Source organism: Sciurus carolinensis, chromosome 6 (genome assembly GCF_902686445.1).
Source record: "Sciurus carolinensis chromosome 6, mSciCar1.2, whole genome shotgun sequence".
In the NCBI taxonomy this organism is placed as follows: Eukaryota; Metazoa; Chordata; class Mammalia; order Rodentia; family Sciuridae; genus Sciurus; species Sciurus carolinensis.
Window position 1 is genome coordinate 137,406,217 of NC_062218.1, and position 142,952 is coordinate 137,549,168.

Sequence of the window (142,952 nt, forward strand, 5' to 3'; positions counted from 1 at the left end):
CATTCTTTGTGTACTAATATAGAGGGATGTTCAAAATATTTTGTGAAAAGGAAGGAACTGACAGGGTATGTGGTGTGTTATCTTTTGTGTTAAATAAAAAGGTATTTCTATATTTTAGGCTAGTTCTAAATTTACTGATTCAGGATCCCATGGGTTTTTTGTTTTGTAGTGCTGGGGATCAAACCCAGGGCCTGGTGAATGTTAGGCAGGTCCACTACCACCAGCTAGATCCCCATTCCTTATGCCAATATTTTAATGTGTTTTTATAACATATGTAGGATAAGATTCATTAGAAAGTGCTAACAATTTCTTCTAGGACTGGAGTAATTGAATGGCAGGGATGGAAAAGGCAATTATTTTTCACTCTGTCCTAATATAGTTTGAGTTTTACATTAATTTCTTACTTTATGTGGATAAAATTTATATAGAAAGTGATGGTTAAATAGTAGATGGCTGGCCAGAAATTTAAAAAATGAAAGTATTATCCTTCTGTGGATGCTGTTTTAGGGGTTGATAAAAGTATTTTCATATGCACATTTCTCTATTATAAACTCTTAAATCCTTTGAATTTCATTAAAAGCAATCTCAGCCAGGCACGATGGCCCACGCCTGTAATCCCAGCGGCTCCAGTGGCTGAGGCAGGAGGATCACAAATTCAAGGTCAATCTCAGTAACTTAATCAGGCCCTAAGAAATTTAGTGAGACCCTGTCTCAAAATAAAAACTAAAAACAGCTAGGGATGTGGCTCAGTGGTTAACAGTCTCTGTGTTCAATTCCCAGTTACACACACAAACTCAATGCTGTTTCAAAATGTTAGAACAGACTGGGGGAAAATCTTCATGAGGCTCCTTCAAATGAAAAAAGCAGGTAGGAGACATGAACTTGGGGGTTTTTCAAATAAACAAGACATAGTCTCTCTGGATAGTTACCACAATGAGTCCTAGGAGACCCTAAAATCCTGTCTAGCATGTAACTATTATTTCATTCTCAGTTAAATTGTGACTTCCTCTGATTGGCTGGATGGATATTAAGAGATGCAGAGAATGACATCCTAAAAAAAAATATTAGTGGCAAGAAATGTTGGCTTCTTGGGTCAATTCAAGCCTCCTGCAGAAATTCCCTGCACCCTTTCCTTTTATGCGGGACCTGTTGAGGGCAGCGGGGCACGGGAAGGCTCGAGTCCAGTCCTGTCGGAACTTGGAAGCAGGACAAGGGGGTTCGGATTGGGCCTGACTGACCCCCACAAGGGCTGAAGGCCGGGGGCCACTTCACCTGAGCCCCAGAACCGGTAGATCCGGTCCGGCCCCGCCCCGCTTCGCCTTCGGATCCTCACTAGTGGGTAGCGCGCAGGAGGGTGTGCAGGCCCGGTCCTGCCCGCCTGGCCCTGCCCGACGCGGCGGCCGTGCCCAGCGGTCCCGGCCTAGACCACCTGTGCCCGCTCTCCGCCAGCCCGCGGCGGTCAGACCAGACAGTACCGCACGTCAGCACCCGGGGGCGTCGCCTCGGGCGCCACAGGCCCGCAGTCCCCACTCTCGGCGGGAGGGGCGCGGCGTCGTCACGTGACGCCCCGCACCCACACGGCTCTAGTCACATGGGCCGCACGACCGCTGCGTCAGTCAGTCCTGGCTGCGGGAGTCGAGCCGTCGCCGCCGCCGCCAGCGGACGGGGCGGGGATCCTGGTACCAGGTCTTCGTCAGCCCGCCCCCGCCGCCTCAGTCAGCCGTCCCGGGCTGGGCCTCGCCGTCATGGAGCGGGGCGGGACCTCCCTCTCTACCGTGTGAGGTGCGCCGCCGGCGCCGCCGCCTTAGCTTTTCGAGGCCTCCGGAACCTTCTCTGCCCGCAGCCCCTCGCCCTTGGCAGCCTGTCGCCGCCCCCTGGGCGGGCCCGAATGCGCGTCCGGTGAAGGTGCAGGCCCGGCGTCGCCGCTGCCGCAGCCGCAGCCGGGAGATGGTTCGGGCCTAGCGGAGCCGGGACTGGAGGTGAGGAGGGCCGACTGACGGACTGACAGACCGGGCCGTGGGGGAGGGGAGGCCAAGTCCGCCGGGCGCTCGGGGGACCCTCTGGGCGCGGGCTGCTCCATCCGGCTTCGCCCCTCGTCTTCGCGTTCACTTCCCACCCTCCCGCAGGAAAAATCAAATAAAAAAATTAAAAAGGCTAACTTTAATCCCAGCAAATATTCCCACAAGCCCATCTTTTCGCTGTTTCTCCTTTCGTTCCTTAATCCATTCTTTCCCTCGGACAGCCCGTCGTCTGAATCGTTCCTTTTGAATACTTCTCTATTTCCAATTATTCCTGGTTAAAGAGAAAATAGGCCCAGATTCTGGCTATCATCACCCGACTAGTTCTCGCTTTCCTTCTCGCGATCCTGCGCACCTCCCCCTCTCTCCGGTCCTCTGCAAAAAAAAAAAAAAAAAAAAAAAAAAAAAAGAAAAATTTCCGCCTTCAACCAGCGAAGGGGGTTGACTTAAAATGGGAGCAGGGGGTTCAGGATTCGAATACCCTCTCCCCAACTTCTGAACCGACCTGTTACCTGGGTATCCCGGTAGCTTGTATTTGGATATTGATGTTTAGGCCTTTCCTCCTGCTGCCTGTGCTCGGGGTTAATCTCGTAATTGACGTCAGTGCTTTGTTCCTTCCACTTTGCTGTTCCTTCCACTCTTTGAGGATGGATCATGGGGTATAGGAGTTTGGGGAGTATCCTTATTGCCTTTTCATTCACAAACGACATCATTTATAGCGACTTGAAAGTACAAATCTGAAATGCGTTGTGTATGGAGTTCAAACTAAGACGAAGAGTTCGATTTAGGGTTCTTGTAGTTTTATCAGTTGCATTTCAGAATTGTGCGATTTCTTCCCTGCTGGCCACACGGAGATTTTAAACTAAGGCCAGTCCCTTTTCCAGTAACCAGTGTTTTTCTTGACGAAATCTAAGATATAGATGCCAGTAAATATGCTGTTCGTGTGACAGTTAAAATGTGTGGTCTTTTTTAGACTCAGATATGAAAAGCTTAATGCTTTGTGTCTATATTGATTCTGCAATGCTTTATGAAGTCTTCCTCTTTTTTTTTTTTTTTTTTTTGACTGCCTTTAACTTAATCAAAATTGGAATAAGAACTTTCTTAATTTGGTATTTGATAAAGTGTTTTTGTGCCTAGAATCATCTTTGGTCATACATACATAAAGAAATGTTGGCAAGTGGCCACTTGGTTTTCAACAAAGCTGGCTTCTTCACGTCTCTCAGGTTTATTTTTCCTTATTCATCACTGCATTTTTCAGTCTCTAAATAACAAAAGTCTCAAGAAATTATTTTTAATTATCTTTCAGAGTTAACTTACTAAAACTCTGGAAGCAAATTTTTTGTTTTGTTTTTAATATCCATAATTTCATTCAGCTTGAGGTGGTTTGCAGGCTGATTTTTGTTTGCTTTGTAGGAACAGTAGGCAGATTTCACTTTAGACAAAATTTTGTTCAAGTAAGGAGGACATATGGTGTCTGTGAATGACCAAGCCTTTACCGTTCAGTTGGGGGAAAAAAAGGCTGTGTTAATTGGAACGTGGTCTACTGTTCCGGGGGGTATAAAGGTGACTCCAGCAGTGCTTTGATGAAGCTTTGTAATTAAGAATTCCTAAAGACAGAATATTTTCATTCTGGTTCACTTTCTACTTGTCAGCTTCTCACATTTATTTCCATACATCCTCTTTTCTGTGTTCTTACCCTTTTTGTAACCGTTAATATATTTATTATACCTTGTATTGTGGTTTTCTTACAGATTTGTTATAGTGTTTTTAGAGCAAGTACCTTATTCCTCTTTATTGTTCCCAATATTTTATGCAGTTACTAGATTGAGTTTTAATGTGATAATGTTTTGTTATATCAGTTTATCCTATTTAAGATTTCACAAAATAGGCAATTTAAAGATAGCTGTGTGAGCAAATGATTGGTATATGAAGGGGAAAATAATGAATGCCAACTTCAGAAGGTGAGATAGATGATGAAACCTCCTAAAAGTTATATATCTTACCTTTTTTTGAAGGGGTAAGGTAAATGTCATGGTTTTATGTGTACTTGAGAGGAACAAAGAAAGCAGGCATTTCTTCTTTTATGACCATCTACTGGTTTAGAATGGAGTCTGAAATGTATGAGGCCTTCCCTTTGTAGTATTTTTCCTAAAATAAAAAAGGTGTCTCCCCCCAGCCTACCCGGGGATTGAACTCATGAGCACTTAACCACTGAACCACATCCCCAGCCCTTTTGTATATTTTATTAGAGACAGGGTCTCACTGAGTTGCTGAGGCTGGGTTTGAACTGGCAGTTCTCCTGCCTCAGCCTCCCAAGTCCCTGGGATTATAGGCATGCACCACCTTGCCCAACTCAAAGAGGTATTCTTAAGTAGAAGAGCACACCTGAACAGTGACCCAGAAGTGCAGTGTGTATCATAAAAATTGATGACTTAGATTTTATTTTTGTGTTGGCTCTGTTCTATGATAACACATATGAAAACTTTCATATATAATGTAAGGGTTTCTCAGCTCTCTTCCAATTCTTATTATATATTTTACTCATTCTCCTTTTTGTATTTCCTTTGATAAGTTGGAACAATTATATTTGATTTCTGGGAGGGTGTATCCCAGTCTCAGTTATCATGAAATAAGGTGTAGTTAGTGACTAAAGATTGTTTTAAAGCTAACCTGACCTGTTACCTTGCTGCTTTTTCCTTTAGGGTTAAAAAAAAAAAAAAAAAAAAGCACCCCCACTTGTTAGAACAACTCTGTACTTGTCCATCTTGGTTATTTGAAGCAATGTTCTAGTACATGGAAGAGTGCAGTGATAGAAATTCCAATTGTTAACTTTTGACTGATCATCTGCATTCCTTTTTGTCTTGATGTTCATTTTCACTGGCATCATATCCTGAGAATTTTAATAGTATTTGCACATAGAAAATATTAGTGCCACTAAATTTAGTTCCAAAATATTTCAAAGCATTTTAATGTTGAGATTACTTATTCTCTTTGAAGGGGAAAAAAAATCTTATTTAAGATCTGCCTGCTTTATCAGCTGTATTTTATTTAAAAATCTGTAACATAAAGAATGTTTGAAGGGTAGGCCTTGTAACTTTTTTTGGAGTGCTTAATGAACCACAGTAGTGGCTTTAGGCAGGGAGATACACCTTATTAGTGGGTACTATTTTAAGCTAATTATTTTGATAATCATTTCCTGGGACAGGTGGGAGAACCTCATGTATTCGTCTCCCAAGTTTCCATGGGGAGAAAAAAAATCAGGGACTGACAGGAATAGGTTGCCCTGGAAAACCAGTCTGGTTTGGTTACCCAGGGATTATAATGATCTGTCCTGGGGCTGCTCTGGGCCTAAATGGTTCTCCCACCATTTTGTCAGTTTGGAGTTGCCTAGTGGGTTATGACTTCACTTTGACTTTTCCTTCTCATGTCATCATTAGGGAAGGGACAGTTTTATGGGGAGAAGTGAGTATAGTTCAATACTCTGCATAGACAGATCTTCTCATCTCTGTGCAGTTACTTTGATTTCTTCCAATTGGAATATCATTTTTCCTTTCTTGTTTTCTACCTATTAAAATTTCATCTTTTTTTTTTTTTTTTTTTTTTTGCAGTGCTGGGGATTGAACCCAGGGCTTTGTGCTTGCAAGGCAAGCACTCTACCAACTGAGCTATCTCCCCAGCCCAGTTTCATCATTTTTTAAGGCCTGATGCAAGTACAATTGCCTTCCTAAAGTTTGCTTAATTCTTCATCCTCATCCAGTTGTGGTCTTTTTGCTTTGAATCCCTGTATTAGTTTGAATCTCTTATTTGTTATGCAGCTCCTATGGGATTATAGCTTGGTAGGTGACACAGCACAATGTGTCAGAAAAGATAGGCTTGTGTTATATTTCATTGTGTATCTCTAAAAGGTAGGGATTAAAATAATAATCATAATATTATACAATAAAAAATTAACACTTGTTTCTTAATATTATCCTAGCTAGTTATTCACATTTCCCTGATAGTAGTTTTGTTTTTAGCTTGTTTAAAAAAGATTCAAATAGCCGGATGTGGTGGCCCATGTCTGTAATCCCAGTGGCTCAGGCTCAGGACTTTGAGGATTGAGGATTGCGAGCCAGCCTTAGCAATTTAGTGAGGCCCTAAGCAACTCATTGAGACCCTGTCTCTAAATAAAATACAAAATAGGGCTGGGGATGTGGCCCAGTGGTTAAGCACCCCTGGGTTTAATCCCCAGTACCAAAGAAAAAAGTTCAAAATAAGGTATGTACATTACATTGGGGTAGTGTGCATCTCAACCCCCTTTTTTTTTTCTTTTAAACTTATAGGTTCTCCCCCATTTTTTTTTTTTTTTACTGCTGTTGTTCCCATACAGTTGGTTTATTGAAGAAATATGATCTTTGCCCTGTAAGATTTCTGAGTCTAGATTGTGCTGATTGCTTTCCTATGGTTTTGTGTGATATGTTCTTTTGTCTTTTTTATTTCCTGTAAATAAATAGTTACATGTAGGGGCTGGGTAGATAGCTCAGTCGGTAGAGTGCTTGCCTTGTAAGCACAAGGCCCTGGGTTTGATCCCCAGCACCCCAAAAAAAAAAAAAAAAAAAAAAAGTAGTTATATGTAGAAGCTTGATTTGATTAAGGCTTGAATTTTTCTTTTTTTTTTTTTGCGGTACTGGGGATCGAACTCAGGGCCTTGTGCTTGCGGGGCAAGCACTCTACCAGCTGAGCTATCTCCCCAGCCCTTGAATTTTTCTTTTAATGACAAGAATATTTGTTCATGTTGTGCACTTCTTATTCATTCTTAAATCTTCAGCCTGTCTTCTTATTTCTTCTTGCCAATGATAATGCTCTTGCCAAGGCCACCCTAATTTCCATATTGTGAAATTGTGTGGTCTTTGCTTAGTCCTTTACTTCTTTCTATACTTGATGTTATTAACCTCATTGATACTGTTTTATCCTTGGCTTATAATTCTGCTGCTTTCTTGCCTGTGTTTCTACTGGCTGTTGTTCCTTTGCAGACTCATAATTCTCTGATAACCCCTTGAAATTGGTTGTTTAGGATTTTAGCCTTGGCTTTCTCTTTATTCTTCTGAATTGATTTCATCCATTTCTGTTTCTTTAGATACTGTGTCACTTTTTTGTTGCTGTGATTAAAAATACCTGAGATAAGCAACTTAAAAGGAGGAAGTATGTATTTTGGCTTATGGTTTCAGTCTGTCTGCCCTGGGCCCTGTTGCTTTGGGGTTGGTGGTAAGTCGTAATGGAGGAAACTTGCCCACCTTGTGGTGGCCAGGAAGCATAGAGAGCGAGCGAGGATGGGGCCAGAGTCCCAATATCCCTTACAAGGGTGTTCCCTCAGTGACCCAACTTCCCCTCCACCTAATATTCTGCTACCTCCCAGTAGCACTACATGGTGGGGACCAATTCTTTAGCACATAACTCTTGAGGGACATCGCAGATCCATACTGCAACAGCTACTGTCTCTGAGTAATTTGTGAGCTCCAAAACTTCCGTCTGACTTAGTAGGCTTTTTGTTTTAGTTAGGAGATTGACACATCCCTAACTAAAGCAAAAGGAGGAATCTAATGGGAACATTCTGGGTATCCCGTGAATTATAAGAAAACTGACAGGCCAGCTAGAACTCAGGAACAGATATGTCCTGAGTGGTCAGGAATATTTCTTTATCTCTCATCTAAGATACAAAGTATTCACATCTTTTTGCTGCGCAGACCAACTTTAACATTTGCTAATTATCTTCTGAGTTAAAAAATTTTTTATCTTTTGCCGTCAAAGAGAGTCCCAAATCCTAGGAAAGAAATTGTTAAATTTTATGTTCACCTATGGACCATCATCTCTGGTTAGGGGGCTACATTGGAAACATTACAGGAAAAAATGGAGTAAAGAACATTCTGAAAAACAGTTATATACCATTTACCCTGTGGCTATTTGACATATATATGTAGTCCTACTTTTTCCCATATATATTTTAAATATTTTTATTTAACATAATCTTAGCTATGCATCAGCAGACAACCTCCTTTTTTGGGAGATAACCCAAATTCAGACCTAGTGACCACATGTAGAGGTCACTTTTCTCTAAATCCTGATTTTAAAAGTGATGGTCTCTATTAATCACAAGTTCAAAAACTATGGACTAAATACTAAATGTAATTATCTCTAAAAGTAACTGATTTTGAGAGTGGTGGTGGGGGGGATAAGTAAATTATGAGGATAGGGGAGAAGAACATATTAGTATCCTAAAATGTATTCCATATTTTGGTGGACAAACATGGCATAAGGTGAGTGATAGAACTGGCAAATTCATTTGTTAACTCACTTCTTTGCAAATGAAAGCCAATTGAAGGCTTTCAGCTCTGTCCACTGGGAGATGGCCCTTGTCTTTTGTCTGACACTAAGATTAACACAGAATATTTTGGAAGGAGTTTTAGGGGAGGGCAATTCCATGTTAACTTTGTACAAGAGTCAGCAAACTGTGGTCAGTAGACTCAATACAGCCTCTTTTGTATGGCCTGTGAGCTAATAAAGATTTATATTTTTAATTAGGGGAAAAAAATCAAAAGAATATTTTTGGCTGGTGAATAGTATAGGAAACTCAAATTTTAGTGTCTGTAAAGTTCCATTGGGACACTCTACTCCCATTTGTTTTATGTATTGTCTGTGACTGTTTTGCTGCTAAATGGCAGTGTTGAGTATGAGTATATGGCCTGCCAAGCCTAAAATATTTACTGTTCTGTCCTAAAATATTTAGGTGACAGCTAAGTGCAATGGCACACACCTGTAATCCCAGCTACTTGGTAAACTGAGGTAGGAAGACTGGTTTCAAGCCAGACTGGGCAATTTAATGAAACCTTGTCTCTTTTTTTTTTTTTTTTAATGCGGTGCTGGGGATTGAACCCATGGCCTTGTGCTTGCAAGGCAAGCACTCGAAACCTTGTCTCATAATCATGAAAAGGGCTGGGGATGTAGTTCACTAGTATGAAAAAAAGATACATGATGTATGTATAACATATTATGTATACTTACATAAAAAACATATGTAATATGTAATGCTAAATATACTATACTATATAGTGTGCTGTATATATATAACATACTACTTAATAGACTATTATTATTTAAATAGTATATAAATAGGTGGCATCTTGGCACACTGACCTAGCTTGAATTGGGCATTCAGAGGCCTGTCAACTGTACCCTGAGGGTGGGTCATACTGCAGAGTAGATTGTAACATGTCTGCTCTTACTGTAGCTATGTGAATGGGGGAGAACGAAGTTGTAGAGTGCTGTCTAGCACTTAGAAGGCTCTGGGTTTGGCCCCCATGCCTCCAAAAAACAAGAGCAGCAAAAAAACGGGATGAGATGAGGCTAGAAGCTGATCACATAATCCCTATAAGTGTTCAGCATGTACAGATTAACTGCTCTTCTACCTTCTACTTCTCAATCCCCTCACCCCCATATTCTGCCCTAGTCTGCTCTTTTTTTTTTTTTTTGCCCTGGGAAATTATACCACTATCATCACTTTTTCCAGAAACCTTAAATAGTCCTTCTTTCCTTTGTTTGTCCTTGATTCTAGGGATTGAATCCAGGGTGCTTTACCACTGAACTACATCCTCAGCCTTTTTTGTTTTTTATTTTTGGTGTCATTTTTAATGTTATTTAAAATTTTGTTTTGCATTTGATTTTTAAAGTTATTTTAGTTTTACAGTTTTATCAGCTGCAAATATGAGTTTGTACGTAATTTTTTGTTTCTACTGTTTTATTAACATAATAGTAAAAATAATTGAAGTCAGCCCTCAGGTTCTGGGAAATTTCATTTTCATTGAAATAGTGTCCTTATCTTTTGCATTGGAGAAACAAACTCTCGGGTCTAGTCCAGTCCCTTGTATCTCTCCAGTCATATCCTTTATTTTGCACCCCACTGCCAACCCTGTTTTCCAACTGCACTTGATCCACCTCCTCTCCTTGCCCAACTCTCTCCTCTTCTGGTTTGTTGCACGTTTTCTCTGTCTAGAACACACAACACTTCCCTCTTGTCACCTTTCTGTAGTCAAGCTAACTGCAACCAAATCTTAGAGATGAAAGGTACTTTGATTTCTTATGTCCTTAGCCCTAGAGTAATGTCTCGCTCAATATGTATACTAGCTTAGTAGTTGGTGTGTTAACCATTTTATCTTATATTTTAACCATTTTATCTGAAAAGACAGATTTTACTCATTTGGTGAATATTTGAGAGCACAGGGTTTAGGTCGAAATAGAAATTGATCTTTTCTATACAGTGTTTTTTTGTACATATGTTGTTTTTTCTTTTAGGCACATTCTTTTAGACACTTACTTTAAAAATAACAATTCACAATCCTGGTTACTTGAGAGGCTGAGACAGGAAGATTGCAAGTTTGAGGCCAGTCTCAGCAACTTAGTAAGACCTTGTCTCAAGATAGAAAAAGGGTTGGGGATATATAGCTCAGTGATAAAGCACCGCTGGGTTAAATCCCCAGTACTAAAACAAAAACAATAATTCAGTTAGTATTATTAATATTTTGATTGACTAAATAACATGTCACATACAGAAAAAAAGAAGGCCTACTCTTTTTTGTTGTTGTTATTGTTGTTTTGGGGATTGAACCCAGGATGCTTAACCACTGAGCCAAGACCCCGGCCCTTTTCATTTTTTTATTTTGAGACAGGAACTCATTAAGTTGCTGAGGCTAATCTTGAATTTGGTGTCCTCCTATTTCAGCCTCCTGAATTGCATAGGCATGTGCCACTCACTGTGCCAACTTGATATTTTGATTTGGCTCTTGGGACAGTAACACCACAGTTGTGACCTTGATAAAATTTGAAAAGACTTGAGTATTTGTTATATGTCAATAGTTGTGATAAGTACTGGAAGCCAAGAGGCCAAGTTGAATGACAACTATTTCTTTCTCTTCAAAAGCTTATAATAGGACTGAGGATATAACTCATTTGGTAGAGTGCTTGCCTCACAAGCATAAGGCTCTGGGTTCAATCCCCAGCACCGAAAAAAAAAAAAAAAAAAAAAAAAAAGCTTATAATGTGGAAGTGAGTAGGGAATGGAGATAGAATAACAGTAAATACAGTAACCCTAATGTAGAGCAAGTGTTAAATGCCAAATGAGATATCCCCCCCACCAAAAAAAATGCTTTGGGAAATGAGGGATTTTAATGGCAGAGAAATTTTGGAATGTGTCTTGAAGGAAATGGGGTATGTGGTGAACTTTGAAATGGATGTATTTGGAAGGGGGGAAAAAGGAGGACATTCTAGGTAGAGGAATTTAAAGTCTTGGATTTGAATGTATGTAGGCTATTTTCAGATTCATAAAGACTGAAGACTTTATAAAAGTGGTAAGAACTGGAAGTATGGGGCTGCAGTTGCAGCTCAGTGGTAAAGTGCTTGCCTAGCATATGTGAAGCAGTGCGTTTGATCCTCAGCACCATTTAATAAATAAATAAATAAATAAATAAATAAATAAATAAATAAAATAAAGGTCTTGTGTCCATCTACAATTAAAAAAAAATTTATGGACAGTTTTAAATCCTGGGATGAGAATTTTGGAGTTAGATTTTGTACAGAACTTGGAGTTACTGTTTATTTGTGGTACTGGTATCAAACCCATACTTTCTTGCTTATTTATTTTCCACACGGGGGATTAAACCCAGGGGCACCCTTCCACTAAGCTATATTCCCCATCCTTTTATTCTTTTCTTTTTTCTCTTTTCTTTTCTCTTTCCTTCCTTTCTTCCTTCCTCTTTCTTTCTTTTTTTAATTCTGAGACATCATCTCTCTAAATTGCCAGAGACTGGCCTCAGATTTGTAATCTTCTGCCTTAGTTTTTCTTGCCTGTGGGATTACAGGCATGCATGTTTGCAACTGGCTTATTAATGATTTTTAAGCAGAAGAATGTCTTAATTAGATCTGTTTATTATAAAGATAAAAAAGAAATTATTCATATGTAATTACAGAAATTCCAGATAACCTTTTTGAAAATTGGATATTTGTATATTTTAAGAAACTGAGTCAAAAGATTGTTTTATTATTTATAAAAGAAAAGAAAGCTTGATTTTTAACCATCCTCTTTCTCCATGAAGGACAATGAGGACAAAGGATAGTAACTGCAGAGATACGGGAACAGTGAGGCTTTTTTTTGACACTGAGGGTGGAATGCAGGGTTTTGTACTTGCTCTCCACCCCCCCCACCCCCCTCCTTCCTAACCTGTCTCTTTCTTTCAAGAATATGTTTGAATGTTGGTGGAAAGGATTCAAAGAGTTAATTGGAGAGAGGGACAAGTTGAATTTGTCAGAGAGAAGGCTGTAATTGATAAAGATCCAGAACAGTGATAATTTTGGTTTACTGTTGTTGTTTTTGTTTGCGTTACTAGGGTATGGGCACTCTACCACTAGGCTACATCTCTGGCTCATTTTATTTTGTTTTTTCATCCCCTTTCCCGTTCCTCCTCCCTTTTTCCTTGGTTCCCTTTCCTTTACTGATCTTCTATTTATTTGTAGCTTTTTTTTTTTTAAAAAAATTATACCTTGTCCATATGTATAAAGGGTGAGATTCACTGTGGTGTAGTCACATATGTACATAGGAAAGTTTATTCATTCTACCAAACCGTTCTTCTACCCCTCAGTCCCCTTCTACTCCACTGATCTCTCTTCTGTTTTCATGGGAACCCCCCCTTTCTTTCTTTTTTCTTTTTTTCTCCTTTTTATTCTGAGACAGGTCTCGCTAAATTGCTGAGGCTGGCCCCAAATTTGGCAGTCCCCCTGCTTCATTCTTCCATGTCGCTGGAATTTCAGGCATATGCCACTTTGCCCAGTGATCTTTGATAGGAAGAAATATTTTTTTCTTTTGTAACCTGGAAGAAAGAATAGGTATAAATGCTGATAGTTTGAGAGTTGATGGTTGATTATAAGAAGGTGTCTGTCTGATTTTTAATATTCCTTTTCTGTATCTTTGTCCAGTAATATAAGATCATTTGTGGAATGGAATTTAGGATTGGGGAAAGTCATAAGACTCCATGAAATACTTTGGCAGAATAGGAAAGAACATTTACCAAGAAAGATTGTACAGTTTCTGGGAAGCTTCGAGCACCTAACTGAGAGTGATTATGAAACAGGATGATGAGAAATTCAGATGATACATAAAGATGGATTAAGAGCCGGGTGTAGTAGCACATTCCTGTAATCCCAGTGGCTCTGGAGGCTGAGGCAGGAGAATTGCAAGTGCAAAGCCAGCCTCAGCAATTTAGCAAGGCCCTGAGCAACTCAGGGAGATCCTGTCTCTAAATAAAATATAAAAAAGGAGCGGGGATGTGGCTCTGTGGTTAAGAGCCCCCTGAGTTCAATCCCTGGTAGCCCCCCACCAAAAAAAAAAAAGTGATAAGAAAGCAAAAATGGTATGGAATTGTTATCTTTCATATTTTGCACTACATTATTTTAAATCTGAATACTAAGGGCTGGCAATGTATGGTGGGAGAGTGCTTGCCTAGCATGTGTGCAGCGCTGGGTTGGATCCTCCAGCTCTGGGGATGTGGGAAGTAAATATATAAATAAGATGCATATCACATATATCACATCATAGTCATGGTATATGTATGTCATGATGTATATGTATGTATCTTAGCTAACTTTGGGGCAAGAATCCCTCTATAAAACATCATCTTGGAATTTGATGTTTTGTTGATTTGCATTTGATCTTTAGGTGTGCAACCTTTTTTTTTTTCCTGCCTAGTAGGAAGTGATCTCTTCAGGCTCTCATGGGTAGAAAACTCCTGACAAACGAGGCACAGAGGGATTCCTGTACTCATGAGGCTTTAATGCAGTGTTGTGGTAAAATTATAATTGAGTAGCAGTTGTAATATACTGAGTTTAAAAATAATTGAAATCTTGGCTCAAGTCTCATTTTGACTTTTAAAGTTTTAAATCTTTCAATGTGTTTGTTGAATGGCCCCATTTTCCAGTAGGATAATTTAGAAGACAATAATTGAAAAGAAAAAAAAGAAAGAAACATAGTGACAGATTCAGTGCACCACCTGAAAGGGACAGGTTAAAGTAACACATTTTACTCTAATCTATTTTTAACATTTTTAAAACTTAAAGTTTAAAAAAATTTTAAAACTAATACCAGTGTATAAAAATTATAGAAGATGAATTTCTGATTAATTGGGATTGGATATTTAAATTTTTATTTTTATTATGTACTCACGGATTTTTTTATTATGGTAAAATATACATAGCATAAAATTTGTCATTTTACTTGTATTCTTCCATTTTAGTCACTTTACAAGTTTGTGGTATTAAGTTTATTCACAGTGTTGTGTAATTGTCACCACTATTTCTAGTTCTTTATCATATGAAACAAATTCTTACAAATAGTGTACAATATTTTCCCATTGCCCCCATCTCTGTTCTTTCTAAGAATTTGCCCATTCCAAGGTTTGTATTAAGTGGAATCATACGATATGTCTTTTAGCGTCTGTAGTTTATTTCACATAGCTTAGTGTTTTCCAGGTTTGTTCATATTGTGGAGTGTATCAGTTTTTCATTCCCTTTTTTGACCCAGTAGTACTCTATTATATGTGTATGCCACATTTTTCTTAACCACTTATCTATTAGCGATCACTGGGTTTTTTCCCATCTTTTGGCATTGTGAATAATGTTACTATGAACATTGGTGTACAGGATCCTAGTCCTTACTTTTGATTGTTTGCGGTATATGCCTGAGAGTAAAATTGCTGTTTCATATGGTAATTCTGTTAAAGTTTTTAAGGAATCACCAAACTGTTTTCTGTGTATCCACCAGCAGTGCACAAGTGTCCAGTTTCTCTACTTTTTTGCCAACACTGGTTATTTTCTGGAATTTTTTTTTTTGGGGGGGGGGGTTTCCAGGGGTTGAACTGGGTTGGTGGGGGGAGGCATTCAACTACTGAACCACATCCCCAGCCCTGTGTTGTATTTTATTTAGAGACAGGGTCTCACTGAGGCTGGCTGTAAACTCCTGACCCGTTGGGATTACAGGCCTGGCTGGATTTTTTTTTTTTTTTTTAATAAGCGTCTTAATGGGTGTATCTCACTATGATTTTGATTTGCATTTCCCTAGTGAGTAATGATAATTGAGCATCTCTCCATATGTTTATTTTGGCTATTTATGTATCTTCTTTGAAGAAATATTAGTTCACATCAGCCTGGAGATATAGCTCTGGTAGAGTACTTGCCTTAATATTTGCTAGGTCCTGAGTTCTGTCTCCAGCACTGCAAAAAATACATGTTTATTCAAGTTCTTTGCTCATTTAAAAATTGTGTTGTAGCACTCTTGTGGAAAATCAATTCTGAATGTTAGTCATATTTCTGAAATATTTTATTGACATATATGTTTGTGGTATGTTTTGAAATTGGGAAGTGTGCACTTTTCCAACTTTGTTGTTGAGCAAGATTATTTTGGCTAGTCTGGGTCTTTTGATCCAGAATATCTGTGAATTTTAGAATCAGCTCATCAGTTTCTACACAGTTAGCTGGGATTTTGATAGGGCTTATGATTGCATTTTGGATCCCTTTGGTGAGTTACTACCATCTTAACATTAAATCTTCCAGTTCACGAACATAGACTGACTTTCCATTTTATTTAGTTCTTCTTTAATTTCTTTCAATAATGTTTTGTAGTTTTCACAGTGTTTCATAGTTTGCACTTCTTTTGTTCAATTTATTGCTAAGTATTTTATTCCTCTTGATAATATTACAAGTGGAATTGTTTTTCATGTAAGTGGAATTTCATTTTTGGTTTGTTTATTGCTGCTATATAAAAATGCAGAAGACTTTGTGTGTTGACCCTCTTTCCTGCAACCTGCTGAACTTGATAATTAGTGCTAATAGATTTTATTGGATTCTTAATGATTTTTTTAACATACAGGATCATTATTTTACTTCTTCCTTTCCAGTATTGATGCCTTTTAATTTCTTTTTCTTGCCTATTTCTCTGGCAGGAACCTTCAGTACAGTGTTCAATAAAAGCAGACATCTTTATCTTCAGGGAAACGATTTACTCTTTCCATTAAGTGTGATGTGGCCAGGTGTGGTGTCGAATGCCTTAATCCCAGTGGCTTGGGAGGCTGAGACAGGAGGATCATGAGTTCAAAGCCAGCCTCAGTGAGACCCTGTCTCTAACTAAAGTACAAAAAAGGACTGGGGATGTGACTCAGAGGTTAAGTCACCCTAAGTTCAATCCCTGCTGTTGCCCCCCCACCCCCCAAAAAGTGTGATGTGAGCTGTGTGTTTTTTGTAGATGCCCTTTATTAGATTGGGAAAGTTTGATTCCAAGTTTGTTGAGTGATTGAAAGAACTTTAAAATTTGACAGATGTTTTCCTGCTTTTGTTGAAATGACCATGTGATATCTGTCTTCTATTAATGTGGTATATTAATTGATATTTGAATGTTAAATCAACCTGTTTTGCAGGAATGAGTCTCATGTGGTCATGATAAATAATACTTTTATATATTGCTGAATTCAATTTGCTAGTATTTTGATGAGGATTTTTGAATGTATAAGATTTTTCTGATTTGTAGTTTTCTTGTAATGTATTAATTACCACATGTGAATTTCTCAGTTTTCCTTTTGTTCTTGATTTCTAATTTAATTCCATTGTGATTACTTTTTATTGAAGATAAAACTGAGGTTTAGAAGTTACTTGCCTAAGTCATGTATCTAGTATGTTATATAACCAGAAGTAAAAATTAGGTATGCTTAATTATCCCATCTAGCAAATTTCAGTGTCTCAACTATTTATAGTTCAATTGAAGTTTGAACCTTACAATACTTCAAGATATTTAAGAAGTTAATTAAAAGTTAATTGCCTGTGTTAATTTTTTAAAATATTTTGTTACTAAACAGTTTATGTTTGATAATTTTTGTAGGCAGAGCTACTGCTCTATTTCTAAATAATCCATATCCACAAATAGTTCTTGTTTATAACTAAACCACCCAGATCACCTGTGGTTTAAGGAATTGTGCATTGGGAATTAAAGGGTCTTCTTGAAAATTAGTACCTTGACCTCTTTGATCTTGATTGTGTAAGAATAAAGGGGGACCTCTTTTCTTTAAAATATTCATTCAACAGATAGGTATTGCACATGAATTCTTCTCGAAGTTCTTTTGAGATTAATATTGAACCCAGGGGTGCTTTCCCACTGAGCTACATTCCTGGCCTTTATTTTACTTATTTTTTTTTTTTGTGTGTGTGGTGCTGGGGATTTGAACCCAGGGCCTTGTGCTTGCGAGGCAAGCACTGAGCTATAGCCCCAGCCCCTATTTTTACTTTTTATTTTTAGACAGGGTCTCATAAGTTGCTTAGGGTCTCACTAAGTTTCTTAGACTGGCCTCGTACTTGCTATCCTCCTACCTTAACCTCCCAAGTAGCTGGGATTACAGTTGTGTGAGATTAACATATATATAATTTTTGTGTGTGTGTGTGGTACCAGGGATTGAATCTAGGGGTGCTTAACTACTAAACAACATCCCCAGACCATTCATCTTTTTTTTTGAGCCAGGGTCTCACAAAGTTACTTAGGACCTTGCTTAATTGCTGAGTCTGGCTTTGAACTTGCTCTCCTGCCTCAGCCTCCCAAGTTATTAGGATTACAGGCATGCACCACCACACCTGACTGAGATTAATACTTAACCCTCTCTGATTTTCTTCCTTTTTACCAAGAAGTAAAAGATGTTGAGAAATGTAAATGACTGAGAAATAGCCTCTTCCTGACCAGGATGGAGTAGGTAGTAGAAGATGGATGAGATTTATAATACAGTAGTCTCCCCTTACCTGTGGTTTTGCTTTCCATGCTTTCAGTTACCTGGGGTTGACTAGGTTCTGAAAATATTAAATACAATTCTGGAAATAATTCATACATTTTAAATTGCACATTCTTAGTATCATTATGAACTCTCACACCATCCTACTCCATTTCACCTGGGACATGAATCAACCCTTTGTCCAGCATATCTACTCTGTATATACTACTCTCTTCTTTGTCACTTAGAATCTGTCTTATTTATCAGATCAACTGTTGTGGTATCACAGTGTTTGTGTTCAAGCAACCCTTATTTTACTTAATGACTCCAAATTGCTAGCATTGCTATGCCAAAGAGAAGCCATGAGATGGTTCCTTGAAGTAAAAAGGTGAAAAGTTCTCAAGATCTATGGTAAGAACAAACCTGTGAAATTGTGAAGAAGGAAAAAGAAATTTGTTTCTTTTATTATTATATCTTAAAGTGCCAAACTTACTGTCAGTGTGTGTCAAGGGGTGTAGTTAAGATGGAAAAGGCACTAAATTTGTTGTAACATGTTGTACTAGAAAGCATTGAGCTGGAATTGAATGCAGTGGTACTCCACCACTGAGCTACATCCCTGGTACTTATTTATTTATTTTTCATACCCATGTGACTTTTTAATTTTTTTTAAATTTTGAGATAAGTCTTCCTAAGTTCTCAGACTTGCCTTGATATTCTCTTTTATTATTAGCTACTATTGTCAGTGTCTTCCTGTACCTAATTTATAAATTAAAATTTTATCATAGATTTGCATTTGTAGGAAAAATGGTGTTTGTAGGGTTCAGTACTATCTGATTGTAAGCAGCCACTGGGGATCTTGTTAAGGGTAGTCTAACTGCACTAGGTATTGGAGGCTGCCTACCAAAGCCAGCCCTTTCCTTTTCTTTAGTACCCAAATCCCATGTTGTCTATAGTAAGACTCAGTTTGAGTTTCTTTGGATACAGGTTAAGCATTTCTAATCTGAAATCTGAGATGGAGTGGGATGGTGTTTGGATTTTGGAGCATTTTAGTTTTTCACATTAGGACTGTCCAATTGGCAAAGTCTATGTAAATATTCCAAAAGTGGAAAAACTCCAATATCTGAAACACTTCAGATAAGGGTTCTCAACCTGGCTCGATAACAGAAATAAAGATATAGATAGAACAGAGTCTTGTAGTATAGAACTTTAAATTTATTTACTAAGATTTTACTTACTTCACAGAAATAAAAAAAAATGGAAAACTCCCGGACTAAACAGGTATAAATCAAGGTGAAAGGAAAGAAAACATTCAGAAACAAGTAAGAGACTTGGAGAAAGTATTGACACTTTATGACAACTGCAGTAAGGTTTGTATCTTAATATGCAGAGATTGAAGAGAGGTTAGGAATGGCCTGAGGCTAGAATTCAGGAGTAAGCCTGGAGGAGAAGGAGGCCCCTTCAGGTTACCTGAAAATCACTAGTTAGGATACACAGTTTAATATAGTGTTTTTTGTTTTTTTTTTAATATATTTTTTAGTTGTTGATGGACCTCTATTTTCTTTATTTTTATGTGGTGCTGAGAATTGAACCCAGCGCCTCACACATGCTAGGCAAGTGCTCTGTCACTGAGCCACAACCCCAGCCCTAATATAGTGTTTAATTTTAATTTTTTTTTCTTTTTTTGTGGTGCTGGGGATTGAACCCAAGGCCTTGTGCATGCAAGGCAAGCAAGCACTCTCCCAACTGAGCTATATCCCCAGCCTTAATCTTGTGTTGTTGTAGTTCTCAGTTGAGATAGATGACAAGTTGGAAAAGCATATTTATCACTTCAATAGAAAAATAGACAGCAGACTTGAATCAGCAGTTCATAAAAGAAGAAATACAAACAGCTAAGTAATACATGAAAAGGCTATGCACTCAAACCACTTATCAGAAATTCAGTGGAATGCAGTCTACTCTTGTAAGGTCAAGAAACATCTGTGTCGTTTGTCATTTTATCTTATCTCCTGGCAAGTGCCCAGCAATTCTAGTTAGGCTCATATATTTGTCGCATAAATGAGATAAGCAAATGACACTAGTTTTTTTTTTTTTTTTTGCTTTCTTGGAGGGTTAAAGGTCACTTTCATACTCTGTTGGTGGAACTGTGTTTTTTTTTTTTTTTTTTTTTTGCAGTGCTGGGGATTGAACCCAGGGCCTTGTGCTTGCAAGGCAAGCACGCTACCAACTGAGCTATATCCCCAGCCCTGGAACTGTTAATTGATGAAATCTATTTAGAAAGCAGTTCAGTGATAAAATGGTATAGCATATACTCTTTACTCAACAATTCCACATCTAGGAATTTATCCCATGGTGAAATAAGAGTGTGCTCTTATGTGCACATGATCATTATTGTGTTTGTATTACTAGATTCTAGATACAACCCAATTATCTATGAGGTGGTTTCTGGTTAAAGAAATACTATACAGTCATTAAAAGTATGAGGGAAACATTTATGTAAGACTTAATATGTAAAATAATTTCTACAACATTTAAAACGTATGTGAGTCAGATGCACTTGTGCACACCTGTAATCCCAGGTATTGAGGAGGCCAAGGCAGAACGACCACTTGAGCTCAGGAATTCTGGGTAAGCCTGGGCAATATATTGAGACCCTTTCTCAAAACACGAAAAAAGAAACTGTACAAACAAATACATGTGTGTGATTATATTTCTCCTCACAATATTCATAGTTTATTTGGAGGGAGCAAAATTTTGATTTTTTTTTTTTTTCTGCTTTATATTTAACCATAGTAGAGGTTTTTTGTTTGTTTGTTTTTTTGAGATAGGATCTAGCTGTGTTGCCCAGGTTGGCCTGAAACCACTGGGCTCAAGTGATCCTGCTTGCCTCTACCTCCCGGGTAGCTGAGACTTGAAACTGCCACAAACCACTACACTAGTTTCTGAACATATTGCAAAAATTAATTCGTATAATGGGAATATATATATATATATGTTTTTTTTCATCTTTTGAAAAATATTGTGGAAAGAGCTCTCTTTATTTACATTTATAAAACCAGCCAAAACATTTACTGAGGACCAAGAAAGATTTATCTATGTAGGAAGACAGTCTACATTCTGTGTAGAAAAACTGGATATTCAGGTTTCAATTTTCTTGAGGTTAGCTCCTCAGAATTCTGAGTTATTTGTGTATCTGATTCTTATCTATATCTAACATATTTTACATATTTACTCCAAAGAAATAATTAGGGTGATTTGTAATTTTGGTAGTATTTTGAAAAATAACGGGCTTTTCTCTTGTTCTTCTTTTTTTAAAAATATTTGTTTTTTTAGTTGTTGATGGACCTTTATTTTATTCATTTACTTATGTGAGGTGCTGAGACTCGAACCCAGTGCCTCACACACTGAGCCACAACCCCAGTCCTTTGTTGCTTTTCTGTTTGTGTACTTTCATTAAAGCCCATGTGTGTATGTGTGTTGATGTAAGTTTGTTTGTAGTGGTTCTAATTCTAGTGTTAGCCAAGAAAAAAGAAAAGTGAACAGTTTTAATTTTGCTTTTTATGTTTTGGAGACAGGGTCTTGTTAAGTTACTGAGACTGGTCTGTAACTGGTTTTCCTCCTACCTCAGCCTCCTAAGTACCTGGAATTACAGGCATGTGCCCATCGTGCCTGGTTTGAACAATTTTAATTCCAGCACTGGTCAAAATTTAAAAAAAAGTAAACCATGGAACAAAAGTAAGGGATTGGTTAAATTAGGTTGAATAAATATTGTTCTTCTGTTCCTTTTATCTCACTTTTAGAATCAGATATACAACTGCATGTGAAATGTGTGTGCACGTGCAAAATGACTCTTATTTCCTCAGAGATGGATCATTCACAATATGTATGTTGTGCTGTATTTAGTTTTTCTCAAATGAAAGTATTGTGGAAATTCCTCCAAGATAATTGGCAAAGATTAACCTCATTTATTTTAAAAGTTGATAGTTTATCATATGGATGGACCATTGTTTATTTGACTCCTTCCCTGTTTGATTGGGTTTTCAGTTACTTTCAGCTATTCTTCCAGTAAAACCAGTCTGTAGTGAATAATCCGTGCTTTTAGTTCTGTGAGATAAGCTGTCAGTAAGTGAAGCTGCTCCACTGAAGAAGTCATCCGTTTTTTTCTGGTTGAATTTGAAATCTGTCTTCATTATTTTGTTATCTTCAGCACATCAAAAAAAGTGCTTAACTCTAATTGTTGTTGTTATTAAGTGAAACACTTTTCCCATTCATTTGGTTTCATGTACTTTTGAATTTATTTCTGCCCTCTCTTTTGTTTTACTGATCAGTTTGTTAATTTCTGTACACTATCATGCTATTTTGATAACAGAGATGACTTTATAATAAATTTACTGTGTAGTGAGGCAAAGTATTTTTGTTCCGGTTCTCCTCCCCGTGCTTTCTGTTTTCTGATCTTTCAGGATTTTAGTAGATGCTTGTTACATGCTTATTACGTTAATAAGTGAAAAATATTAAATCTTGCTTTAGAAAAATTAGGTTTGCTCATTTAGCCCAGGGAAATTGATGTTGTTAATGGTGTTGCTTCCTAGCCAGGCATGGTACTGCAGTGTAACTCCCTCAAGTGTTGTAAATAATGATACAGAGGAGGAGTTGGGAAAATTGGATGATCATTGTGAATTTGGAAGGGCAGGGTGAGGGTGGTTCAGCTTAAGCATGAGAGGAATACTTTAGGCTTTAGAGAAGGAATAGTGTGACAGTGAGTCCCAAAAAATGAAAAATGCTGTGAAGACCCTTAGTGCTCTACTTCATAGACTTTATCATCCTTTTCCTCCCACCTTTTATTTCTTTTTTTTTTGTGGTGCTGAGAATTTGAACCCAGGGCCTTGTGCTTGCAAGGCAAGCACTCTACCAACTGAGCTATATTCCCAGCCCCCACCTTTTATTTCAAAAACTTTCAAACATGGCAAGGAAAGTATAGTGATTATCCATCTACACTTTACCCAGGTGGAACAGTTTTAATAACTTTACTGTCATTGTTGCAGCTCCGCTCCTCCTAGTCCTCTTTCAACCCCATGCCACTACTCTGAAACATACTAGATATATATTTGGACAGTCTGAACCATTTGAGAGTTGCAAACATGACATGTCACCTGTTTACTTAGTATGTATATGCTAAGAGTCAAGGACAAGCTCTTGCATAACCAAATGTAGTTAATTAACATAGTTGAGAAACATTGACAAGATATCTGAAATGTGGTCTATATTCATATTTCCCCCAAGTTTTCCAGTAATGCCCTTGAGAAGCATCCCCACTCAGAATCTAGAATTTGGGAAATGAAGGGTCATATGTTACATGTAGATTTTGATTCTCTTTAGTGGAGAAATAATCCTCATCCCCCCCCCCCTTCTTTTTTAATATGATACTAGTCCAGACTATTTTCACAGAATGTTCCTCAAATTAGGTTTTAAACTATTGCAAGTCATTTTAGTCTCACTTTGTACCTTCCCTGCTGCAGCCTGGAATATGCTATTTCTCTAAGAATTCCTCTTTCTTTTTAGTGGGGAATAATGTTAGAAATCAAAATGCAGGTGTGGGAGTTTCTCCTTTCTGTTGGGTATCACTGTGTGTCTCAACTTTTTCAGCAGACAGAGCCAGTGAGACAGGTGTGTGTGTGTGTGTGTGTGTGTGTGTGATACACACCTAACACACACACTAGTGTATATATATATATATATATACACATATATGTGGTGTGTGTGTATATATATGTATGTATTTATATATATATATACACACATGGATAGAGCCAGATACTATACATACATATTCATATATATGTGTGTGTACATGTATGTATTATTTTATTTTTAAAAAGTTTTTTTGTAGTTGTAGATGGACAGAATGCCTTGATTTTGTTTATTTTTATGTGGTGCCAAGGATCAAACCCAGTATCTCACACATGCTAGGCAAGCACTCTGCCTCTGAGCCCCAGCCCTATATATATTATTTTAAACCTACAATTTTATAATAGTACTACCCCAGTGTTCTTTTTCTCCTTATTCTGTTTCTCTCTTCTCTAGTAGCAAGATCTGTGGTTCCCCTTAACTCAATTTAGTATTCATTTGCTCAGTCTCTAGCGGTTTCATTGCTACACCATTATCGTGAGCAGCACCAAACCTACTAAATAAAGTTGAAGATTTTTAAAAATTTTTTTCTGTCCATAGAGTATTGCTTATAATTAATGTATCATTTTAACATAGGTACTTCATGGGTACCTAAAACAATTTACCTTAAGTATTAAAAATATTTAATCTAGGGTTGAAGAAGCAGCTTTGGGGAAGGCACTTGCCTAGCACGTGAGACCCTTAGTTCTGTCCCCAGAACCACCACCACCAAAAACAAAAAAACTAGTCCCACAGATTTTGTTATGATGTAACAGTGTGTTAATTTTAATTGAGCCTTATTTTAGTACAATAATAGCGAGTGTCCAGCAGGATATTTATAAAATAGTTTTGCTATTATAGAAGAGATATATTAATGTTGAGTTCAGACTACTAGAATTATTGATATAGAGGCAAACTTTATTTATTTTAGGCAGAGATACTGATGTTCAGAGACACAGGAAAAATGGAATTTATAAATTATATACAAAAAATAAGTCAGATCAGGAAATAAATAGAAAGTAAGATCTATAACTGGGGTATTTACTCTTATAAGCAATCAGTTAGCTTAGTTCTGAGTTTCCTGGCAATCTTATTAAAAGATAGAATATTCAGTTCCATGATTTCATTGCTTCAGAAAAGAAAACAAATTTTCTTTGGTGTTAAATTGTAGAAGGAGTTTTATTCTGGGAATTACATCTATTTTTACAACAAATATGCAGTATCTCTCTTGCACTCTCAGTTTTGTTTGTTTGTTTGTTTTTTTTTTTTGGGTGCTTTGTGCTTGCAAGGCAAGCACTCTCGACTGAGCTATCTCCCCAGCCCCTTGATTTGTTTTTAAGATGGGGTTTTACTCAATTGCTCAGGCTATCCCTGAACTCTTAGGCTTAAGCAAACCTCCTCCCTTAGCCTCCAAAATAACTGGTACTATGGGTACATATTACTGCACCTGGTTTGTACAAATATTTCTTGAATGATTATTTAGTGCAGTTGAATATGTAACATTAAATCAGATTTTAAAGTTTTTCTGATTTATTATTTTGTGTGTATGTGTGTGATGGTAACAGTTTATCCCAGGGCCTGGTGCATGCTAAGTGCATACTCTGCATACTCTACCACTGAGCTGTACATACATGTGAGACCTAAACTATATCAGGATTTGAATTTAGGAAATTTGAGGAAATTGATAGTTAACATGCACTTTAGACTGTAAATAACTGTATCTTGACTGTACCATACTGTAAGAGGTCTAATTGAAATTTGATTGTTAATTATACAAACTGTAATAAAAAATAAAAAAATGAATCATATATATTAGATGGTTCAAATATGCTAAAGGATAATATGTTCTTTGGTTTTATTCTCTGAATACTTAAATGTTGATGTTTTATGGTGGTCATTAAAGATTCAGTACTTCTTACTGGTTCTGTAGGGGGCTAAACATTAGGGAAATCAAAGAAATCACTTAGTATTTCTATATCCTGTAATAGCTTACATTCTTATATAAGTTTATTAGAATATTATACAAATAAGAAACAATTTGAATACAAGTTTAAACACTGAGAACATTCTTTCTCTTTGACATTGAATTGCTTTACTTGAATGAGTCTAAATTGTGCAAATCAGGAAGTTTTATTTTTGGATGTTTGTCTTCATGCTTAAATGACTGATAAAAATCCTCAAGGGTATATTGGTTTTGCTGACCATTCTGACTTTATAATTGTAGTTTCCCTCAGTCTTGATTGCCTTTAATTTTCTGATTTGGTTTAAAATAGTAGGCTAGCCCTGCAACAGGTCTCCCTTATAGTTTTCCTCCTCACCCTCACTTCCCCTTTTCTCCCACCACCTCATTTTTCTCTCTCCTCCCTTCCTCTCCCCTCATCTCAGGGTTTGACAGCCTTTTTCATCTTTGTCTGTATAACTGAAATCCCTACTGCTATAAATAAGCCGTCCATTTCCCTTGGTTTGTTCTACTGCAAATACAGTATACTGCCAGGATTGTAGAAATGACACTCCCATTTTTTCCATCATCTTAAAGGACTTTTTCAATACAATTTTCAATTATAGTTACTAACACAGGTTAATATTCTGTCACTGATAGCCCTCAGGTTTGTTGTTTATTGAGGTGTTACTTGAAATACTAATATATTTAGAGCAGAAATGTCGTTTTTTAGGGAATCTAGAACAACAGCAAAGCTGAGGTCAAACTGCCATAAGGATGGACACCAAGGAAGCTGTGTTTGGGACAGAAAGAAATCAAGATAAGGTAGATGCAAAGTAGAGAAAAGAACTGAACCCTGGGGGGAGGCCGTGGTAGATGGGTTCAACTTTCAGGACCACACACGTACACACACACACACACACACACACACACAATTGATAAGATTAAGTGACGGAGGGGATGGGTTCTGATATTCTGGACTAGTGTTTTCTCTCTGGATAGTTGTGGAAGACACTTAGTAGATAAAACCATTGCCAAAACCCAACTTCAGTATTTATCCCTGTTATTATTTGAAATTCAAAAGGGAATCTCTGATTGGAGTGTTCAACTTACAAAATCAGTTCAGAAAATTTAATTTTTCTTTTGTTTTTGTGATGTAAAGATTGTGTTTTTCTTCATAGCAACATGAACCGTGAAGACCGGAATGTGCTGCGTATGAAAGAACGGGAAAGGCGGAATCAGGAAATTCAGCAGGGTGAAGACGCCTTCCCACCTAGCTCTCCTCTCTTTGCTGAACCATACAAAGTTGTAAGTTGTCCTTCTTGAATGTTTTTTTTCCTCCTTTATATGACATTTTAAAATGTTTTAAACTTGAGTGTATTACAAAAGAATTACTACTGTGAATACCACTTTACATTTTTTTCCCCTTTCCTCTAAATAGAACATACTTTTTTTCAGGTAAGTTTTTTTTTTGTGTATAATATGCGTGTAGGAAAGTACACAAGTTTTTATGGCCTGAAGAATTTACCACATGAATAACCTCAGATAATACTCAGATCAAGGAATAGAGCATTACTAGCACCCTCAGTCCTCCCTGAGACCCCCTTCTGTCACTATTCTGTACTCTTAAAATGTGGTGTGAATTGGCTCAAATGTTCATCTACTTGTGGTCAGACAGCTAACCGTGGGCAAGCATTTTACCTTTTGAACCTTGAGTTAAGTTAAAATTTTTTCAATCAAGGATATTGTCTACTATTTCCTAAGTGGTCTTTGGTTATAATATCAGTCACAGATGATTTTCATAGATGCTTTTTCCCCCCCTCCCTATTTCTTATTTACTTAACTTAGTTTACTAAATGTCATTGATTGTATGTTTGAATAAATTTGTCTTCAGTATCATTTTGGTTGTTTTTGGGTTATTGTAAAATTCTGATTTTTTTTCCTTTGAATGCATCTGATGCTTAACTATGATTTATATTAAAGCATGTTATCAGAGGAGTTCAGTAAATTGAATCAACTGTTATTTTTATTATTGTCATTGTTCGTAATTTGAGATTACAAAGAATACTGAATAGTTGCACTTCTGATGACTCCACTATGGCTTTTGTGGTGATGGATGTCTCTCTAACATTTGATTTGACCAAATTTCCTTTCAACTTTTTTGGTGGGGGAGGGTATTTCCTTTTAACCCATGACTGCTTTACTGAGCTACATCCCCAGCTCTTTTTAATTTTTTTTCTTGAGACAGGTCTTACTAAGTTAGTGAGGGTCTCAAGAGTTGCTGAGGCTAACCTTGATCTTTCAGTCCTCCTGTCTCAGCCTCCAAGTCCCTAGGATTACAGATGTGCCACTGTGCTTGACTCAACTTGCATTTTAAAGGCTTATGTTATATATACCTGCAACAATACTGCGTATTATACTGGTGATAATTATTGTTGGTTTGTAGATTATGAGGTTGAGTGTGTTAGACTTTTTTGTTGATGAAATACTAAAAGTAACAACATATCTTTGGTTTACCCCTGTAACATTTGGTGTTTATTCAAACTTTTTATGTACTTTGTTAAAGCTATTTATCCAGAGCTTTTAAGGATTTTTCCAGTTTAAAGGCAGTCATGGGGCTAGGGTTGTGACTTAGTGGGAATGCTTACCTAGCATGTATGAGGCACTGGGTTCAATTCTTAGAACTGTATATAAATAAATGAATAAAATAAAGGTCCATCTATATCTAAAAAAAATCAAAAATAAAAAAAAAAAAAGACAGTCATACTGATGTCATTTATTTAAGTGTGGGGTCAGGGGTTAAATTACAAATTAAAGGTATATTGAAAAAAATCAAGAGTTTTCTCCAAAATTTTTGAATCATAGCTATCATTTATATTCTAGTTATATTGTGATAAATTGGACTTGTTTTCTGATCCTTGTAGCTGTAAGTAACTGTTTATCTACCTCTCTTGTTTAACAGGGTTACATTTTTCAAACACTCTAAAGTCATTACTGATATTTGCCAGTCTCCAAATAAGTAGTAGTGGTTCATCTTGATTTCTTTTTCATATAATCAGTGAACTTTCTTCAATATATATGGATATGAAAAAAGTACTAAAACTTATAGACATATTGGACTTTCTTACTACCCAGGAATACTTCTTTGAAAAAGTACTGACATTAAAGATTGGATCAGTTATTGGTCAGTTAATAGCCAGGATTTAAAGCTTCATCAATAAGAGTTTTCTGTGCTTAAATGACTTATTAACTGATGAGCTACAATAACAGTGGAATTAAAATTTAAAAAAAAAAAACTTATTTCCCTAAATTTTGGTTTCTGCTCCTAACTATAACATTGAATTATAAGGAATATGAGGTTTTCACTGACTACTAAAATATGAATAGTAACTTCTATATATTCGCATGCCCCCCCCTCTTTTTGGGTGGTGCTGGGGATTGAACCCAGGTCCTTATGTATGCTGGGCAAGTTCTCTACCACTGAGCTATATCCCCAGCCCAGTATTCTATGTATTGCTAAATGTCTTATAGGATATTTGTATGTTAGCATAGTCATTTTCAGACATTTTTGATGCATTTTCACTATCAAATTTATTCACTTGGAGTTATATGTTAACTAAGATGTGAGATGAAGTCTCCCTTTGAAAAGTTCCTTTTCACTTGAAGGTTAGAAAGTCAGTTAGAAGCATATTTTATTTGTGATTACACTCACTAGTATATTTAATCTTACACTTTTTTGCAGACTAGCAAAGAAGATAAGTTGTCAAGTCGTATTCAGAGTATGCTTGGAAACTACGATGAAATGAAGGATTTCATAGGAGACAGATCAATACCGAAGCTTGTTGCAATTCCCAAGCCTACTGTACCACCGACAGCAGACGAAAAATCAAACCCAAATTTCTTTGAACAGAGACATGGAGGCTCTCATCAGAGTAGCAAATGGACTCCAGTAGGACCTGCACCCAGCACTTCTCAGTCTCAGAAACGGTCCTCAGGCTTACAGAGTGGACACAGTAGCCAGAGGACCAGTGCAGGTAGTAGCAGTGCCACTAACAGCAGTGGCCAGAGGCATGACCGTGACTCGTATAGCAGTAGCCGGAAAAAAAGCCAGCATGGATCAGAACACTCCAAATCACGGTCTTCTAGCCCCGGAAAACCCCAGGCTGTTTCTTCATTAAGCTCTAGTCATTCCAGATCTCATGGGAATGATCATCATAGCAAGGAACATCAGCGTTCCAAATCACCTCGGGACCCTGATGCCAATTGGGATTCTCCTTCCCGAGTACCTTTTTCAAGTGGGCAGCACTCAAATCAGTCTTTCCCACCTTCCTTGATGTCAAAGTCCAATTCAATGTTACAGAAACCCACTGCCTATGTGCGGCCCATGGATGGACAGGAGTCCATGGAACCAAAGCTGTCCTCTGAGCACTACAGCAGCCAATCCCATGGCAACAGCATGACTGAGCTGAAGCCCAGCAGCAAAGCACATCTTACCAAGCTGAAAATACCTTCCCAACCACTGGATGTAAGTCACACATTTAGAGCTTTTACTATTATAACTATGTGAAACAGTTGACCAGGAAATTATGAGTGAACTTGAGCTGCCTTTTTACCTGAGTAGCAAGCAATATATTTAAAGGTGGGGATGGGGGCAGGTTTAAGGAAGGGCTTCTGAGTTGACTCCCAAGTGGATCCATAAAGCTGTGAGCTTCCCTTCTTGGGAAATTGGGAAAGTATCATTCATGGTTTTTCAAATATTAAAATGTCAAGTCATTTACAGAATAAAACCATGATCCATCAGTACCTTAGATTTCTTGCTTTTGATTTTATGGAATATATCTTGTTTTCTTCCTTTCTTTTTTTTTATTTTTAATTCTCTAATTTTATAGTGATGGGGTTCATGATGGTAAACATGGGCTTCTAGGTCCATGGCATTGGGAATGTGTAGTTTGGATGCTATCATTCTGTTATAACTGCATACCAAAACTTGATCTTCAAAATAACCAAAGAAGTGGGTATTCATTATGAAATAACCGAAATTTTATCTTTTAATGTAGCTTGTGTAAAAAAAAAAAAATGCAAAAAGTAATGTCAGTATCCTCACAGCTCAAAATGGTGGGGGGAGGAATCAGGATACATAAAACACAGTTTCGAGAACATTGAGTCTTTTCTGTCGCCTTGAGAAAATCAGTGTTAGTTGCATTTGTCATCTAATTATTCCTCTTCAGAGAACTGTAAAGTGGTAATTTGTTCTCTCTTTAAACAACATCATCCTTTAGTTAGACTTAAGTTCAACTCTGTGATTCCTGTTTGTACCTAAGAATAAGCAACTTAACTTTCTGTGATTTAAGGCAGACTATGTAAAATGTCTGTTGTGTTCCAGACCAAGAATCCTTCAGTAATAATTTGTTTTAGTCTGTTTGTGTATGAGAAGTGATATATCTCAGTATTATGGTATGTTTTGTATAAGAATAAACTTTGAAATTCTAGATAAGCTGCTCACCTAAAAAATTCATTTTAAAAATCATTTAAGTTATTTAAAGTATAAAAAACAGCATTTTAAAAATCTTTGAAAAAGTATAGGTTCCTCAAGCTATATAACTTGGGGATTAAAATTTTATAGTGCTTAAAAAAATTGTATTTAAGGACATTAGGCCAAAGATTCTAAGTATTTTGATTTGAAGTAGTGGGATCATAAATATTTCTTTAAATTTTATGTAATTTCTAATGATGTTTTAAAATCTGCAGTAAATACTAAAAGTCCAGTAATGTATTACTTCAAATCTAATGTGTGTGTATTTTTCTCTTTGTTAAGGCTTCAGCTTCTGGTGATGTGAGCTGTGTGGATGAAATTCTAAAAGTAAGTTTTTTTTTTTTTTTAAATAATTTCTTTCTTTCATTTGATTATGATGCTCTTCTACCCTGTGACCTCCTTCTACCTAGGTTTCACAAAGGATCTGAAGCAACAGATTGCTTATATGTGTGACTTGATTATGTCCATCATAAATATTTGACTCTGTTCTGCTTATACTTAGGTTCTCAATCACATGGTTTGTTTTCTGTTTGCCTTCAAAGAGTTGGCTTTGTTTTTCAGTAAAACAAATTACATTCTCAAGTCTGCCTTGAAAAGAGGAAGAAGAAACCAAATAGAGCTATACTTTCTCAGGCCTATCAGTTAATAATTTGAAGTGTTCAAAGCTCAGTAGTTATCAGTCGAGCCATTCACATGTTGAAAATAACTTGCTTTGTAATTCATCTGTACATTCTGCTCAAATCCTATAATAAAAACATCCTCTGAGTACTATACATTTTAAATGTTTACTGAATAAATTAAAATCTGCACATGAACAAATAAAATGCATTTTTTTGTTGGGGAAAAAAAGAAATTCTGGTGAATTAGTGACAATGACTGCTTTTTGTTCATAGAAGAAAACTGTCAGCCACATGTTACTAGTACTTTCTTGTGTGTGTGTGTGGTTTTTTTTTGTTTGTTTGTTTGTTTTGTGAGCTCCTGTATTTTGCATTTCTCTGTGGACACTTTGGAGACTGCCTGTGTTGACTCTTTGTACCATCTTCTCTCCCATTCTTTCTGTTAGTTTATTATAATCTCCCTTTTTCCCTAACATTTTGCTGCACCTGTTTCTCTGAAGTCGTCATTTTCTCTTTCATCTTAGTGCTTAATTTAAGTTCTTATTTTCTTTACCCTCTTCTTTCCTTGACTTTTGTTTTACTTCATTGTTTTTATTTCCCATTCATCTTCTTTGCCTTTCTTTCTGTGCCTTTTATGAAGCCTGTGTCTTTTCTTATCTTCTAAGTATGGGTGCATGCTTCTAGACTCTTCTCTTCCTGCACTTTGACCCACCTTTTTCTACCATCCTTGGCTTCGTTAGATAGCTATTCAGTCTTTCTTTCCAGCTTTGGCCTTCTTTGGGTTTTGATTTATGTCTCTTAATTACTTCTTGACAGAGTTCCATTTGAATTTCTCTTTGCTGCTTCAGTATGTCTAAAGCTATACTTACGTACTTCCCTTTATTAGTAGTACCATCATTTTCTCATGCTTCTAAGCATAGAGTCCTAGTTATCTCTAACTTCTTCCTCTCATGTTAAATTTAATTCCAAAACTAGGTGTAGACTTTGAAATTTCCTTGAACATACCCCTTCCTTTCTATTTCTGCCAATAGAAATAGAAAGCTTCAATAACTATTAACAGTCTCACTCTGTGTTCCAGGGTCTATTCATCTGTCTTCTGCATTGCTTCCAGATTCTTTACTTCAGTCCCTGGTCTTTATAACCATTTTTCCCCCCTTAGAATTTTCACTGGTTCTGTTAAACCCATAGAAAGAATTGTGTTCAAACTTAACTTTCCAGGCTTTCCACAGGCTAGTCCTAACCTCTCATATGACTAATGAAGCACTTTTGCCAAGCTGCTTTCCCTAAATCATAAACTTTCTTGCATTTTTAGTTCTTTAAAGTAAACTTTTTTGGAATGTGCTTCTCCTTCCTCTTCAGTAGTATATATGTCCTCTTTTTCCTTAGAATCCCTATGAAATCCTTCTTCCTACTGGAACAGATCACAGTGATAATGCTTTCCTTTGAAATCTTTTTTTTTTTTTCGGTGTCCTATATATAAAAAGTCTAAAGGAGCATATACCTTTCTCTCTGAATTCTCAACAATGCATGGAATTTTAATATCTGGAGATTTTTTGTTTTTAATTATCTCTTTGATGTTATTGATCATTTAGTCTACATTTTATATATATGGGGCTTGGCACATGGCCCTGTGTATAATGCTTAATCACTTGATGATAGTTAAATAGATATTGATTGGGAGTATTTTAGTAATTGAGATACAAACTGCCAATGCTAAACACCTGAGGGACATGAGTTTGTTTCCTCTTCCCTATCTTTAGTGTGCAAGGAACTTCAGGTCCAAGTTTCCTTTATATTTTTTATTTCCATTTGATTTATATGAATCTCATTGTGAACTTCAGGAAAAATTTTAATCTAGAAGCAGTGTACATTTATTAAAAAAGTGGATGTATCAATTCAAATTATGCTAATTGAGCACCAGTGGTGATAATGGTAGTTGTACCTTTTGAGCTGACCTTCTAGAGCTTGGGTGTAGGAAATAATAAGAGCATCGTAAAAGAATAAAGAACAATTATGTGCAGGTGGCTGTTTTTAAGAGATTCAATTAGACACTATATCATGTACCCTTGTCTCTTCTTGCCATTCTTCTGTGCAAAGGTATCCACTGTTAATTGTCCTTCCATACATTTTTTAAAAATATATAAACATTTACGTAGGATATGATTTGTGTTTGTCAATTAACAGTATACTGTGGACATCATTTCATATGAGTGGTCAAATTTCTCATTTTAGTGTCTGCTTGGTATTCCATTGTATGGATGTTGGCTAATCTCTTTAGTTAGTTTGATTACCTAGATTTCACGATCTATTTTTAAGTATGGGGCCCTGAAATTTTTATCTTAAAATAACTGTGGTTATAGCTATTGGATAAGTTCTTAGGTATTATATTAATATTTAATTTACCTAATGACTTACTTTGAACTAAATGCCAAAAATTAAACACTCCTTTCTTATCTAAGTTTGATATTTCTTTCCCCCTTTCTCCTCTAACATACTCATTATGATCTTATCTAAACCCCACTTGTTGCACATATTTGACTTGATTAGAGAGAAAGCGGTGAATGAAATCAGAGCTAGCGGCTTGCTTATCTGTTTTCCTCCTCATGTGCTTTTTGAAATCTCTCTTCTGATTTTCTCACCTGACCAAAATATTTGTATCAGCACATGAGCTCTGTAGTCAGGCTTCCTGTGTCCATTACTTACTAAGTGTGTAACCTTGAATAAATAACCTTTTTGCTTCAGTGTCATCCTAAATAGAGATAGGATAATAATGGTATCTACCTCATAATGGCATTGTGAGTATTAAATGAGTAACAGATATGTAAAACACTTAGCAAAGTGTCTGGTCCATTAAAGGTACACAATAAATATTAGCTGTTTTTCTTATCATTATCCTCTTCCTCCCATTCCCACAGCCAGCTCTTATTTAGTAGTGTTTTATTATGTGCCTTGTATTTGATTACAGGCTGCTTTCTGTATCTATTCAGATTTCATCATCATAATTGTAAATTCCTTGAAGCCAGGGAGTATTTATTACTTACCTTCGTATTACCAGCCTCATAGTGGCTTGCACACATTTGTGCTTCATTAATACTTATTGACTAAATATGTATAATTTTGGAGGAGCATTCATGAAACCAGTATGTATAAGTACAAATCTGGTTTTTTTAGCTGAATAGGTTTTTATCCTTGACCTGGTTGAAAACAAACTGTAATAATTACATTTCAGGAGATGACGCATTCATGGCCTCCCCCTCTAACGGCTATTCATACACCATGCAAAACAGAACCTTCCAAATTTCCTTTTCCAACTAAGGTAAGTGAATATGTCTTTGATAATGTAAGAAAAACCTAAGTGGCTCAATTAAAGTCATATGAGTTCACTATTGTCATTCTCACTCTAGTGGGAGACTGCAAATAAGTGACTAAATAAGTTCAGATAGTGACAATTTACTATAAAGAAATTTAAACAGAGTAATAGAATTGAATTGAAAGGTACTTAAGAAGACAATAGGCAATATGGGGGAAGAAACTTAAAAGCCATCAATGTTTATTGCAAACAATCATGGTATTCTAGGACAGAGGTGGTAAGGGCTTCTCAAACTGTGGACTTGAGGAGCCCTTTTCCATAGAACATAGCCAGCATACTTATGTATATGGAAAGAGGTCCTCAGACAACAGTTCCAAGTCCATCTAAAATTAGCAGATTAATTTTTAATATTAACTTATGCTTACACAAATATATAAAAATACATTCTACTTGTAAAAAAATTTGACCAGGACCTGTAATAATTACCTTTCCCCCATTCTTGCCCCTCCATATTACCAGTGTTCCTTTCATATGTACCTTCGCAAGTCTTTTTTATATGCTTTTACATACATGTATTTTACTTGTATGTTATCATTACATGTAACTATTTTATCATTTATTTCTACAGTTTTTTAAAATATCAGTCTGTCAGCAATACTCTTGAAGACCTTTCCATGTTTTTATATATGGAAGTGTTTTATTTCTTTCAACTCATCCAAGTATAAATATATCCTAGTTTATTTGGCCATTTCTCTTTGGTATTTTAAGTTTTTGCTGTAAACACTTATTTAGTGTAAACACTTATTTATCTTTGTTCATGCCTTCTTGCTTGCATGTGTGTTCATTTAGGGAATAAAGTAATAGAATTGTTGAGTATTTATCTATATATATAAACACCGTATATTCTTTTAAGTCTCTGTAGTTACATTGTAGGATTTCTATTAGTCAGTACTCCAGCTTGAATTATCTCATATTTGTATACCATTATTTGATACTATTGAGCCCCAATCTTGGAGCTTGTGTGGAGGTTCTAGCAGCGGAGTGCAGCTACTCGTAGACCCTTGACTTGAAGAACTGTCCTCCTTTATCAGGAAAGATTGTCCTCTTCCACCCAATGCCCAGCTTTGGGAGGAGGACACACATGGAACTGAATCAATCCTGGAGATCAGTGGGGTGACAGATGTTGCAGCCAGATCGCCCTCACATCCAAACACCAATCTTTAGAGTGAAAAATTGCATCCCACTTGCTACATTGGTAGTGAGGTTCATCATCTTTGCACATTTGTCATTCATTTGATTTCTTTGTAGATAAATTTCCTTATTCCTACTGCCATTTTTGTTGAATCTTTTTTTTTGTGTGTGTGTTACTTGGGGATTTAACCCAAGGGTACTTTACCACTGGACTCCAGCTCCTGACCTTTTGTTTTTTATTTTAAGATAGGGCCTCACTAAGTTACTTGGGACCTTGCTAGGTTGAGGAGGCTGGCCTTGAACTTTCCATCCTTCTGTCTCAGCCTCCTGAGCTACTGGGATTACAGGCATGCCTCACCATGCCCAGTAGATTATATCTTTTACTTAATGAGTTTTAGGAAGATTTCTTTTTTTGGTTTTGTGTTGTTTTGTTTTATTTGAATTCTTGATTCTAATAATTAATAACAATTTCAAATATATCTCCCAGTTAGATTCTTGTCTATTAAGTTTTGTGATCTAGAAAATTTTCATTTTCATGAATAACATATATCCTTTCTTTGTAGCTTTTGCTTTTTAATGTTTTGTAAAAAGGAGGCTTTTCTTTCCCTGGTATCATAAATGTACTCTTTTCTTTTCCTTTTAACGACGTTTTAGTTTTACTTTTCATGTTTATCTTTAACCCAAATTATTTTTAGAAATGTCAGGTAGAGATTAAAATTTTCTATTTGTGTACCATACCACTTGTTAACTTTGTAAATCAGCTTTATTTACATACACAAAATGCACTTGTTTTTACTGTACATTGTGAGTTTTGATACATGTATGCCGGGTATAACCATCACCCTAATTAAGAATCAGGAGCATTTCCATCATTCCCAAGTTCCTTCATGTTCCTTCGTAGTCTGCCCACTGCCATGACCCCACATAATTACTGATGTGTTTTGTGTCACTTATAAATGAGTTGACTTTTTTCTAGACTTCATAAAACAGGTATCTATATAGAGTATACTGGTTTTTGTTTTGTTCTGCATGTTTGCCTTTTTCTCCTTTTGTGAAATTCTTACCATTTTGGGGGGGGTTTATTTGTGTGTGTGTGTGTGTGTACGCACGTGTGTGAGTGTGCACTAATAGAACCCAGGGTCTGTACTTGCAAAGCACAAATTCTGTCCTTGAACTATAACACAGCTCTCTTCCCTTGAATGTATCAGTAGTTTTCCCTTTTTGTTTCCAATGAGTATTCTATTGTATGAAATTGCCAAAAAATTTATCCTTTATCTGTTGATGAATATGAGGATTAAGGCTATTAAGAATAAGGCATCACTCAGCTTCGTGGCACATTTCTGTAATCCCAGCTACTTGGGAGGTTGAGGCAGGAAGATTACAAGTCTGAGGCCAGCCTGGGCAACTTAGTGCGAGACCCTGTCTCTACCTAAGAAATAAGGGTTGGGGTTGGGGCTCAGTGGTAGAGTGCTTGCCTAGTTATGTGTAGGACACTTGCACATATAAACAAATAAAAAAAGAAAGAAAAATAAAGGTCCACCAAGAAGTAAAAAACAAACAAACAAATAAATAAATAAGAAATGAAAAGGGCCAGGAATGTAGTTCAGTGATAGAACAACCTTGGTTTCAATTCCTGGTATCTTTCTCTTTTTCTCTCTCATAGACATACACACACACACACAGCATTTGTAAACATGGATTTATAATATATGTAGAGTCTTATGTTTTGATTCTCTTGGATTATATGATAGAAAATAGAATTCCTGAGTCATACAGTAAGTGCACATTAAATTTCTAACAAACCAAAAACTATTTTGCAGAGTGGTTGTACCACATTCCTGTCTCACCACGTCCCTACCTCCCAGCAACGTATAGTTCTTTTTATTCTTCATCCATGCTTACATTTAGATTTAGTGTTATCAGTCTGCTTAGTTTCTCAGGCATTTTATAGGTATGTCATTTTCCTTTTAATTGATATTTCCATGGTAACTCTTGATATTGACCCTCTTTTCATTTGCTTATTGGCCATTCCAAAATATAGGTTGAATATCCGTTATCTGAAATGCTCAGGGTCAGAAGTGTTTCATATTTCAGCTTTTGTTTGCTTGTCTGTTTGTTTTAATATTTGCATGAAAGTAATGTGCTATCTCAAGATCAGGATCCAAGCCTAACACAAAATTCATTTATATTTCATATGTATCCTATTTACGTAGTCTAAAGGTAATTTTATATTCTATTTTTACTGTGCCTACATTTTGACTGACTTGTCACAGGTGTGAAATTTTCCACTTGCAGTGTCATGTCAGTGTTCAAGTTTTAGATTTGGATTTTGGATTTTCAGTTAAGGAATATGTAACCTGTATCTTCTTTTTTGAAGCGTTAGTTAAAAAAAGTTTTATTTGGGGGCTGGGGATGTAGTTCAGTGGTAGAATGCTTGCTTATCATGCTCAGGCCCTGGGTTTAATACCCAGCACCAAACATACATAAAGTTTAGTTTTTTGGTGGTGGTGTCGGGGCTTTTGTTTGAAGTTTTCTTATGTCTTTTTTTTTCTTTTGATACCGGAGATTGAACCCAGGGGCACTTAACCACTGTGCCATGTCCCTAGCCCATTTTTGTATTTTCTTGAGACAGGTTCTCATTGAGTTGCTCAGTGCCTCATGAAGTTGCAGAGGCTGGCTTTGAACTTTAGATCTTCCTGCCTCAGCCTCCCAAGCTGCTGGGATTACAGGTGTGAGCCACTGTGCCTGGCCATTTTATTTGGTTTTGATATCAGGCTAGTGCTAGCCTTTTAAAAGGAGCAGGGAGGCCAGCCTCAGCAATTTAGCAAGGTCCTAAGCAATGTAGTGTGACCCTGTGTTAAGATAAAAAAGGACTGGGGCTGTGTCTCAGTGATTAAGCACCCCTGGGTTCGTTCAATCCCCAGTACCTAAAAATAAAGTGCAGTATTAGTATTAATTTTTTCTTAGTGCCTGTTAAAATTCAGCAGCAAAGCTATCTCAACCTCTAGTATTCTTTTTAATTTCTGTGAATTGTAGGGAGTTGAACCTAGGGCCCTCAAATGTTAAAGCACATACTCTACCACTGAGCTACCTTCCCAGCCATACTGGAAGGTGTTGAATTACAAATTTAGTTTCTTTAATAGAGACCTAGTCATATTCCATCTGGTGTTAGTTTTGATAATTTTATTCATATAAGTAGTCAGTTTTATAGCTATAGAGTTATATATAATCTATGCTATTTTTTTTAATGTTTGTAGTATCTATGTTATAGTACTTCCCTTTTTTCCCCAGTATTGACGGTTTATGTTTTTGAGGGGGTTTTTGGTTTTGTGTTTTTCCTCCTTGATGAGTCTAGCTAGAGGCTTAATCAGTTATTGATGGTTTCTATAAGGACATATTTTGAGTTTTTTGTTTGTTTGTTTTCTGTTTCTTTCCTAGTGTGTCTGTGTATGTTGTATGTGTGTGTGTGTTTCTGTCTGTAATTTCACTGGGTTTTCCTCTTATTTCTTAAGGTAGAATTTTAGATCATTGATGGTAAACTTTTTTTCGGCAGTACTGAGAATGAAATCCAGGGGTGTTCTACCACTGAGCTATATCTCTAGCTCTTTTTATTTTTTATTTTGATTTGGAGACTCACAGTCTGTTACTAAGTCTGACCTTGGCTTTGAGATTCCCTGCTTTAGCTTCTCAACCTACAATGTTGATATGGTCTGTTTGTTTGTGGGTTTTTTTTTTTTTTTTTTTTTTAATTTTCTTATTTTGTGTATGATGTCTTTAATCCATGAGATAATTAGAAGCTTGTGGACTTCTTTTCAAACATTTGAGGATTTTTTCAGATAACATTTTATAACTTTGTGTTCTTGTCAAAGAATATGTTATATAGTTTTAATCTTTTCAAGCTTGTTTTTGTTTTGTGGTCCCTGTATGTGATCTTTTAGTTCCTATTTCATGCATACTAAACACGATATGTTCTGTTTTAGATCAACTTGATTGAGAGTAGTTAAATCATCCGTTTTTACTGATTTTCTTTCTACTTATTCCATCAGTTACTGAGTAGAGTGTTTGACATCTTGTCTGTCTTTTATAGATTTGTTTCATTTCCCCTTTCAGAAAAGTGTGTCACTTTTTACTTGATGTGTTTTGAAACTTCGTCATTATGTACATGTACACTTAAGATTGCTATGTCTTGGTTAGGCACAGTGGCACAAACCTGTAATCCCTGCATTTGGGAGACTGAGGCAGGAGGATTGCAAGTTTGAGGCCAGCCTCAGCAACTTAAATCCTGTTTCAAAAATTAAAAAGGACTGGGGGTGTATTTCAGTGGTAGAGCTCCCCTGGGTTCAGTTCCTTGTCCCTGTCCCCCCAAATTTCTTTCTGATTAATTTATCTTTTTTCTCACTCTGAGATATTTCTCTTTATTTTTGCTATTACTCTTATTACAAAGTCTACTTTGTCTAATTATGTAGCCACTCCAACTTTCTTTTAATTTGTTAGCCTTGGTTTACCTTTTTCTGTTTTTCTTCTTTTAATCTGTTCGTTCCATTATATTAAAAATTGGTTTCTTACAGATAGCCTAGAATAGTTTTTTTTTAATCTAGTTTGCTAATATGGAATGGTTAAACATTTCATTTTAACATAATTATTGATAGTATTTAGTTCATGTGTACCATTTTGTTATTTCTTTTGTTTGTCTCATCATTTCTTTGTTCTCTTTCTCAGGATTCTTTTGGAATTAGATAGTTATTTTTAAATATTTCATTCTATTTCCTGTATTATTTCATACCTATACTGCTTTTTTTAATTAATTAAAGCTTGACTTTATCAGACAACTTTGAACATAGTTGATTTTTCTGCCAATCACCTACTTTTTGTGGAAGTTTTCATGGCACAGGTACCTTGTAATTCACCCATTTAAAATATACAATTCACTGTTTTTTAGCATATTCACTGAGTTATACAACCATCAAAACAATCATTTGAGAACATTTTCGTTAACCTCAAAAGACTCCCCCCTACCACTCGTCACCTTTTCATATCTTCCAAACCCTGCTTTCCCTAGCTATTGGCAACCACCAGTCAATGTTCTATCTGTATAGATTTGCCTATTCTGGATATTTCATTTTGACTGAATTCTTTTGATGTTTTCCAGATTCATTCATTATGGCACATGCGTTAGTACTTCATCCCTTTTAAAGACTGGATATGCTCCTTTGTATGTCTGTATCACATTTTGTTTACCTATCAGTTCATGGACTTCCCCAACCACTCATTGGCTATTATGAATTATATAACTGCATTTTGTGTAGAAGTGTTTGTGTGGACATATTTTTCAGTTCATTTGGTTGTATATCTAGGAGTGAAATTGTTGAGTCACATGGTAACTCAGTGTTTTATCATTTAAGAAGTTGCCAGATGATTTATTTCCAAAGTGGCTGCTCCATTTTATATTCCCACCAGCAGTATATAAGAGTTCCATTTTTTACACATTGTGACTGACTTTTGTTTTGATTTTAGCAATTTCAGTGGACATAAAGTGGTATGTAATTGTGGCTCTGATTTGCATTTCCCTGGTTACTAATAGTGTTGAGCATCTTTTTATGTTTTAATTGACCTTTATATATCTTATTTGGAGAAATGTATTCAGGTATTTTGCTTATTTCTGAATTAGATTGTCTTTTTTGTTATTGAGTTATAGGACCAGTCCCTTACCAGATACATGATTTGGAAAAATCTTGCATTCTATAGATTGTCTTTTAGCTTTCTCGATTTTCTTTGAAGCAGAAAAGTTACATATAAATTTTGATGTTGTCCGGTTTACCTGTTTTTTGTTGTTAGTGCTTTTGATGTCATACCTAAGAAACCACTGCACAGTCTAAGGTTACAAAGATTTACACTTATTTTCTTTTAAAAGTTTTATAATTTCAACCTTATATTGAGGTCTGATACATTTTGAGTTCATTTTTGTCTGCGGTGTGAGGTAGGGATCTAAAAATCATTCTTTTGCATGTGCATATCCAGTTGTTTCTACATCATTTGTTGAGAAGATTGTTCTTTCCCCATTGGGTTATCTTGGCACCCTTGTCAAAAATCAAATGGGCATTAATTTTCTAGACTCTGACTTCCATTTTCATTGATCAACATGACTTTCCTTATGCTAGTACCCCTCTGTCTTGAATACTGTAGCTTAATAATAAGTTTGTTTTTGGTTTGGGGTGCTGGGGTTTGAACCTAGGGCCTCATGCATGCGCTTAGCACATACTCTTACCACTGAATAACATTTCCAGACCCTTGTATTGTTTTTTGGTTGTGTTTTGTTTGGTACCAGTGCTTTTGATGTGAACTCAGGGGCACTCAACCTCTGAGCCACATCCCCAGCCCTATTTTGTATTTTATTTAGAGTCAGGGTCTCACCGAGCCACTTAACACCTCACTTTTGTTGAGTCTGGCTTTGAACTTGGCAATCCTCCTGCCTAAACCTTCCAAGCCGCTGGGATTACAGGTGTGTGCCACTGTGCCCAGCTCCTAGTAAGTTTTGAAAATGGAAAAAGTGAGTCTGATTCCAGATCTCCGTGTATGTTGTCAACCTATGGTTTACAATTTTCATTTTAACATCACCATTTACTTTAAAATAATAAACTATTTGACATATAGCTTAATTGCCTTTTAATAGTATAATTTTGCCTCCTCTTATTCCCTGAGTTATTCTTTTTTAAAAATTTTTTACTTATTTTAATTACACATGACAGTAGAATGCACTTTGATACATCATATATAATGGAGTATAATTTCTCATTCTTCTGGTTATACATGATGTAAAATCCCTGAGTTATTCTAATGTTGCTTATCTATTTTGTTATGAACCTCAAAATATAGTATTAAAAAAATAGAAATGGGTATCTTTTAAATAGCTTTATTGAGGCTTGATTTTTATTCAGTTAATACTATATAAAGTATATGGTTTACTAAGTTTTTATATATGTGTACCACAGTGAAGCCATCACTAGAATCAAGATAATGAACATATCAAATCACACCCTTGGAATTGCTCTATGATCCTTTATAATGCTCTCTTCATTTCAGTCCCTGTCCCTTTTGTCCCTTGGCAACCACTAATCTATCACTATAGATTAATTTGTATTTTTAAGAATTTATTTAAATGGAATCATTCTATATGTATTCTTTGTGTGTGTGGGTGGGGTTACTAGGGATCAAACCCCAAGCCCTGTACATGCTAGGCAAGTGTTCTACCTCAGCCCTTTTTATTTTCAGACAGGGTCTCACTAAGGTACAGGCTGATTTGGCAGTCCTCCTGCCTGAGCCTCCTGGGTAACAGGGATTACAGGAATGTGCCACCATATCCAATTTTATGATTATATCACAATTAATTTTTCCATTCACCTATTGATAGAAAGTTAGGTTGCTTCCAGTTTGGGGGCATTAAAACTAAATCTGATGTGAATATTTGTGCATATGTATTTCTTTTACATAAATGTTTTTATTTCTACTTAATAAATACCTATAAGTATAGTAGTTGCACATATAGTAGCATATGTTTAATTTTCTTCTTGGAGTGGTGGGGAGCTGGGGCTCAAACCAGGGCCTTGAGCATGATAGGTAAGTGCACAACCATTGAGCTACATCCCAGTCCTGTTTAACTTCTTAAAATTTTTTTTCTGATAATGGCAATTGAACCTGGAGCCTGGTGCATTCTAGGCTAATATTCCACCACTGACCTACATTCCCAGCCCTTTTTAAATTTTTGAGACAGTCTCACTAATTTCCCCTCATTGGCCTCAAACCTGCAAATCTCCTGCTTCAGCTTCCAGAGTAGCTGGGACTATATGTATGTGCCATAGTACCTGACTCAGTTGTTTTTTTTCACATCTGTGAATACTGTTTGTTTTTTCTATGAAAATAGACTTTGCTTCCCAATTGATATATATAGGTAACATTAGAAGCAGCAATATTAATCACTTTCTGCATTCCCATTCCAGTTGTTTTATTCAACAGCGAATTTTTTTTTCATTTTAAGAAGTTATAGTTATACTAACTTAGCCTCTCAAAAATTATAATTTTAATCCATATGGCAAAAGTTTTAATATATGCCCATTCAAATCATACACAGGGCCAGGTGCAGTGGTCCACACCTATAATCCTAGCAGTTCAGGAGACGGGCAAGTTCTGAGAGCCAGCCTCAGCAACTTAGGTAGTTCCTAAGCTACTCAGTGAGACCCTGTCTCAAAATAAAAAAATAAAAAAGGCTGGGGATGTGGTTCAGTGGTTAAGACCCCTGGGTTCAATCCCTGGTACCTAAAAATTAAAAATAATAATAATAATAATAAGTAAATTGTAGTTTGGATTCAATGTATCAAAATTGTTAAAGTGCTAAAGATAACCATAAATGAAATGTGTTTATGAATTAAGTGGCACAGTTTCTCTATTAAGATTCATATCTTAATAGATAAGATTTGCCACTATGGAGACATTCTCTATATTGAATATATACAGGTATCTTGGTATAAAAAAATACTCTATTAAAATATTTGAATTTTTGCAAAGATATCAGTTTACAGAAATTAACTATTTTCCAACAACTGAGTGAAGCTTTGTACCTAAAATTAAAGTACAAATTTCATCGTCTTCCTTCAGTATATTTATAATGTACCAGAGATATTCATCCATTCACCTCAGGTCTTCATTCTGCTGTTTTAAGCATTCAAGCTTTGCCTGAATCCTGGACAGTTCTTGGCTTGAGCAATCAGGGTGGTCATTATCTTGAACCAATTGACCACTTATATCAAATAGTGTGGTCCTCAGGCAAAAAGAATGAGCATGATCTAATGCCCAGAAATCAGTCCGTGGCTGCATTTTCAGATTTTCAACTCATTCTCCTGGCTTCCTGGAGCTGAAGAATTGAAAACATTGTACCACTGTTTAGATAGCGATAGGTGAACAGATTTCTGTTGTTTTCAGCACATGATGCTTCAAATAAATTCACCCAATAGTTCTGTGAATCTTTCAAAGATCTTCCTGGTTATGTGAGTAGGAACTTTACTGTGCCTCATGGACTCTACATGCTCCCATTAGAACAGGAGACACTGATGGAACCATGTGATATTGTAGAATGAAATGGGTTGAGTGGGTTTTTTGTCTCGAAGATTCAAAGAATGAAATCCATGGACACAGTGTGAGAGTAAAGCAACAGGATTTATTAGAGCAATAGAAAGAAAGCAGAATTCTCAGGGAGGGTGGGGTACCAAGAGAGGGTTGCCAAATGGGTATCTGTTATCTAGAGGGTTATATTGAATCTGCTGGGTTAAGGAAATTAGCCCCTGACCCAGTCCTGGGTAAGGCATTTAGTGTCCAGGAGATCTTCACACATCCTTTGGTCCAGTCAGGTTACTGTGCCTTTTTTTTTGGAGAGGATCTGGATACTAGGTAACAGATTTCTTACTGAGTTTTTCTACTTACACAGGAATTGGCCTTACCGTTTGTTTTCTGTAGTTTCCCAGCCCTGCTACACAGAAACCTGACCTTGAAGGGGCCCAAGTTTATGTCTGTATTAACTCTTTCTCCTGCCTCATTATATCCAGAGGAAGATCTTTTTTTCCTTGAATCTGGGTCCCTGAAATCATTAGCACTTGGGAAATTCCTGGCACCTAGTAGGTAGAGCAGTGGTTGGTATTGCTACCTCAGCCCAGTCCTGACTGAACTGAACAAGAGGAGCAGAGTGAGAGGTCCTGAGCATAACACCCGGGCACACAAAGTAGTCTCCTCAATTTTGTTTTTTAAGATATTGTTCTGGGTATAGAATTCTGGGTTGAAAGCCAGTTGTGGTGTCACACTCCTGTAATCCCAGCAGCTAGGGAGGTTAAAGCAAGAGGATTGCAAGTTCAAATCCAGCCTCAGCAACTTAGTGAGGCCCTGAGCAACTCAGCAAGACCCTGTCTGTAATAAAATATAAAAAAGGGCTGGGGATGTGACTGAGTGGTTAAATATCCCTAGGTTCAATCCCAAGTACCAAGAAAAAAAAAAAAAAATAATTCTGGGTCGAAGATGTTGCCCCACTGTGTTCTGTCTTGCATGGTTTCTGATACATACTTTGTTGTCATTTTTTCCATATGTAATATACCCTTCCCTCCCCTGTCTGCTTACAAGATTCTTTTTATCACAGATTTTAATATGTTCAATAATATTGTATCCTGTTATAGTTTTCTTCATCTTTCTTGTGCTTGGGGATTTGATTTTGAGTTTATAATTTATATTTAATTTAGAAAACTTTTACAGTTATTTACAGTACTCAGAATTTTTTTCTATATCCCCACCCCACCATCACATTTCCCCCTCCCTTGGGATTGAACCATGAGTGCTTTGCCACTGAGCTATGACCCCAGCCCTTTTTATTTTAATTTTTAAATTTTATTTTATTTTAAGACAGTGCCTCAGTAAGTTACTTAGGTCCTCACTACATTGCTGAGTTTGGCCTCAAACTAGAATCCTTCCTCAGCCTCCCAAGTCACTGGGATTACAGTAACGTGCCACTGTGCCTGGCTCTTTTCCCCTTCTTTATGGATTCTGGTAAAATCATCTTTACGTTGTCCCACAACTTACTATTGCTCTGTTTATTTGTTTTCATTTTCAATCTTATGTTTTGTTGTTTCCTTTCATATCGTTTGTATTGCTCTATCAATGTCTTTACTTTTAATCCTGTTTAATATTTCTGACCTTAGACATTGTGGTTTTATCTCTAAAAATTTGATATATTTCTTAAAACAGATACTTATTAAATTCTTTACTATATTTTAGTCATTAGATTTGACAGTTATTCCTTATAGGTGACAAACATTTTTACTAGAAATCTGATGGTGGAAGACATATTGCATTGTTCTCAAAAGATATTGGAGATAGTGAATATATCAGTGTCTTTTGAAGCATTTTTCTATAAGAGTGAGCAGAGAAATGTGTTGCCAGAAATGGTTTGATTATGTTGGGAGAATTTGAATTTCAGTACCCAAGTAGAGGACTTATTAGCCTTAGAATAGAGCACAACTAGGTCATTCTTCGTTATGGGAGGGAAACAAGTATGTGGGGTATAATTGGGGATAGCATTGTAGATTTTCTAGAGTTAGTTGGAGAATGTCCAAGCTCTTGACTGCCCTTGCACATACTCACCATGTGTTTGGAACAACCTCTGACAATGTAGGTACTATTAAGCCGTTTAGATACTGTTCCTGTTCTAACTAAAGTCGGTATTTAAATAAGAAAGGAGAATAGCATATGCCAATTGCTGTTCAATAAATCTTTGTTGACCGAATTTGGATAGTTAGGTAGACACACAACATACAGAAGTATTAGTTTAGATTTTTTGGTGTTTCCAAAACAGTTTAGCTACTTACTGATTATTACTTAGATCTGATTGCTTTTACAGATAGCTTACTTCATTCTCTGAATTTTAACCATATGGACCAGATACAGTGACAGGATGGAGAAGGGAGGAAGTTGTTATACGTAGGGAATTTGGGGATAGCATCCTAGAGAAGATGACACCAAATGGGGTTTGAAGGAGAAGTAGAGGAAACAGGAGGACACCACTGACAAGTCTTAAAGCAGTTTGCAGGGAGCAAGCTGTGGAAAGTTAAGTTTAGGTGCCTATTTGGGGAGCTAGTTTTAGTGTGTCCTTATTCATTTAAGCAACCGTGAATTTATCCGTCTTTAAAAACAACAGTGACAGCTGGGCACAGTGGCTTGTGCTTTTAGTTCCAGTTCCTCGGGAGGCTGAGGCAGTAAGATCATCACTGAGCCCAGGAATTAGGAGACCAGTCTGGGAGTGCTCACTTTGGCAGCACATATACTAAAAAATAGGAGACCAGTCTGGGATATATAGTGAAACCCTGTCCTCTCAAAAGCCAAAAGCAAAGTATATAATTCTTCTGTTAGATGTCATTCCCCCACCCGCTCCTGTTTAGAGCTAAATTTATTATAATTGTTGTTTTCCAGTTCTGGGAATCAAACTTCGGGCCTTGCTACACATACGAGGCAAGCACTGTACCATTGAACTAGGCCCCAGCTCTAAGAGCTAAACTTATTAAAGATAGGTTTTTATTTGCTATTTTCTTTCCTCCTCATTACTCCTCAGCCCAGTTCATTTGATCTTGCTTCCACCCTTAATACCCCAGCAGAAGCTTTTTCATTAAGACCACCAGTGGCAAATTGGTGATACTTAAATTCAGGTTTGGTAAATTCAAGTAACATCTTTCATTTTTCATCTTCATCGGTCTTCTCATTAGCATTAAATATTGTTTTAATCTTGCTTCATTGTCCACTAATACAGTTGCTCATCCAGATTTACCCTCTTTCTCTGGCTATTCCTTTTTCTCCTGTATCTCTGTCTCTTTCATTAAAAGTTTTCTGGGCATTTTACTGAGTGCTGTAAGGAAATGCAAAAAGGACTGTTTTGTGTCAGTATGCCAAACTTTTGGTTGTAGAAATGAAATAATATAAAAGAAAGAAAAAGGAAGTATATATTAGTGCTTAATTGGGTGCATGGTTCCAATGCACTGTCTTCTCTTTGTGCCTTGTTCTTTACCTGGCACCTCCTTTTTTTTTCTTTTTTAACTTTTTAGTTGAAGATGGACAGATGGACACAATACCTTTATTTTAGACATTTATTTGTATGTGGTTCTGAGTATCGAACCCAGTACCTCCTCACACGTGCTAGGTAAGCCCTCTTACCTCTGAGCTGTAACCCCAGCCCTGTACCTAGCACCTCTTATCCAGGTGCTTTACAAATTTATATCTTACCATCTCTCCTTCCCTGTCTTCTCTCCTTTTCATCTTGCCTTCTCCCTACTTCTCCTCCTCCTCCTCTGGAGAACCAGTATGACACTGTTGTTGAACTGACTGCTTTAACAGGAATTATAAAAAATGCTCACAGGAAGGCAAGAGTAATGGCACCACAAGTGCAGTTATGCATGCTCACAGTATTGCAGTGATATGTTGTGACCAAAAGTGTCCAAAGTACTGCAGAATGTCTTCAGTTTGCTAATGAAATCATATTCTGTGTTTTCTAATGAAAACATTACAGGAGTGATCCTGAATATCCTTTACACTAACAGAAGTTCATTGGTTATTTGTTTCATGACATTATCTCATTTTAAAATGAATTAGATACCCCTCTCTCCCTCACTTGCCATCTTGCTCCTCATATATGCCAAATCTTTTCATAGCATAGTTTTTAAACGTAAATTCTTTTGTTCCCTCATATTAAAGATGATATTTTAACAATGAACAGAAAGTAACTGCTATCCTATGTGCTTATACTAGGAAGATAATATTTAAACAATAATGTCCTCATTTATTTTATATGTCTTTGTTTTTCAAAAACCATAATGACTCATGTTTGCACTTTAAAGATTTGGAAACAGAATTTTCTGAATTCAGTGGCTTTTGACCCTATTTTCTAAATATATTAAAATGCAGCCTTTTAATTTATTTTCCTGAAAACTGATTTATATCAGAGAGCATGGAAATCTACCAGCTCAACAGCTATAGAAACCTTTGTATCTGAAGGTATAAGACTGAAAATTTAGTATCATGATTTAGTAAGCATGGGATCCCTTTTCCATTTGTATAATTGTGTGACATCCAGTGAAACCATATATCAAGATAAGCCAATCTTTGTGGGACCTTCGAAGTGTAAGAGAGTGTGTGTGTGTGTGTGTGTGTGTGTGATTTTTTTTGTAGAAGAAAGACTTCATTGTCATTAATTAATAGAATTTTAAACTTACTTTAAAATATTATTTCATTTTTATCTTGGTCCTTTAAAATCTAAGGTATTTAAGATTAAAAGCATCTTATATAACATGTAGTAGTTGAATGGTAATACATTATGCTTATTTTGGAGATAAATGAAAAATCTTCCCTACCCCCATACTAGGGATTGAACCCAGGGGCTGTCCTTGGCCCTTTTAATATTTTATTTTGAGACAGGGTCTTGTTAAGTTGATTAGGGCCTCCCTAAGTTGCTGAGGCTGGCTTTGAAGTTGGGATCCTCCTGTCTCTGCCTTCCTGAAGAAAATTTCTTAATAACGGAATGTATGATGTTAAAAGCTCACAGACCAACTTGTTCAAGCTGTAAATTATTTTCTACTTGTACCACTATAATAATCTCCTAATATGTATCTTTACTTTCATTTTGTTTCCTCAAAGGCGTATTCCACTTATAGCCAGGATGGTCTTCACAGTATGCAGATGTGATTATATAACTCTTTTGTTTAATAAACCACACACACACACACACACACACACACACACACACATCTTTAATGTCTTTAAGCTATATGATCTAGCTCTTTAGGTTTTTTAATCACTCTTCCCTATATCTTTTTTTCTCCATGGGCTGCCTTTGAGGTCTTCGTACAAGCTGTACTGTTCACTTCTGGCCTTTACACATACTTTTCTCTCTCCCCTAAGCACTGACTGGTGTCCTTTCCCAGTTTACTTACTACATACATTTCACATCTCAGCCTGAATACTACTTCCCCAAGGGAGCCTTTGTTCATCTTTGTGATAATGTCTTCAGAGATGTAACTATAAGCCCTAATATAATACTTTGTGTTTGCCCTTCATTACTTACCACATTGCCATTTTATCTTTATTTTATTTGCACAATATTCACTGTCAGCATTATTTCATTATAGGTGCTAAGTTTCATGAGAGCAAGACCCATGTCTGTTTTTGCTTATCATTGTTTCCCCAGTATTTAGATACATGAATGAAGTATAATACCAGAGTTTGGGTTTCATTCCCAGGAAAAACAAAGAACTATGAAAATAAGACCTGTGAAAATAAGACTTGGGTTTGAGGAAGTTAGGGTAGAGCCTGTAGTTGAGTGATAGAGAGACTAGAACCCAGAATATCCATTAGGTGGCCATCAGATGAAAAAGAAGAGATCCTAAAACCAGACTTGGTGGTGCATGCCTATAATCACAGTTGACTCGGGAAGCTGAGGCTGGAGGATTATAAGTTCAAGGCTAGCCTAGGCAAATTAGAAGACCCTGTATCAAAATAAAGACCTAGGATCAACTCAGTGGTAGAGTGCTTTCTTAACGTGTGAGGCCCTGTGTTCAATCACAATACTACAAAGAAGAAAAAAGAGCCTAAAATTTCATAGTAGAGATGCAGTAGATATAGTATTGTATTTTAGTAGGTATTGTAGAGACAGAATTCACTAGTATTTGGTCACCAGCTGACTATTGTCAGATAGAGATAAAAGTCAGATTACTTGGAAGATTGAGCTATTAAATTTTAGGCCTTACCAAGTAAATGAATATGAGACCATAAGCAGTTCAAAGGAGTAGAAGGGTCTTCATTTTTAACACAATTTATAAGAGCAGCCTCTTGGCCACATCTCTGTTTACTTTTTTTATTTTTATTTTTTGGTACCAGGGATTTAACACAGAGATGCTTAAATATTGAACCACATCCCCAGCTCTTTTTATTTTTTATGTTGGAGACATAGTCTTAGTTGCTCAGGGCCTTGCTAAGTTCCTGAGTCTGGCTTTGAACTTGTGATTCTCCTGCTTCAGCCTCCCAGTCTGCTGGGATTACAGGTGTGCACCACCACACCTGGCTCTTGTTTACTATTTTAAGAAGCATTATTGAGATATAATTACTTACCATGTAATTTATCCATTTAAAAGGTACAATGTTTTGAATGTATTTATAGATATGTGAAACCACTTCAGCCATCCATTTTAGAACATTTCATCACATCAAAAAGGAATTCCTGGGACTGGGGTTGTGGCTCAGTAGTAGAGTGCTTGCCTTGCATGAGTAGCCACTGGGTTCAATCCTCAGTACCATGTAAATAAACTAAATAAAATAAAATCGTGTCCATCTACAACTCAAAATTAAAAAAAAAAAAGGAATTCCTACGTTTTATCTGTTTCCCCCCTTTTCCTCTATTCTCCCTCTCAGCCCTAATAACCACTAACCTATCTATATAAATGTTCCTGTTCTAGGCATTTCATTTAAATAGAATTTTATAATATGTGGTTGTTTGTGCCTGAATTCTTTCACTTTGCATGTTTTTAAGGTTTATCCAAGTTACAGCATTTATAGTACTTCATTCTTTTTTTTTTTGGGAAAATAATATTCCATTGTGTATGTCTATTAGCTGTTGGACATTTGAGTTGTTTCATTTTTTTAGTTGTTATGAGTAATGCTGCTGTAAACATTCCTGTAGAAGTATTCGTATGGACATATGCATTTATCTAACTTAGGGTGGAGGACGTAGCTCAGTGTTTGGGTACTTGGCCTAACATTCCCAAGGCCCTGGGTTCAATACCCAACACTGCAAGGAAAAAAAAGATGTCATTTTGCTTGGTTATATACCTAGTAATAGAATTGCTGTACTAATGGTTAACTCTGTGTTTGATCATTTGAGGAACTGTCAGAATATTTTCAAAGCATCTGCCCATTTTATATTCCCATCAGAGTCCTGATTTTTTTTCACATCCTTGTCAACACTTGCTGTTATCTTTTTGATTCTAGTCATCCTAGTGGGTGTGAGCAGTATCTCATCATGGGTTTGATTTGTATTTCCCTGATGACAGATGATGTCAAACATCTTGCTTGTACTTATTGGCCATTTATACGTCGTCTGTGGTGAAATGTCTGTTTAGATCGTTTTCTTATTTTTTAATTGGGTTGTCTTGTATCATTGAATTGTAAGAGCTTTTTAGATACTGTGAATACCAGTGCATTATCAGATGTATGAGTTAAAAATACTTTTTCCTTTTCTAGGAATTATCTTTTTGTTTTCTCGATGGTATTCTTTGAAGTACAAAAGTTCTGTTTATTTTTAATGTGTGTGTTTGATGCTTTTACTATAATATATGAGAACTTTCTGCAAATCCAAAGTCACTTAAATTTGACCTGTTTTCTTGTAAGTGCTTTATGACTTTAGCTTTTGCAGTTAGGTCTTTGATCCATTTTGAATTTTCTTTATGTAGTGTGACATAAGAGTTCAGTTCTTTCTTTTGCATGTAACTATTCAGTTTTCCTAGCACTGTTTGTTGAAAAGACTGTTCTTTCTTCATTAGCCTTGGCACCCTTCTTGAAAATTAGTTGACTATAGATGTAGTTCACAACATTTTTTAACAGCAAAACTTTATTTTAGCCTTCTTACTGTGTGGATTGTTCTTTCACAGATAATCTGTCATTATTTTATTAGGGTTATTTGCATTAGGATTATTTTTAAGTAGGCTTTTTAGGGATCTCTGTATATTTTTAGAACTACATCTTGTACTACACATACTACCTAGAAAAATGGCACAATTTGCATATAAAATAGCTGTCCTGGTCATGAATGTTATTTGCAAAGTGACATTTTGGTTTCTATTGCATTGGAGCTTCTTGAGTGCTGGGTGTGATGCTATTATAGGACTTTCGAAAATAGTACATGACAGTCTTCTCCCTCAAGTTGCTAAGGGTTTATAAGATATTAGGAAGAGGGAAGGAATAAAATAATATTGGAATACCCATGTAGTGGGTTTTTTTTTGGGGGGGGGGTCCATGAAAGCAGTATAGTTTGAATATATATAGGTTATACAGTTATTTTAATCCAGTATACTGTCTTTATAGTATTGCCTTCTTTTAAAAAAAAAATTAAGCATTTTTTTAAGACATAGAGCTTAAATTGAAATTATTTACTCTCTAGGCCGCTAAAGTAGGTTATGAGTACCATAGATACTACTGAAAAGAAATGAATGATAAAGAACTGTTGGAGAGCTTAATATTTTTGATAAGCTCTAGTAAAGTTCATTATGGACCCCAAAATTGCCAGGGCTAATTAGACAGGTGCCATCACATTCTTTCAGCACTTTTTCTTTCTTGTACTTGAAACATTTTTATGTAATTTGGAGCATTTTCTACTAATGAACCTTTCTTTCTTAATATCACTTTGTACACTTTGTGTTCCTTTTCCTTAGGAGTCTCAGCAGTCCAATTTTGGCCCCGGAGAACAAAGTGAGTATTTCTTTTGCTCCTGATTTTAAAATTAAGCTATTTATTGAATATTTGATCCACATGACCATACCTTAAATTCCTTTAATTCTTTCTGCATGTCTTATTCAATTTTACCATCTGATAAGTAGTAATGACTTGAACTAAATTGTGGTATGGCTAAAAAATATCAAGAACTATAGGTCATTATTGATCATAGTAAACAAATAGTAAACTATTTGAACTGATAGTTGAAAGTGCATGGACTCAATTTGACGGGCATCTCATAAATTCAAGCCATTTTCCACTGTCTTTATCTTCTTCCTTGATGGAGACAAAGTGGTTCTATGATTTTAAAACTAGATAAGAACAGGTCATTTTAACTGACCAAGATTCTTCTCTTTCTATAGCTCTGCATTTTCCATTTATTTTTCCTGCATCTTCTGGTCTGTATAGAAAGTCTGCCATCTTCTGCAAGCCTGCTTTCACCCCATCTCTTAATTTCTTAGTAGAACTTGAGGGGAAGTTAGTTTTGGGAAGTTCATGTATTGGTCCCAAGAGATATGTAGATTAATGGTGGTAAGGTCAGGAACCATTGCAAATGACTGGGCTTCACCTTTGTGTTAACTTTTCATCACTGTGACCAAAATACCTACCCGGAACAACATAGAGGAGGAAAAGTTTATATTGGCTCACAGTTTTATAGATTCGGTACCTGGTCAGCTGGCCCCATCACTCTGAGCCTGAGATGAGGCAGACCATCATGACACAGGATAGCTGCTCAGTTCACTGTTGCCGGGAAATGGAGTGTGGGGGAGGTGAGGATACAGCTAGGAAAATGAACCCTTTCTGGGCATGCCTCCAGTGACCCACTTCCTGGAACTTTGCCCATCTGCCTCCAGTTACCACACAGTCCATTCAGACTAGGATGGACTGTTTAGGTTATAGCTCTCATAAATCTGAGTATTGCACCTTTGAATATGCCTGCATTAACACAAGAGCTTTTGGAGGACACCTCATATTCAAACCATGACAACCATATAGTTCTGTAACAAAAACATATTTTTGCCAAGAGTAGTAACTTCTTAAGTCAGGTAGATTTGCACTGGTTTAAGGTATTTTGGGAGATGAAAATATGGACCTTTTTGATCTTTTACTAAGTTATCTTAATGCAGAGATGAAACTAGAAGAATCTCTCTTTTATTGTTAAACTATCTATAGATTCATTTTACTTTTGCCTTGCAGCTATAGTTACATTATTTATATGCAGAAAATAGCTAGCTATAGACCACACAACATTTACATTTTCTCTCTTCATTTATGAATATCTCATCTTTGTTTCTACCTCACCACTGTTCTCTCTCCCCAAAGCTTACTAGGGGTAGATGTGATCCTAAGCAGCATCTAATTCCTTTTTTGTGTGTGAATGTGTTACTGGGAATTGAATGAGGGCCTCACACATGCTAGGAAAGTGCTGTATCACTGAGCTGCATTCCCAACCCTTTTAAAATATTTTCATTTATTTATTTTTTTGTTTTGTTTTGTTGCAGTCCTGGGGATCAAACCCAAGGTCTCACACATGCTAGGCAAGCACTCTAATACTACATCCCGGCCCTTTATTTTTCCTTTTGAGACAGGGTCTTTCTCAGTTGCTCTGGTTGACCTCTAATTTACCATCTTCCTCCTTTAGCCCTCTTGAGTAGCTGGGATTAGAGGTGTATACTCCCACTCCTTACTTGGCTCACTTTGACTCTTTATTACCTTGTGTTTTTCACTTAATGTATTTTAAACCTGTTTATCAGTATAAAGCTGTCATTCATTCTCATATTAAATTTGTATTATATGAAAGTATTGTAGTGATCCATACCTGTAATTCCAGTGGCTCAGGAGGCTGAGGCAGGAGGATCACAAGTTCAGAGCCAGCCCCCAGCAATTCAGTGAGGCCCTAAGTAACTCAGCAAGACCCTGTGTCTAAACAAAATACAAAAAGGTCTGAGGATGTGGCTCAGTGGTTAAGCACCCCTGGATTCAATCTCTGGTACTAAAAAAAAAAAAAAAAAATTATAGTTTAACTGGTCCTCTGCTGATAGACCTTTATTTCTACTTTTGCTTTTACAAACTATATTATTACAAACAAGTGTGTATGTGTGTTTCTCCAGATATTTCTGTAATGTAAAATTGCTTTCATTGAATTAGTTCAGTAGCAACATAGTTACAGTATTGATAAGATATTTCCAGATTACCTGCCCAAAAGTTTGTGTGAGTTTACTGTCCTAAATAAGCATGCCTATTTCCCCCATATTCACACTGTGTCATATTATTGGACTTTAGTGTGTTGCCATTTTGATGGTTGAAGAATTATATCTCATTGTTTCAGTTTATATTTCTTTGAGGGTAAATATTTTGCAGAGATATTTTATGATCTAAATAGGCAATTTTAGTTGCTTATTCTGTATTCTTTTGTTCCAGAAAGATACAATCCTTCTGCTAAAACTTCAAATGGCCACCAATCTAAATCGTAAGTTTATAGCTTAATAAGTTTGTCTCTTGCTAAAAGTTATCTGTAATATCTGGATATTTTGAATAGTACTTTAAATATTAAATCTTTTGTTTACTTTTTAATGTTGTGCTAGAGATAGAACCCAGGACTTTGTATATGCTAATTAAGCATATACATTACCACCAGTTGTATCCCTAGGCAGAAATTTTAATCTTTTAATGCTGGCATAGGCAAATTTTATGTAAAGGGTCATATAGTGAAATATTTTAGATTTTTAGGGGCACATGGCCTCTGTCTTAAATATTTAATTCTATCATGGTAGTATAAATGTAGCCATAGACCATGGATGTGTCTGTGTTCCAACAGAACTTTTTTTCAGCAGGGCACAGTAGTGCTCATGTATAATCCCAGTGACTCCAGAGGCTAAAACACAAGGACCCCAAGTTCAAAGCCAGTCTCAGCAACTTAGTGAGCCCTGTCTAAAAACAAAAAGGACTGGGAATGTGGCTTAGTAATTAAGTGACTCTGGGTTCAATCCCTAGTATGGAAAAAAAAAAGAAAGAGAGAACTTTATAATACAGTGGTTTTTGCTTGTGGGCTATAGTTTGCCCACCCCTGCTCTGAGATCAGTTTTTTCTCATCTCTCAAAGGTGTGTTAATGTGTGTAGTTTATATTTAATAAAGAAATCATCTTAAAAAGACAGGATTTTTCCTCCATTTAGCCATTAAGTGTTATATATTTAAGCAACACTGATACTGTCTTTGTTTTCATATTTTTATTCTGTAGGCAGAACCAGTAATATGTATCAAAATGTAATGGGGTAGTGTATTGAACAGTGATAATTTTCCACGTAAAGAGTGAACTCTTGAACTCCTGAGACTTAAAGTTAACTCAGTGTTTAAAACAATTTGTAAAGAATCTCTGACCACAGCCAGTTTTCTGTGCCATAGCTGTAAACTATACTAATCACCTTAGCCTAGTAGCCTCTTCAGCTGAACAAAGGGAAGACTAAATGAGAAAGAAAATATGAATACAAGAACCTTCCCACCATACTGCTGAAGAATTCAAATTATATTCATTTTCATACTTAGATGCAAAAGCCTGATGCATGCCTACCATATATGTACATTTCACTTTGGTTGCTGAGGGAACAGAAGTATGCAGGGCCTTGAACAGTCTGGTAAAAGCTTTGACATACTCACATATGTAAACAGGTTCATTGAGCTGCCATTATTAACTCATAAGGGCTAGGAGAATTAAGTACATTTCCTTACAGGAGATCAGTAATAGATATGTGCTAAGTCCTTGTACGAAAGAAAACTTTTTTTTCCATCCCATTTAATTAATTGATCCAGTCTTAAAACACTTTTCATAGTTATTAATCATTTGGTTAATTTCAAGGTGATCTTTTTGTGTAATCCTTTGAACTTGGGGTTAGATTTAGAAGTGTAGGTTGAGCTTCAAGGGGAAAGTACAAGTAGTTATCCAAGTGAAAGAAGATTTCCTTCCCACTGATTGGAGATGCAATGAAATTTTTAAAAGAAAGGTAATGAGAGATTAAACATTTTTCTAGTTGCAGTTCTTTTTAACCATTGTATTAATTTTTTCTCTTTTAAAACAAGAAGTGTTTTGTGAGTCATTACTCAGATTTTAAGTTTAATAGCTTTGATTTTATGATCTTAAGTAAAACATGAACCTTTAATTTTATTTTCAGAAACTATCAGCTTATAGCATTTGTGTGTTTTTAAAATGGATTTAAAAAGGAAGATTTGGAGCTTGGAGTTTTAAATTCATAGGTGGTCATTTCTGCTACAACCAAGACTCTCATCAAAAACTATATGTCTATAGAGTGCACTTGTCATAGCAAAGCATTTATTAACCCATTGAGTCCAGAATTTTCAATTTTGTGAAATTTCAGTGAAATTGATCCATGTCATTAGAATGGTTTGAAATTATGATCTAGAGTTTATATGTATTATTATGTTATTAATTAATATTATAATTATATTCTTATCATATAATGCTAATTTTTATTATGTACTACTTTAAAGTTTTCATGGGTGTTCTACATTTGGAATGATGGAATAGAACTTTGACTTAGGAAATTATGTTCTTCTGGTTTTCACTATTCACTTGCCAATAGTTGTACAGATCTCTCTTCATGGAACATTGAGGACAAAGAGAGAAAATTGTTTGATGCTTTAATTTTTTTTCCATTTAGGAGTTATACATCTTCAGTGGACTGTTGGGTATTACTCTATTAATTTGTTTTAATAATGATATAAACATACATGTGCAATTAGAGAAAACTTAGCAATAATGGAAGTGAATATGAGAATTTATGGAAAGTAACATGTTTAATTAGAAAGGAAAGGTGATTCTTTTACTCATGAAAAGATTAGAGCTTATGAAATGGTTAAATTCTTTCTCAGTTTTCACTCTGAATGTGAACCAAACCAGACAGAACAAGACCTGGTTTTTGTGTTTCTTAATTAAATTTTCGGCTACCATAGTGATTATTTCTACAAGTATTGGTGGATATTTAATACTCTGGCATCCATGATAAACTGTTCCAAATATAATAATCCTTTTTGCCTTTTCCCTCTAGTATGTTAAAAGATGACTTAAAACTAAGCAGCAGTGAAGACAGTGATGGGGAACAGGTGTGTCTACTACTATATAATTTTGCCAGTCTCATACAGTATTTGTTTTCATTGTATTTTAGAAAAATTATAATTGAATAATACATTTAAGATCCACTTATTTAGAATAAAGTCCTTCCTATTAGCCTCTGACACTGGAATATTATAGTTAACTTTCTGTACTGTCTTTTAAACTTCCATTTTTTCCCCCTTATTTTTAAAAACTTGACTTTTCCTTAACATTTGTTATGGATCAGAACATATTCATGAAGCAGGAGATTATTGACAAGGAGAAATATTAGCAAATTTTCTTATCCTGGCAATTCAGTTATTATTTAAGTAAAAAATAGTGTGTTAAGTAAACCTTGATTCATATGTTAGAGAAGGTGGTTTTTTTAAGAATTCAATTATTCACTTTATTAAGCAAATAGAGTACTATCTATTCATTCACAGTTTTCCTCATGCTTTAATTTTAGGATTGTGATAAGACAATGCCAAGGAGTACACCAGGAAGGTAGGTATCCTTTTATTTAGAGGGATAAGGTCAGTCTGATTAACATTGTAATAATATAATAAGTGGTCTTATAAAGCAAATATTGTCAGTTGTGATTGTGGAGAAACAATTCTATAAAGTAACTAAAAATCACTAAATTTTACACTTAAAAACTAAATGAATTTATGATATGTAAATTATACCTCAGCTGTTTTGAAAAGGTATTAATAGCTGAGTAGTACATCAGAAACTTTTTTAAGGAAGTGTTTATTTCATTTATAATAAAGTTATGTGTTCACTGAATTGTAACAGCTCAAGTTAACATTATAAAGATGGTTGTCAGATTTGGATGTTTTCTTGTCACTGTAAAAGAAACTTCTAGTCATTTATGTTTTTTCTCCTTTAGTAACTCTGAACCTTCACATCATAATAGTGAAGGAGCAGATAACTCCAGGGATGATTCTAGCAGCCACAGTGGATCTGAAAGCAGCTCTGGATCTGATTCAGAAAGTGAAAGTAGTTCCAGTGACAGTGAGGCAAATGAGCCATCCCAGAGTGCATCTCCTGAGGTGAGAAGGGAGGGGCCTGATAAGCCCTCTCAAGGCCCTTGGTAAAAATCTGATTCAGATATAAAAGAAGAAGGAAAGAAGACTAAATATTCTGACAAAAGCAACTGAACTGTGTATTTTAGAGAGAACTAAATACTTCAGTTTCTTTATTACTTAAAATATTCCCCTACAACCCCCAATTTAGGAACTGTTTGAGGTTCTATTAGCAAATCACTAAAATATTAGATTTCTTTAGTTTGGTTTTTAATGTCTCTACATGGTAATTCATGTTAAATAGTTATTATAGATCAAAGGAGTTTTATATAGTTTAATTTCACTTTAACTTGCTAAAATGCTATTAAAATCTCTTGTGGGACATGTGTGGTGGTGCATACCTGTAGTCCCAGTGACTTGGGAGCCTGAGACAGGAGTTTTGTGAGTTCAATGCCAACCTCAACAATTTAGCAAGACCCTAAGCAACTCAGCAAGACCCTGTGTCAAAAATTTTAAAAAGGCTTGGGGATGTGACTCAGTGGTTAAGCACCCCAGGGTTCAATCCCTGATATGCCCAAAAAAGAAAACCTCCTGGGGTACCTACATTATTTGATTAGTTTCTGGACTTATAGTGTATAATTGCTTGTAACAATGCCCGCCCCTGCCCCCTGCCCCATTCTGGAGATTGAACCCAGGGGCTCTCTACCACTGAATTACATCCCCAGCCTTTAAAAAAAACAAAAAAAACAAAAACAAAACAACAAGGTCTCACTAGGTTGTTGAGGTTGTCCTCCAACTTGCAATCTTTCCTGTTTCAGCCTCCTTAGGTGAGATTATAGGCATGTTCTTCTATGGCTGGCTGTAATTAATGTGTTTCAAATTAGATTTCTAACATGAATATTTGTTGTTTAAAGGCCACATATAACATTATCTTCTCATTCAAGTGATTAGTGCTAATAGTAAATACTTCACCCTGTTCTTTGGGCCAGTCAGAACCTTGAGAAAGCTCATTCTTTTATTGGATTAGCCATTAGAGTTTTTCCTCTTTGACATTATGAAGGAGGGAGAAAACTTTAGTATTGAAAAAAAACATATGTTTTTGTTTTTTAGCCTGAACCACCACCAACAAACAAATGGCAACTTGATAACTGGTTGAATAAAGTGAACCCACATAAAGTGTCACCAGCTTCTTCTGTAGACAGTAACATCCCATCCTCTCAAGGCTACAAAAAAGAAGGCCGAGAACAGGGCCCTGGGAATAGCTACACAGATCCTGGAGGGCCTAAGGAAACAAGTTCTGCTACTCCTGGACGAGACTCCAAAACTATCCAAAAGGGATCAGAAAGTGGGCGTGGGAGACAGAAGTCTCCAGCACAGAGTGATAGCACAACACAAAGGAGAACTGTAGGCAAAAAACAGCCCAAAAAAGCTGAGAAGGCACCTGCTGAAGAGCCCCGGGGAGGCCTGAAGATAGAAAGTGAAACCCCCGTAGACATGGCTACTAGCATGCCCTCCAGCAGACACAAAGCAGCCACCAAAGGCTCAAGGAAACCCAATATAAAGAAGGAGTCTAAATCTTCCCCTCGACCTACTGCAGAGAAAAAGAAATACAAGTCAACAAGTAAATCTTCCCAGAAATCAAGGGAAATCATAGAAACAGATACCTCATCCTCAGATTCAGATGAAAGTGAGAGCCTTCCTCCTTCTTCACAAACTCCTAAGTACCCTGATAGTAATAGGACTCCCGTTAAACCCTCCTCAGTGGAGGAAGAAGATAGTTTTTTTCGGCAACGAATGTTCTCTCCTATGGAAGAGAAGGAACTCCTTTCACCTCTCAGTGAGCCTGATGACAGGTATCCACTTATTGTGAAGATTGACTTGAATCTCTTGACTCGAATACCAGGAAAGCCTTACAAAGAAACTGAACCACCCAAGGGGGAAAAGAAAAATGTATCAGAAAAACACACCAGAGAGGCTCAGAAACAAGCCTCAGAAAAAGTTTCCAACAAAGGCAAGAGGAAACATAAGGTTTGTTGTCCGTTTTGTTTTTCAGTGCTCAGAATTGAACCTAGATCCTTGAGAATGCTAGGCAAGTGCTCTACCACTGAGCTATATTAAACCCAGCCAAGTACAAGGTTTGTAAAGGATTTTTGTCATTCATTTTAAACATCAGTCTGAAGTGCTATGGAAATCTCAGTAAGGCACAAAATAACAAATGGGTCATGAACTGTAAGGGATAGAAGTGAATGAGCCCAAGGCCCAGTTGCAACTACATGTGGAGCAATCTCTTGAGGATCTCTCTGCTTCTATCTGTTTCATTCAGTGAATGCGGGATAGTTTTGAATTAAGTAAGAAATGAGCCAGAACCTTTGTGTGTGGTAGTTGGGGTAGAAGTGAGAGTGAAGCAGAGACTGAAAACTAGCCCTTGTGGCATTCTTAAAATGTTGGTTGTTTTTAGTTGGGATACAATCCCTATCATTCTTTTCTGTCTTCTATCCAAACCAAGTCACACTTTTAAGATAACTGGCTAATTCTAGCCCCCAAAAGTTGACTCAGTTTTGACACATCCTTGAGAATTTTTCCCATCCACTGTGCACATCTGTGCCTACCCTTTTTCCTTTAACTGAGGTCAGAACTAAAAACACCTCCTGAGGTTGGGGGTGTGTAGCTCAGTGGTAGAGACTTGCCTTAGCATTTGTAAGGCTCTAGATTCAATCCCCCCTTTTCCCTCTAAAGTGGAAAAAAGAAAGAAAGGATTAGGGGAGTCTTCTGGCACATAGCCAGCTCTCACCCATAAATATTTCCAAGGCAATTTAGAGACAAAGCTTGGAATATATTTAGGGTTAGTTTTTTGTAGACCCAGGAAATGTGAAATTTCATGGCTGTGTAAGATTTAAGGATTGTAGTCATATAGATATGCTGGGTGGCATGTGCCTGTAATCCTAGTTACTTAGTGATTGAAACAGAAGGCTACTGAGTTTGAGGCCAGCCTGGAGAGACCAGCCTAGATAACACCAAGACCTTGTCTCAAAAACAAAAAGACAGCTTGATTTTTTTTCAGATCTAGTGAGGAATTTTTAGAGGAAAGTCAATTTTTTAAGTATTCGAGGAATACTATAATATGTGTGAACATAATTCGAAGTACTGAAAGTTAAACTTGAATGAATGAACAGATAGGTACTAGAATGGCCTTATCAGGTAAACTTAGAAAACAGCCCTCAAACCAGTTGACCTAAGAAGCTCTTATGGGGTAGCATTTTCTTAAAACCTTATAGTCCTCAGAATTTGTTTGTTCTCCTTTTCTTAAAATCACAATACTATGTGCAAATGATACTTCATTTCTTCAGTTTTTTTAATCTTCCAAAATTGAAATGGTCCTTATGATTTGAATTTCTTACCATGTTCTGTGCAATAGCTAATGTGATTATTATATTATAGGAATGCTTTACTCATCCCCGAGTGAAGCTGTTTAGTAAGCTGTTTAGGACTACTGTTCCCTGTGCTTCTCAGCCTCAGATGTTGGACTTGGCTTGTGCAATTTATGTGAAATAAGGGTTATTTCTACATAATTCTGTGAAGGGCTTTGTTCCTTAGAAAACTAGATTGTTCTTTATGGAGTAGGAGGAAAAAAAAGTCCTTTGTGCTTAAAAAGTATTATATGTTCTTTAAAATATAATAAAAGTTATTTTCACTCTTAAAATTTTACAGTGTATATATAACTTGTAATTATTCCTCAAAAGGGAGCTTTGCATCCCTTCCTCTCCCATATCTTATTAGTATCTGTTCCTCTGAAGTTTTTTTTAAATAACAATATCTGTAAATTAAATTTTGGTTTTATAAAATGTATAATATAGGAAACTTGATTAAGATTTTTGAAGTTCATGGCTTTGTTGAGAAGTGTCTTGGGCAACTCCTGGAGATAAAGCAGATAGTAGTGAGAGAAGAACCAGTTAAAAGTAATGAAGGATATAGATAACTTTCATGTCTCATTGCCCAACTTTAATCATTTTTGTAGGAATAGACTCTTGCCGGAGCACTGTTTGTATTCTTGTGTTCAGATGTTGAAAGCAATAAGAAAACAGATTCACTTATGAAAGTAGCATTGAGACTAGTCCTACCACTTATATTTTCAGCCAGAATTTTTAAAAAACCAGTAGGTTTTATAACCCACAAATCAGATTGTCATAAGCATTAGTGGAGATGTTGAAGGGTTGGAACTTTCATATGGTGCTGATGAAAATGTAAAATAACACACCTGCTGTGGTACACAGTTTCGCATGTCCTTGTAAAGTTAAATATAGAGTCACTTTAGGACCCACTAGTTGTACTTCTAGGTATATGCCCATGAGAAATGAAAATGTATGTCTACACAAAAACTTGTACTCAAATGTTCAGCTGGGTGCGGTTGGCACATGCCTTTAATCCCAGTGGCTCATTAGGCTGAGGCAGGAGGTCACAGGTTCAAAGCCAACTTCAGCATTGGCAAGGCACTAAGCAACTCAGTGAGACCTTGTCTCTAAATAAAATACAAAATAGGACCAGGGATGTGGCTCAGTGGTCAAATGTCCCTGAGTTCAATCCCCAGTACCCCCCCCCCCCAAAAACAAAAAAAAAACAAAAAAAACAAGTGTTTATAGCAGCATTATTATATTAACCAAAGAGTCATCCCAAATGGTCATCAACTAATAAATGAATAAATAAAATGTGGTATATCCATACAGTGGAATACTATTGAGCCATAAACGAGAGTGAAGTACTGAATCATACCATAATGAGAGTGGACCTTTTTAAAAAGATTATGTTAAGTTAAAGGAGCCAGACACATGTAAAGGTTAAACATATTGTATGATTCCATTTATATGTGATGTCTGATATAGGCAAGTTCATAAAGACAAAATGTGTAGATCAGTGATTCCCAGGATTTGGGGGCAGAGATGAGGAAAGAATGCTTGTGGGTATAGAGTATCTTTTGGGAATGATAAATATGTTCTAAAATTTATTATGGTGATGGTTGTACAACTCTGAGAATATACTTAATGCCATGGAATTGTGTACCTTAAAGAGTGAATTTTTGGCTTGTGAATTAAGTTTTAATTATAATTGTATGGATACCTTCCTCAAAATCATTTCACAGAGAAAATGCCATCTGATATTATAGGAAATCTGTTTCAGTATTTGGGTTCTGTGTAAGACCTAACTATATCATCTTATTTCCGAAATTTTATCAGGGATAAACTGGAGATTCCTAGTGGATTTCTAATAGCTAAAGTTAACTGGAAAAAATAAAATCAAACCTACTAGCTGCTATTTTCTGTTTTTTCATCCAGAATGAAGATGATAACCGAGCCAGTGAGAGCAAAAAACCCAAAACAGAGGACAAGAACTCATCAGGCCACAAGCCATCCAGCAACAGAGAGTATGTCTCCAAAACGCGTTGCATGCCAATATTGTCAATATGTTTATCATTTGGTATTGGGTACTTTCTGACATGTTCCTAGTGTTCCTTTTAGTGAGTGGATATCATACATGCGCACACATACGTATACTAAATAGTGGAAGCTTTTGCTTTTAACTATTAAAGATGGAAAGCATAAAGATTTGGTTATATTCTCCTCTCTCATTTTCATGGAGTAGGGATGAGTGTGGTTGAGTTAAATAAAGCTTTATCACTTTCTGGAAAGCTTACATACAACTTCTAAGAGACCAGTTGCTAACTTATGAGCATTCATCTGTTTGCTCATTCATTAAACCAGTATTCATTAAGTGCTTATTGTGTGGCAGGTCATGTTTTAAACACTGGGTATAGCTTGTTGGGGGTACAAAAAACAGGATGGGGAAAGAAAAACAAAACAGACAAGATGCCTACCCTCATAGAATTTACAGTCTCATTTTGTTCTGCAATAATCATATATTCCAGTAATCAGATGGGGAAAAACGAATTTGCCTTGGAAGCAGACAAAGAGAATGGAAAAATGCATCACCCCTGTGTTACTGTGTGGAGAAATGAGGACATTTGTTTTGTTTGGCAGGTCATCAAAGCAGAACACTGCAAAAGAAAAGGACTTGTTACCTTCACCTGCTGGGCCTGTTCCTTCAAAAGATCCCAAAACAGATCATGGCTCTCGGAAGAGGACTATTAGTCAGTCATCTTCCTTAAAGTCAAGCAATAATAGTAACAAGGAGAATAGTGGCAGCAGCAAAAACAGTTCCTCCGCATCAAAACAGAAGAAGACTGAAGGGAAGACTTCCAGTAGCTCCAAGGAGGTCAAGGTATGGTGTTGGGAGCTTGAGCCTTTTGAAAATCACTCTCATTGCTGCACCTTCTTCAAGGTGACAGCTATGTTTTGACATTTTTGTAAACATGTCATTAAATTTATAGAACTGTGCATTTCACTTTCAGTATCTCAGAGTGTTGATAAAGCGATTCAGTCATTTCAGACTATAAAAGCAGTAAGTCAGCTGACCACATGTGTACTAATTAAGATAGAAACCCATAATTGAAAAAAATTGGTTATGAATATTTTCAAAATAAGCACCATATGGTTCTAATGCTAAGATTAAATTCTTGTCTATAGTTTGCAATGGGCTTTAAATTTCTTGGAATTAGACTTTACAGCCAAATATGTTACATAAAGTGACAAAGCAACCAACTTGGCTCTTATTCATGAAATAGGAAAAACATATTTAGCTGAGCTAGCTCCAAAATTATTCCTAATATTTTTTCCTAACAGACTGATAATGTAGAGAAGTATTCTTCATGTTTGTGGGTGGGTATTTGGGTCATAGACACTTTTTCAAGGAAGTACCTTAACAGATTATCCCCCTCAGTCTGTTACCAGTTTTTTTGTATTGCTTTCTGTTTGTATTGATTTGCTGACCAGGAGCAAATTTCTGAAATTAGAGTATGTAAGACAAAATTAAGAAAATAAATAACGTAAATTTTTAAGAGATTAACTCAGTGGATTATTTGTGACTGTAAGTAAACAAAGGTTTGAGAGTTGAAAAATTAGACTGCTAAACACTATTAGTCATGCTTATTAAACTTCTTAAGTGTTTTAAGTTGAGGTAATTTGAATTACAAGCAACTTGTCTACTGATAAGCACAACAGGCAGGTTCTTCAACTGAACACCCTTCTTTTACAGTAGTTTGGAGAATTCTTATGCCCTGAGGACAGTAACTGTTTTGCAGGTTTTGAGACCTTTCTTAAATCTCCTATTACTTAAAGGAAAGAAAAAATTCATTAAGTGAACTCACCTGCTTATTTGGTTGCTGCTGTCTCAGGGATAAAAATCACTGTCTCTCTCCTATATGAAGGAAGTTCCTTCAGTAAGTTTCATTTTCTTAACAGCAGAAATTTGTCTTTTATTTTCTCCAATACTTAACTTACTGGGTAATTATAAAATGTTTTTGGATTAAATGCAGTCATTTGGTACTCCATTGTTTTTGACAAAAAATAGGCCCTTACAATTTTAGTTTCAGGCTCTTCTGGTACTTAATAGTTATTAAAGTTGTTACTGCGAGTTGGTCTTGAATAGTTACCAATTTAGCCAGTTAAATAAGTTAATTGAAGAAAAATATTTTCAGAAACCTTCAGTTTTCCTCATATAACTCTAAACTTAGGCACTTGTAGAACTATGTGTAAAACACAAAGTAAGCTGTTTTAGTATTGTTACAACTGCAACATTGTGTTTAAGAAGCCATTTCAGTCAGCCACACCTGCTTGTTAACCCAGGCTCAGGAGGCTGAGGCAGGAGGATCACAAGTTTGAGGACAGCCTCAGTAATTTAGCAAGACCCTGTCTCAAAATAAAAAGGACTGGGGATGTAGCTCAGTAGTGATCATCCCTGAGTTCAATCCCTAGTACTTCCAACAACAAAAAAGCCATTTCATAAACAACTTTAGCATTTTCTCAAATCTTAAGACTTTTATTTTCATTTCTTGCAGTAAATTATAATGGAATTTATAATTATAAATTACATGGAACTGAAAAAATTATTACATGGTTCTTTTTAAATAGATTTTAAGCACAAATAATAAAGTAATATATTACCTGGTTTTTCTACTGTTGAAACATTCCTTGTATTCATGGGTTAAACTACTAGTTAATAGTGTTTTATTATGGTATATTGCATATTCATTTTATTAGATATAGGACTGAATAGAAAAACATTTGGAAAGAGAAAGGAAAAGCCCTTGCATAAATAGAGATGTTGGAAGGAGACAGAATAGACATGTTGATAGAAATCAAAATAAAATGTAAGAAAAGTGACTAGGCTTTTGAAATCAGGCAAATCTGGGTTTTAAACTCAAATTCCAGATATGCCACTTAAAATATGCTTGATGCCTAGCATGTGTGAGGCCCAAGTTCATTCCCCAGCACCCCAAAATTATAGAAAAGGTTATTTGAACTTAGGCAAGTTACTCAGGCTTCTTAAAACTGTTTTTAAAAATTTCAGTCTAATGGCAGTACCTATTTCATGGGGTTTTTGAAGGATTAACAACTATACCATGTACTTAGTTACTTTGGTGTCTGGTAGGTAATAAACAGCTTAGTAAACATTATATTATTATTGCCATTTTTATTGACCAGTAATTACTAATGTATTTTGCCCTAAGAAGTACTGCAATTTTGATGTGAGGATTGTGTATTATGTTTTTAACAAGTTCCTTGCCCATTGCCTAGCACATGGTAGACTCTTAATAAATATGAGTATGAGTAATTTAGTTACATTTAGTGTGGACCATTCTGTTAAAAAAAATTTATAAAGTTTATAAAAGTTTTATAACAAGGAAATTAATTATCAAAGGCAATAGAATTTTGTTTCCATTTTAGCAGTGACTGAAAAAATACTCTTCACTTAATTTTTAATCTCAAAGTTCTCAACATAGTTATGTATTTTTCTGGTCAGGAAAAGGCTCCAAATAACTCCTCTAACTGTCCTCCATCTACACCGACTCCTGATACTTCTAAGCCTCGGAGAACAAAGCTCGCCTTTGATGACAGGTGAAATAAATAAGATTTGTTTAAATGCATTTGAGAAATCATTACAAGCTGGTCACAATGGCACATGTCTGTAATCCCAGTGACTCAGAAGTCTGAGGCAAGAGGATCACAGGTTCAAGGCCAGCCTGGCAACTTAGCAAGACCCTATCTCAGCATAAAATTAAAGAACTGGGGACGTAGCTCTGGTAGAGTACTTGCCTAGCATGTGTGAGCCCTTGGATTCAGTTCCTAGTACCACAGAAGAAAAGAAAACCATTCCAGTCAGCATGTAAGAAACTCATTTTAATTTCTGTCAGTGATCAGAGGATTAATATTTGTATGTGCTCCACAGAATATTCAGATTTTAACTTGAAAGGCACTCACTTTTCCAACTACTCCTCCTTCAACTTAACTCCATGACTCTCATGAGGAATGTAAATGATGTGCCTTCCGGTGGGTTATTACTGCTTCTACTATTACTATTTTTTTTTTTTTTTTTGGGTGTTGGGGATCGAACCCAGGGCCTTGTGCTTAAAGCACTCTGCTGACTGAACTATTTTCCCAGCCCCTACTATTACTATTTAAAATAGTTTTTCCCCCTAGAGAAGGAAGAGCAATGATGTTTTTTCCTGCATTTTGAGAAAAGGTTATTTCTCCTACCCACGTTGTATTTATTCTTAATCTTTTAAAACAACTTGAGGAAGTTAGTATTTAATACTAAGGAGTTTGATTTTTGATTTTTCTGAGTAGAAGATTTGCCATCAGTTGGCCAGAATGATTTATGTTCTTAACGTGGTATAAACATTTGTCAGGGGGGGAAAAAACCCAAACAGCCAGGTGTCATGTTGCATACCTGTAATCCCAGCAAGCTGGGAGGCTGAGGTAGGAGGATCACAAGTTCAAAGCCATCCTCAGCAATTTGCAAGACCCTGTCTCAAAATAAAAAATAACTGGGATGTGACTTAGTGGAATGCCCCTGGTTCAATAACTGGGATGTGACTCAGTGGTTAAATGCCCCTGGCTTCTATCCTCTGCACAGGAAAAAAAAAAAAAAAAAAAAGAAAATGTAAAAACAGAAACAAATGTTTAATGATAGCTTAATTTTTTAATGTGATGTGAAAATTAAGGGATACTAGAAACTAAAATAAACTAGTATTATCTTAATGAAAATATTTACCATTTTATTAAAATGAAAATGTGTATTACAGAAATTATTCAGCAGACCATTATCTACAAGAAGCAAAAAAGCTAAAGCACAATGCTGATGCATTGGTATGTAAATATTCTCCTTATATTTGTTTAATCAAATTAGCTTAAATCCCCATTTGTTGTTTGTACTTATAGTAGATCACCACTAACTACTTTAATTCTTTCTTTAGTCTGATAGGTTTGAAAAAGCAGTATACTATCTTGATGCTGTGGTGTCTTTCATTGAATGTGGGAATGCATTAGAGAAGAATGCTCAGGAATCCAAATCCCCATTCCCTATGTATTCAGACACAGTGGAGCTTATCAAGTAAGTGAAAGAATTTGCCACATGATTGGCAATATTATTTCTCTGGTCTGTGTAGGAAGAGACTGATATAACCATATAAACTGAAGAGACTGCTTAATCCTTTATTTTCTTGGGAAAGGAGAACTAGGTGTTTAAGTGGATGTTTAGGTTTGATTCTAATGCTTTGAGGACAAAGGAAGTCATAAGATCAAGGTGAAGGATTCTACTTGTTATTTTTATGTTATTTTAACGCACAGATACACTATGAAGCTAAAGAATTACTTGGCACCAGATGCTACAGCCGCAGATAAAAGACTAACAGTACTTTGGTAAGTGATGTGTGTTCCAGCCTGTCCTAATGACATGAAGTCCCTTGATAAATTGGACTATGTATGTCTTGAGAGTATTATCCTTGAATCAACCTTCCATTACCCTGTTACACATTGTTCTTAATGAGTCAAGCAGGAGATAACTCAGAATTCCTACTGAAAGATTTTAGTTGTTGTCAGTCTCTGATCTGTTGCCCTCTTGATAATAGTCTTGGTAGGGTGGAGTTGATATTGGAACCCTCCATTGACTTAAGTGGTCACTTTCCTGGGCTCTTCTTTTAATACCCTCTTCAGTTCTTTCACATATGTATTTCTCCTTAGAAGGATAAAGAATTTGATCTAAAGTTTGTTTTGTTCCAGCTAGGTATAATGGCATATGCCTATAATCCCAGCTGTTCAGGAGACTGAAGGAAAAGGATCTCAATTTTGAGGCCAGCCTAGGCAACTTAGTGAGACCCTATCTCTAAAAAGAAATTTAAAAGGCTAGGGGTTTATCTCAGTAGTAGAGCACCCTTGGGTTCAATTCCTAATACCATAAATAAGTAAGTGAGTAAAAAGTGGGTTAGTAAATTAATTTTGTTCCAGGGAGGCATTATCAGTTACTAGTTATGTACTGTAGTTGGTCCTTTGTTTAACACTGGGAATGCTGCTGTGAATAAATCTTACACAGTCCTATTCATCATGGAGTTTACAATTTAGTGTGAGGAGATAGAAATTAAATAATCAGGGGCTGGGGTTGTGGCTCAGTGGTAGAGCGCTTGCCTCTCACGTGTGAGGCACTGGGTTTGATCCTCAGCATGACATAAAAATAAAGGCTTTGTGTCCATCTATAACTACAAAAAAATTTTTTTAAAGTAAAAATAAAAAAAATCACACAAGATATGAATTAAATACTTTGAAAAGTACATGTAACTAAGCCAGGTATTATAGCACATGCTGTAATCCTACTCTGGAAGCTGAAGCAGGAGGGGGTCACAAATTTGAGGCCAGACTGGGCAACCTTTTGAGACTCGGTCACAAATTAAAAAGGAATGAGGGTGTAGCTCAGTGGTAGAGCACTTGCCTAGTATCACCCAAGAAAAAGAAAATAAGTAGAGGGTAGGGAGCAAGGCAGAGGTGGAACAAACAGGGAACTTTCAAGGACCAGTGAGAAGTAGGTATGACTGGATATGTAGGTGGGGATGGGTCATGCAGGGCCTTTATATAAGCAGTGTTAAGGTTTATGTGTTACTTCAGAGTTGTGTTTCCTAATTTTTATTTTTTAAATTTTAAATTATTTGTGGTGTGATTCTGCCCTTTAGTGATTTATTTTTTTAAATGCATGTGTTACTATGACATATTGGAGTCCTGAGTAAAGTTTTGGTTTTTTAATATCACCAACTAATGGGAGGCTAGAACTAAGCTTCTTAGCCATCTTCCTGTTCCTATGGTGTATACCACAATAAGAATACACCTTTTGGTTTTCCCTGTTTGACCTTATACCATAATCTCACATGAACTGGTCCTGTACTCTTGCACAGTGCAAAGGTTGGTTTTATAGATATGACCACAGTCTCTTATCCTGGTAAATAAGGAACTATTTTCCATTGGCTAGCCTGAGATGCCAATCTTTGCTGTACCTGAGGCTCTTTAAACTGAAGAAGGAAAATGCTCTGAAGTACTCAAAGACATTGACAGAGCACCTGAAGGTAAGTATACAAAAGAGAAGGAATCATTTTCTCAGAGACAAAATTTGTAGTTTCTCATTACTACCCCAGAAGTGCTCTCATATTTAGGTAAACACAGCAGGGGAGGATACACCGAGAATTCTCAAATATGTTTAAGGTTGCCTGGGAAAGTTTTTGTGACACACACGTATCTAGTTGTAGAATTTATGTAGCTATATGCAACAAGCCATATACTTTTTTTTTTTTTTTTTTTTGGTCCCCTTTGAAATGATCTTTTATCTTCAATACCATTCTTAGACTGTTAGTTTCCCAAAATATCTCGGTTTTTTTTTTTTTTTTTCAGTCCAGCATCATATATATCCTCCTAAAATCCTGATTTAGAGCTCCTCAGTAGCTTGCTGTTGCTTAGAAGGTCAAATCCATACTCCCTACCTTTGCCTACAAGACTCTCCAGGTCTCACTCTTATTCCTTATCTGAACCTCTACTTTAGGCAAGCTGTATGGGTTACATATATCTTCTTTTCATTGCACATAGTATGACTCATTTCCCTATTCCCTCACCCCTTCCCTTTATCCACCTGTTACTCATTCTTTCCTTGCCACTTCTATGAAATCTTCTAGAACATTCCAGCTCTCACCTAATACTTTCTTTCTCTTTTACATTTACACATTTTGGTGTCTTAAATGTATAAAGCTACTTAAGATCAACTTTATTAGTACTGTCCACTGTATTAGTACTTAATAAATAATGAATTTTTAAATATTTTTCTACAGAATTCTTATAATAATTCTCAAGCACCATCACCAGGCTTGGGGAGGTAGGTAAAATTTTATTATATAAAATATTACTTGTGAGAAGTTTATATATATAAATATGAAAATTGAAATTTTAATCTGTATGTGTGAATATATGTTGGGGATTGATTGAACCCAGGGCCTCACATATGCCAAGATACTCTATCACTGAGGTACAACCCTAGCCAAGTGTTTTCCAAGTCATTTTTCCCTCTTTTATGAGTTAAAAATATAAACATAATTATAGAATGATTATAGATGAGACTGTCCACCTGCAAACATCAGAGTTTTAAACATCTCAGCCCTTCGTACTGTGAATTTCAGTAGTTACTAGGGTTTATTAAAGTGGGCTTGACTTTACTCCCAGTCTTGGCATTGCCAAAATTTAGTGGCATGATTGTGGTTTTTCTTCCCTTGTCACATCATTCCCACCCCATCCACACCCAAAAGGTATAACAACACCATGAAAGATTTTTTTTATTTTTAATTTTTTCTATTCAGTTATTATGTTTCTGTGAATTGACATTGTCTTTTTCCTTATATATTTTTCTTTTTTTAATTAATTAATTTATTTTTTTAATTGTAAACAAATGGGATACATGTTGTTTCTCCTTATATATTTTTCTAACCAAATTTATAATGCTAAAAGTGCAGATAAATATGTAAACAAGCAAGTCCCTCCCCCCAACTTTTGTTTGGTTTTATTCTTTCAGTGTGTACATAGCTTGTACATTTTCACAAAATTTTGGTTTTCCTGAAATGAACCTGGAAGATTTCAGTATACTTGTTCACTAAGAAGTATTTACTTGGCAGAAAGCTTATGATGATTGCATTTGACTGAGAAGGCTGGACCTCTTTGTCAACTCTGAATAATTTGGATAAACTAGGAAAGTACCAGAAATTATGGCACACAAGAAAAGATGTTTTCACCTACTACTCTAGTTTATATGATTGTGAATTTTACCCATTCTTCTCCAAAACAATTTTTTTTTTTTTGGGGTGCTGGGGATTGAACCCAGGGCCTTGTGCACAAGCATTCTACCAACTGAGCTATCTCCCCAGACCCTCCAAAACAATTTTTAAAATATGTAGTTACATGCCTGAATAGATAGAAAGTGTGTTGAACCAGAGTAAGGGACTTTAGTTTCAAACATTTTGAACTGCTTAGTAGCAGTTGTGACTTTCTTCAGTTACTTCCCATTTCTTGTTCTGTTGCCATGTTAAAACAAATGATCCAGATAACATAATTCACAGTGGCCTTTGATACTTACTTGAAGAAATTGTACTTCTCTGGGAACCCCTAGTCTAAAAGAATCTTCAAATTTTAAAAGCTCTTGTGTAGGAAGAGCCAATTGTACATGGATTGCATAACTCTAACTTTGTCCATGTGAGCAAGCTTCCTGTTTCTCTGTGTGTAGCAAAGCCGTTGGGATGCCTTCCCCTGTTTCTCCAAAACTGTCGCCAGGCAATTCTGGAAATTATTCTTCTGGGGGCAGTAGTGCTTCAGCAAGTGGCTCTTCAGTGACTATTCCACAAAAGATCCACCAGATGGCAGCCAGCTATGTTCAGGTTACATCCAACTTCCTCTATGCCACTGAAATTTGGGACCAAGCTGAACAGCTTTCCAAAGAACAAAAAGGTGGGTAACATTCTGGGCAAACTTTAAGGGATGAAATTGTTAAAAGGAAATTTTATGATTTTGTTAAGTGTCTTGTGTGTACGTAGTTTAGGGTTAAGGATAATCATTTTGCTAATAATCTCCTGTGCTTAGCAGTCATACTAAATATAGCCAAATTTGGTTAAACATAAAACCTCTTGTGATACTGTTGATACAGCTAAACTAAACATAGCTCTTGGTCTAGGACAAATTGGCATCTGTTCTGGCACATTAAATGTAGTTCATACATTTAACAGAAGTAATAAAATGTATGTCCTTCCATGAGATGGTTAATAAATTTGTAAACATAGTATTACATATTGTACATCTGAGATGTTTAATATATAAGAAAATACATTCAAACTGGATTTTTGCATATATGGAAGATGAATGATAAGAGAGACTTAAATGGACAGATTTTTTTTTAAACATTTTGTAAGTTAAGTCATTTGAGACTCTGTACCTTAAAAGTTTATTATCTTCCAAACCAGGATCATTGAAAATTATGTAGTATTTAAAGACCTTAGAGAAAAATACTATATATTCACCTTCATATTTTAATAGATGTTGTTAGCAAATTTGTGTCTGTAACACCTATTCAGATAGGTCCTTTGCAGAGAAACACTTAAAAGAGCTAGTCAGTGTCCTTTTATTACAGAATACATTTAAATATTTATTGTATGAATAAGTATTAGATGAACATGAAAGATTCCTATCCCTAAAGAAAGATAATGGTGAGAGAAAAATAGAAGAACCCCAAAATTTAACGTAAAGTTGGATTTTTAAAAACCTAATTTGTTAAGGAATTAAATATCCTGGTCAGTTCTGACCAGGAAAGATTAGAGGGGTGAAATTCCTTCAAGTTACCTATTGTCCATTCTTCTCCCTGTTGCCAGTTTTCTATCCTTTTTCCTTTTTTTCTTCCTTTTTGCATGGCAGTTTTCAAACATATTGACTAAAGGAAAGAAAAATGGTACAATAAGCCTATGTTTTTTCAGCTTTAGTTTCAACATTTTGCTAGTTGTGTATATGAGCACTTATATATTTTCTCTCCCATAATTTTCTTCCCTGGAGTATTTTAAAGCAAATAGGCATATAATACAACATTTCATTGAAAATAACTTTGATTTGCATCCTTGAGTGGTAATGGTAAGATTGGTTGATTGATTGTAGTGCCGGGGACTAAACACAGGGGCACTGTATCAATGAGATGCCCAGCACTTTTGTTACTTTATTTTGAGACAGTGTCTTGCTAAGTTGCTGAGGCTGGCTTTGAAGTTGTGATCCTCCTGTTTTAGCTTCCTGAGTCTCTGGGATTGCAGGTGCATACCACCACACCTGGCAAGTGATGAGGACTTTTTCAAATATGACCACCATCTCTATCACAGTTAACAAACTTAAGAATAGGCTTTTGTATCATCTAATGCCTAGTCTACCATCAAATTTCCCCTATCATCTCAAAGATGCTCTTTTTTTTTTTTTTTTAAAAAAACAATTGGTTTTATTCCAGACAGGATCCAAGCAAGGTCTACATGTTTCATTACATTGATAAGTCTCTTAAGTATCTCAATATCCTCCACCTTTTTGTTTTTTTTTTTTTCCTTTGTTTTGGCCGTGCCATGATGGCATGACATGTTGAGGAGCAGTCAAGTCATCAAATATGTATTATTGTGGATTTGACAGATTACTTCCTCATGATGTCACTCAATTCCTTGATACTGATAAGTTATTTCTTGAGATCTGATTCAGGTTCAGTTTTGTGTTTGTTTTGGTTTTGGGGATGGAACCCAGAGCCTCATGCATGCTAGACAAGTACTCTACCACCGAGCTACATCCCCAGCCCTCAAGTTGTATTTTTTATTTTATTTTTTGCAGTGTTAGGGATCAAACCCAGGGCCTTTCCCATGCTAGGCAAGTGCTCTACCACTGAGCTATACCCTGGCCCCAAGTACCATGTTTTCGTAAGAATATTTTATAGCTGGTATTCTAGATTCCTATTGCATCATATTAAAAGGCATGTAATAGCTTTTTTAGTGGTACTAGGATTGGTCAGTAGATTATTCAAATGGTGTCAGCCTGATTAGTTTGATAGAAGATTCCCTATTGAACTTTAACTTATGCTTTCAACATCTGCTGATGATCATTGTATAGATTCATTATTCTATTAGGAAATAGAAAATTCATCAGGTGTTTTCTGACACACCTGCATTTATTAGCTGGGATTCTGTAAAGATGAGCAAGTGTTTGGTCACTTCTTATTTTATTTGAATAGCATAAGATCTTTAGTAAACCTTTTTATTCCCTGTATGTCTTAAAAACTCTTTTTAGGGTTTCAGTCCTATATTATTATACCTGCTTCCAACAAGAGTCAAATTTTAAGATACTGTCCTACCCTTACCCTTAAACACAGCCTTTATTTTCTCACACAGAATCTTTTTATTTCCATCCTTTAATATTTTAATCTATTACCTTAAAACATGAGATTTAATTTATTAGTGGTAGATGGCATGTGATTACAACAAAAAGGTTGAATACAGACTATCATAATTTTCTCACAGGAGCTATTATTGGAAACATACAAAGAATACCTTTTGGTGTCACTTCCTTCTTACACAAAAATGGCACATAGAGAATGTTTTGAATAATCAGATAGTACATTGTGTGTATGTGTGTGTGTGTGTAGTACTAAGTCTTCATTTTAATGCATAATATAGCAATTTATAATTGTCATCAGTGGTATTCTGTATATATGAATAACAATTCCTGATGCATTCTGTTTAAAATGTTGCATAACTGAGGAAACAGTATAACTGTTAAGAATATAGGATGATTTATTCTAAAATGTGGACTAATCATTTTTTTAGTGTGGGAGGGTGTGTTTTTTTGAATTCATGCGAATGCTGTTTTATAGTCTAGACTCAATTTTAAAGCAGTGATTCAAAGAATGTGCATTATTTAATGAATGTTTTTGGTTTTCTAGAATTCTTTGCTGAACTGGATAAAGTAATGGGCCCACTCATCTTTAATGCAAGCATCATGACAGATCTAGCTCGTTATACCCGGCAGGGACTGCACTGGCTTCGTCAGGATGCCAAGTTGATATCTTGAACTGAACACATTCTTGTTGCCTCTGATTTTCTCCACAACACTGTGTCACATCACGAAGGAAAACTGCCATTATACCCCTTAGTCAACACTAAGAATGAGGAATGGTTTTCTCCTCCTTGGTTCATGTGTTGTTTATAACCCAAAGCCATCATATCAATTGACCCCTTCAATATTCCCAATGTGAAAAATTATTTAAATACTTTTAAATCTGCAGCATATTGATAAGATGGTTTTAGTGATCTATAATAAGATTGAAATTCCAGTTGCAATTCGTAACTAATCAAGTGAAATTCTATTTATTTTAATTTTTTTAAGTTCCCAGACTGGGGCTTGTTTAAAACTTAGTTATTTCTGCCTATAAATTACTCTGTTGAATATTTAGCATAAACTTAATGTAGGTGTTTTTATTTATATATTTTGGGAGCTTTGTTACCTACTGTCTTTTTGTGGTAGCTCTTCTATGAGTAAGAGTTGGTTCATCTAAAATAGGAACATGTTCTTTCTATACCTACTACCTGATATTATTTCAAATCTTAACTACAATTTTATTGTAAAATTTATGCTTAGTATTAAGCATACCTTTCTACAACACAAAAAGTCACTTAAATATGAGAAGATGGCGTTCTATGTGGATGTAAAATGAAATGTGTCTGATTTGGTATGCATTATTTCAAAAACTGTGAATATGTTAATAACACTACAGCAATCACAAGGTGACTATAAATTGCATTTAATGCATTAAAAAAGAGCAGGCAAACTTTCTAGGAGAAGCATATCATATTGAAGGGTTTCATAAAAAGACAATCTTAAAACTTTTATGAATTTTATTAAAACCATGTATTCTTTTTTGTTGCTAATTCTTTGATACAATTGAAGCAGATTAAGTTATTCTTTAAAAGTATGATCCAACTCCTGAGGGTTTTTCTGCCTGTGTGTCTTTAATTGATAGTATTTGAAGGTTAAAATCTCTTTGCAGATTTTCCCCCCATACTAGATTGTGATGCTCTGAAGTGAGCATTGGTGACTGATGTGGGAATGGCCTACAGTTGTAGTGTGTGTGCTTTTGCTATACAAGTTATGGTTCTAATACCTGGTATAGAGATAATGAATTTCTCCTTTTTAAAGGCCCTCATCACTGATGTATGTTTCTGATAGGATCAGAAAATTTATACTAGAAAAGTGCCACCTAACTTGGTTCAACGTGAGCTCTCTTGGAAAGGGGAGGAGAGCTGAGATAGAGCTGAAGAAGCCAGCTCTGTAAGAATTGTATATCAATGTTCCTTTCCCTACAAGGTGCATATAGGAGTCAAGGATGAGAGATATACCCTCTATACTTTGTTTTTACTGCCCCTATCATGTCTGGTGTGCCTTAAATCTTACTTTTAAATGAAGACTCTATGAATTGTTTACAGATGAAGTTTTACACTAGGACCAGATTGTCCACACGTGGTTGGTCCTCTATAGTAATAATGTTGAATTCTTTCATTTTAAAACTTTCTTTAGGGACATAAAAAGATTAATTCAGAAAAGCTAATACTTTGGTACATGACTTAGTCTAACCAGTTGGGAATGCTGCTTCAAGAAATGTTTTGCCCTCCTTATTCCAAAAACAAATGTTCAAATTGGGGTTGGGGATGGGAAAGCTTGCCCTACTATTTGTAGATGATTGCTGAGGCTTGAAATGGGAAAGGGGAAAGAAGGAAATCTCCCAGTCCAGTGGTGCAGTGAATCCTCTATTTGGGTCTCCCTTACATTTATTTCTGAAGTTAGTGAACTTTCATTGTCCTGTGGCCTCATATTTATAGAGCTTCTTAACTGTTTTGTACCTCAAGTTATTTTTACATATCCCTGAAGATTGAGATTATGAATTATGTTGAATTTAACTTTTTCCCTTGGAAAAATTGCCTCTGGTACCTTTCTGATTTAATCTTAGTGTGTTCTAGGAATAGTTTTCCTTAAGGACAACTTCTTAGCCATTGTGATAGTTATTTAGTCAGAAATAACTGATGTTAATCAAGTATATGTATATTTTATCTTCCTCTGATTTCTCTGACTCTGATTCCTTAATTTGCAGTGATGTCTTAGAAGTGGAACAAGTATCCTCTGGGCTTTTTGACTTCAGCAACAACAGCCAGTGGGGCATCTCTTAAGTTCCAGTGCATTCTAGTCTCTTGTGTGTCCTGAAAGGCAGCAGGAGCATTTCTGGGGTCACACTGATGTTTTCTTAAAGTAGAGTTTCCTATGTGTTTTATGGTGCTGCTGTAAGATGTTCTCTCTTTAAAACTGTTAATTCTTGGAGAATGACTTGTTCAAGCTTTTCATGTGGAGGGTTTTTTCCCCACTAGTTGGTTAATGGGCAGTGGATCAAAGTCCGATCCTAAATAATTGAATTTTTAATGTCGTAGTCTGAGGAAACACCACTCCTCCTCCTCAGTCATCTCAAATGTTCTGTGTCATCTGCTCTAGCACATACTTTGGACTCCTTTACAGGTGATCATTCCTCCCTCCACAGTAGGTGAGGTGTCCTCAGTGTTTTCTAATCATTTAATACTGAATTTGACAAGCGGCTAAAAACAAACTTAGTCTGAGACTTTTGCTTAATATATAGTTATAGAAATAGCAACTATTTTGAAAATTACTCTTGACTGCTCTTTAAGACCACACCTGTAATGCCAGGAGGCAACAGCCTACACCATTGAACACTCTACAGGTGACCAACAGACTGGTTGTAGAGGATGAAGTTGTCACAGTAGCCTTGCCTGGGCTAGGCTGGGCTGTATCCCCTTCAGGTGATTCGAGCTTGCCCAACCCAGGGACCAGTCTGGCTGGAAAGCATCTAGCCCTTTCCTTGCTTCAGTGCCACCTTTTTCTAGGCAAGGAGCCAAGAAGTTACTTTATAAGCAGTGAATACTTCAGATAAATTTACAGCTATAGCTGCTGAAGAGCAGAGAAGATTGACCACCATTGATTTTAATTCTCCAATATAAAAGGAATTTAGAGTAATGTGTGCACGTGCCCATGCTTGCCTATGTTTCTGGGGAGCTCTTGCACTAGGCATCTGGGCTGCACTTTGAATGACACACTTGTGGCTTTAGTAGATTTCACTGTTTTTTAATTGTTGTTTGTTTCTTTTCATTAAAGGTTTTAATCAGCTAGATCAGACAGATCATTTTGTATTTAATGGCAGAAACTTTGGTACATTAACTTTTAATGAATGAGCTTGCATTGTGAAGCAAGAGCCTACAGAAGGCAGCTGTTGTCAGTGAAAGTTCTGGCTCCAGAGGCCAAGTACTTGGTGGTGTTTCTGAGCAGCCGGCAGTTGCTCCCATCAGTTATGTCTAGTGGTATAGAGGAGGGGCATGCTGTGCACTCTCCAGGTATGAGGGTATAACTTGGCTCTTAAAATTATGTACACATACACACTTTATATATATGTATGTATGTATGAAAACATGAAATTAGTTTGTCAAAAATGTGTGTGTTTAGTATTTTAGCTTAGTGCAACTATTTCCACATTATTTATTAAATTGATCTAAGACACTTTGTTGTTGACACCTTGAATATTAATGTTCAAGAGTGCAATGTGTATTCCTTTAGATTGTTAAAACTTAATTGCTATGATTTGTAGTAAATTAACTTTTAAAATATATTTCAGCCCTTCTGTAGTGTAATAGGGCTCTTACAGGGTGGGAAGAATTTTGATTTTCCAGTAGCTAATTAAACAAAATGACTTCATTATGTATCTTGATTTATAGGAGTTTCTGTGTGGGTCCCAGGAACATCTGGGGATGAATGTTTTAGGCAGATTATGATGATGCTTTAAAAAGGGGGAAAAAAAAAAAAAACAAAAACTAAGTAACTTGGTGAGCCAGGACATTTCAAGTCCATACAGACTCCTATAACTTATATTCCTTAGTTACGTGGAAACAGATTCCATTTCAACTTCATGTATCAATGTGTTGGAGAGGCAGGCTTTTTTATTTTTCCCCAATTATGTTGCACAACTGAGGTTGTTGTTCAATAAAATCAGTAGAAGTCGTTCAGTGGCTTGAAAATGCAGAGACAAGAGGCCAAATAAGTTGTGAGTAATGGAGAAATTAATTTAGCCTTCTAGATTCTGAAAACCAAGCTGCAAGTCACAGGCAGTAGGTTGTTGTAAGTTAATAAAGGAATGCTGGTCTACCTAGCTCCTATTCACATAAACCTGATGGTTAATTAAAAAGCACTTGCTACTTACTGGGCGTGGTGGCCTGTGCCTGGAATCCCAGTGGCTCAGGAGGCTGACATAAGAGAATTGTGAGTTCATAGCCAGCCTCAGCCAAAGTGAGGTGCTAAGCAACTCAGTGAGACCCTGTCTCTAAATCAAATACAAAATAGGGCTGGGGATTTGGCTTAGTGGTTCTAAGTGTCCCTGAGTTAAATCCCCGGCACACCACCACTAAAAGAAAAAAAGAAAAGCACTTGCTGTCTCCCACAAAGGGAGTAGAAATAGCTAAGTCTCTTCTTTTAATGAAATTTGGTCACAGAGTAAAACATTCTGCTAGGTCTCAACCAAGTAAGTAATGTAGGTGTTTAAGCATCATAAAATAGCAGCCTGAGTAGTCTTGTAAAGAAATTGGTTTTCAGGAATGTCATCATGGGCCTCTCCTTGCCACCATTGCTCAGCTAAGCATAAATGACCATTCTTTAAAGCAAAACCAAGAAAAGCTCTCCAAAATGAGCAGGGGAACACTCCCACCCAGAAATTCTAGTGATATTTGTTTTTTACTTTTTTTCTACTTCCATGTGGTTTCTTTTCAGCTTTTAACCATTGGAATTTTCTACCTGCTATGTTCCTATCTGGAAAATACCAATTTGAAAATGCTGCCTTTCAAACCAATGCCATAAGTATCCATATTGTTGAGTTTGTTGTTGCTGTTCAAGAAGTGTCCCCATTTGACAACTTTATGCACACATCTGGCAAATCATCGACATGAGCATTCAACAGTACTGGGGTGGGGGTGGGGTGGGGGCAAGGGCTCACCAACAGAGCTGGCCCTGTTGGCAGTGCCTGGGAAGGCACCACCTGTGAGGGCCAGATATGGGGTTGTTGGTAAGCACAGTTAGGGAAATTTCTACATAGCCTCCGTTTTGAATGATTTTAGAAATTTTGTATATGGAGGATGGAAATGCTTATATATTTATTGAAATCCTTTATCTTATTTGAAATTAAAATTATTTGGTAAATAACGGTTTGATATTTGGGGAGGGTTTTGAAGGGGAGGTAATGTCCGTTGATAAATTACAAGCCTGTTAATTCTGCAGAAAGGTACTGTTAGTGACTAATAGGATGCCTTTGTTTTGTACATGATCCAAATCGTTGTTTTACATTTCTTTTATCCAAAATATTTAGGCATCTGACATTTTCAACCAAAATTTCAATTATATACTGTGATTTTTATTTGTTGCAATACATTAAAATTTCAGAGGTACTTTGGAGCTCAAAGCTTGGATTTCTAAGTCAGTATGTGCATTTCACATAATAAAGCTGTTAATGGTGAGCAAAGTATTATATACTAACTAGATTTTTCCACATCTGTATAGTATATTATATGTATTTTGTGGTATTGAGATTATAGAAAGTTTAGAGTGTCAAACATGCGTTTAATGTGTATTTTTAAACAAATTTATGGCAATTAAAATATTTGGAGACAAGGGTATCACATTTCAATTTGTAAAAATCTTTTTAACTGTGTCATTAAGATGCTTTGTATAATGCCAAACCATAGCTGGAGAAACTAAGTTTAATAAATATCAAATAGATTTTCTGTATTAAAGTTTATAAACACTGTGCACTTTAGACTTTTTCAGCTCTTACTTTGCCCTATTCACACAATTGCTATTTTGTATTTTAGGGTCCAGTACTATTAAAGTCTGGCACCACCGCCCCACAACACACACACACACACAGGTCACATTTTCTGATTACAGAAATTCTGAATTTGCTGGCCTGGTTCCTTGTGCAATGATCACAAATGCCCCGCCCTAATCAGAAATCTCAGTTCCTTTTTGATGTTTTCAGTCACCTAGGCTTTTATTTTCTTATTAAACTTAAGTTTTTCTTTCAGTTCTGCTTCATGTTCAGAGACTCATAAACGTACACATCATCAGGTGGCAAGTGCTGGCCTTGCTTATCTTGATACCTCACTAAAGAGTTCTTTATAGGCTGGAGTTGTAGCTCAGTGGTAGAGTACTTGCCTAGCGTGTGTGAGGCACACTGGGTTCGATCCTCAGCACCATGTTAAAAACATAAGTAAATAAAATAAAGGTATTGTGTCCATCTACAACTAAAAAAAAATATTTTAAAAAAAGTTCTTTACATGGATGGAGGCTGGGATCCAGGACCACAACTTAGAAACTTGCCAAGACTGACTGCATAGCTATTGTTAAATTTTTGCCTTTAACCTGCAGTGTGTTCATAATTAGATTCTTGGAAAACTGTAAAATCTCCCCACACTTTCAGGTAGAGAAGTTAATAGGTCATTATTCGACAATGCTTGTTTTTGGTTTTTTTCTGTACTGTGCCAAATGAATCCTTCAAGTTTGATTTCAGACTGCCAGAATTCCAATTTGAGACATTTAATAGTATCCATAGAAAAATAAACTCTAAACTGACAGATAAACTTATCCACATCTCAGCGTTCTAAGAAGAAATGGAGACCAATTGAAAGCATACATCTGTCTTTAAATATTAAAAACACAAAATTGCTTCACTTTTGTATCTCCAGCCCAAATGCAGTTAATCAATATTCCATAGAACGGAGCATTGTTGGAGGTGACTGCTGTCTTTTCTTCCCCTGGCATGTATGTCATTCTTGGGCCACACTTAGGGAACAGCGTCTTTTTCTAGGGGGAAGAAAAGATGAGTTTTTAGATTCTTAGAATCGGTGTACCCAGGGCCTGCATCTGCTGCCTTTCCCTTGTCTTTGCTTGATCTCTCCAGTCTCAGAAAAGGCACCACTCCTTTTAATGGTGCTTGAGTTGTTCTGAACTCCTGAAAGATTCTCCATGGGGCTCACAGCCTCAGCCCAGGGACTTTTGCATCCCAGCTTTATTCTTAGACCTTTGCGTGTCCTGATCTTATTTCTGCCCGGTTTCCCAGGGCCCTCTGGCCCAGCCCTCACCCAGGTTTGCAGAGTACCTGCAGAGCCTTGTGATACACTCAGAGTCATCCCGGCAGGAGGCTCCAATGGGCCTGAGGGATACCCCTCTCCAAAAGGGAGTCATTCTCCGTGGCCGTCTCTTTCCTGCACTCAGTTCTGATATTGGGGAGCCATCTACCTGTAGAGCAAAGACAAATTCACCTCAAGTAGGGAAGTTTACAGCTGCTGCATTCCTTGGAAGAAAGGTCATTCCCAGATACCTGAGACTAAGCAGGAACCATTCCTTAAAACCAAGTCTGGCTGTCAGGATTCACTTAAATTTCACTACTGCAGGCATCATGTCCACACACATACACAGGTTTCCTTCTTTCCTTACCTGGCCCAACAGCAGCAGGCAGATCATGAGTACCGCAAGGAGTTTGAGGTGCCACATCTTGGCAGAGGAGAGGATGTTGGAGACTAAAAGCCAGAGACCGTTCCCACTTCCTTTTATAGACTTGACATCTGCCTTCATGGTTGCCAGGTGAGATAGGAGCAAAGTTTATATTTGTAGTCAGGATCAACTTAATAAGTTAATGTCTACCAGAGGAATGTGCTCAAGGGCTACCTTTCAGGCACATTGTATTTACTGATCCCTCATCTGGACTTTGAGAGTGATTGTATTGCTGGCCTGGACCCTTTCACCCATTATAGCAAAAGTTAGAATTGCTCCTCCTGTTTGAAAGCCACGTGAAACCTTTGAGGGAGACCAGGAATCTGACCACATTTCTGTTCTAAAATAGTTCAACACACTGGAGCATGTGCTAAGCATGTGTGAAGTGCTGGGTTCAACCCCTGTATGCCCCCCCCCAAAAAAAACCCTAAAAATAGCTCAATGAGATCACTAATCAAAATACAATTCTAATAGTAAAGTCGTCAGAAATGATGACCTCTTTCAGCCTTGTACACTGTTGTGTACGGGCAATTAGATATGGCCAGGGTCTCTCTTCTGTGGAAGGAGATTTCAGCAAAGTCTACTACAATGCCCCAGAGCTCCCAGCTGGATGGATTGTTACCCTAATATCTATACCGGCTCATTTCCATCTGGGAAGATCCAGCTATTGAGAATTTAAAACCTGTTCTACCTGCTTCAGGGAAAGAGCAGTGAGAACTAGCATAGGAACCATGGGTGAATTGAATAAATGATTATAGATTGGTTTTGTTTTTGTTTTTAAGGAGCTAAGAATGGGGAGGTAACAGGAGCACCTTAAATCTGTGAGAGATTGTGTAAATGTCATTGAATTATGGGCCTCTTTCCCAGTCATTGGGGTCTTAGCAGAGCGTTTCCTTCTAGCAGCCTGAGGGCAGCAGAAACAAGGCCAGGAAAACTTCAAAGCCCAAAACATTAACAGGAATCACTGCAGGTGTCCGGATCAAGAGAGGACACATATGTAAACCAGTGGTAGTATGGCTACATGACAGGGCATGCTCACCTCTCCTGCAACCATGCAAATAAGAGGGTGCTTCTTGCCAAGGGAGAAGAGGATGGTATGATGAACCTCAAAAAATGGCATAGAGTGGGGTGTGACTCCACAGAACTGTACTGGTTCGTTTTCTTGGGACCATGGAGCTAGGACTAAAGGGGGACACTGCTGCTTAAGCATTAGATACCTTTGAGAAATAGACATATACCAAACCCAACTAATCAGTCCTACAAATTCAAGACTAATAAACTGCTCCCTCCTTTATCCCTGAAGTTGAACATGATGACCTCAGATACAGGACTAAGTAGGAACCTTTACAGGGTTGGGGAGAGGCTCTGTGGTGGCCTAGTGAACATTGAGTAAGAACACAAATTCGATTAGATAAGCAAAAGACTCAGCAACGTGATGTCCTAGAACCAGTTGGGTCCATGGGCTCAGTGCCAGCCTCCCCTTACCCAGCTTCCAGTGACAAGCAACCCATCCAACACGGGTTCTCCTAGTCCTGCATTTCTGCCTTTTTTGGGAAGTGGGTGGGTACTGGGGATTGAACCCAGGGGTGCTTTAGCACTGAGCTATATCCCCAGACATTTTAATTTTTTTATATTGAGACAGTGTCTAAGTTGTTTAGACCTTGCTAAGTTACTAAGACTGGTCTCAAACTTGTGATACTTCTACCTCCTGAGTCACTGGGATTACAGGCATGTGCCACTGCACCTGTCTCCACTTCTGCCTTTCTGTACTCCAAGCAAAGTCAAACTAGCCTTTTGTGTTGATTTCTAAAGCCAACCCCAAAGTAAAGGAAAGAACTGGAAGCCCTCAGCCCCCTGCGTGTAGGAAAAAGGAGGAGTCATCCTCATGGGAGCAAAAGCACTGCTGAAACATTTGGGACTCAAACCTCTATCTTCCTTGCCAATCCACTTCTCCAAAGAACTGTTAGGTATGTTCTTTAGAAGGAAAAACTGCTCAAAGAATAATTTCAACATGTCCAACCTGTTGTTTTAAACTAAATATGGAGCAAGAATCAATACAGCACTTAGCTGTATTGACAGCAGTTACCCTCAGTCAGTCCCATACCTTGAGAGACTGAAGACTATTCCTGAAAGTTGAAAAATTCATGGGCTCTCTGCAATCAGGTATTTTGCTGAATGAAACTCCTTCCTCCAGTAGAAAGCCCTCAGCAACTGTTGACAATTTTAGCCATAAGGAGAAAGAATGCGTGGCTGGGAGACCAGAGCCTCAGTTCCGTGAGCACCTGACCCTCTACAGGCCAGCGCTTCCCCTTTTGGATTTAGTCTCTTGAGATGAGAATAGATCTCAGGCCTCTGGAACAGTGATATTTGGAGATTCAAATGATTAATTTACAAGAAAATGAGACTGAAACAGGTTTGATAGTTGAGAGCTTGGTCGCTCTGGATACAACTCCCAGGGACTTTCTGCTTCTGAGGTAAGTGCCTAGGATGAAATGGGAGAAAGAGGGTGTAGACACATGAGCAGCTGTCTGAAATATATTCCAGGTGGAGAGAGGAGATCATTAGGGCTTGGCAGTAATTGGAAACTTTTTTGTTGTCCCTAAGCAGGAGTGCCTAATAAAAGATGAAAGACTGAAATGGAAAAACTTTTCTAGGTAAAATTTCAACAAAGGGTCAAAGTGCATTTGCTTTGTAGCCGGCTGGCAGTGGCAGACTTCTGGGCCTGCACTTGGTAGGCCTGCATCTTGGACACTATGTTGGAGAACTTCCTTCACCAGACAGAAACCTGTAGATAAAAGCCCAGTAGGGGCAGAAGCATATGGGAAAGGATAGGTTAAATGGAGTAAGAGGTTTTGCCATAGCAGGTTAAAAAGCCACACCTAGGACTAGAAGATCCAAGTTCTTGGGTCTTAAGCACTGAGACCTACAGCAGCTGTTCTTCCTTAAAGGACTTTTAAGTTCTCCTTTGTGAATTTCTATGAATAGTCCCTAGAGTGATCCCAGATCCCACAGTGTATAGAGAAAGAAGCACTGAGCTACAACTTAACACATCTCACATACACCTTAGCACCCCCACCACACATGGGAGATTCATACAAGTTTAGAGAGGGGAGCCTTTGGAAAGACACAGGCTTAAAGCAGAATCTTAGTACATCAGTGGACTTAGAACAGGTTCCTCTCAGGAGAGCACTCTTGGGATAAAATGGATTCAGACCACAAGTTCAGTGCCTGGTGTAAGCTGAGAAGAGCTAAATTTGATTGTTTATGGTATCTACCAAGGAGTCAAAAGAACCAGAAAAAAATAATGCTAAGAGTAAAACACGGCTGGGAAGATGGAATAGAGTGGCCATCCCCTAGGAAGCTTGGGGCCAAAAGCAGAGGGAGGGGGTTGGGGGGCGGGCAGCTCAATGGTGGAGAACACAGCCCTGGGTTTTTAGAGGGAGGAAGACAGCCTGTCAAGGCAGTTATCTCCCCCTGCCTCCAGAATGATACAAGGGAAGGATGGGTGCACTCACACCTCCTCAGGCTCACAGTTTTCATCAGATTTTCTATGACCCCAAGTATGTTGCAAGGCCTGGCAGCAAGATCTGGGAACAAAATCTGAACAAAGAGCCAAGCAGGAAAACGGAACATGTGGAGGGAAAGGGGGGTGGGGCAAGAGTTTTCCTCAAATAGCTGCCCTGTTAAGTCTATGCACACATATATCACTCATTTCACCAGTATCACAACCCTAGGACTTTAACTGATTCCTTACAGGTGAGAAACTTAATGCTCAAAAAATGCAGGTTTCACCCGGTATGGTGGTGCACACCCGTGATCCCAGTAACTTGGGATGGGGATGTAGCAGCTCTGTGGGAATGCACTCCTAGGTTTAATCCCCAGTACAAAAACAAAAACAAAAACGGAGGTTTCTTGCCTGTTATCACACAGTGGTAGTTTAAGGGTATAGACCCAAGACAGACATTCCCATATCCTGCCTCATAATCAATGCAATTTACCTGTTTCTTATTGTTCCTAATTTTGGCTAAGGGCAACAGCACTCATTTGAAAAAGGAAAAACAGCCTGAGTCAGAAGCTGAGCCAGATTGTCGAAGTTGCTTCAGACTAGCAGGAAGTGTCCTTAGAAGATTCTAAAACCAAGGTATGGGGCCAGAAGCATGAAACTGCCAGACACATCTACTCTACCATCTCTTGGTGAAGGGAAAATGGCACCTTATTCTACCAAAAAGGTAATTCAAGGCTCCAGAATGGGGAGACTTTTTCTATAAAAAGACTTTATAGCTCACAGAGGGTTAAAAAATTGTTGGCTTCGGCTGGGGATATGGCTCAGTTGATAGGCAAGGCAAGCACATAGGCCCTAGGTTCAATCCCTAGCAACCACTGCCAAAAAAAAAAAAAAAAAAAAAAAGTTGTCTCTGTGGCTCAAAGACAGTCATAGTTCATTGATTACTTTATCCCCTCCTTTTATAGCTGACTTCCCCTCACACTAAGGAAGGCCTGCCTGAGGAAGGGTTGTATAAGTGTTTTTTGTTTTGTTTTGTTTTTCAGGTTGTACACAGACACCTTTATTTTTATGTAGTGCTAAGGATTGAATCCAGTGCCTCATATGTGCTAGGCAAGCACTCTACCACTGAGCCACAACCCCAGCTGTTTTCTGTTTGGTTTGAGACAGGGTCTAAGTTGCCAAGGCTGGCCTCGAACTTTCCATCCTCCTGTCCCAGCCTCCAAAGTTACTGGGATTATAGGCATGAGCCGCCACATCAGACTGTAAGTTTTGAGAGTACAGACTGGTGCCATATTTCACCATTCACTGCTGTATAATTTTGGGCAAATTATTTAACCTATGTGTTTTCTCAACTGCAAAATAAGTATAAAAATACTTAATTCAAAGATTGTTGTGAAGTTTGTGTTCAAAGGTTGTCAAGTTCATTTGTGTTGCTAAGAGTAGCTGACACAGTAATTACAATAGTTACTTCATGTTTATAATGGGTACATAGGGCCAAGAACCAACAATCCCCACAGCTCATGCCTGGTTAACCAGAGGACAGCTAAAGCTACTTTCTTGTAGATTATAAAACAAGAGGTGAGTCCACGTCCACCAAAACTATTAAGGACCAATGCTGAGGAGGAGAGCTTCATGAACTTGAATATTAGCAGACACACTAAGGATTCTGCGCACAGAAACAATGTCACAACAGTGCAGTCTACAGTGAGTTTATTGTGTCTTCCAGACACTATAATACAGATGCCTCTCCCAGAGAAGGGTCTTTCACAGGTGGAAAACCATTATCCAGATGAGTTGCTCACTTGTCATTTTCAAAGGCAGCTGGATTCTTCCTCTTGGACTTCTCAAATTCCTGGTTCCCCCAGGTGTAGACAAGATAAAACACTACAAATGCTTTAAAAATCAAAAGTGAGAGTAAACAGTGAGCACATAAAACAAAGGTCTACTTCCTCTCTCTTCTGATTTCCAGCAGATTCCACCCTCCTGGTGCTCTAACTTGTAGAAATTTTGGGGGGGGGGTGGATTTGGGGATTGAACCCAAGGTTGCTTTACCACTTATCTTTTCGTTTTTAAGACTTTTAAACTGGAGGATCAAGAAAGGTTAACTTACACACCCATTTTACAGGAAACCAAAAGTGGACCACCCAGAAAGATTTAGCACCAAATCTTTCCCAAGTCTCCCCTGCTGCACATTAAACGAAAAATTTTAGGGATAATTTGAGGTGAAATTCACGTAACAAGCGTCACTATTTTAAGGTATACACTTCAGGGGTTCACGATGTCATGCAATTGTCAGCACTATCTGCCGCACATTTAACATGAGACACTTCGTCACTGATAAGAGGTGGATAAAGATGATCTCAAGGGAAGACGTTGGAGTCACTCAAGTGACCTTTGGCCAGTTATTTCAAGATGACATGACTAGATAAGGGTTGCCAAAAATATTCAATGAGAAAGGTGTGCACGGTAGAGTGCCGGCTCACTAAAGGCACCCGCAATGCCTACTGCGGTGAATGGCAGTCCAGCCCCCAGCCGCCAGGCCCGGGCACTCACGCGGCACCACGCGAAGGATGGACGCCTGAGTGCGGCGCAACACGTTGGGGATGCCCTTGGTGAAAAAGTGCGGGAAGGCGCGCTGCTCGAAGGGCGACAAGCTGTAGGTGATCACATGTCGCATCCGCGTCAGATTCCCAAACTCTCGGCCCATTGTTGCGGCGGCTCTGCAAGGACCGACGGCAAACAGGACCTTGGCTCAGCCTGGGGACGCGCGACAGGCTGGGATCCCCGACTCCAAGCCCTCCCCGGAACGCCTTAGCCTCCCCCAGCCCAGGCGGCGCCCGACCCTCCCACGGTTCACTCCCGCAGCCGGGTCACCTCAACCTCCACGGACTCTGACCCAGTGATCTCCGAGCGTCACTTCCGGCGGGATCGGAAGCGGCTCCAGGAGGCCGTGAAGTCACTTCCGGGAGATACCATTTTTCCTTTGTTCCCAGGGGAAGACGCTGTTGCCCCCGGTTCTAAAGAGACGTGGCCAGGCCGGGTGGCCAGTGCCGGGTCTGGGGGGGTGCTGCCTGGGTCTGGGGGTGGGGCTTAGTGCTGTACGTCTGGGACCAGATGACCCCCGGGAGGCGCTCACAGTTAGTCCTGGGCCTTTCTATGGAGCTCCAGGCAGGGAGCGGCCGGGTGCTGCGGGGATAGGGCAGACACAAAGGGGAAAAAAGGCGCCAGGGCTGGGGATGTAGCTCGGTGGTAGAGTACTTGCCTAGCATGCGCGAGGCCTTGGGTGACTTGGCCAGCACCACAAAATAATAACGACAATAATAAATGATTTTAAAAGGTGGGGTGGGGGTAGCAGCTGACCTCGCGGGCCTCGATGGCCCAGAGCGCCCCTGAGGCGCGGCCACCCCGCGGCAGCCTAATGCAGATTTTATGTGGTTTTGTCCCGAAGCTAAAAAGGGGCTCGGCTATTTTCAGACCATCAGCTATGCCAGTACAAACTCTAGAGCTTCTCCTGGTAATCTGTGCCTTAGAATCCATTAGTAGGCTGTAGGCTTTTCCAAGATACAATACTACCGTTTCCTCAAGTTCAGCCACTAAAGTCATCAAATAATCGTCAAGCAGTTGACGAGCGCTGTTAGTCCGGGTAGGAGGGCAAAAGGACGCCTCCTCCGCAGCAGCCAGCCTCCTCCAGATGGTTTGATCGAGGGGCGGGGAATGTCAAGATGCCCAAATTCTTTCTACTCCAGGGAGCCTGAGGTGTTACTGTGTTTTCCCTGAAGTGAATTCTGCCTATTGATCCTGTTGTCTTGTATGGCTCCTTGATTTCTCCTCGGTGCAGAATGTCGGTAAATGATTGGTAGCCATATGGAATCTGGAACTAAATTCCCCTTCAACAGTTTGGATGTATTTTAGAACCCAGCCAGTCTTGGCAGGCAGTGAACTTTGCAAAAGTACCTCAGCTTTACCAGTCTAGGCGCTGCACAGACTGGTTATTTATCTTGTACTATAAACGTGGGTTAATTTTTCTCAAGCAGGTAGCCTCCTTGTAGGTGGTGCTGGGTTGCCCCTCATTTCAACTTTTCACGATGAAAAGTTTTTACCTCGTTTTTCTAAAAAGTAATATCTAATCTGGTCTCAGCTCCAAAGCAGGTGCATAAATACTTAGAACAGTTAAGGACAAAAACACTGTGCTGAATTCTACCACCATTTGGGTGATTAATAAGAAAGCATTCGTTTAATTGCACTTGCAAACACCTCAAAACCTTTCAACAAAAATCTTTTGAGATAAATGTGACAAAGTAAGGACATCAAGGTGATATATTTTAATACTAGTTAAGAAACTGGACATGGTGGCACACTCTTGATGACTCAGGAGGCTTAGACAGGAGGACTGCAAGTTCAAAGCCAGCCTTAGTAATTTGGTGTCTCAAAAATTAAAAATACATAAATGAAGTGCTGGGGGAATGTAGCTCAATGGTAGTGTTCCTGGGTTCAATCTCCAGTACCAAAAACAAAACACATCACAGTTAAAGGCTGTGTCCTCTTTTAAAACACATTGCAAGCCCCCTGCAATATACCAAGTACAAGCCCTATACTAAGTCACTAAGGAGGACTGAGCAACCTAACAGTTTCCTGTTCTTTGGAATTTCTATGCCAATTGTGATTTGCTCTCACCCTCCATTCAACACTCAGTTATTAAAAAAAAAAATACTAATTCTAAGCACCTGGAAGTGGGAGAACTGGTGAGACTGAGTTGAGAAGAGTAAACCCAATATCACAAATTGCATTCCAACAGATCTGAGTATCTACATGCCTTGGGAGTTTCGACAGGCACCTAAGAACATTTTAAGAATCCTAATTTCTCTTAAAAAAAAAGTTTTTATTTTAAGATAATTCTTCAGTTTCTCTTAGACTTTCAGCTCCATAGCTAGTCCATTTGTATAACAGTAACCTAGCAGATTTCAAGTAAATTCCAGGGGCAAGAGAGAGGAAATAATCAAGTCAACCTGTACCTAATGAGGACAAATTGGATAACTAGGATCTTATCAGCTGATTGGTATAGAGCTGATAAGAATTATCTTCAGCTAGGGATCCTTGAGGCCTGATTATGGAAGTGATGTTAGTCCACCCACACACCTAAAATTTATTTAAGAGACTAAGCTAGGGTTTCCTGATCTTTAGGAAGAAGACTGGTATGGGGAGATGTTTTCCTTGTTAGTTCTCCCAAGCCATGGCGCTTTACAGCGAATCTCTCATTTGGTTTTGCTGTTTTGCCTGGCTGTGTTTTCATGTTAGTCTTGGTTCTCAGGCTTCTAGGGGAGAAGCTCAGATTGCAGCTAATGCTGAGTTGGAATCTGAGGCAGAACCTTGGTCTGTACTGCAACCTATAGATGGGCCACACAGCTCTGGCCTCCTTTCCCCTCTTTTCAAGGTCCTGTCTGATGGGCGAGGTGAGGCCCCTAGGCTGCAGCCAGACTCCAGAGCTTTGCACTACATGAAGAAGCTCTATAAGACATATGCTACGAAGGAGGGGATTCCCAAATCCCATAGAAGTCACCATTACAACACCGTTCGGCTCTTCACCCCCAGTTCCCTGCACAAACAGGCTCCTGGACACCAAGTGACAGGTGTGTAAAAGCAGATTACTTAACTGGGTGGAGGGAAGAGGTTAGAAGCTTAGAAGTGTCTGCATTTCCATTACAGACAGGAGTTGAGCTGTGTGTCTGAGAGACGTGATTGAACCCAGAGACTTGTACATGCTAGGCAAGTGCTCTGCTACTAAGCTACATCCTAGTCCTTTTATTTTTCATTTTTGAGACAGGGTCTCACTAAGTTGCCCATGCTGGCCTCAAACTTGTAATCCTCCTGCCTCAGCCTCCAGAGTAGCTGAGATTACAGCCCTGCCCCTCTCTGCCCTGTTGGGTTTTGCTTCTTGAATTGGGCTTTATTTTGCATGATACTCAATATCCAATCGAAACAAATTTGATACTTGATTGTATTTTTTCTTTCTAATGCTGTCATTGGTTAATGTGGACTAATCTGAGAGGATTTTAGTGCTGAAAGAGACCTAATGGCTTTGAAGGCTGAGGAAAGTGCTGGAGAAGCTTAGCATCTGTTTCTATTTTGTTGGAAATGTGCCTACATTTGATATACTCAGTATGTGCTGTGTCAAACAGAATAGTTCCTTGTTTGCCACTTTCTGTGAGGGGAAGCTAAGTCCCCATCTGGTATAGTAGGTCTTGAACAAAGTGTCAGGGGTGGGGAATATAGCTCATTGGTAGAGTACTCATTTAGATGTGTGAGGCCTTGGGTTCCATCCCTAGCACTGCAAAAACAAAACACCAAAGTGTTAGTCAACAATTGGAGCAATTTGGTGTCTTTAAAAAAGTACGTTCACTAACTCATGATGTAAAAAAAAAACATTCTAACCAAACAGGACAGTTGTGGCTGTTTAAAGCCCTCCAAATCTCATTTCACTCTAGAGGCATGAGAGCCTCCATTTGTTTTCAATCTCAAGCGAGCTAAATTAACTGGGCAGTTGAGTAGTTTTAATTGATTTCATTCACTGGGGCTTACTTAACAAGGCTGATGAGTGTTTTAAATTATTATGATTTTTCCCTATAGAGCGTCTCCAATAGAAAAATACTACTTATTAGCTTATTTGTTTGGAGCAAATTAACACTGGAACTTCAGAATGTAATGATTCCCTGTTGCTTTAATTCACCATCAAAACTGTTCTGACATTCTGGAAATAAAATATCCAGGGTTGGTTGTTGGGAATTAGTTATGGTACCAATTACCTTTTCTATACTTTTATTTATTTATTTATTTATTTATTTTTTTGGGGGTGCTGGGGATCGAACCCAGGGCCTTGTGCTTACAAGGCAAGCCCTCTACCAACTGAGCTATCTCCCCAGCCCCTTTTCTATACTTTAAAAAAAATTTTTTTAGCTCCTCATTGTTTTTGAGGCTTGAGGAAATGCTGGGGAAAGGGAGTTGCATATTACTAGTACAATTCCTAGACTTAACTTCCTAGATTTGTAAAAGCACTACTTACTGGTGGATCGTTTTTCTTTTTTTTCCAGGAATCTTTCCGTCCGTGGACCTGTGGTTTAATCTGGATCGTGTTACTGCTGTTGAACACTTACTCAAATCTGTCTTGCTGTACACTTTCAACAGCTCAGTTTCTCCTTCCTCTACCGTTAAATGTTGGTGCAACCTGGTGATGAAAGAACCAACTTCTAGCAAGACTCTCCCTAGAGCTCCCTATTCATTGACCTTTAATTCACAGTTCAAACTTAGAAAGAATCACAAGCGGATTGAGATTGATGTGACCCAACTCCTCCAGCCTCTAGTGACTTCCAGTGAGAGAAATATTCACATGTCTGTCAATTTTACCTGCACAAAAGACCAGCTGCAGCACCCTTCAGCTCAGGATGGACCCTTTACCATGCCTCTTCTCCTGCCCCCCTCACTGATCTTATATCTGAACGACACAAGTGCTCAGGCGTATCACAGGTGGTATTCCCTTCAGCGTCAAAGGTCTTCACAGGGTCCTGACCAGGAGAGGAATGTGGCTGCCTATCCCATGGGAGAAGAGACTGTCAAGGGTGGGAGATCTGCCAGCCACCGGAAAGGTCGGGAAACTGTCACCTCTCAATTGAAGGAGCCACTGGTACCAGCTTCCTTCAACCTGAGTGAATACTTCAAACAGTTTTTTTTCCCCCAAAATGAGTGTGAGCTCCATGACTTTAGACTTAGCTTTAGTCAGCTCAAGTGGGACAACTGGATTGTGGCCCCTCACAGATACAACCCTCGGTTTTGTAAAGGAGAATGTCCAAGGGCAGTTGGGCATCGGTATGGCTCTCCAGTTCACACCATGGTGCAAAACATCATCTGTGAGAGGCTCGACTCCTCAGTGCCAAGACCATCATGTGTACCTGCCAAATACAGCCCCCTGAGTGTTTTGACCATTGAGCCTGATGGCTCAATCGCTTACAAAGAGTATGAAGATATGGTAGCTACCAAATGCACCTGCCGTTAACAAACGGTCCCCTAAATGAAAACCTTGAGCCTATTTAGCAAAGTAAGTACTGAGCGTCTCTCTGCTTTTAGGAGAAGGCTATGTGTCATAACACATCATAGGAGGAGGAGCATTCGCAGGTTAGCCATTCTGGGGCATCTGTCTGTCTGAAGGGATAAGGTCAGTTGTTCCTACTTAGCCTTTAATTTCCAAACTTAAATGTAATTACTTTGGAGAGATTTAGTTTTTTTTCCATGATCATTTTTTTTTTCACAAGAGTTTTGTTTTTGATGGAAAAAAATTCTAAATTAGCATGAATCTAATGGAATCGCAGCCATAGATAATTCAAAGCTTTAGTATTATAATAATGGAAGAATAAATTCCTGTCAATGGCATAAGTTGTGTGTGTTTTATTAAATACAGATTATTTTTATATGATGGAGAGAGAGGAAGCATGTCTAAAAAAAACTGGTGTTGGCTCAACTTTGGCTTTTCCACCCCCACCCCAGAGTAAAAGGGAGGCTAACCTCTCTGAATCCTGGTAAAGTATGATTCTCTAGGATTAGAGTATGCAGCAGAACCTTTTCTGTTGTCTTAGTGTGATTGGTGTATAATACACTAATTCTGTTCACTAACTGGTGTATATAAATCAAGTGAGTCACATTAAACCATGTAACATTTGTCCCATTCATTTAAGGGAAATTGTCTTACAGATTGTTCCAAGAAAAGCTATGTTCAAGATTTAAAAATATATTTTCTTTATATAAAACTTTTGTAGCTGGGCATAGTGGCGCACACCTGTAATCCCAGTGACTTGGGAGGCTGAGGCAGGAGGATTGAGAGTTCAAAGCCAGCTCCAGCAATTTAGTGAGGCTCCCAAGAAACTCATCGAAACCCTGTCTCTAATAAAACATTAAAAAGGGCTTGGAATGTGGCTCTGTGGTTAAGTGCTCCTGGGTTCAATCCCTGGTAACAAAAACCAAAAAAAAAACAAAACAAAAACAACAACAAAAGACCTTCTGACCTCCGGAAGGAAGCCAAGAAGTTTGGTTGATGTTTTTCATTTGCTTTTTGCCTATTTCCCTCATCCACCCCCACTGACTTTTTTACAGGTGAATTTAGTGTGGTTTCCACTAAACTAAGCTGGCAGTGACGGTCTTATTACTGAGCAGGCTCTATGTGGATCCAATGGCTTTTGTGGGGGTGGTTTTGTTTTTTAATGTACTAGGGATTGAAACCAGGGTCACTCAACCACTGAGACATTTAGAGACAGGACTTTGCTAAATTTCTGAGGCTTTGAACTTGTGATCCTCCTGCCTCAGCCTCCATAGCTGCTGGGATTACAAGCGTGTGCCACTGTACCTGGCTTTTTGTGGTTTTCATTGTCTCCTATTTTAAGAGCAAAGATAGGACTAATGTAGTGACATATTTTAGTTTCTAAAGCACGAATCTACAAATCAAAAGTAACTTCTAGATGCAAGAAGTACTTTTCACTCCAGTAAATGATCTTTTCTTGGTGCTTGTTTTTAGCTTGATTAGATGTAATTCTCATACTCTGATTTACCCATTTAAAGTGTACAACTAGGTAGTTTGTAGTATATTCACACATGGGATGCCATCACCATTGTTAATCTTAGTACCGTTTTTATCACTTCGAAAAGAAACTGTATCCCTTAGCTATCTACCCCTGTTCCCTGTCCTGCCTGACTCCTCGCCCTAAGCAACCCCAACCTGTCTCTCTAGATTCTGCACTTTCACATGCGTGGAATGAATCTCACAATGTGGTCTTCTGTGATTGGCTTCTTTATTTTTGCATGTTTTTAAGGGTCACATTGCAGCATGTATCAGTACTTCGTTTTCTAATGACAAAATATTTATTTGACGATACCAAGTTTTGTTTATCCATTTATTGATATTTGAGCTTTCATTTTCTGGCTGTTAAGCATAATGATATAAGTTCATATTTTAATTTATCTTGGGCATATACCCAGGAGTGAAATTTCTTGGTCACATAGTAACTGTGTAATCGCTTAAGGAACTGCTGGACTGTTTCCCAAAGCAACTGCACCATTTTATATTCCCACCAACAGTGCAGGAGGGTTCTGATTTCTCAGTCCTGTTAACATTTGACGTTTTTGATTCTAGCCATCCAAGGGTATGTGAAATGGCACTTCCCTGTGGTTTTAATTTGCACTCGCCTGGTGACTAATGACATTGAGCATGTTTTCATGTGCCTATCAGCCATTTGTATGTCTTTGAAGAAATGTCTATTTAGCTCCCTTGCACATTGTTTTCTCCAACCTGCCTCCCACACTGGGGGTTGAATTCAGGGTCTCTTACCCACTGAGTTATATCCCCAGAACTTTCATTTATTTTGAAACATGTTCTCAATAAATTACCCAAACTGACCTTGAACTCCTGCCTCAGCCTCTTCAATTCCTGGGATTACAGGCAAGCACTGCTGCACTCAGCTCCTTGCCTATTTTTTAACTGAATTCTTTGTATTTTTGTTATTATGAGTTCTTATATGTTCTAGATATAAGCCCCTTATCAGACATGATTTCCAAATATTTTCTCCCAAGTTGTCTTTTAACTTTTTTTAATGTAAAATATGATAAAATTTTACCATTTTTAGCAATTAAGTGCACAATTTAGTGGCATTATGTACATTCACACTGTTGTCTGAACACCCACTATCTCTAGAACCTTTTCATCAAACCAAACTTTTTTTGGTACCAGGGATTGAACCCAGGGACACTTAACCACTGAACCACATCCCTAGCCCTCTAATTTCTTGAGACAGGGTCTCACTAAATTGCTTAGGGCCTTGCTAAGTTACTGAGGCTGGCTTTGAACTTGTAATCGTCCTGCCTCAGCCTCCAGATCTGCTGGGATTATAAGCAAGCACCACTGTACCCAGCTAGGCTAAGTAACATGTGTATAGATTTGTATCACATTTTGATTATTCATTGACACTTGGATTGTTCCAGCTATTATGAATAATGCTATAAACATTAGTATAAAAATATCTGTTATAGTGTCTGCTCTCAGGTTTGTTGCCATGCTAGGGATCAAACCCAGATCCTTATATGTGCTAGGTAAGCACTCTTACCATCGAGTTACATCACCAGCCCTCTGATTTCAGTTCTTTTGGATCTAGTCCTAGAAATGAAACTGACGATTATTTTTCAAAAAGTTCTTTAATTTTTTTAAAAACAGTATACTATTTTCTAAAGTGGTTTTTTTTTTTTTTTTGGGGTGTTGGGGATCGAACCCAGGGCCTTGTGCTTATAAGGCAAGCACTACCCACTGAGCTATCTCCCCAGCCCCTAAAGTGGTTGTTGTAAGAACCCAGAAACCGCTCCAGACACGGGAACTCACATAAGAGTTTATTAAGCAAACAGGAAGAGTGTCTCCCTGCAGGGTAAGAGAAAATGAGAGGAAAAGAGCTCGTGCAAAAGAGTGAAAACCAGGAGGAGAGAGCATGAAAAAGAGGAGGAGAGAAAAATGACGGGGGAGCTATCCTTAAGCCCACAAATTCTGCAGGCTAATGGGACCAATAACGGAGAAGGATACTTGCAAGCTGACTGATGAACCAATAGCTAACTAGGATGTTCACAGAATGACAAGCTAGGTTGTAAGCTGGGAGGCAGAGAAATGACTGCAGTGTACAGGGTGGGGAGCAGCTTTATATTATAGCTGTTATTTTACTTTATCAGCAATGCCCCAGGACTCCAACTCCTCCACCTTATAGCCAGCACTTGCTATTTTTTTAAATAAAATTTTAAAATTACCCCAAAGGGTGTGAAGTGGTATCTCATTGGGGTTTTGATTTGCATTTCCCTGCAAATCAAATGAGTATTTTTCATGTGCTTACTGGCCATTTGTGGTTTTTCTTAGAGAAATGTCTGTTCAGATTTTTACATTTTAAAATCCATTTGAGTTTTAAGAATTCTTTATATTTTTTGAAGATTAATACCTTATGATATATGACATATTTTCTCATATTCTGTGGTTTCTGTAGTTCTTTGCACAAAAAATTTCAATTTTGGGCCTGGGGCTGTAGCTCAGTAGCATAGCACTTGCCTAGCATGTGTGAGGTACTGGGTTGGATCCTCAGCACCACATAAAAATAAAGGCATTCTTTCTACAACTACAAGAAAAATTTTTTTTAGTTTCCAATTTTGTTCAAGTTCAATTTACCTATTTCCATTTGGCCTGTGTTTTTTGGAGTCATAAGTAAGAAATCATTGCCAAATCCAATGTGATATTTTTACCTATGTTTTCTGAGTTTTACAATTTTAGCTTTTGTTTGGTTTCTAATTTTGATTAATTTTTATGTATGGTGTGAGGTAAAGATCAACTTTATTCTCTTGCCTGTAGATATCTAATTGTCCCAGTACTATTTTTAAGAAATATATATTTATATATATACATTTCAAAATCTGCCTGTCAATTTCCGCAAAGAAGTCATCTTGGATTTTGCGAGGGGTTATTTAAAATCTACAGATTACAAGCTGAAGAGATAGCTCCCCTTGGAGAGTGCTCACCTAGCATGCGCAAGGACTTCGGTTTGTTTGAATCCTTGGACCTTCAGACTGGGTGGGGACCAAAAAACTCCTTTGAATAAATTCTGTAGATTAGTTTGGGGATTACTATCTTAGTGTTTGTTTTTTTTTTTTCCCACTATTGATTACAGAACCAAGGGGCACTTGATCAATGAGCTACATCCCCAGCCCTTTTTATTATTTTATTCTGAGACAGGCTCTCACTAAATTGCTGAGACTGGCCTTGAACTTGTGATCCTCCTACATCAGCCTCCCAAATTGCTGGGATTACAGGCATGGACCATCACACCTGGCCTGGTTTCCATTTTAATGTTAAATCTTCTAATATAGGATTTGTTTATTTACATCATGCTTAAATTTTAGTTTCCAGAGTATATTTTGTTAAATCATTCTTTTTAAAAATTTTTAGTTGTAGATGGACACAACACCTTTATTTTTATGCGGTGCTGAGGATCAAACCCAGTGCCTTACATGTGCTTACTCTACCACTGAGCTACACCCCAGCCCCTGTTAAACCATTAAGTAGTTTTTAAATTTTTATTTTGTAGTATAGGAACACAAGCCAGGTGCTGTATGCTGAGCTACCCAGTCCTTTTTTTTTTTTTAAATTTTGGGCTACGGTCTCACTAAGTTCCTGAGGCTGACCGTGAACTAGTAATCCTCCTGCCTCAACTTCCCCAGTAGCTGGGAGTATAAGCATGTACCACCTTACGGAGCTTTAAGTAATTTTTAAAAAAAATTTAATTTTTTGTGGTGCTGGGGCTTGAACCCAGGGTCTTGTGCATGGAAGGCAAGCACTCTACCAAGTGAGCTATATCCCCAGCCCAGTACTTTATTTTTGATAATGCTATCGTGCATGAAATATTTTCCTTTTTAAGATGAGGTCTACTTTATTGCCCAGGTTGGTCTCAAACTCCCAAACTCCCACCTCAACCTCCCTTGGAATTTTCTTAATTTCATTTTTGCATAATTGATGTTTCAAAGATTTTGTCATCTATTATACTTAAGAATTATCTGGAGCCTGCTTGTAATTCCAGCTACTCAGGAGGCTGAGGAAGGAGCATCACAAGTTGGAGGCTAACCCTGGCAACTTAGCAAGACCCTAAAAATAAATATAAAATAAAAAGTTTGGGAGTGGTGCACACCTGTAATCCCAGCAGCTTGGGAGGCTGAGGCAAGATTGCAAGTTCAAAACCAACCTCAGCAACTTAATGAGGCCCTGTCTCTAAATAAAATACAAAAAGTGGCCTGGGGATGTAGTTCAGAAGTAGGTTAAGTGCCCCTGCGTTCAATGTCCAGTACCAAAGTAGTTTGGGGATATAACTCAGTAGTAGAGTACCCCTGGGTTCAATCCATGGTACCACAAAAAGAAAAAAAAAAAATCAAACAGAAAAGAGCATGGATAATGGTGATAATGTGCAATAGGATTTAATTGAGGGTAACCTCCCTTAAATATGGCTGCTTTCAAATGGACCACATGGAATGAATATATGTTGATTTGCTCGATTCCTCATCATTCCAACTACCATAACTGATTGTTTTGTGGGAAGAGGGGATTTTATTTCACTATTTGTGTATTTGTGTGTGGTTTGTTTGTTTTTGAGACCTAGTCTTGCTATGTTGCTCAGCTGGCCTTGAACTCGTGCTCAAGTGATTCCCTGCCTTAACCTCCTGAGTAGCTAGAACTAAAGGCATGTACCACTACCCCCAATTTTTGTTTTTTTGCATGGCTTAGTTCTGTATTGAATATACAATGTGGCATGAAGTCGTTTGATGCCAAACTTTAGGAACAGAAAAACAACGGTTTTTCTACAGGTAAGTTCTAAAATTAAGCCTTTTGGCATATTGTTTTGATACACAGCTGATTAATGATATCTTGAGCTATCATTACATTTTTTAAAGAATGTATTTGTGAATCTTGTTTCATTCATAAGACAGTGTTGCTATCAGGGCTGATATATCTACTAAATTTCAACTTCAAAGATTCTCCTATACACAATGGAGGAGGGCATACTAGTCTCCCAGCTACCATCTCCATATGAAACCGACTTCAGTTACTCTCATAAAAGCTGCCACTTTAGAAAGTGAATGGGAAAGGACAGCAGTGATTTAAATCTGGAAATTCAAGGATGAAGCGACATCTGCCTTAAATAGATGCATTCAGCTTTGGTATTTAGTCCAGATGAGATATGAGGTCACCTAATGTGATGGGTGCCCTGGTATGCCAAGGAACAATGGGGCATGTCAGGAGCTGCTTTTACCTTGGGCTCTGAATTTCCTGCTCTTTATCGGTTTAAATCAACTCCTGTGTTGGGCTGAATGCTTTGTTTCACTAATCAGTTTCAAGGGCAGCAGCCACTCATTTGGTTTAGAGCTTAGTTTAGGCAGTCTGTGGGAAAAAATAAAGTTCCTCTTTCATGGGGAAAAAAGAGAAAGTATTTATGGTTACATAAGGAGAAAAAAATGCTCTAAAGAACTTGCTTTATATAAGAATTTCAGGAGTCAATTCTAACTTTGAACTTTACAGGGATTGTAACTTATAAAATCATAAATGAAATAACAATTTTTAAATATTATCTTATAGGATAATCCCAAAATGTTTTTTAGATTTTTTTCAAATTGGTTGAATGGATTGAGACAATAGAATAATATGCTGCTTTACCCATTAATTCTATGCTAAATAAGAAAAAAATATACCCAACATATGCAGATATTTTGTCCTTTACCAGGGTTGACAAGTCAAATAGGGTTTATTCATGTGGTTAATTACTAGTGCAGTGACTCCCACCTGTAATCCCACCTACTCGGGAGGCTGAAGCCTCACAAGTCGAGGCTAGCCTGAGCAATTTAGGGAGACCCTATCTCAAAATAAAGATTTTTTTATACTAATGATTAACCACAGGAATGCTTAACACTGAGCCACATCCCCAGCCCTTTTTTTTATATTTTATTAGCTACAAGGTCTTGCTAAGTTGCTTAGGGCCAACCTAATTGTTGAGGTTTGAACTTGTGATCCTCCTGCCTCAGCCTCCTGAGTTGCTGGGAAATATTTTTTTAAAAGGCAATAGGGGGGCTGGGGAGATAGCTCAGTTGGTAGAGTGCTCGCCTTGCAAGTACAAGGCCCTGGGTTCAATCCCCAGCACTGCAAAAAAAAAAAAAAAAAAGAAAGAAAAAAAAAAAGGCAATAGGGATATAGCTCAGTTGTAGAATGTTCCTAGATACCATCCCCGGTATTAAAAGAGTATTTAGGCATAGTAAGAAGTTAACAACTGATAATGAAGTAGAACAATCTTAACAATATTCTATAATAAGTTATATAAAATCTACTTGGTTATCAGTATTACACTGTTTGTGTTTGAAGTAACCCTAATTTTACTTACTAATGGTCCCAAAGCACAAGAGCAATGATTCTTTAAGTGAAAAGGGGAACGTTCTTGATAAGGAAAGAAAAAAAAATCATAGACTGAGGTTCAAATCTATAGTAAGAACAGATGTTCTGTCTGATATTGTTAAGGAAAAAGAAATTTGTATTTATTTTGCAACCTGGTTGAAATTACAAACTAAGTAAATGGGAACTACTACACCAGTCAATTTTTGGAAAGGGCCCTTGACTTATTAATAAGACCAGGACTATTTCAGTCTTTGTTCTACCTTAGTATGTGATGCAATTTGTATCAAATTGGGTAATTAGACAAACATGGCTAAGGCTCAGCTGTGTATTTTAAGTACTTTAATGTTTAGGAATAAGTGCTTTATGAACAGTTCAATCATTTGTACCTGTCTTAGGTGCCGGTGTCTTTCGATGTAGGAATGCCATGACAGACATTATTGCTAGGAGTTCTTTCTGACAGCCTGGATGTCATTTTGACTTTCTCAAACAATTAGCTCATTTGATAAATATTTATTGAACACTGACTATGGGCCAGGTGCCATGAGTGGTTAAGAACAGAGTCCAGCATTCTCAGCTCCAGTAAAAATGTATCACCTACCGTAAAGGGAGACTTCTGTGTTACCCTTGCAGTTCCATCAGTGTGCATTCACCACGTTCAGAGGAGGATGCATTTCAGGGTGGAACTACATGAGCAGGCTGAATGAATTTCAAGTTGTCATACCTTTAGATTTGAATTTTTAAAAATTAAACTATTTTGAGAATAATTATTAATTTCCATGCAATTTTAAGAAATCATAGAGAAATCTTTATCCTTTAGTTCCTTCAATGATAACATCATGCAAAACGATAGATAACATAATAGGAAAGCCAGGATATTGACATTGGTAAAATGAAATTTTCCACATTGAAACCTACTTGGACCAAGGAAAATATTGATACTAACATCAATAGTTTTTATATTCCCCAGTGGAATTTACTTAATGATTTAAATGTTTTCCTCTTATACCACTTTGCCTTGAAACTTTGAAACTTTTGTGTTCCAAATTCATTATTCAATAAATACTTGTCACTATAAAGAAATGATAGAGAAATGGGCATGGTGGAACACACCAGTAATCCCAGTGACTCAGGAGGCTGAGGCAGGAAGATCGCAAATTCAAGGCCAACCTCAAACTTAGTGAGACCCTATCTCAAAAAGTAAAAAGGACTTGGAATGCAACTCAGTGATAGAGTACACCTGGGCTCAATCCCCAGTCAAAAAAAAAAAAAAATATTTGAGGAGGTAAATTTAGCCCTGTTTAAATATTGTGCAATATATGTATGAAAACATCACATAGTACCCCATAAATATAATTTTTGCTTTTATGTATCAGTTAAAATTTAATGGGCACATACTATGCATCAGGTACTCTTATAGATGGTGTGATAATAAGGTATTTCATATTTTTGCTCTCATGGAACATAAGTTACAGAAGGTAGAGACAATAAGATGAGCAGTGATGTACAGGAACCTCTGGGCATGGTCCTGAGGTGAGGAGAAACTTGTGCTCTCGGAACAGAATGAGTCGGATGTGACTGACAAGTGAGAGAAGGAATGGTGGAATGGCAAGGGAGTGGGGGAGGAGGTCAAAGAAGCACACAGACCTGATATGAGACCTCGCTGGCTAGCACAACAGTGTTGAATTTTTATGTCAAGTTCAAGAAAAAGCCATTGAGCATGTATAATCAGGAGCCTGAAATGGTTGGATTCTTTTTAAAACATCATTCTAGATGTCCTCTATAGTATCATTTGGCAGGGACTAGTCTGAAGCAGAGAGATGTTTTGGTGGGTTATTATCATGGTCCAAGTGAGGGTGGTGGTTGGGCTACAACAGTGGAGATGAGGATGGAGAGAAGTGAAGAAACTTATTTTTGTGACTTCTTTGTTACTGGGTCCCCCTCTCTGAGACAAAGGGTGGCAATCTTCTAGTAAGGGAAGAAAAACATCCTTATAGTGGAAGGAAGGGATAAAACTTATCCCAGTCGTAGCCTTTATATTCCCATCCAAACGAGGGACTTATAAATTTTCAAATTTTTGTTTCATTTGTTTTTTTTTTTTTTCTACTTGTTTTTGGTCTTTGCCTTCATGTTGGAGGTTTTTCAGTGTTTTGTGGTCCATTTATAAGTGCAAGTCCCTACCAAGTCATTTGAAGCCTGCATGAGAAGGTGGTGTGTGTTTGGTGTGAGGTTTTTTTTCTTTTTTTTGGGGGGGTGCTGGGGATCGAACCCAGGGCCTTGTGCTTGCAAGGCAAGCACTCTACCGACTGAGCTATCTCCCCAGCCTCTGGTGTGAGGTTCTTATTGAGTTATTCAGTCTTGCAATAGGAGAAAGATAGGGCAAAGATTTACACTCAGCTACTGGTGGTTTGGGAGTCTAGCAGTGCCATGAGCTAAGAACTCATCATTCACAGTGTACATTTCCCCTGCTCTCTCTTCTTCCGTCCTATACCTCTTCCCCTAACCTCCACCATGCCTGGGGTTCACTTGTCTGAATGCTTTATGGCCAAAACTCTTCTGCAGAATCAGCCCCTCCTAGTCTTCCTCTGGGTTGGGAGAGGAGTAGTCTCCTCTTAGGACAGCGATGTACTCTGAGATGCAGTTGTTCCATCCACAGACTCAAAATACCAGTCATAGCTGGCACCTTTACCTTCCCCAGGACATGGCACTTGGTTTCCTGAGCTTTCCTGGGTTCTAATGCCTAACACAGCTAGCTTCTCAGTGACATCCCCTTCCCCATTCCCGACAGGTATACGTTTAATGTTTCCCTAACTCTGTTCACTCTTCCTGCCTGTTTTCAGCTTCTAAACCTTGGTTCACTTACATCTTCTGTGCTCTCATCTGTTCTTTTGCCTTTGTGACTGTGTTTGATACACATTTGCGCTAATTTTAGTGGAAGGGAGTAGAGAGAAATGCATGTGCTCAACCCTCAGCCAAAAAGAGGGATTTAAAGCACCATATGAAGTCCCTGTTCAAACCTCTGCGTAGAGAAAATGGATAAGAAGAGTCAATAGTAGATTATAACCTGTTTGTAACTTGCAAAGAATTTGCTGCATGTTCTTTATCTGATAGCTTCTTTAAACTTCTCCATCTCATTCCTGTCCAGTCAGTTGAGGGTACAAATGGCAGTATTTCTGAGGCAGAACATCAATATTTGGACTGTCTCCCATATTTAACATAAAAAATACTTCATTAGATAGAATCAACTAGCAGGACTAATCCTCTTGTCAATAAGCAATCCAAAGTTTTATCTAAATGTAGAAAAACCAAGTTCAGTCAGACCTTCAGAAATGGGACGAACAGTTTATAGTCAAAGGAAAAGGTTAGCATGCCTGGTTTCCATCGCATCATTCTCCGGGAAAATTTGTGCTGCAAACTTTCAGATTGTTGCAAATTGTTGCATGACTGGAAAAATGGTCAGCAACACAAGTTTTCATTGTGTTGGTGCCCTTGACCATTGCCAGTTTGTGAAATATTTGTAAAGGCCTGAAGCTGGGCTGGGGAGATTAGGAATCCTGGAGACTTACTGAGTTGTGCGCATGGAGTACTTCCTGGGCCTGAGGGGTTCATGATTCCATCCTATCGGATCCTTCTCCAGCAAACATACATGCAAACAAAGTAAAACTATTCCCAGGAGAGCAGCACTTGTTTTATTACCACTTATCACAATCATATTAGAGACACAGTAGGCAGGTCCCAAGGAGTAGACTACAATAGTTGAAAGACTGAGCTTTGGAATCATCTGGGCTGTAACTTTGGGTAAATGCATTTAACCTCTTTGGAATTTGGCTTCATCCTCTACAAAATAATAGTAATATCTATTTCATAGAGTTGCGTGAAGATTAAATAAGTTAATACTGTACAGAGCTTATGAACAATGATTAGTAAATAGATTCTAAGACTTAATTTAATAAATAGCATAACTTTTATTACCATAACAGCTCTGAAGCTGTTCAAAACAGTAGTCACCAGTCACTTATAGATAATGAGAATTTAAAATGTGGATAGTGAAAGTTGGGATGAGCTATATGTATAAGACACCAGATTCTAAAGACTTGAGGATTTATGAAATATGAATAAAATGTAAAATATCTCCATTTATTATATTGATTTCATGTCAAAGTGATGATATGTGGGTTTATTTTATTACATATGCCAATCTATTTAATATATATTAAAATTCACCGGGTTTTTGTTGTTGTTGTTGTTTTGTTTTGTTTTGTTTTGTTTTTGCAGTGCTAAGGATGGAACCCAGTCTTGCACATGCTAGGCAAACATCGTACCATTGAGCTATACCCCCAGTTCTTTACCTTTTAAATATGTCTATTATGTAATTTGTTACCTATATGACTCACATTATATTTGTTTTAGTCAGCTTTTGCACCACTGTGACCAAAGACCTGAAAAGAAAAATGTAGAGAAGAAAAAGTTTATTTTTTTTTCATGGTTTCAAATGTTCAGTTCATAGTCTGGGCCCAAGGTGAAGCAAAACATAAGGGCATGGCAACCACCAAGCAGAGAGACTTCTGCTCACCAGGGACAAAATATATCCCCCAAAGCATGCCCCCCAGTGACCCACCTCCTCCAGTTACACCCTACCTGCCTACACTTACTACCCAGTTAACCTATCAGCAGATTAACCCACTGATTAGGTACACCTTTCAGAATCTCATTTCACCTCCAAAATTTTTTGCACTCTCTCACATGAACTTTTGGAGGACACTTCATATCTAAACCATAACAATTTCTACTGGTCAGAACAATAGTCCCTTATATTTCACTCTAAACACCGATACTGCTCAAGGTAGAGTTCATGACATGCCTAAAGAATATATTCTATGTACATTTCCCTTCTCTGAGAATGACTGTAGATACATGTATGGTATCAGGACTGGGATATGCCTTGTCTTTACAGGTCCTGAGAATAACACAGGTATCATTATGATTTGATCAAATCAAAATTAGCATTTAGGTTATATCCTTTTGAACAAACTTGTGTTATTGATAAAGACTCTGAACGTTAGCTAGCCACAGTGGTACATGACTGTAATCCCAGCTGCTTAGGTGACTGAGGCAGGATTGCAAATTTTAGGCCAACCTGGGAAACTTGGTGAAAGCCTGTCTCAAAATTAAATTTTTTTAAAGGGGTAAGAGTGAAGCTCAGTGGTAGAGCACTTGCCTAGCATGATTGAGACCCTAGTTTTAATTCCCAATACTAAAAAAAAAAAAAAAAAAAAAAAAGAAGAAGAACTTTTAATAATTAATAGACTTCAGTTTTGCCCTTATTGGTAAATTTTAAAGTTTTGTGATCTGCATGTACATGAATATTTGAACATATGGCCCATTATGGCCCACAGAAAAACTGAAATTACCTGCTTTCCAAGGTACCTTTAGGTCTGTGGGCAAATGGTTCTCTGAACTAGTGGGTAAATGCAAGGAAAAAATGAGCCATTTTCTGCATTTATAGACACTTAACACATTAGAGTAGAGCTGGGAGTGGTGGTGCATGCCTATAATCCTGGCAATTTGGGAGGCCGAGGCAAGAAGAGTGCAAGTTCTAAGACAGCTTTAGTAATGTAGCAAGGCACTAAGAAACTTAGTAAGACCCTGTCTCAAAAAAATTTTTAAAAGGGCTGGAGATGTAGCTCAGTGATAATTGTTAAGTGTATGCATATGTGTATACGTGTGGATATATATATACACAGATTTACCTACCACAAAATTCACCATTTTAAGGTATATAAGGCAGTTTTTTAGTGTACTCAGAAGATTATAATTTCAAAACATTTCTACCTCAAAAAGAGACCACATTCCAATTAGCACTCACTCCTCATCCTGTCTTCCTTCCAACCTCTTACAACTAATAATTTTTGTCTTTACAGATTTACCTATACTGAATATTTCATATAATATACAGTATTTCATCTTTTGTCTGTTTTCCTTCAATTATTGCTTAAAAATTTCAACTTTCATCCATGTTATAGCATGTGTCAGCACCTTATTTCTCTTTATGGCTGAATATTTCATTGTATGACATACCAAATTTTATTTATCTGTCAATGGCTATTTAGATTGTTTCCACTTTTTGGCTATTAATAATGCTGATATAAACATTTGTGTATAAGTTTTATGTGACCATCTGTTTTCAGTTATCTTGGAATACCTAGAAGTGGAATAGCTAAGTCAGATGGTAACTCCATGTTTAATCCCTTGATAAACTAACAATCCATCTTCCAAATCACTGGCACCATTTTGCATTCCCACCAATTGAGCAGGAGAGCTCCCATTTTTACCTCACCTTTTGATTAGCTGTGCTAGTGGGTATAAACTCATGATGGGTTTGATTTTTGTTTGATCTTCAGGATCTTTTCATGTGTTTTTGGCCATTTGTATGTTGTCTTTGGAGAAATTTAAATTCTTAGCCTATTTTTAACAATTGGATAATACATCTTTTTATTGTTGAATTTGTAAACTGTTCCATTACTAAGGTGAATCAAATTTAGATAAAGCACTCACTGATCTAGAAGACCAGAGGGTTGCAGTTTGACTTTATTTTGTTTTCAGATTCTCAGTGTTTAATAATCCTCCCAATATTGTATTTACTGTCAGTTCTGATACAATCAAATTTTTACACATTCAAATGGTGAACAAATGATAGATACTATTTTTTTTTAAAATTTCACAATCTAATCTGCAAAGCTCGGGAAACTACATATGAATATAAATGGTTGTGAAATGAGTAGTATTTAATTTGAAAGTTATTTTTTCTTAAAAACAAAATGCTTTTGTCACTATAGGATTTTTAAAAAATACTTATGTATTAGCACATTATCGTTAGACATAATATTGGGGTTCATTTTGACATAATTATGTAAGCATGGAATATAATTTGCTCCAATTTAGTCCCCAGTACTTCCCCTTTCTCTCCCCTACTTTACCAAGTTTTTGAAAAGAGCCCTTGTTCACAGAATAACTGTAAGCTAGGAACTACTGCCATCTGGAATAAAGGTTATTAATCCAATCTCAAAAACGATGAAGAGGATTTGGAAATCCAAATTAACTCTCTTGAAAAAATCCTTGCTTCCATTCCTGGCAGTGGCTCCCTAGACTTCTCATTGCTGTGCCTGAAAGAGTGACTGGAGCAATCTTTCTGAAAAGAAAGCAACCTCTTCAGGTGTGGTAAGTCACATCTTTTTGTTAAAACCACCAAAAGGAGACAGTGAAGCAGGAACTATGGAGTCCTGAAGGATCAAATGTTGCTTTAAAAGTTTGCTCCTCCAATGAGGGCTGACAATGAGCCACCGAGCTTTCCACTGGTGGTTGATGCCAGGTAGAGATGGTCACCAGCAATGGCTCTCAGTGGAAGGAAGGATGCTCTGATTTCTGGCTCCTAGGACATGTGTCTTCTGCTTCTCACTTTAAGTTTGGGTCGCTTGGCACAAAGGTACTTGCTGATTATATAAGTGCTTTTATTCACTCCATTCACTTCTGTTTGGTACCTAAAATGCTGTTTGTAGGAACTTTCCCTCATGTCTCTCTCTCTCTCTCTCTCTCTCTCTCTCTCTCACACACACACACACTCATACCCACACTCATACCCACACATATGCACATGCTAATCCCCAGGTCTTGAAGGCCAAGGGCATCCTTGCAATGTTGCAAGCGACTGTGAACTCACAGAATGGAGGAATGACCCAGTCATTCACATGGGGTTGGGTATCTCACACTTGCAATCATTCAACAAGCACTGATGTTACTTCTGAGCCTGGTACTACTTAGGCAAGGTCCTGCCCTTTAAAGTGCTCACTCTATTTAATGGAGCAGACAGAAAACTAAATGACCATATAGTTCACTATGTGGTATTAGGTACCCAGCAGAGAACAGTGAGACTTTCTTGGGAATCTTGAGGAAGGCTTCGCTAGAGTTGACTTGGTTCCGGGCTGTGCACCTCAGCAGGGACATTTCCTCATAGGGGAGAAAAAGAAAAAAGGAAACTTCAGCAGGTGACCAGTCCCTTGTGAGGGGCAGCTATGGGATTACCTCTGGGTATCCAGACAGGTCTACCCTGTCTGATATTAGTTTAGTGTTCTGATCCATGTTGGTGTGAACAGAATCTAGGTCAACCCTTCTTAGAACAGGAATAGGAAAAAGCAACAAATCTCCACATTTTCTTGCCTTTGATTTCATGTTTATCAAGGGAAATCTTGTTTTCATTTTTATAGCAAATGTTTATGACTTTGAACTTGCCTGCCTTGTGTTTCTCCTATGGTGCTTTATCCTGTTTCCTGAGTTGCTAGTTTTGAGTTTAAGACTTTTAAGAGGGTTTCCAGCCACATCAAAGGGCAGACACTGAATCCAAGGCAGCTATGGGAGATCTCTCTAGCCTGTTTGCCTGGTAGTTGCTTCTCACAGGGAAAGAGTGACTCTAAATACCTAAATCTGGCCAGATTTTGCCCCTGCCTAATACAGGCATGCCAACCTTACATGATATCTTGGTTCCGCATTACAAACTTCCTAGTTTCAAGCAATAGCAACCACCTCTGCCTGACCAATTCACAGATGGAATGTTTTAGAAGGTCAGTGGCTCATAGAATTGACTAGAGAATTGGCTAGAGAATCAGGTTATGAAACAGAACCAAAGAAGGCTGTGCAGCAAGAGAAGGAAACTGATTAAGATGACCACTGCTATCCCCACCCCCGCCCCCACCACAAACTCTTGACCATTTCTAACCTGTCCCTGTGTCATTATGTCACTCATATGAGTTCCAGCTTCTGGCAGGAACATCAGTTGGTTAAGTCCAGGTCTCAGACCAGCCCTGAGGTTGGAATGGCTTTCAAAGTGGGAGAAGGAGGCTCTGTCTTCCCAAGATGTACACAGCATGGGATCCCCCCTCCAAAAGGAAGAGTTCATATATCACTGCAGCTCTATGAGGGGAGCAGTGAGCAAAGTTTAGGAGAAGAGTTACAACAACTATGGGGAATCCTAGTATAAACAAACACTGAGAAACAAAACCAGGGCTGGAATTGAGTTGTGAGTGTGTTCCTCACAGGACAAACACAATTGAGGAATTATAAATGATAACTGATACCACTTGCCAATAGACTACTATGAACCTGGCACTGAATATATAAGATCAAATCTCATTTGCTCTTTACCTGGAAGCTATGTAGTAGTATCCCTGTTTTACAAATGAGAAAATGGAGTTTCAAGAAGGTTGGTGGCTGCTGGGTGCACTGGTGCATGCCTGTAATCCCCGCAGTTTTGGAGGCTGAGGCAGGAGGATGGAGAGTTCAAAGCCAGCCTCAGCAAAGGCAAGGCACTAAGCAACTCAGTTAGACCCTGACTATAAATAAAATACAAAATAGGGCTGGGAATATGACTCAGTGGTTGTTGGGGTATTTCCAGGGTTATGTAGTTACTGGCATTCAAACTTAGGTCTGCTAGACTTTGGAATTCACTTTCTTACCATGCTGGTTTTCCTATGCCTGGGATACACCAAATTGCAGGATATCTTTTTGTCTCTGTTTTATTGCAAAAACTCAAATTGGTCAATAAACCTGTCTGTAAATCCATTTTTGCCACTTCCAGAAAGCTACTGTCAATTGTTCTTTGCCCCAGAATTCCTTGGTGTTGCCCAGTTAATGGCAACATTTGTCTTGCTAGTTGATCTGCCAGAAAAGTCAAAAGTAACTTGCTACCTTGTTTGTTATTGTTTTGTTTCTACTTCTCGTGATGTTTCCCTTGAGCTGCTAACTACTGTGTGTGTGCGCTGGCTCATGCTTGTGCGTGGTTGCACGTTTGCATGAGATTACATTCACCCCTAGCAGTGTTCCCAAAATATAATGCATGAACCACAATGGATGCCAGATATACCCACACTGAGGTTTTGGAGCAAAGTCTCCTCTGTGTAACTAATCAGATCTACCAGCTAAGGTCAGAAAGTTTTCCAGGTGAGTGTTGGGGCATTATTCTCTCTCCAGGGCCAAGAGTCAGCATTCATCCCACATGCACACAGCATGGTGTCACCTAATTCTGTGCCAAGTCCAGCGTGCAGCCTCCCTGTGCAGCCTTGGGCCCAGAGCTCTGAAATGGATTGTTCTTTCATTTAAAACGCTGACCAAGTGACCCCTTAACAAATGGAGATCTGGGAAATATGGATTAAACAGTAAAGCACTTCTAGGAGTGGGGATTTGGGGAGACTATCTCATCCCTTTTTAGGGTATAAACACAAAAGGGACAGTCTGGCCATTCATGGACCAGAGGAGGTTGTTATCCTCTCTGGGTCATGCTGTTGGGGTCCATTTTCTGCTCTTGGGACTAAAATGAAGCTTAAGGGACAATTTCATCTTGGTCCCAGGAAATAGCAAAGTTTGGTCCTCTGGAGTTGGTAGAAGAGGAGAGAAATCCATATCCATCCATCTTGTTTAAGTTTCTTTCATCCAAGGATGTGTGGGTAACATCTGAATGAGGACAGATCAGGAACGGAGCGATGGAATGGTCTGTTATGGTTTGATTCTGGAATGTCCCCCAAAGTCTCATGTTTGAAACCATGGCCCTAATGCAGCAAGTTTCAGAAATGGGGCTTTTAGGTAATGATTGGATCATGAGGGTTCTGCCCACATCTGTATATCCATGATAGCTGAATGGGTTACCCAGAGGTGGGACCAAGTTGGAGGAAGTAGGTCACTGGGGGTGTGTCCTGGAAATGTCCCTCTTCTTCCCAGCCCCTTCCTCCCTGTGTGCTTTCCCATTGCCAGGGCCTTCAGTCGTGTTGTTCTGCCTCATCTTAGGTCCAAAGCAATGGAGCCAAACGACCACGGACTGAACCTGTGAAACTATGAGCCAAAATAAACTTTTCCTCTTTTATGTTGTTTGTGTCAGGTATTTTGGTCACAATGACAAAAAGCTAACACATGGTCCCAGGCCTGGAATGAGCCATGGGGGGAAAAAGTTGAGTTATTATGATCAAAACAAACAGAGGCTGGGATTTCACCTGGTCTCTGTAGGGAAAAGGTGATATATGTGTACTCACTAGGAATGTGACAGCCCAGCATTCCTTCCCAGGAACTGTTGATCTCAAAGGTTCCATCCCCAGGACAGCCAGTCCTCACCCAGACTCAGAGGCTTTGGCTGTTCAGTCCCCAAAGAGATGGTGAGTTCAATTCTCCCTGCACTTCATTCTTGCAGAGACTTCCTGTAAAGTTCTATCTTTGGAAAAGTGCAATGAATTCTGTGCAAATTTAAAAGTGAACAAACTAGCCCCAAAGAAGCAAGAGTTTCAAAAGGGCCAGTTCTCAAAATCAAAAGGTTCAGAGTGTCTGTCTTAGAGCCAAGTTCCAGCTTCAGTGGAAGTTGACCCCCAAGTCCAGATGGGTGTTTGAAGGAGCAGGGCTGGTAGACAGGCTCAGGTGCCTGCTACCTGCACCCACCTGAAGACCCAGGAAGTCAGAGTTCTTCAGAATCTCAGTGCCCCAGGAAATGGCAGCCTTCACTCTTGGCCTGAGTCCTAATTATCACCACAAACAAACCTTTATCTGCCAGCGTTGCCATGACGGGAGGGCATGGTCCCTGCCCCAGGCATGCTCATCCTTTGGGAGAGTGAGAGCAGCAGAGAGACGTGGGAGCTGAAGGGTTTCAGCAAAGGGCACTCTACAGGAAAGGAGCATTTCTTGGCAGAGTGGATATTCATAGGACAGAGTTTTGGCAAGCTGGGGCAGGAGAGGCAGAGGTCTTAGCAGGGAAAGCATAGTGTCAGATAAAGGCAGAACATGCTTTGGAGTATGGAGGACATCCAAAGGTCAAGGTCTTGAGAGTCTTAGGAGGTATGCATGTGTTTAGCACACAAAAGACCCACTTAGGGAAGCTGGGGTGAAACAGTCTTCAGGCTTCCTACCACCTTCAAGTGGCAGAAGGGACTAGACTCCTCTGGATAGTGGATGAAATGCAAAGGGGACAAGAATGGTAGACAAAAGGCCACGGTGGGCATCAAAGAGCTTGAAGGGTTTTGGAAATGCCGGGTCTGGAGAGTTGGTCAAGGTGCTGTTGCCTTCCAAACCATACTCAGAGAAACAGGCTGGAGCCACGAGTCCTGGGCGCGTTTTCTCCTCGAGTTTGAGAGAAAAGGCTGGAGGGCGGACCTCTGGCCGGGTCTTGACCTCCCCACATTGGGGACTCTGGGGTTGAGGATTTGTCCGGTCAGCTGCGCTAAAAGTGGGTGGCAGTCGCTGTGGTCTTTCTGCACATTACGCTCGCATTTCTCTGGCCTGGGGCAAGAGGTCTGTGCACAGCGGGGGAACAAATTGTCCACTCCCTCGGCCCTGGACTAGGCGGGTAAGCAGACACTAGGAAGGGGCGGTGGCTCGGGGGCAGTGCCGTGGCTCCGCTCCCGCCCCTCTTGGCCGGAGGTGGCGCCTCCCCTGTGGCGGCGGCTAGAGTCTGGAGGTGGGGTCGGGGAGCTGGAACCTGGCTCTGATGTCACCGCGCGGCCGCGGGCGCCCAGGAGCGCATCTCCGGCTGGAGCTTCAGGTAAGCCGCGGGGCCGGGGAATAGAGGCGGGTGGCGGGGTCCATGGGTCTTCTTCCTACGAGGAGGCCCCGGAGTTTAAGAGGGGTGGGGGCCGGCAGCGACGGTGGCTGCGGGGTCGGGAGCAGGCGGTGCGTAGTTCAGTCTGAAGGGGTCCCGCTCGGCGTCCAGTCTGGTTACGCGAGTGGTCAGGCCCCCGCGCGCCTTTACCTTTTGCCGGGATCTGGGAAGGGACAGACCCACCCGGCTGGAGTTGCTGTTGGGGGCTCTGCGTGTGACTGAAGCACACTGTGGAGTCTTACCCCGAGACCCCCCGTTACTGCTCTTCAGTCGCGGAGCAGCTGGTGAAACGGGTCCCCCCGTGTCCGCGATCTGAGCCCCACAGGCTGTGAACCCCACAGGAAAGGCCAAGAAATGTTCGGGTCAACGGCCATCCGCTCTCCAGCCGCTCGGCGTGACTCTGCCGCCCCCTGCGGTCGCCAGAGCCTGAGTCTCTCTACCCTCTCTGGGGCCTTTACTCCCAGACCTTGAAGCACCAGTTAACGTGGTCGATCCACGCCCGCAGCGGCCCCTCCCCAGGTGCCACCAGCATCCCGCATTTCCTGCACACGGTGGGGAGCTAGAGTTTCTGGAGACTCTACGATTGGGCTGTAGAGACCACTGAGTCTCAAAACCGGCAGCACAGATACTGCATGGTGTGTTCTGTCTGAATGGTGGGGCTGGAAGAATGAGGGGGATGCTGGGGACTCGGAGAGTCGCGGAACTTGCCAGAAGGCCCAGACAGTCGGACCTAACCTGGGATGCTGGAATTCAAGACACAGTCCAGAACCCAGGAACTCAGTCAGGCAGGGAGATGGCTGTGCATTCAACGTCCCCACAGTGAGCCTCCCGAACCCAGGGAGTACCAAACCCGAAGGGTGGTTTGCACAACACATCACAGACAGATCAAATGGGATGTGGCCTTTGAGAAAGGGACGATTTAATCCTGAAATTTGTTGCATTTGAGGTTGTCCGTTCTCCTGCACCTTTCTGGTCATTTTACCTGTATTTGCTCCCATTGCTTTGGTGTGATTTTATCCATAGGAAACTGTCTTCGTGGATTTCTCCAACATCCTCTAAAATCCTGGGATTTCTGGCCCACCCTCTTTGCAGAGCTCCAGACCCACATTCCAACTGTTGCCAGACTTGCCACAGACATGGAAAGGCCGATAGGCCCCAGAATGAATGAGCACTGGACCCCTTGTCCAGTCTTCAATCCCAGCTTCCTCCTTCCAGATTGGCACCTCCATCCCCCAGACCTCTAGCTCTGAACCCTGAACTCATATTTGTCTTCTCTTCCTCTCTTGCTCCTTCATTTGGATGAGTGGAATGTTCTTGTGGAATGTTTCCCTTCTCCCCGGGCCCTTATCTGGTGGTTTCCTAGCAGGGATTTCATGGTGTCCCCTTGCTCTAGTGAGTCTTGGTAAAATGAAGCCTCTGGGTTTCAGTTCATCAATAGGCACAAGGCTCTGCTGCTCACCTCACCTGACACTAGTGCTGAGGCTGGGACCTCTAGTATATGGCTTCTCTGTCCAGCCACAGGGGCTGACTGGACTGCAAGAGGCTCCCTGTACGTAACCAGATGAATGTGAAAGCTCCCTGGTCCTGTACTGAGGGTCCCAAACATACACCAAAGCAGCTGGGCCATGGTGATATAGCTGGTTCTGCAAAAAGCCTAATGTGACCATCCACCCTGTGTGGACTTTAACCTACTGGGGCCATCAATGTAAAAACATCCTCAAGACAAGTTAGGATTGATAAGGAAACAGACAAGTATACACATGTTTTATCGTCCATTCAAGTTCTTTTTATCTGATAAATTCAGAATCCTTTGTTAACACAGTAACTCCAAAACAGATAGATTTTCATGGCCTCTTTTTCCATATTGGGGATTGAACCCAGGATCACTGAACTATACCCCCAGTTCTTTTTTTTGGGGGGTAGGTATTGGGGATTTAGCCTAGGGATACTTTACCACTGAGCTACATCCCCAGTCCCTCTTTTTTATTTTTTATTTCGAGGCAGGGTCTCACTAATTTGCTGAGGTTGGCCTCAAATTTTTGATACTCTTGTCTCAGCTTCTGGAGTTGCACCCCTAGCCCTTTCTAAATTTTAATTTTATTTTTTGTTTTGAGTCTCATTAAGTTGTACTCCTCTTGCCTCAGCCTCCTGAGCAGCTGAGATTACAGGCACCACCACACCTAACAATTTTCATGACCTCTTTTGAGAAAGTATCTTTGTATCTGGTCATCCCTGCCTGTTTGCAGCCAACATAGGCAGGAATGGGTGGCATGAGTCAGCCCATGAACTGGGCTTAGAAGGATTAGGAAGAGAGAGAGCTGCTGTTCGAGTAGCAAGAGTAGACTTCCTAGAGGAGGTGATTGTTTTCTTAGGAGCTGTTACTCAGAGTAGATTCTTGTTTAAGGAGTAGAAACATTTTGCAAAACATGATCCCAAGCCTAAGTATGAGATCAATCTGCAGGGTTGGGCTTAGTGGTCACAGTAATGCCCCCAGGTGGGTGACATCAGATGTTGTGGCTCCAGGTCTGCTGAAAGCCCTCACTGGAAATGTTGCAGGCATTGCTTCTCCCTTTTAGGAGTACTATATCCTCCCATCACTAACTCCCTGACCTAGCCTCACCAGCAATCTGTAGTATCCTGGGTCTCAAGGTGGTGGGTGGATGGTGACTCTGAATTACAAATAGTGTCTGGGAGGCTCAAATGAGCCTACTTTTTTGATCTCCAGCTGTGGGTCACCATAATCTCTCTGCACTCTCCACCAAGCATCTTGGGAAAGATAAGCTCCCCTCCTAGGTTATTGGGAGACCCAGGTTCCCAAGCCTCAAAGCTGCTGTCAGCTGGGTGCAGGGGTGCAGACCTGTAATCCCAGCAACTGGGGAGGTGGAGGCAGGAGGATTGAAAGTTCAAAGTCAGCCTCAGCAACTTAGCAAGGCCCTAAGTAACTTAGTGGAATCCTGTCTCAAAATAAAATATATAAAATAAAAGTACTGGGGATGTGGCTCAGTGGTTAAGTGCCCCCGAGTTCAATCCCCTGTACCAACAAACAAACAAACAAACAAAAAACTGCGGTGACCCTGACCCAGGCACACACATCCACCTCTTCCCCTTGCTCCCTCTCCCAGCACTAGGAAGGTATCTCTTTCCAGCCACTCCTGCTGTGCCTGCCCACCTTGTTCCTAAAAATAGATGAGTAACCTGGTTGGCCAGTGTCCATGGTGGCAAGTGGTTCAACCATTCTGTTCCTTCTTCAGAAAAGATTGCTAGGGAGGGGAGAAGCATGGGCAGAAGCAAGAAGCCCTCTTCCTTCTCAACCAATGCCACCCCTACATCTCCTCCCTGCAATATGTTCCTTCCCCTGCCATTCGACAAATATTTATTTAACATTGACTGCGTGCCAAGCACTGGGTCAGGCACTGAGTGATGAATAAGGGCAGGGCCTGTCCTCAGGAAGCTCAGTGGTGGGAATGGGGGAGGGAATGGCAAGCAAACAATTATAGTGCAGGGTGGTGAATGCTGGGATGGAGGGCACTCAAGACGTGGGGATCCCCAAATACAAGGAGACCTGTAAGCTTAGTCCATTAGGGGAAGCAAGAAAACCAGGGCAAGGGGTGGGAGTCAGCTGGTCATTCTCAGACAAAAGGCAGAATCTCAGAAATAGAGAGCGTATTCTGGAATCTGCCAATAGTTTGTGGGGAGGCAACATTTCCCACATGAAGTTTGAGCTTTGTTGGGGAAAGGGCATGGTAAACTGGTTTCCAGCAGGGTTTGCCTCTAGGAAATTGATTCTGGCTGCAGTGAGCTTGGAGGCATGCCCAGATTCCAGCCAGGGCTCTGCCACTTACCAGCTGTGTGCCCCTGAACAAATAATTTTCCCCTCATAATCTCAGGGTCCTCATCTATAAAATGCAGACAGTAGTGAGGATCGAGATAAATATTTATATGAAGCATATAAATTATAAGAATATAATGGGCACAGAAGGAGGGAGAAAGGCTGTGAAGTTGCCCCTGCCCTCTAAATCCCCCCTCCTTTTCTTGGCTTCTCTGTGATCTGAGAACATTCTCGACATTGTTTATGAGGCAAAGATCACGTGGAGAAGCTAACAGAGTGGCCAGGAAGCAGCCTGGGTGGGACAGGGTTGGGGTTGGTGCATGGGTATGTTCTCAGCGCTGCAGGAGGTTCCAGAGTAGAGGCCTCCGCTAGACGTCCCCGCAGGGAATGGGCTAACGGCCAATTGCTTCGCCTGAGCATAGGCCCTCAACCGCCAGAGCTGCTCCCTGGGACTGGTCTTACTGCCCAGGCCATCCTGACCCCAAGGTTACTCTGCCAAAATAGTGTCAGCCTATGAACCGTGTGTCCAGGAAAGGGACATGTAAGCCTCTCTGGTGAAGGGGCCAGCTAGTCTGTCCTAGCCCTTACCTGAAACTCCTCACTCCTCACTCACCACCTCACCTGTTTTTCCAGGACTCACGCAACCAGTTCGCTCCTTCTGCACAGCCATGGAGGCCCTGGGTTCTGGGGACGACCGCGCCTCCCCAGCCTCATCCACACGAAGCCTAGACTTACGGCGACTGTCCACTCGCGCCGACTCTGCCTATAGTTCTTTCTCAGCTGCCTCTGGTGGCCCTGAGGCACGCACACCGTCACCTAGCACGCCTTACCTAGACTGGGAATACGTGCGCGTGGTTTGGGGCGGCCCGTCCCCCGCCCCGCCGGACGCCGATTCTCCCACAGCGCAGCGGCCCCGGCCAGCTGTTGCCGCGTGCTGTGGCCCACGGCCCCCAGAGGTCCAGGGAACCTTGGGGCCACTCAGCAGACAGGCCACCCCGCTGCTATACGCGCTGGCGGCGGAGGCTGAGGCCGGGGAGCGGGCAGCCGAGCCACCCAGCCCGCCAGCCTCCCGGGCCGCCTACCGCCAGCGATTGCAGGGCGCGCAGCGGCGTGTGCTCCGGGAGACATCCTTCCAGCGCAAGGAGCTCCGCATGAGCCTGCCCACCCGCCTGCGGCCAGCTGTCCTCGCGCGGCCCCCCACTGCGCACCCGCGTTCCGCCTCGCTTAGCCACCCGGGCGGGGAGGTGGGCTCCGTGCGCTCCCGGGCTCCCGCGCCAGGAACCCCTGGTCCGGGGCGCCTCGCCGATCAGCAGCGGAAATGGTGCTTCTCAGAGCCAGGAAAGTTGGATCGCGTGGGTCGGGGTGGTGGGCCGGCGGGGAAATGCTTGAGTCCTGAGCCCCGGGAGTTGCAGCGTGGGGCGTGGGCTGGGGCCAAAGGGTTGCCGGAAGCCCAACGCCCAAACGCAGGGGAGCTGGACTCCCGGTCCATGAAGCTCGGCGATGCCTGTAGGTCTGCCAGTCGAAGTCAGAGCGCTTCTGGAGACGTCTTGGGCCCCTGGAGAAGTCCAGGAGGGACCAGAGCCACTGTCCAGGTAGAGAGGATGCTGGCTTGTGGGGGAGGGGAGCATGTGGGAGACGGCCACATTTCAGTAGACTGCTCATATTTCCAGGCTGTTTCCCAAGCAGCAGAAAATCCCAGATCGATGTTTCAGACCAAACTTTCCAGGTGAGACACATGGGTCACTCTGGGAATGAAGTTGTGGGAGGCTGCTTTTACAGCTCTTGCTTAGGAAAGGAGCCTGCCAGACCCTCCAACCAGCCATCATTTTGAGCCTTATGTCTTTTGAAAACTGCACACCTTATTATCTCCCTGATGCAGCACGAAGAATTTCCTTCCTGGTCACTGTGGTCAGTGGGGGATCCCTGCCTCCCAATTCTTGACTCAGAAGGAAGCTGCACTGATGCATCCTGCAGAGGACCCCCAGAGCAGCCCTGCCAAGTGTGAGCAGAGGGTCTCAGAGATCTACATGGAGTCTGCATCTGCTTGGCTTCCCTCCCTTCCTAATGATGAAGTGTTCCTTGAAGAAACCCTGCATGTCGGAATGAGATCACCTCCAGACTCCCATGTCCCCCAGAGATTTCCAACCAGGTAAATGCCCTTTTGCTTCCAAGCAGAGTGAGACATTCCCCTCACACATACATCTCTAGAAAATGCCAGAGGGGCAGGGAACCCTCTCCTACCTGGATCCTGGAAGACCAGGTGGTGGGGGTGGGGGTGGGGATGGAGGAAGTCAGCCCTTGAAGGTCATTTGTCTGAGGCCAAAGTTTTTTCTGATTCAGTGTCTCTTATGTTTCCAGTGTCTGTGCCTCTGACCAGCAGTGTGGAACTGGCTCGGGCCAAAGGGCTAGCCAGGCTTCAGTCCCCCCAGAGTGTTCCCTGCACAAGTGTCCAGGGACTCCAGGGGCAGATGACTGCTGGCAGGAGATGAATGGTTCTGTGGGTATCTGCAGGCCCACAAGCTGTACCCCCCCTGGGACTGCAAATGGTGACATCTCAATTATTGACCCCAGTGGACTGCTTACTGTTGACCACCCTGCAGTCGATGTCCTGGGACCTTCAGGCAATGGTAACCCAGGGTCCCCTCACCACACTTCCCTGGCCTGGGGTACTGGCCAGCATGGTTCCAGGCCAACATGGCCAGGTCAACGTCTTGAGGAGCTGGTTCAGGAGCTGGCCAGACTAGATCCCTCTCTAAGTGACACTCTTGCCTCCCAGCCATGCCCAGAGCCACCCCTGGGCCTGCTGGATGGGCTGATTCCTTTAGCAGAAGTCTGGGCTGCAATGAGGCCAGCCTGTGGGGAAGCTGGGGAGGAGACTGCTGGTGCTTCTGAGCCAGGGTGAGTGGGAGGCACCAGGGACTCAGGATTCTAAGCCTCTACATTCTGGGGCAGGACAGCCCAGGGAGTTCTGACTTTGTCCCCATGTCCTATCAATTCAGCTTTACCCAGCTCCTGCCAACTTCTCAGAAAGAGATACGGCCTGAAAACTCTCCCTCCCATCCTGTGCCTGACCGTCCTAGTGCCCAGGGACTCCCTGCATCAAACAACAGCATCCAGGCCAAGAAAGTGAGTGTGGAGGTGCTGGTGAACGCTGGGGTGAGGGGGCAAGAAACCAGCGATTGAGCTGAGAAGTCAGAGGCCCAGCCCTGGCCTTGAGTACCCAGGTCTTCCCTGTAGGTGGAGCTAGTTGGCCTTCTCCAAAAGATGCTGCAGGACCTTCACGTCCAGGAGGAGAGGCTACAAGGTGCGGCCCAAGAGTGGACCAGACGCAGGGTGGCTCTGGAATCCGTAGTGGGCCGGGTCTGTGCGCCCCAGGAACTGGAGCGGTTCAGCCGGTTCATGGCCGACCTAGAGCGCGTCCTTAGCCTCCTGTTGCTGCTGGGCAGTCGCCTGGCCCGTGTGCACTGTGCCTTAGCCCGGGTGGACTCAGATGGTGACCCCGACGAGCAGGTAAAGGGGGTTCAGACTGGGAGAGAACTGAGCGGGGCGGGGTTTCTGAGTCTGGCTGAAACCATCCCAGGAGCTGTGGCGCCTCCCTGCGCTCACAGCATCCTCTCCCTGCTGCTCTAGGCCTCTCTGCTGCAGCGACTTGGGCTTCTACAACGGCAGCAAGAAGATGCCAAGGAGCTGAAGGAGCACGTGGCACGGCGTGAGCGCGCCCTGCGTGAGGCGCTGGCGAGGGCACTGTCTGCGGAGGAGTTGCGTTCTTACAGTGAGCTGCTGACAGGCAAGGCCACCATTCTGGCCCAGCAGCGCAGCCTGGATGAACGTGTCCGGCTCCTTCAGAACCAACTAGACACCCTTGGGAGTGACTTCAGCCATCGTCCCCTTTCTCCCAGGCGGTCCTGGACCCCAGGGACCTGTCCTCGGGATAAACCATCCTTCCTTCCTTCCTCTATCTAGTTATAGGTGGCAGGATGGGGCACTGCCCCTGCCTCACCCACACAGCTGGGGCCATGCTGGATTATTGGGTGCTTTCCCTTGAGGAAGCCAGAGGGGACCCAGACTGGTTGCTTTCCCAGGCTACTCCTTCCCAGGGTTCTCATGCGACCTTACCCAAGTCTCGTGGTTATTGGGCAATTAAGGATCTTAAAAACAGCAATATTCCCCATTATTGTGAAGAAAGGGGCTCAGTTAGGGTTGGTTGGAGAAAGAGGAGACAAGTCTGAGGAGCACTTCAATTTAAGATACAAAATGACCTTTTATTTTATTTTTTCAATAAAAGTTTCTAATAGAGTGTGTGTGTGTGTGTGTGTGTGTGTGTGTGTGCGTGTCCATCCTGCACACAAATAGAGAAAAGAGGGAAGGGAAGGGGTCTTGTTTACAAATGCATCTACCAGAGAGTGGAGCTGGCCCACCCCTGTAATCCCAGCTACTTAGGAGGATGAGGAAGGAAGATCACAGCTAAAGGTCAGTCAGGGCAACTTCTGTCTCAAAATAAAAATTTTTTAAAAGCTGAGGAGGTAGCTCAGTGGTTGAGTGCTTGCTTACAATGCTCAAGGCCTTGGATTTAATCCTAATACCTATAGGCCCCAGTCTTGGCTGACCAGAGCAGAAGAGGGACTTGGCAGAATATAGGTCTGGTAATATCAGGAAGACTGGAGAACCAGGATTGAAAGTAGAAGGTCCCACTCCTCGGTTAATACCCAAAGGACTTAAAATTAGCATACTACAGTAACACAGCCACATCAATGTGGCTCAATTCAAAGTAGCTAGATTGTGGAACCAACCTAAATGCCTTTCAACAGATAATGGATAAAGAAACTATGGTATATATACACAATGGAATATTATTCAGCCATAAAGAATAATAATACAGCATTTGCAGATAAATGGATGGAATTGGAGAATATCATACTAAGTGAAACAAGCCAACCCCCCAAAACAAAGGCCAAATGTTTTCCCTGATAAGTGGATGATGATATATAATAGGCATGGGGAAGTGGGGGGGTGAAAGAAGAATGGAGGACCTTTAGATTACGTAGAGGGAAATGAGAGGGAGGGGGGTATGAGAAATGGTGGAATGAGACAGACAACATTACCCTATGTACATGTATGATTACACGAATGGTGTGAATCTACATCGTGCACAACCATAAAAATGAAATGATGTACCCCATTTGTGTACAATGAATCAAAATGCAATCTATAAAAATTTTAAAAAGAAAGAAAGTAGAAGGGACCAGGTGGACACTGGGCTCTAAATAAATACCACTGCCATTACAGTAATTGTGTTGACTGCATCACTACCACAAAAGCCTAGGTCTGATCAGCTGAGTCCAGGTCTCCTTAGCTGGTTTTAACCAGACCCTCCCAACTTCACTATAGAAGTTGGAGTACTACCTCCCTTTAATACTCAAGGGATAGGGAATTTCCCCAAATTGAACATGGGTACAGATCTTTGCTGCCTAAAAACCTTGATAAATGCCCAGTACACTTGGATATTTAGGAATTTTCATTCCAAGACTCTGAAACAACTTTCCTCTTCCAGCTCAAAACTTGAAGCTGGGGACCATGGTCCACATCTACAGAACCAGCTCTTGGGAGGTTGAAATGAGAAGATTTGCTTGAGACCACAAATTCGAGACCAGCTTAGACAACATAATGAGACTCCACCTCAATAAATCAACAAAACTGAGCTTACCCAGTTCTTTTTCAGAGATCCCCACTGAGTCAGCCAGGCCTAAGGAGGGCAGTGAGGGTAGTTGAGGGTAGAAGCTGAAGAGGAGGAGTGGGACTTGGAGACCCTCCATGTGGGAACAGAGGGCCTGGAGAGGCAGCTGCAGTTGTACACCAAACAGACTCATCTGTGGGTGGGCTGAGGTGGTATGAGACATAGAACAAAGTCCCCACCAGTTGTGCATCGGCTCTATGTACATAGAAGCAGTTAAGTTTGCACATGTTAAAATGTTCCAGTGTTATAGCTGCAAATACCAGAGACAAGGATATTGTTCTACAAAGGTTAAGGATATTTTTGGAAGTTGGTCATATTAAAAGGCATGTGTATGTGTATTTAAAGCCAACTGACCCTAAAGTGAGAAATCTCTGCTTCTGGGCTTGTTTTCTGATGTGTATTGTCACTAAGTGCAACTGGTTGGGAATTTTAAATGGTTGTATTCATACCAAAAGCATTAGTTATAACAGTTGTGCTATTGAGCACAGAACAATGCTCACATTGTGCCTCCTTATAAAAAACATATGGGGCTCCTGCTGAGGCCATTGCAGGTTCTAACATTATGCTTTGCTTCTCTCCTTTGAACACTGTGGGCAGGGTCTCAGTTCCAAGGTCCTCAGAGGAGCAAGTTCGCTCAGAAGTGCATTATGGATGGAAGCTACTAATTTCTTCCTTTTGTCCTGTATAGTCCTCCCTTGTACTCTCCCACTATGGTGTTCTTAGAAACACATTTAACCATTGTCTATTAAGTCAATGGGAATTGCATGTTTCAGATAAAGCACTTCCAGTCTGGGTTAGGCATTGAGCGCATGGGTATGGAGGTAGGGGTGTCGGTCATCTTTTGATTAAACTGAACTTTGGTTCTGTGCTGGTTTTTCCATGGGGGAATATGAAACTTCTGTGCTCAACCTTTCTAGGTCAAGAGAAGCCCCACAGTGGGATCATTCTTTCTGCTCCAGTCCTTCTGGCTTGCCTGTCCTTCCTGCCCATTTTTCTCCTTTCCATGTCCTTATTCCTTCAGAGAGCAAGAATGAGTTCATCAAAGATGTTCTGTATTGTCAACACAGACCTTAAGACTTTTGGGGGACCTGAAGCCCCGTGAATTGACCCTCTAGGATACTGCCAGCAGAGGGCACTCTTCTCTTTAAGGTGAAAGCTACCCACACGGTTACCACCCGCAGCCTCTCCAGCTAGCACACTCTGGGTAGCCACATGGACTTTGCCATGCCCGGCAGAGCAGTGACCTTACTGGGCCTGAAAACTGGAGCTAAGCCTTTTGCTTCTGTCAGAAGGAAATTCTGGCTAGCCAGGCAGGGAAAGGCTGGCTCGCTTTCCTTTGCCGCAAGGCCTTTGCTGGAAGTGGTTGGCTAATGAGAAGTACAGGGGAGGGAAGCCGGGGGTGTCGATCTTGAGCATCGGTATCACAAAAGGCCTTGCACAGATTCCCAGGGTGGAAAAGAGTGTTACACGATTGCTATTGGGGTTTCTGCCGCCCCCCTCCATTAACCGCCCGCATCCGTGACTCCTTGTCGCCTCCCACCCCTGCCTGCCTGAGACGAGGCCCTGGGGCCTTGAAGGAGCTTCGGCTTCTGCTGGGATGGTTGCCAGGCAACCGGCAGCCCCGCCGTCGTCTCCTCTGCTCTCCTCCTGCCGCCCCCGCTGCTCCTCCTAATAAGGATTTAATCAGTGTACTTTTTACCTTCAGACTGTAAATTGGAAGCAGAATGGGAAAACAGTGTTCCGCGGTGCTCCAAACCAGCGGGCAATCTGTCTTGAACATCCTGCTCGGCACACAGCGTACCTCCCTGAGCGACTGGGTAAACCTCAGGGATCCTCTCGGGAGCAAATTGCCGAGCTGTTCATTCAGATGTAAATCAGAAGCTTAAGAGAAAATTTAGGTCAAATGTAGTTGAAGACCTTGAAGAGAAGAGGTGAAAGGGGAATTTGGGGGCGTGTTTAGGTGAGAAGGGCACTTGCTATAAAGACATCCTCGTCGAGACCTCATAGAGTTACTGTCAGGGCCTAGCTGCCTCTTAGCTGGTCAGAAAAAGTGTTTATTTGTTGTCTTTGATATTTACATGAACACGCATTTCCCACTAGGAGGAATTTTTTTCCTACTTGGGAGAGGTCTGCTTCTCTTTCCCGCTTCTCTCTTCTTGCAGATAGGCACACTTACCTCTGGCTACCTCTGCTCTCTAGGGTCTAGGGCAGAGGTGGCTCAGTTTATAACCAGTCAGGTGGGTTCAAGGCAAAAGTTATCTTCTGAGCCATAGAGAATTTATGTATGAAACCATTTGCAGTAGTCACAGAATTTCTTCAGGTAAAGGTCAAAAATGGGGAGAATATGGATCCTGGGTGGGTCAAGCTTTATAACCCTGTGTTCAGGGGTTTCAACCCTGCCCCCATCCTGGGTGAATGGCAACAGTTTAGGTCTTACAGGTTGAATAGGAATGCTAGAGCAATGTGAGTTAAGAAAGACAATTGTTGCTTCTATTTTAACTAGTTATTTCATGTACAGAACAGGATAATTTCCCTTTTGTGGGAATACATTTTTCCTAGTACAGTGAATTATTTATGTATGCAAATACTGATATGGTGATCATATTGAGTAAATCCATAAACCAGTGCTATATGGTTTTGAAATGTAGGCATGTACACTGTGGAACCAACTCAGTACCCTGGTGATATCTCCAGTTGGCATCAAAATTCAGGAAGAGTCCTACTTATGCCATATGTTTCCCTGTCCCCACAGTCCATAAGTCCCACGGAGGAAGGAGATTGGAGCTTGGAGAATTGGGTGACTTGCTCAAGGTCACTAAATGAGTAAGGGGCTTAGATGAGACCACCCTGTTTCCAGACAGGACAAGGTAATGGGAAAGAGCACAGGGATGCCACCCCAACTGTCATTACTAACTCTGAGGCCTGAAGAAGTTACTAAAAACTTCTCTAGGTTTCAGTTCCCTCATTTCAAAGTCAAGGTATTAAGTGCATGCCTTATAAGGTTTGGTTAAATATTTAGAACTGTGCCTGGTGCTTGCTTAATAAACATGGCTTATACATGTATTATACCTATACTAGATCTCCATTAGGTAAATGAGATTTGCTCAAGAATACCTTAATCTCCATTATAGGAAATGTAAAACTTTACTAGAAAGTTTGCTATGGATATGACTCATGCACACCATCAACAATTAACTTCTCTCTCATTAAAAGGAATCATTCTCCTCTCTGTGACAATTCTTACCACTTAAATAGCCTTAACAATTAATTTTGCAGAATACCATTCTAGAGGAGAGCCTATTGCTGGGCAATATGTGGTTCTTTAAAAAAAAAATTACTAAATATATGGTTCTTGAAATCTTTCCATATATATACATATATATGTCCTACTGACTTACTTTATAATTTCAGAACATCTTGGCCTGAAAGAAAATAACTGGTTTTTCAACATCTGAGCTTTAGGTTTACCAATTCTTAACTCTTGTCAAATGTTTTATTTTGCTTGGAGGTTTGGAGGACAACCTTTAGAAACACGAAGATTCCTCTTGCAATTCAAAATAACCCTTTTCTGATGTAAATGTGCAATAAACATTAATTATTATTAGTAGTATGTGTTAGTTTAGATTTTCTCTCAAGACAAGTGTGATCTTTGTTACTCTGTCTCAATCAGTTCTCTTCATTATCATAGAAAATCTCTAATATTTCAGTCTGTCTTTAGATCTTCAGCTACTAAAATTGCTATAATTATTGCCTCCCACAAGTTTTCTGCAGAGGCAGAATATTTAATTTGCATTTTAAGATAATTTATGCAGACTAAGTTCCACACAAGGAAGGTAGGAAGGGTCAGATCAGAGCCTATATTTATCCACAGTTCTTGGCTATTATATCTATATGTCATTGACTCATAGTTTGTAGAGAAATTCAAATTCTTTCAGCAATAGGATGCTTGAAAAAAGCCAAAGAATAAGGGGAAAACAAAAAAGTAGATAAAAAAAAATAAAAATGCAGTAGCAAATGCCAAATAATGTTTAAGGGAAGTACATCACACACAAACAGGAATAAAATGTAGTCTGTTTATTTCATTGTTAAATCAAAACATTCCATGAATGATTGCCTTAAATAACTTCAAAGGCCTCACTGATATATACTGAGGAAGGGGGAAAGCCCCACTACTCTGTGCCACAAAAATAATTTGATATAACTAATGACATGCAAACATAATTTGCAAAAGCAAACCATTATCACGATATGACATAAAGTTGAGCAAATAGATTTCACATCTTTGAAACAGAAAAAGTACCATTTTAATTATCCTGTGCCAAACCTGGAAAACCTTGGCAATATCTACAAGCCTCCTCAATTTAAAGATAGGAACAAAGGTCCAGAGAAGTTAAGCTCTTAGTTCCAGGTCACTGAGCAAAGATTCTACCTGTTATTTTAGAATAAATTGTCTGTTTTCAAATGGTTTTATAAAATGGATACCACATGCTTTTTGCTTATTCAGAATTTTCATGTAAAAGAGTTACTCCTTAATTGTTATCAATTACTATTTAATCAGTTGTTTTTCTGGTGTGATGTTATAACTTTTTTCTTTGAATATTCACCCATTGCACTGAAAGGTCAGCAAGGTGTAAAAATCACAGATTCAGAAATGTGGCACTAAGGTGCAATTCACAAAGAGTTCACAATTTAGGAAAACTAAATATTCATGCCAAGTCAAAATCTCCACCCATCAGTGCCAAACATACATTTACATTTCATCATAAAGTATTTCACAAAATGTCTCTTTTCTATATTTGTTAATCATGTTTACTCCCAAGATGCATTTGTTTCCTAATACTTAGTAATCACAGTACAATTGCAATTAGTTACATTCATGTGGGTCACAATGGTTATTCTGTGTTCAAGACTCTCCAGAATCTTGATTGACTAAAATGAGGTAGATAAACTTTTAAGAGTTTTCTTGGTTGGGACTAATTTCCTTTAGATCTTTATCATTCTATTTTTTTAAAAATAGAATTCCAAACTATTTAGCAAAAGATTGAAAATGAGCACTTTGCCTAAAAATGGAAAAATAGTTTTAAAACATTATTATGAAAGTTGCTTTACCTCATTTCAATTTAAAAACAGGATAAAAGCATCTAATTACAAAACCACTACATATCTTAAAGTTGACAAATAACCCAACATCTTTGAACATTTAAAGAGACCCTTGCTCTAGTTCTGACTTGGGAGTGTGTAGACTCAGAGGCATCTGGTTAGCGCATTCAGGGGCCAGACCAGCTGCTGCCCCTTAACCTTTGACCTAAATTTCAAGTCTCCTTCAGAGTTCAGAACTGAAGGCAAGTTTCTTCACAGGAGCCTCTCACTGAGATCTCAATCACGTCGCAGGAGACAGATCAAGTTTCAGACAGAGGTTGGAGGTGCAGGCCCACCAGGATAAAACAGGCTGCAGCAAACAAAGTTGGAAACAAGATGGGGTTCCAGTGTTGAGCCCCACTCTTGGGCAGACTTAGATTGTGAAGCGAACCCAGCTAGATCAACCAGGTCATAGCCCCAAGAACCTTCAGGTTGCCGGGGGCAGACTGGGCACTAAACCAGCTAAAGGCCCAGGAGCAGGTCGACGAGAGATTTCTGAGAAGGCTGGCAGGCCACCACGGATCTTTGTCTTTTTACGCGGAGCCACGGGCGAGGCGCCCAAGAACTTGCTGAAGGAGCTCGACTTCCTTAAGCCACGGGCCAGGTCCTGGAGCATCAGGTCGTCGGCTAAGACACCCAGAAACGCGCTGGTGGTGGAGCTGAGGATGGTGGCGGCCACTTGCACTGGATGCCGGGTCGCAAGGCTACCACTTCCACCACTGGTCGCATCTGGCTCCGTCGCTCCTCGCAGGCCTGGGTCACCAAGCAGGCGGCGCAGCGCATAAGAGGAGCCAGGACGCAGATACTGGTAGGCACGACGTCCGCTGTGGTCACGGACATGCACTTGCGCACCCAGACGCACCACCAGCAGCACGGCGGCGTCCTCGTGGCCATGCAGAGCGGCTAGGTGCAGAGGTGTGTAGCCACCATGCGAACGCGCGTTCACGTCGATCGGCGCGCCACCACGACGCGCGACCTCCACTAGCTGCAGCGCCATCTCACGGTCGCCGCTCTTGGCGGCCCAATGTAGGGCCGTGAAACCAGATATAAAGTCACGCTTGGCAGCTAGGCCGCGGTCCCGCAGCAGCAGCCCATGCAGCTGGTGGGTCCAGTGGCCAGTGGCCGCCCTCACTAGCCACTCGTGCTCAGCAGGCTCCAGAGGTACTGCAGACGGCGGAGGCGCGGCGGGCATCTCCTCGGTGTCAGGGCTCAGCAGGCGCGGGCCAGCGCGCGACAGGCGCCTTAGGTGTGGGGAACGACCCGGGCCCAGGTTGAGGCCCAGGCCGGACTCCTCTACGGAGAGCCGCCTCAGGAGCAGCGGGGAGCTCCGTGGGCTGGGCTCCTCTGACATCTGCCGGCGCAGGCCTTGTTCCTCTGCTCGGACCCGGAGCGCAGCGGGGCCCAGGACGCAGCGTACCGGCAGCATGCAGGGCTTCTGCGGCGGCGCGCGCAGAGTGGGTATCGGCGGCCCTTGCGCAGCCCCAGGTCCAGATTCCGGGTCTGGTGTCTCTGCGCTGGGCAAAGCTTCCTCCGACGGCGTGCTAGCGGGCGGGGCCACCTCTGCGGAGGGTCCCTCTGAGGGCAGGGTCAGCCTAAAGGCTGGAGCTCGGGGGTCCGCCGGTCCCTCGGGATGCTGGGCCGAGACTAACAGCGGCACCCCAGTTGCCTGGATGAGTTCAGAGGCCGGAGCCCCGGGGGTGTCCTGTGGCTCTGATGGCGGGGTCGGGTCCTCTAGTGAATCCACCGCCGGCTGCGCGGAGGCCGAGTACGGAGCTCCCGGGGCAGAGTTTTCCCCGTGAGAGACGGAAGTGGCCTTCGACGGCGGGGCGGGTGCTCCTGGGATGCAGGGAACCAGGGACTCTGGTCCCTCCGAGGGCCGAGGCTTCTTCCTCAGCACCACGAACTTGACGCCGTCCAGCTCCTTCACCACCGCCACGTCGTTGACGAATTGCTTGAAGCGGTCCCTGCGGGCTGCGCGGCCGCGCGGGTCTCCAGCATCCAGCAGCGGCTTGAAGCGGCTCAGCAGCTCAGAGTTGCGCACCTTCCCGCCGCGCTCCTGCAGGAAGCCCAGTACGGCCGCCTGGCTTACCCCGGCGGCGGCGGCGGCAGCGGCGGCGGCGGCAGCGAGCGCCATGGTCCGGCCCCGCCGCAGAGGCAGGTGCGGCAGCCGCCTCCCCCGGGTCTCGGCTCCCGGCTGCTGGGGCAGGTGGACGCCGCGGCGCTACCTGGGACGCGCGGGATCCGGGTTTCCGGGAGTGAAGTCCGCGCGGCTTGCTCACCTGCAGATCGTCCCCGGAGCGGGACCTCGGTCACACCCGCGCCGCGGAGCCAGGATGTCTCCGGGCAAAGGGCAAAGGGGGCCGCGGCGAGGGGCCCCCGCCAGCGCCCCGCCGGGCCCCCAGCCTCAGGGGAGGGTTTCGGTCTTTATATTCTGTCCAATGGGCGCCGGGCTCCATTCCCCGTGCGCGGTGCTCGACTTACAGGTGACAGCTGCCACTGGTGCCGCGGAGGGAATAGGGGAGCGGAAATTCTCCACAGTCCCCCACCCCAAACCCGGAATTAAAGGCACAGCACGCGCTTCTGCTCCGCTCCCGGTTGCTAGGTGGGCGTGTTCCCCAGGGATGCCGCGGTTGATTGGTGAGGCATGGATATAATTTTCGTTCAGCAATTTACCACAAAAGAAAAGCAATAATATTTTTGAAAGACCATCAATACCTTCCCAGTTTTCTATTGCATTTCACACAGGAAAACGACTTCTTGGAATTTACAGCAAAAACAATTCTGTATGTGGCAGTGTAGGTATTGAGGTTTAGAAAAGATTCTTTAAAAAGCAGTATTTTCGAGACGAAATAATACATTTTTCATGTAGAATTTTGGGAATAAATCCACAGGGAAACATGAAGGAAAAAATTCATCTGAAATCACCATTAACATTTTGGAAATCCCCCCCCCCCGTGTACATGTGTATACATGTTTCTACTTTAAAATAAAACAAAGTTGAAATCATTTTTGTGATGCTGGGTATTTAACCCAAGGCCTTTAGCATCCTAGGCAAGCTGCTTCACCCCCAGACTGTAGGATGTGTGTGTGTGTGTGTGTGTGTGTGTGTGTATTTCTCAGTTGTAAATGGACCTTTATTTTATTTATTTATCTATATGTAGTGCTGAGGATCCAACCCAGTGCCTCACACATGCCAGGCAAGCTCTCTTCCACTAAGCCACAACCCCAGTCCTGTAGTGTGTTTTGAAAACTTCATTTAGACCTGGGATATAGCTAAGTTTGAAAGTTCATGTTTTACATATGTGAGCCCTGGGGTTGATCCCCAACAAACAAACAAAAAACTTAAGTTGTTCCACAGTATTTATTGAGCACCTAGTTTGTGCCAAGACCTTTTCAGGCTGTGATAAATGTCAGCAGAAAGATAAAAACCCTGGCCTACTGGAGTTCATTTATTGGTAGGGAATGGAAGTAATACATTGAATCTGAAAACTATAGAAAGATAGCTGAATTCTATGGAAAAAAAGAGAAGGAGGTAAAAGGGGGGGGCAATTTTGAACTTGGGTGGGTAGGGTAGGACTCATTGTGAAAGTGACAAGCAAGAACTTGAGATCAGGAGGTTATGTAGATGGAGTAGAGCTCTCTCAGAGGAAGGAACCACCAGGGCAGGTTGGATCAGTTTCTTAATTCATAAGCACAGTACAATAAATTTCTGATAAATATATAGCTAAGGGTAGCCTACTGTAGTAGTTGAAGAGGAAAAGACTCCAGAGTCACAATTCCACACTTGAATCCTAGCTCTATCTTGGGTAAATCAATTGACCTCTCTGTGCCTCAGTTTTCATACCTGTAGAGTAGGTGTATGAGAATAGTATTTATCTCAGGTTATTGTGAAGATTATGTGAGAGATAAGCACTTAGAATGATGTTTGACTCATAGTAATCACTCAAATTATTATTATTAGTATAGCCAGTACTATTATTTGCTGAAAAGAGATAACAATGAAATATGAAGAGTTCCCCACTTCCTTCAATCCCAGTCCCCAGAGGCAATTTTCTGTCTTCAACATGCATAAAATTTAAATTTTCCTCTCAGTTTATATTTTAAACATTTCTCCCAATGACAATATCCTTTAAATATATGAGATTTTAGGGGCTGGGGTATAGCTTAGTGGTAGAGAGGAGTCAGGCATAACTAAGGCCCAGGAGTCAATCCCAGCACCTATCTATATAGCTAGGTAGATATAGATACATAAACATGATTTTTTAAAAAGTACTTTTAGTTATAGATGAACACAATACCCTTATTTTATTTGTTTATTTTTGTGTGTGGGGCTGAGGATCAAACCCAGTGCTTCACATGTGCTAGGCAAACACTCTATCACTGAGCCACAACCATGACCCCATAAACAGGATTTTAATGATAGCATTAAATAAGTGTAGTATTACACTTTTTATAATTCTTGATTGTCTATATTGTTTCTGTTTTTAACTCTTGTGAATTGCGCTTTTTTTCTATGTGCCTGTGTGTGTGTGTGTGTGTGTGTGTGTGTGTGGTGTTGGGGATTAGAACCTAGGGCCTTGTGCAGAGGAGGCAAACACTCTGCCAACTGAGCTATATCTCCAACCCAAATTGGGTTTCTTATATATAAATATTGTTCACCTTTCTGATTAACTCCTGAGCCTAGAATCCTACCAGTAGAATTACTAGGTCAAAGGAAATTAATTGTTTCAACTTGCTAAATTGCTTTCCAGAAAAGCTACCCTCCCTATCTTTCCCTCCTTGGTATTGAGTAGTATCTTTTAATTTGTCTGTAATACCAGGGTTAGGGATGTGGCTCAGTGGTTGAGTTCAATCCACGGGTAACCCCCCTCCCCCCACCAAATGTTATTACCCTATGTGCATATATGAATACATGACCAGTGTTATTCTACATCACGTACAACCAGAGGAATGAGGAGTTATACTCCATTTATATGTGATGTGTCAAAGAGCATTCTGCTGTCATGTATAACTAAGAACAAATAAAAAATGTTGTATGTTGCTCTAATTTGCATTTTTATTATTGTGATGTTAAGCATTTCCTGTCTTATTTGTTGCCTATTTATTGTTGTTCTTTTGTGAATTACCTTTCCCCCTTTATCCATTTGTTAAAATTTTTCTTGTTGATATGTAGTTATTTACCCTTTACCATGTTGTATTTTCCCAGCTTGTCATTTGTCTTTCAATTTTGTTTTCTTTTTTTTTTTTCATTTTTTTTTTCAATTTTGTTTTCTAATGATTCTTTCTTTCTCTCTTTCTTTCTTTCTTTCTTTCCTTTCTTTCTTTCTTTCTTCTTTCATACTTGAAATTGAACCTAGGAATGCTTAACCACTAAGCCACATCCCCAGCTCATTTTATTTTTTTTAATTTTGTGTCAGGGTCTCACTAATTGCTTTGGGTCTTGCTAAATTGCTGAGGCTGGCCTTGAACTTGTGATCCTCCTGCCTCAGCCACCCAGGTTGCTGGGATTACAGGTGCGCACCACCACCCTTGGCACTTTAATTTTTAAATAACTTTTTTTTTCCAGTGTTGGATTAAACCCAAGGCTTGTACATATTAGGCAAGCACTGTACCACTAAGCTACATCCCAAGCCCTTTTCTAAAATTTAATTTTGAAACAAGATCTTGCTAAGTTGCCCAGACTAGCCTTGAATTTGTAATCCTCCTGCCTCAGCCTCCCAGGTTGCTGGGATTATAGGTGTTCACCAACGCACCTGGTTAAAACTACTTTTTAGTTGTAAACATGCTCTTCTTTTCACTTAAGAATGTAAATGCAAAATAAGAAGATATCTTTCTCATTTAAAAGAGAACTTTAAGGATGAGTACACCCTGTAGTATTAAGCAATCAACATCGAAGTGATGTTGGAAGGAGTCTGTGTTTTAACATACAATGATACCATGATTGGCCACCATTTCTTTCTAAATATTACCCCTCCTTTGAACCCACTTCGAGTCCCACCTCCTTAAAGCCTGCAGCTCTATCATGCTCTGCCCTTCTACAGTTGATGTCAGTAAACATCTATTGAATATCTGGAAGCTGTGAGCCAGGTACTCTATGAAGACATAACCTGCCTTTGAAGAACTTATCACTTAGTGGTGGAGAGAAAAACAGACACCTAATTATGTTACCCAGTCCTGGGAAATGGAGGTTGCAGGAGTTTACAATAGGGTTGGTTCTAAGGGAAGGGTTTGGGGAACCTGAGAAGTCCTCAAGAGGCTGCTGGGAGAACGAGGGAGACCAAGCTTGGAAGTAGAACTCTGAAGACTGAATTCAGGGCACAGTGTCTCCTGTGTTTGCAGTTTAGAGTGTGTGCCAGGAATACAGAAGAAGGTAATGTTGGAAAAAGCAATGGGGGTCATGGATGGGGAAAAAGCAATGGGGGGCGGGTGAGGACCTGAAATGCTAGTTTGGACTTTTATCCTGTTTGCAGTAGAATTCCATTGAAATCTTTCTTCCTTTAAGAAATAGCTTTAATTGTTTTGTGATTATAAAATTAATAATGAGGTTTTCCCAATTCTCAGTAGTGTCCAAAAATATAATAAGAGAGATCATATGGTAGAGAGTCACTCTTAATCTTTTGTGGTTTATAGGGTGTGTTTTCTCAATATATCTGTAAGTGTCTCCATAGCCATGTGCATGCGATTCTATGCAGATGGAACTGCACCACCACACCTTGTTTTATGACCCATGTTTCTTCCCTGGCAGCCATGACCAGTGCCCATGTGACAACTGAGCAGAAGAGATAAAGTTGGAGAGGTGATGGCAGGGCCCCTGTGAGAGATGGTGTGGGTCATGGTGCCAGGGCAGTGGGACAGGTGCCAAAGAGATTTTAGAAGCAGAATTTGTATTACATTGCCTTACTTTTTTTTTTTTTTTAAGTCACAATCCCTTTGTTGTGATTTTCATTTCAAAAGCTACTTTCTATATTTTATTTGGCTTTTTCAGGGCAAATTGCTGGGGCCATTGAATTTTTTTTTCCCATGATCTCATGGTTACTGGAGCCTCAATCAACTTGGACTTTGTTACTGCTCCCTAGCTCCAGGGGAAGGAGAGTAAGGACTCCCCTGTTGAAGAACGTCACTGATTTCCATGGTTTGAACTCATTTTGACTATGATCACCAAGAACAGACAGGATTAAATTCTGATTGAACAGGAATTGCTGGTACAAGCAAAGTTTATTGACAGTGCTTAACAGGCTTCAGGCTCTGAGCTAGACAAAGAAACTTGCCCAAGGTCACAGTTAATAATTGGCTGAGCTCAGAATTGCCTGTGTTCATTGATTTATCATGCAAAGTTAGGTCACCAATTATTCAATGTTCCGCATGTTTAATAAAGTATGGAAAACTCATAAAAATCCAACTTTTGCTTATGCATCTGAACATACTTGATGTTAATATTTCAAGTGATTAGTGTCTAGTTTGAACAAGCATCAGGGCAAGGATGCCAATGACATTCTGTTCTTTTTAATTTTGGTGCCCTGCTGCCAGTGAGGCCACTGAATCAATTCTTCCAGTGACCCAGCAGTTTGCCCTTAAACATTAGGAAAATCAAATACGAAATGTATATTTATAGCAATGGTAAAATTCCATAATGTGTCCTGAATATGGAGAAGGCAGCAGGAAGGCTATTTGTTTTTAACTCAGTATCTCATATTTGGAGGTCAGGTTGAAAGGCCTTTTGTATTTGTTAAAGCCATGTTATTAAATAAATGCAAAATAAAAACCTGTCCATAATCGTATTGTATAATGTTAGATTACTTATTTCAGTCCACACTATCCTCTGAACTTCTTGCCCAGGGCCCACTGAGGCACAGTGGATGCTTTATGTTTGTGACTATCTTGTCCCCTGTCATGCAGGGCAAACCAGCCCCTTTTGCATTTGGTCCATCACATCTGCCTCTTCTGCCCACTTGTGTTGCACCCATACATCTTCATCCACAGAGAAGAGGAGTATCTCAGGCCCTGGGCCCCAGGAGCTACAGGGACTTGAGGGGGATGGGCTGCCCAGCAGTGGCTGCAAAGAGACTTTGCCCAGATAGCAAGCTTTTGTAGTCATGATTTCCTTCCGGAACAAATCATGTTTTGTTCTTGCTTACCAGCCCAGGGGAAGCCGGAGAGGCCTCTTCTTTCTCATGCCTGCAGCTCGTTAAGCTCAGTCCTCTCTGAGGTCAAAGGGACTTTATTTCCAAATCTTACTTAGTGAGTGACAAATGTCAGATTCAGTGCCTGTGTTATAAACTGCGTTTGAGTATCTGTGATTCATTTTGCAGGCTGCTTCTCTGATTACTCAGACGGTTGCTTGGTTGCTAGGTAGGGAGCCGCAGGCCCCGTCCACGGAGACTTGCAGAGCTGTGTCCTGGTTAGGTAAATCTCAACAGAGCAGACGTTGTCCTCTGCTACCCTTCTTCAGTCATCGCTTCTTGGCCTGTTTTAGTCTAATATGTGAACTTTGATTGAAAAGGTTCTACCTGCCTCTCCTCCCACAGAGGGACATTTTTGGGTTTCCTTTTTCTTTCACGTGGGTCAGTGTTTGAATTAGGAAGGGGCTAATTTGAAAGGCTACAAATTGCCATTTAGCCACATCCTTAATTTTGGAGTCCCTGCTTGAATGAATGAGCAATTCAGGGGCCAGTTTCCATCCCATTGTGGCTACCCACTTGGATAGGTTTGGAGATCACAGCACCCGAAGGTTGGAAATGTGGAACCCACTGACAGCATTCAGCCTTGGGGCAAAAAGTGCCCTGGCTTTGAAAATGGACAGGTAGAAATAGCTCAATTGGTCCCTTACCTCTTTTGTACTAGAGTACCATGTTTAACTTAGACCTTTCATTTAGCAATTTGGTTAAAGATAGAAAGATTTCAGAGTTATCCGTTTATCCAGCTTTCTGTTCAATAATTCTAAGAGCTCATTAGCAGAGAACTCATTATAATTTGAAGTGGTAGTAAGAGACTAAAAGTCAGGCGTTGATTGAGGGGTGAACTCTGCGGGTGAGCTGAGCTCTGGGTGGTGATGGGGGGCAGGACATGAGCTGGATGGTGGGATGGGCAGGCAGCCAAAGGTCTAGTTCCAGGTCCTCCAAAGATCTACTTGCTTGCCACTTTGAGACCATCAGCTAAGTAAATATTGAACAGTCCTCAGAGTAATAATTTGTGACATTGAACAATGAGTAAGAGAAAAAGGAAGATGAACTCTACCTCTGAGGCTATGTGGTCTGGAAATGAAGTCATTAATAGCCCTTGTTTTATTTATCCAATGAACCACCATGACATACTAGCAATACTAAAGGAAAATAAGGATGAACCTAGAGTTCTTTTCAGTTCCCTGTGCCCAACCTGGCTCCAGCTGCCGGGAGAAAGATGCTGTGCTGCGTCTTCATTGGTTGGGGTATGGGATGGGAGGTTATTGTCAGTATCCCTGACTTTCATCCTGGCCAGAGGTTAGTAAAAACTTGGATATGTTACAATATGTTACAGGGGTTCGCATCCCATAATTTCAGAGCCTAGGAGTGGGGTTGTGGGAGAGGGATGCTTTTTCTGAACCTTTTCTGAATGTAAACTTCTGGTTACCTTGTCAGATATGGAGGGAATGGATGTGAACATAGAAAAATTAGCAGCACAAAAATCCACACTAGTCCTACAGGGCTTCAACTCCACATAGACTGACTGGAGGCAGAGCAAGGAATAACAACAACTACAATGGTAACGACAACAACTCAGAGGGTGTTGGGAGTGTTTGGCATGAGGAAAGACTCTATTTGCCCCATTCAATCTCTGAAACACACACTCTTGCAGGTTTCTGTCTTACTGGAAAGAGGCTAGAGGCTATGCTTGGTTATTTGGTCATGGCATTGTGTTTCTTCCTCTCTTTTTCCTTTTTCAATCTTTTTTCTTCATTAGCAATGATCATAGAATTTCCTGGGCAAAAGAATCCTTTCTTTTTTAACTGGAAAAATTTGGCAAAATGTCACAATGTTCTAGTGTCCTAAGAGCTCAACATACTGGGCCTTAGAAACTTTCCAGGGGAGAGACAATAAGACCACAGTGTGTACAGAGCCTTCTGTGCGGCTGCGACTGTGAAGACAAAAACAAGCATGTTAATGTTGTTTGTTAGGATTTGGGCTTTTTTGCTGCTGCTTCTTCATGGTAGTTTTTCACTACAGTATTCAATCTAAATTTTTAGAGAATATTATTTATGTTTCCTTAAGAGAAATTGCTTATGTCTCA

General features: G+C 39.5%; 6 protein-coding genes across 11 annotated transcripts; 3 read left to right on the forward strand and 3 right to left on the reverse strand.

The window, feature by feature from the left end:
• Positions 1 to 1,633: 1,633 nt before the first annotated feature.
• On the forward strand, positions 1,634 to 84,138 carry Aff4 (ALF transcription elongation factor 4). Of its 3 annotated transcripts, XM_047555038.1 has the most exons (22): positions 1,634 to 1,979; positions 26,170 to 26,261; positions 26,618 to 26,744; positions 29,179 to 29,961; positions 31,252 to 31,296; positions 34,816 to 34,902; positions 54,081 to 54,117; positions 56,563 to 56,611; positions 59,203 to 59,257; positions 59,713 to 59,750; positions 60,136 to 60,298; positions 61,382 to 62,299; positions 65,599 to 65,687; positions 66,301 to 66,541; positions 69,182 to 69,276; positions 70,464 to 70,527; positions 70,635 to 70,771; positions 71,008 to 71,079; positions 72,674 to 72,767; positions 73,521 to 73,564; positions 74,960 to 75,180; positions 78,179 to 84,138. In XM_047555038.1, exons 3-22 carry the CDS (start codon positions 26,622 to 26,624, stop codon positions 78,304 to 78,306), a joined length of 3,483 nt encoding a protein of 1,160 aa, XP_047410994.1. In that variant the 5' UTR covers positions 1,634 to 1,979; positions 26,170 to 26,261; positions 26,618 to 26,621; the 3' UTR covers positions 78,307 to 84,138. The 3 variants fall into 3 exon arrangements, with proteins under 3 accessions (XP_047410994.1, XP_047410993.1, XP_047410995.1); XM_047555037.1 differs by lacking the exon at positions 26,170 to 26,261; XM_047555039.1 differs by lacking the exons at positions 26,170 to 26,261; positions 34,816 to 34,902.
• A 770-nt stretch (positions 84,139 to 84,908) lies between these two features.
• On the reverse strand, positions 84,909 to 85,975 carry Leap2 (liver enriched antimicrobial peptide 2). The gene is made up of 3 exons (XM_047555040.1): positions 85,825 to 85,975; positions 85,487 to 85,626; positions 84,909 to 85,191 (listed from the first exon to the last, which is right to left on the reverse strand). The coding sequence occupies exons 1-3, from the start codon at positions 85,960 to 85,962 to the stop codon at positions 85,155 to 85,157; spliced, it is 315 nt and encodes a 104-aa protein (XP_047410996.1). The 5' UTR covers positions 85,963 to 85,975; the 3' UTR covers positions 84,909 to 85,154.
• A 5,104-nt stretch (positions 85,976 to 91,079) lies between these two features.
• On the reverse strand, positions 91,080 to 92,319 carry LOC124986976 (cytochrome b-c1 complex subunit 8). Of its 2 annotated transcripts, XM_047555835.1 has the most exons (3): positions 92,261 to 92,319; positions 91,940 to 92,106; positions 91,080 to 91,279 (listed from the first exon to the last, which is right to left on the reverse strand). In XM_047555835.1, the coding sequence occupies exons 2-3, from the start codon at positions 92,091 to 92,093 to the stop codon at positions 91,185 to 91,187; spliced, it is 249 nt and encodes an 82-aa protein (XP_047411791.1). In that variant the 5' UTR covers positions 92,094 to 92,106; positions 92,261 to 92,319; the 3' UTR covers positions 91,080 to 91,184. The 2 variants fall into 2 exon arrangements, with proteins under 2 accessions (XP_047411791.1, XP_047411793.1); XM_047555837.1 differs by lacking the exon at positions 92,261 to 92,319 and having other exon boundaries at positions 91,940 to 92,244.
• Gdf9 (growth differentiation factor 9) lies at positions 91,857 to 97,736 on the forward strand. 2 transcript variants are annotated; one of them, XM_047555834.1, is made up of 3 exons: positions 91,857 to 93,231; positions 94,818 to 95,013; positions 96,472 to 97,736. In XM_047555834.1, the coding sequence occupies exons 1-3, from the start codon at positions 93,226 to 93,228 to the stop codon at positions 97,428 to 97,430; spliced, it is 1,161 nt and encodes a 386-aa protein (XP_047411790.1). In that variant the 5' UTR covers positions 91,857 to 93,225; the 3' UTR covers positions 97,431 to 97,736. The 2 variants fall into 2 exon arrangements, with proteins under 2 accessions (XP_047411790.1, XP_047411789.1); XM_047555833.1 differs by lacking the exon at positions 91,857 to 93,231 and having other exon boundaries at positions 94,174 to 95,013.
• Positions 97,737 to 117,224: 19,488 nt separating this feature from the next.
• Shroom1 (shroom family member 1) lies at positions 117,225 to 126,342 on the forward strand. Of its 2 annotated transcripts, XM_047556849.1 has the most exons (8): positions 117,230 to 117,930; positions 122,450 to 123,408; positions 123,487 to 123,542; positions 123,696 to 123,965; positions 124,175 to 124,714; positions 124,816 to 124,942; positions 125,054 to 125,326; positions 125,447 to 126,342. In XM_047556849.1, exons 2-8 carry the CDS (start codon positions 122,485 to 122,487, stop codon positions 125,777 to 125,779), a joined length of 2,523 nt encoding a protein of 840 aa, XP_047412805.1. In that variant the 5' UTR covers positions 117,230 to 117,930; positions 122,450 to 122,484; the 3' UTR covers positions 125,780 to 126,342. The 2 variants fall into 2 exon arrangements, with proteins under 2 accessions (XP_047412806.1, XP_047412805.1); XM_047556850.1 differs by lacking the exon at positions 124,175 to 124,714 and having other exon boundaries at positions 117,225 to 117,930.
• A 5,322-nt stretch (positions 126,343 to 131,664) lies between these two features.
• Sowaha (sosondowah ankyrin repeat domain family member A) lies at positions 131,665 to 135,277 on the reverse strand. The gene has a single exon (XM_047556250.1). It carries the CDS (start codon positions 134,821 to 134,823, stop codon positions 133,117 to 133,119), a length of 1,707 nt encoding a protein of 568 aa, XP_047412206.1. The 5' UTR covers positions 134,824 to 135,277; the 3' UTR covers positions 131,665 to 133,116.
• Positions 135,278 to 142,952: the final 7,675 nt, after the last annotated feature.

Excerpts from the sequence above, each read along its gene's own strand:
- Aff4 (XM_047555038.1), top strand. The coding sequence starts at position 26,622 with ATGAACCGTGAAGACCGGAATGTGCTGCGTATGAAAGAACGGGAAAGG. Across the intron at positions 29,962-31,251 it reads TACCTTCCCAACCACTGGAT|GCTTCAGCTTCTGGTGATGT; the intron begins GTAAGTCACACA and ends CTCTTTGTTAAG. Across the intron at positions 59,751-60,135 it reads CCAAGGAGTACACCAGGAAG|TAACTCTGAACCTTCACATC; the intron begins GTAGGTATCCTT and ends TTTCTCCTTTAG.
- Leap2 (XM_047555040.1), bottom strand. The coding sequence starts at position 85,962 with ATGAAGGCAGATGTCAAGTCTATAAAAGGAAGTGGGAACGGTCTCTGG. Across the intron at positions 85,627-85,824 it reads GCCTGCTGCTGTTGGGCCAG|GTAGATGGCTCCCCAATATC; the intron begins GTAAGGAAAGAA and ends TTTGCTCTACAG. Across the intron at positions 85,192-85,486 it reads TGTATCACAAGGCTCTGCAG|AAAAAGACGCTGTTCCCTAA; the intron begins GTACTCTGCAAA and ends TCTTCCCCCTAG.
- LOC124986976 (XM_047555835.1), bottom strand. The coding sequence starts at position 92,093 with ATGGGCCGAGAGTTTGGGAATCTGACGCGGATGCGACATGTGATCACC. Across the intron at positions 91,280-91,939 it reads CATCCTTCGCGTGGTGCCGC|CATTTGTAGTGTTTTATCTT; the intron begins GTGAGTGCCCGG and ends TGATTTTTAAAG.
- Gdf9 (XM_047555833.1), top strand. The coding sequence starts at position 94,617 with ATGGCGCTTTACAGCGAATCTCTCATTTGGTTTTGCTGTTTTGCCTGG. Across the intron at positions 95,014-96,471 it reads TCCTGGACACCAAGTGACAG|GAATCTTTCCGTCCGTGGAC; the intron begins GTGTGTAAAAGC and ends TTTTTTTTCCAG.
- Shroom1 (XM_047556849.1), top strand. The coding sequence starts at position 122,485 with ATGGAGGCCCTGGGTTCTGGGGACGACCGCGCCTCCCCAGCCTCATCC. Across the intron at positions 124,715-124,815 it reads GCTGGTGCTTCTGAGCCAGG|CTTTACCCAGCTCCTGCCAA; the intron begins GTGAGTGGGAGG and ends CTATCAATTCAG. Across the intron at positions 124,943-125,053 it reads ACAGCATCCAGGCCAAGAAA|GTGGAGCTAGTTGGCCTTCT; the intron begins GTGAGTGTGGAG and ends TCTTCCCTGTAG.
- Sowaha (XM_047556250.1), bottom strand. The coding sequence starts at position 134,823 with ATGGCGCTCGCTGCCGCCGCCGCCGCTGCCGCCGCCGCCGCCGGGGTA.